Source organism: Balaenoptera ricei, chromosome X (assembly GCF_028023285.1).
Source record: "Balaenoptera ricei isolate mBalRic1 chromosome X, mBalRic1.hap2, whole genome shotgun sequence".
NCBI classification, from domain to species: Eukaryota; Metazoa; Chordata; class Mammalia; order Artiodactyla; family Balaenopteridae; genus Balaenoptera; species Balaenoptera ricei.
In genome coordinates, this window is record NC_082660.1 from 80984229 (window position 1) to 81128407 (window position 144179).

The 144179-nt window shown below is 35.2% G+C and overlaps 1 pseudogene; it reads right to left on the minus strand.

Moving 5' to 3' along the window:
• Positions 1-49992: 49992 nt before the first annotated feature.
• On the minus strand, positions 49993-97687 carry LOC132357107 (survival motor neuron protein-like; annotated as a pseudogene).
• Positions 97688-144179: the final 46492 nt, after the last annotated feature.

The window sequence follows — 144179 nt, forward strand, 5'->3', positions numbered from 1 at the left end:
ATTCTTTTTTAAATGGATGTCTGTATCTCTTTATCCCTTTACCTATTTCTTCCTTCTCCTCATTCCATTCTGGCAAACACCAGTTTGTTCTTTGTATCTATGAGTCTCTTTATGTCTTGTTATGTTCACTCATTTGTTTTTTAGATTCCACATATAAGTGAAATAATATTGTATTTTTCTTTCTCTGACTCATTTCACTTATCATAATACCCTCTAGGACCATCCATGTTGTCACAAATAGCAAAATTTTATTCTTTATTTTATGGTAAATAATATTATATATATATATATATATATATATATATATATATATATACATACATACATACACATTTTTCTTATCCATTCATCTACTAATGAACACTTCAGTTGCTTCCATATCTTGGCTACTGTGAATAATGCTGGAATAAACACTGATGCATATGTTTTCAAATTAGTGTTTTCATTTTCTTTGGATAAGTACCCAGACATGGAATTGCTGAATTGTATGGTAGTTCTATTTTTAATTTTTTGAGGAAAATCCATATTGTTTTCCATAGTGGTTGTACCAATTTACCTTTCCACCAACAGTGCACAAGGGTTCCAAAGGGAATTTGGAACCCTTCCAACATCCTTGTCAGTACTTGTTATTTCTTGTCTTTTTGATAATAGTCATTTTTACAGTGGTGAGATGATAACTTATTTTGGTTTTGATTTGTATTTCCCTGATGATTAGTGATGTTGAGTATCTTTTCATGTGTCTGTTGGCCATTTATATGTCTTTAGAAAAATGTCTATTCAAGTACATTTTTAAATGTCTTATTTGTGTTTTTTTAACATTGAGTTGTATGAGTTCTTCATATATTTAGGATATTAGCACCTAGTCAGGTATATAATTTGCAGATATTTACTTTCATTTCGTGTGTTGCTTATTCATTTGTTAATTGTTTATTTGGCAGTGCAGAAACTTTTTAGTTTGTTGTAGTCACAGTTATTAATTTTTGGTTTTGTTACTTGTGCTTTTGGTGTCTTATACAAAAAAAAAAAACTGCCAAGATTAATGTCAAAGAGATTTTCCCCATTGTTTTCTTCTGGGAGTTTTAAGGTTTCAGGTCTTATGCTTAAGACTTTAATTAACTTCAATTTAATTTTTGTGAGTGATGTAAAGTAGGGATCCAATTTCATTCTTCTGTACAAAGTTATTCAGCTTTCCCAGAACCATATTGAAGAGACTATACTTTCCCCCATTAAATGCTTTTGTCAGTTTTGTCAAATATTATTTGACCATATATATATAAGGGTTTATTTCTTGGCTCTTGAATTTGTTCCATTGATCTATGTGTTTATTTTTATACCAGTACCATAATGCTTTGATTGTTGTAACTTTGTAGTACAGTTTAAAATCTGGAAGTGTGATGCCTGTGGGTTTCTTCTTTTTCAGGAATGTTTTGGCTATTTGAGGTCATATATGGTTCCATACAAATTTTAGGATTTTTTTTCTATTTTTGTGAAAATAGTCATTGAAATTTTGGTAAGGATTTCATTGAATCTATATATGGCTTTGGGTAGTATGGACAATTTAATATTATTAATTTTTTCTGATTAATAAACATGGGGTAGCTTTCATTTGTTTGTGTCTTCAATTTCTTTCATCAAAGTCTTTTATTTTAAAGTGTACATATATTTCACCTACAAGCTTAAATTTATTCATATGTATTTTATATCTTTTGATGATATTGTGAATGAGATTGTTTTATTCCTTTTTCAGTTTGTTGTTAGTATATAGAAATGCAACTGAATTCTATACGTTGATATGTATCTTGAAAATTTACTGAATTGGTTTATTAGTTCTAAGACGTTTGTTGGTGGAGTCTTTAGCATTTTCTCTATTTAAGATTATAATATTTGCAAACAAAGACAATTTTACTTCTTTATTTTTTATTTGAATTATTATTTTTTCTTGCATGAGAGAGCTCTGGCTAGGACTTCCAGTATTATGTTTAATAGGAATGGTGAGAATGGACACCCTTTTATTGTTCTTGATTTTAGAAGAGAAGATTTCAATCTTTTACTGTTGAGTAAGATGTTAGCTGTGCACTTGCCATATATGGTCTTTATCATGTTAAGGAATGTTCCTCCTATACCTAAATTGTTGGGAACTTTTACCATGAAAAGTTATTGTATTTTCTCACTGTATTTCTGCATCTAATGAGATAATCATATGATTCTTATCTTTCATTCTAACAATGTGTGTATCACATTTATTGATTTGCATATGTTGAACCATCCTTGCTTCCCAGGGATAATGCCCACTCAGTCATGATGTATGATCCTTTAGAAGTGTTGCTGAATTCAGTTGGCTGATGTTTTGTTGAGAATTTTTCTATCTATATTCATCAGGAATAGTGATGTAGTTTTCTTGAGTATCATTATCTGGCATTTGTATCAGGGTAATGCTGGCCTTGTAAAATGGGTTGTGGTGTTTCCATACTCTTCAGGTTTTTGGAAGAGTTATTAACTGTCATTAACCCTCTTTAAATGTTTGATGGAATTTAACAGGGACACAATCTGGTCTTTGCTTTTCTTTTTTGGGAGATTTTTATTACTGATTCCATATTCTCACTCATTTTTGATATGTTCAAATTTTCAATTTTTTTTCATGATTCAGTTCTGGTAGGTTTCATTGTTCCAAGAATTGATCAATTTCATCTAGGTTGTCTGATTTCTTGGTGCGTAATTGTTCATGAAGATCTCATAACCATTTAAAAAAATATTTATTTTTGGTTGTGTTGGGTCTTTGTTGCTGCACACAGGCTTTCTCTAGTTGTGGTGAGCAGGGGTTACTCTTCATTGTGGTGTACAGGCTTCTCATTGCAGTGGCTTATCTTGTTGCAAAGCACGGTCTCTAGGCACATGTGGCACATGGGCTTAGCTGCTCCATGGAATGTGGGATCTTCCCGGACGAGGGGTCGAACCCATGTCCCCTGCATTGGCAGGTGGGTTCTTAACCACTGCACCACCAGGGAAGTCCCAAACCCTTTTAAGTTTGTAGTATCAGCTGTGACACCTCTTCTTTCATTTCTGATTGTTTTTATTTGACTCTTGCCTCCTTTTTCTTCAAATATCCAGCTCTTAGTTCATTTATTTCTTTTTAATTGCTTTTTTGGTCTCTATTTCATTTATTTCTGATCTGATATTTTTATTATTTTTCTCTGCAAATTTTGGGCTTAGTTTGTTCTTATTCTAGATCTTTGAAGAATAAAGTTAACTTGTTTATTTTCTATTTTTTTCTTAATGTAAGGAGTTTATCACCATACATTTTCCTCATAGAACCTCTTTTGCAGCATCCCATATGTTTTGGAATGGTTCTATTTTTGTTTGTTTCAAGACTTTGTTTTTAAATTTTACTTTTGATTTCATCTTTGATTCTGTTTTTTTTTTCCAGAAAGGTGTTATTTAGTTCTACATATTTGTTAATTTTCCACTATTATTCCTCTTATTTATTTCTAATTTTATACCATTGGTAGGATTTCTGTCTTCTTATATTTGCTAGAATTTTTCTGTGACCTAACATATGATCCATCCTGGAAAATGTTCCCTGTGCATTCTAGTAAAATGTTTATTCTGTTGATGTTAGATACAATGTTCTACACATGTCTGTGAGGTCCATTTGGTATAGAGTATAGTTTAAGTCCGAAGTTTCCTTATTGAGTTTCTGATTGGATTACCTAGCCACTGCTAAAAGTAGGCTATTGCATTACCCTACTATTATTGTACGGTTGTCTAATTCTCCCTTCAGATCTGTTAGTATTTGCTTAATATATTTAGGTGAAATGTGCTGGGTGCATATATATTTATGATTGTTATATCCTTTTGATTAATTGAACCCTTCATCATTATATGATCACTTTCTTTGTCTCTTGTTACCGTTTTTGGCTTAAAGTCTCTTGTTTTCTTATATCAGTATAGCTACTCATGCTCTCTTTTTTTCCAATTGCATGAGATATCCTTTTGATCTCTTCACTCTGAGCCTTTGTTTTTCCTTAAAGCTAAAGTAAGTCTTTTGTAGGCATATATATTTGTTTTTATTTTTAATCCATCCTGCAATTCCATGTCTTTTGATAGGAAAATTTAATCAATTTACAGTTAGAGTATTTATTGATAGGTAAGACATTTTATTGTCATTTTATTTTTTTCTGTCTATTTCATGGTTTTCTTGTTTCTTTCTCTCTTGCTGCATTCCTTTTTGAATTCATGATTTTCCGTAGTGTTATGCTCTTATGCCCTCCTTTTTATCTTTTGTGTATCTATTGTATGTTTTTGCTTTGTAATTATCTTGAGGTTTATATAAAACATCTTAGAAATATAATAGTCTATTTTACCTATAACTACATAACTAAAATCACATTCAAGAATGGTGCCCTTTACTCCACCCTTTTATGTTATTAATGCCATAATTTGCCTCTTGTTATATTGTATATGCTTTTTAAAAATTATAGCTATAATAATTTTTAATATTCTGTAATTTAATCTTTATACTAGAGCTAAGTGGTTAACACTCCACCATATTACAGTATTAGACTATTCTGAACTTGACTATATACTTACCTTTATTAGTGTGCTCTTTATGTATATATTCATATGTTCTTTATTTTAGTGATTAGGGTCCTTTCATTTCTGCTTGAATAATTCCTTTCAATATTACTTTTAGGGCATGTCTAGGGGTGATGAATTCCCTCAGCTTTTCTTTGTCTGGGAAAGTCTTTATATCTCTTTCATTTCTGAAGAGTAGCTTTTCCAGGAAACATATTCTTGGTTGGCAGTTTTGATTTTTTTTTTTTAATTCTCATCACTTTAAATATATTCATCCTCCTCTCTCTTAGCATATAAGGTTTCTGGTCAGAAATCTGCTGATGACTTAATAGAGGTTTGTTTATAAGTGACAAGCATTTGTTATCTTGCTGCTTTTAAGATTCTCCCTTTTTGTTTGATTTTTGACAGTTTTAGTTTAATGTGTCTTAGAGAGGATATAATTAAGTAGATTTTGTTTGGTGACCTATGTGATTCATGAAATTTAATATCCAAATCTCTCCCCAGATTTTGCAAGTTCTAAGCCACTATTTCTTTAAATAAACTTTCTGTCCTATTTTCTTTCTAGAATCCAAATAATTTGCAAATTGTTTCTTTTAATGGTATCCTATGTATCATGTAAACTTTCTTCACTCTTTTTCATTTGTTTTACTTTCTTTTCTTCTAACTGGATAATTTCAAATTTCCTGTCTTCTTTCTCACAGATACTATCTTCTGCCTGATCTGTTCTGTTACTGATGCTCTCTGTTGCTTTTTCCTATTTCATTTTATTCATTGTATTCATCAGTTCCAGAATTTTTGTCTGATTCTTTTTTTATGATTTTTATCTTCTTGTTAATTTTTTCACTTTTTTCATGTAATCTTTTCCTGTGTTTAATTGTCTTTCTGTGTTTTCATTCACCTCATTTAGTTTACCTAAAAAAAGCTATTCTCAATTCTTTATTAGGTAAATTACAGGCCTCCCTGTCTTTGGTTCAGTTACCAAATGATCATTTTGATGTATTTTCTTTTCCTTCAACACTTTAAATGTATCATCCTACTGCCTTTTGTAGTGCAAGAGTTTTGCTGTGATATTTGCATTTAGTCTTATTGGGCATCTCTTTTAAGTGGTCATATGCATTTCTCTTACTGCCTTCAATATTCTATCTTTGTCTTTTGCTTTTGACACTTTTATTATGATGTCTCTATATATTTGCTGTTTATCATATTTGCTGTTCTTTGGGTATTTGTATATCCATTTGTATATCCATGTATTTTCTCAAATTTGGAAAGTTTTCTGCTATTATTTCTTCAAATAAGCTCTCTTCCTCTTTCTCTTTTCCTTCTTATGGAACTCCCATAATGTATATATTGGTCCACATTTTTGTGTCTCATGGGTTGTTTAGGCTCTGTTTACTCTTCTGCATTGTTTTTCTTTTTGCTCCTCAGACTTTATAATTTCAAATAATCTGTTTTCCAGTTTATAATTTTTTTTCTTATACTTGTTGGAGTCTGCTGTTGAATCCCTCTAGTGAATTTTTTACTTCAGTTATTTTATTTTTCAGCTACAGAATTTCTCTTTGTGTATGTGTGTGCGTGTGCACAGCTTCTATATCTTTGCTAATATTGTCATGTTTCACATATCATTTTCTTGATTTCCTTTAGCTCTTTGTCCATATTTTCCTTTACCTCTTTGAATGTGTATAGGACAGTTGTTTTAAAGTCTTTATCTAGCAAGTCCAATACTTGTGTTTCTTCAGGGATGGTTTCTGTGGATTTATGTTCTTCTTTTGAATGGAACATGCTTTCTTGTTTCTTTGTCTGCCTTTTAATCTGTTTTTGAAAATCAGGCATTTGAAAAAACAACCACCTCTCAGTCTTTGCAGACTGGTGTGGAAGTTCTTCGCTAATTAGTGGGCTTCTGCGTCTTGAGATTAGTCTACAGTGAAGGTGTAAAGTCTCCTCAGATATTTTCTGGATACATATTCTGCCTGGGCCTCCATATGCTTTATTATTATTGTTGTTATTATTATTATTTCCCATATACAAATTTGCTTTTAAATGTGTTAATATCTCAAGAAGCCTCACTTCCTCCATCTTCTCAAGACCTTAGATGTTCTATTGTATCACACTGCCCATAATTTCTTACACCCAGTCACTTTTGAGTCTTCAGTACCCATGCAGTTTTTATGCATGTGGTACCTACCACTGCCTTCTACATGTTCCATCAGCCTAAGAATCAAACTGTGTCATCATTCCCTGTCTAAATTCCAAGTCAAGGGAGACAGAAACATGTCTCTCAGGCACCCCACAGATAGGCCAAAACTTTATAATTTTTACTCTGCTCCTTTTGGCTCAGTAGAAGAAACTGGTGACTGACTCACTTCTTACCTACCACCGAATACCACACCACACTGAGGAGGCAGTGGAGCAAAGTAAGTAAAACATCACATAATTTCCTACCATTTTGAATATATCTATTTCTTGATTGAATATTTGCTTGGTTGCTATAAATCTTTGTACATATGCTATCTTGCTGATATCACCCTTTACCTAATACATTTTGATACTCTGTTGTTAAGTACATACACATTATTAATTTTATGCCTTCTTGCAAAATTGATCACTTTTTCATTATGTAATATTCCTTTTTATCCATGATAATTTCCCTGGCTCTGAAATTATTATGACTATACCAGTATTTTTAAATTGGTGTTAGCATGGTATATCTTTCTCCATCCTTTTACTTTTAAGCTATATGTAAAATGGGTATATTGTAGATGACATACAGTTGGGTATTATTATTTTTACTCACTTTGACACTGTCTGCCTTTTAATTTATGTATTTAACAATTGATATGTAATTATTGTATAGTCAGATTAATATATATCATATTGGTTACTGTTTTCTATTATTGCCCTTGTTGTTAGTTTCTTTGTCTCATCTTTTTCAGTGTCCTTTGTTTTTATTGAGCATTTTATATAATTCAATTTTCTCTCCATCTTAGGATATCAATTATATGTGTTTTTCTACTTTATGTAGTCATTGCCCTAGATTTTGCAGTACATAGTTTCAAATAATATATATCCACTTTCAAATAACATTATGTATCTTCCTCACTAGTGCAGGTACCTTGTAACAGAGCATTCCCAATTCCTCCTTCCAATCCCTTGTAATATTGCTTTCATTCATTTCATTTATACAGAAGCTATAATCACTGAATACATTGTTGCTATTATTCCTTTGAACAAACTAATTAGATCAATTAAGAAGAAAAATTAAATATTGTATTTTACCTTCATTTATACCTTCTCCAACCATCTTCCATTCTTCACGTAGATCCAATTTTCTAACCTATAAGAATTTTCTTCTTTGTGAAGAACTTCTTTTTTTTTTTTTTTTTAACAAATACTTTTTTTTTAATTTTTATTTATTCATTTATTTATTTATTCATTCATTTATGGCTGTGTTGGGTCTTCGTTTCTGTGCAAGGGCTCTCTCCAGCCGTGGCAAGTGGGGGCCACTCTTCATCACGGTGTGCGGGCCTCTCACTGTAGCGGCCTCTCTTGCTGCAGAGCACAGGCTCCAGACGCGCAGGCTCAGTAATTGTGGCTCACGAGCGTAGTTGCTCCGTGGCATGTGGGATCCTCCCAGACCAGGGCTCGAACCCGTGTCCCCTGCATCGGCAGGCAGATTCCCAACCACTGCGCCACCAGGGAAGCCCAAGAACTTCTTTTTAACATTTCCTTCAACTCAGGTCCACTAATGAAATTTCTCTCTCTCTCTCTTTTTTTTTTTTTTTTTGGTCTAAGAAAGTCTTTATTTCTCCTTTACTTTTGAATAATAATTTAATGGATATTGACATCTAGTCTGCTAGTTTTTTTTTTCAAGCTTTTAAATATTTCACTTTATTTTGCTCTTGTGTAGTGTCTGAAGAGACGTCCAATATCACTTGTAATCTTATTCCTCCATGGGTGAAGTGTTATTTCCCACTCTGGCCTTTTCCAAAAGTTTCTCTTTTTCTTTGATTTTCTGCCTTTTGAATATAATATACCTAGGTGTAGATATGTTGGTATTTTTCCTGATTAATATTTCTTGAACTTCCTGAAATCCTCTGAAAATAGCATCTATTATTTTTTCAAATATGTCTTCTGCTTCTTTTTCTTTTTCTCCTTTTTGTATTTGCATTATGTATATGTTTCAGCACTTGTAATTGTCCCACAGTTTTTAGATATTCTGTTCCAATTTTTAAATTCTTTTTTTCTTTGGTTTTACATTTGGGGAATTTCTATTGACATATCATTAAAATCATTTATTCTTTCCTAGGCAGTGTCTAGCCTACTAATGTGTTCATCAAAGGCATCCTTTATTTATGTTGTTATAGTATTTTAATTTCTAGCCATTTCCTTTTGATTATTTTTAGAATTTCTCTCTGCTTAAATTACTCATCTGTTCTTGCACATTGTCCACATTTTCCATTAGCACTGTAGCATATTCATCATAGTTATTTCAAATTCCCTGATAATTTTAAAATCTGCTGTATCTCAGCATGGTTCTGAGACTTTCTTTGTCTCTTCAGACTGTTTCTTTCCTTTCTGAATAAAGTCAGTTTTTGTGGAAAGCTGGGCATGAAGTATTCAGTAAAAGTAACTGAGATAAATAGGGCTTTTGTGTGAAGGTTTATGTTTATCTCTCTAGGACCTAGGTTTTGTTTACTGCTTGCTGAAGCTCTAGGTGTCAGAGGTTAAATTTTTTTAGTGTCCTTGTTTTTGTCTGCACTGTTTTCTTTGGGTTTTCTTAGACACTGCCTCTTCAATATAGTCTGATTCTTGCACTTTGCTGTGAACTTCTGTTACTATACAGCAACCTTTCAGATGTGATGCTAATGTATGTCATGATAGGAAAGCATTCTATAATGTTATAGGTAGGTCTCATTCTTTCAGTGATCATATAACACTGGGATTTGACATTCACAAGTTTTCTCAGCTTTTAATTGCCTTAGGTTAGACAGGAAGTCTAGAGATAGTAGCACTGGGTATTTCACTTCCCACAGGACAGTTTGGCTCTGATAAAATAGTTTCCCTTGAGAGCAGGCATTTGTTAAGGAGAACAGAGCACTCTTCATGTATTTCAAACTGGTTCCTTTTCCTCTTTCCCTGTTAGAAGCAGAAAGGAATTTTTCTCTGACCTTTACATTAAGAAACTAGTAGAGCTACTGTATGTAAAACTCATGAATATTTGACCCATCCTCCCAAAGCTGAGCTCCCAGAAGTTTATATATCTCAATCTAATCCTTGCTAAATATCAAGCAATTTTCAAATATTCTTTAAGATTTCCTAAGAATTGTTGCTTCACCAGTGGCTTTTGCTCTTTGTAGGCTGTGAGTCTCAGTATTCTCATGTCTCCTTAGTTTTGGGGTCAGTGGTTTGCCCCGTGACCTCTACTCTCTGATGGATCTAAGAAGAAATGTTGATATTCAGTTTTTTCAGCTACTTTTCCCCTTGTGTTTGGGATGGGAGTGAAGACTCACAAACTTTTTATATCGGACAAGAAACTGGAAGTCTATCTATATGTTTTTAATGCAAATTGTATAATAGTGAAAGACAAATAACGATTTTGAACACTTCTATGTGAATTTTAAATGAATGGCTCTATTCTATGTATATACCTTCTTTTCCTTTGACAGAAATTTTTAGAAATACCTTATTTTTTTATATTTCAAGATGCACATTTTTCTCCATATTTTCTTGTGTCTGAAATTAGAGTGTAATTTGCAACTGATTGTATCATGTAATGTTTTGGTCAGCCAGAGAGCAGTCTTCAATGACTATGTATGTGTAAACTTGTTCAAAGCTGTTCATACTGTTATCTATTCCACTGAATTATGTTCTTCACTGGTGTAGGTATAACATTTTGAATTTAACTTCCATTCCAATTTTTAAAAAGATTACAATATGATAAAACATTGAAAGAACAAGTTGTGTACACTGAAATGCTTGGAAAGAGAACATTGGTAAATTTTATAATTGTTAAGCAAAAATTATTTTGGTGAACTGACTGAAATTCCATAATTACTTGTTAAGCAAAAACCAAGATATAAAAATTCTCAAAGTATATGAGGATGTAATTTGTTTTAATACTGATATATATGCAAAATGATTACTTATGATTAGAGCCATGCTTAAAGTGTGGGAGTTAGTGCACAATTTTGTGTGGGGAGGAGGTCTTGTCTATAAAAAGAATTTGATTAAATATTTTTTATAAAATTCATGGACTCATGTTAGATACAATAATTTACTAATGGAGATTTAGAATAATGAGTAGAAATGCTGTACTTACATATTGTTCATTGGACAATCAGTGCTGGTAAAGTTTCTTTATAATGTCCAAGCTCTATATATTTCTGTTAATATATAGGAACCATCTCTTCATGTTCTTCTTCTTGAATATGCTGTTCCTGCCTAATTTCATATGTCCCACTATAAGTAAAAAGTAGCAATGCTGTTATTACAATGCCACAGCACTTCAAAATCTCTTTGTATTGAAATCATACAAATTATCAGTCTTTGATATCCCTAACCTCATTTATTTAATGCTCTTTATATCATTACACTTGGTACTGCATCATTCACTGTGCTGCCTATGAATACTGGCTTTCAATGATTCTCTAAATGGTTGTTACTGTGCTAAGTTGGTGATAATCACAAAAGCCAGTCTTTTGTAGATTATTCAAGAAAATGCAAATGCCAATTAATTTTTTTTAATTTAAAAAAATTTTAGGCATTTCATTTTAAATATAGCAGTGTGTACATGTCAATCCCAAACTCCCAGTCTATCCCCCCCACGCCCCTCCCCCCATAAACATAAATTCGATCTCTAAGTCTGTGAGTCTGTTTCTGTTTTGTAAATAAATTCATTTGTATCATTTTTTAAAAATTCCGCATATAAGTGATATCATATGATATTTGTCTTTCTCTATCTGACTTACCTCACTTAGTATGATAATCTCCAGGTCCATCCATGTTGCTGCAAATGACATTATTCCATCCTTTTTAATGGCTGAGTAATATTCCACTGTATATATATTCCACATCTTCTTTATTCATTAATCTGTTGATGGACATTTAGGTTGCTTCCATGTCTTGGCGATTGTAAACAGTGCTGAAATTAACATTGGGGTGCATGTATCCTTTAGAACCATGTTTTTCTCCACATTTATACCCAGGAGTGGGATTGCTGGATCATATGGTAGCTCTATTTTTCGTTTTTAAGGAACCTCCATACTGTTCTCCATAGTGGCTGTACCAGTTTACATTCCCACCGACAGTGTAGGAGCATTCCCTTTTCTCCACACCCTCCCCAGCTTTTACTGTTTGCAGATTTTTTGAAGATGGCTATTCTAACTGGTGTGAGGTCATATTTCATTGTAATTTTGATTTGTAATTCTCTAATAATTAGCAATTTTGAGCATCTTTTCATGTGCCTCTTGGTCATCTGTATGTCTTCTTTGGAGAAATGTCTCTTTAGGTCTTCTGACCATTTTTTGATTGGGTTGTTTGTTTTTTTGATATTGAGCTGTATGTGCTGTTTGTAAATTTTGGAGACTAATCCTTTTTCGGTTGCATCATTTGCAAATATTTTTTCCCCATTCTGTGAGTTGTCTTTTTGTTTTGTTTATGGTTTCCTTTTTGGTGCAAAAGTTTTAAGTTTAATTAAATCCCATTTGTTTATTTTTGTTTTTATATTTGTTACTCTAGGAGGTGGGTCAAAAGAGATCTTGCTGCAATTTATGTCAAAGAGTGTTCTACTTATGTTTTCCTCTAAGAGTTCTATATTATCCTTTTTATCTTGATGAGTCTGGCTAAAGGTTTATCAATTTTGTTTATCTTTTCAAAAAACCAGCTTTTAGTTTCATTGATCTTTTTCTATTGTTTTCTTTGTTTCTATTTCATTTACTTCTGCTCTGATCTTTATGATTTCTTTCCTTCTGCTAACTTTGGGTTTTGTTTGTTCTTCTTTCTCTAGTTGCTTTTGGTGTAAGGTTAGGTTGTTTATTTGGGATTTTTCTTGTTTCCTGAGGTAACATTTTGTTGCTATAATCTTCCCTCTTAGAACTGCTTTTGCTGTGTCTTATACATTTTATATCATTGTGCTTTAAATTTTATTTGTCTCTAAATATTTTGTGATTTCCTCTTTGATTTCTTCAGTGATCCATTGGTTGTTTAGTAGTATATTGTTTAGCCTCTACGTGTTTTTCTTTTTTACAGTTTTTTTCTTGTAGTTGATTTCTAATCTCATAGCACTGTGATCTGAAAGATGCTTGATACGATTTCAATTTTCTTAAATTTACCAAGGCTCGCTTTGTGGTCAATCCTGGAGAATGTTCCATGTGCACTTGAGAAGAATGTGTATTCTGCTGCTTTTGAATGGAATGCTCTATAAATATCAATTAAGCACATCTGGTCTAAAGTGTCATTTAAGGCCTGTGTTTCCTTATTGATTTTCTGTCTGGATGATCTGTCCATTGATAAAGTGGAGTGTTAAAGTCTCCCACTATTATTGTGTTACTGTCGATTTCTTCCTTTATTGCTGTTAGTATTTGCCTTATATATTGAGATGTTACTATGTTAGGTGCATATATATTTACAATTGTTATATCTTCTTGGATTGATCCCTTGATCATTATGTAGTGTCCTTCTTTGTCTCTTGTAACAGTCTTTATTTTAAAGTCTATTTTGTCTGATATGAGTATTGCTACTCCAACTTTCTTTTGATCTCCATTTGCGTGGAATACCTTGTTCCATCCCCTCATTTTCAGTCTGTATGTGTCCCTAGATCTGACTTGGGTCTCTTGTAGACAGCATATATACAGGTCTTGTTTCTGTATACACTCAGTCAATCTATGTCTTTTGGTTGGAGCATTTAATCCATTTACATTTAAGGTAATTAGTGATATGTATGTTCCTATCATCATTTTGTTAATCGTTTTAAATTTGTTTTTGTAGGTCTTCTCTCTTCCCTTCCTTTTTTGTTCTCTTCTCTTGTGAATTGATGACTAACTTTAAAGTTGTGTTTGGATACCTTTTTCATTTTTGTGTGTGTATCTACTGTAGATTTTTGGTTTGTGGTTACCATGAGGTTTTGATAAAGCAGTCTATATATAAAAAAAATTGTTTCAAGTTGCTGGTCTTTTAATTTCAAATGCATTTCCAATATCCTGCATTTTTGTTCTCCCCTTCTCACAATTGCTGGTTTTGATATCACATTTGTGTGTAGATGATTTTCTATCTTTACTGTATATTTGCCTTTAGTGTTGAGACTTTTCATTTGTAATTTTCCTGTTTCTAGTTGTAACCTTTTGTTTTCTGCTATAGAAGTCCCTTTAGCATTTGTAGCAAATCTGGTCTGTTGGTGGTGAATTCTCTTAGCTTTTGCTTGTCTGTAAAACTTTTGATTTCTCCATCGAATCTGAAAGAGAGCCTTGCTCAGTAGAGTATTCTTGGTTGTAGGTTCTTCCCTTTCATCACTTTAAATATGTTGTGCCACTCCCTTCTGGCCTGCAGAGTTCCTGCTGAGAAATCAGCTGATAACTTTATGGGAGTTTCCTTGTATGTTATTTGTTGCTTTTCCCTTGTTTCTTTTAATATTTTTTCTTTGTCTTTAATTTCTGTCAATTTGATTACTATGTGTCTTGGCATGTTCCTCCTTGGGTTTATCCTCTCTGGTACTTTCTGTGCTTCCTGGGTTATGGTAACTGTTTCCTTTCCCATGTTAGGGGAATTTTCAGCTATTATCTCTTCAAATATTTTCTCATGTCCTTTCTCTCTCTCTTCTCCTTCTGGGACTCCCGCCAATTTATTTTTTAGTCATGTTGATATGTCATCTGAAATTTTTTAGCAAAACTATCAAAGAATGCATCTTCCAACCATGTCTTCTCTTCATTTTATTAGGCTGCAATCATTACATTCCTAGAATGTGATTCCTTTCAAAGGTGATTGAACCCTTGTCATCCACACACCATCAGCAGGGGAGGGGATAGATAACAGGTTCATGAGTGGAGTGAGAAAGGCAGTCCCATTTATACAAGGAATGTCCATCTTTCATCTAGTGCAGTTTATTTCTGATCTGGGAAAACACAGCCTCACTACATCAAGGCAAGAGAGGATGTTAATTGAGAGGGCCAAAGAAGAAAATATTTTGACAGCTTTCAGATAAGATAGGCACAGTTTTACTTGAAGGAGTGCTTGATGTGTTGTGCAAGGCCTCTGGAAAAGATTAGGCTACCGCCATAGGTGTCAGAAACAGAGGTGACTCCTTCACTCCCACTGACTTCAAGTAATATACACTGACCATCATGATAGGAATATAGAGGAGTGAGAGCTAATGCATGGGGTCACACATGCAGCTCAAGCCCAAGGGTCAGTGGTAAATCTTCAGTAGCCTAGAGCCCTGAATTTTAGCCTGTGTTGGATATAAAATCACCTAAACTCAGAGTTATTAGTAATCTGTGGTTCCTCAATACCACTTTAGTTAAGGTTCTTTATTTCCTTATTCCATCCATTGTGCTACATATGAATGTTTAATTCCAATGATTCACTCAAATGTTGATACTTAACCAAATTAATGATGACCACAAATGCAATGGCATGTCAATCTCATGCAATCCAATAAAAGAAACACTACTCCAGCCAACAAAAGATAATTCACTTGCAAGCCAGATGCATTTTTGGAACTTAGGCCTGGCCACATGACCCTGGAACTACTCTGTAGACAGTCTTCGTGCTCTTAGGGGCATCTCATTAATCCAATGATTAAAGGATAGGTCTGGCGAGTCAATCAAAATTAGAAGCAGGGATCAAGACCCAAATAGTCCCCATCTGAGCTCAGGTATTCCACTCATAAGGCAACTTTGTCCAGGCTCACTTTAGGCACTATGAAGACCTAATTTTTTTAAGGAATATACTACAAAATCTGGGACCAATGAGTTATAGGACTGCAAGCTCACACCTTGCTTGTCAGGCTCTAAGGGAAGTACTGTCTATTATATACCAAACAATATAAGTTACATCAGGAGAAATTTTCAAGTCATTGGAAGATTTGAATTAAACTCCAAATCAATGAAATGACTGCTGTGACTAATTCATGTGTGACACAAGACTATTCTTGAGGACTATTTTTGTTTTTGTTTTATTGACACATAAAATAAATGTACATTGTGAATCAATGGCAGTGTATATTAGTTAGAATTCTCTAGAGAAGTGGAACTGATAAGATAGAAGATTATATACATATACAAAGTGCATTTATTAAATGCATTAAGATGTATTTAATAAAGTATATATATAGAGAGATTTACTATAAGGACTTGCCATGCATAATTATGGAAGCTGACAAATCCCAAGTCAGCAAGCTGAAGTCCCCAGAGAGTCAATGATACATTTCTAATCAGAAGGTCTGCAGGCTCAAGACCTAGTAAAAGCAGATGTCTCAGTTTAAGTCCAATGGCAGGAAAAAAATCAAAATCCCAGCTCAAGGCAGTCAAGCAGGAGGAAATTCTTTCTTACTCATGGAAGGTCAGCCTTTTTTTAAAATTCAAGCCTTGAACTTGTTGGATAAGGTCCACCCACATTAGAGAGGCTTATTTGCTTTATGCTTTCTGCATTCTACTGATTCAAATGTTAATCTCACCAAAAACACCATCGCAGATGCACCCAGAATAATGTTTGGCCAATTATCCAGGCACCCTGTGTCCCAGTGAAGTTGACACATAAAATTAACTATTAAAGGTAGATTCCAGAAACTATGGTAATAGAAAGTATGGTTTGTTAAAGTCAATCACCCAGGGTGGGGTAGAATCAAAGGACTGGTTTCAAGCTAATCTATTGCATATATTACTTGTAAGACCTTTAGAAAACCACATCATAATGCTAAGCCTCAATTATTTTGAAGGTAAGATAAAAAATAAAAATATATTCCCTTTTCTAGAGTTGTAAAAGTCAATTGGAATAATGCATATGAAAGTTAATCATAAATGTAAAGCAAATTACATATTCAATGTAAAAATCAATAATAATTTCATTTCATCCTTTCACTAACTCATCTCAGAAAATGCAATTTTTCTTGGCTACTTTTGTCCAGAATATCAATTTTGTAATAAACCCAGTGCCACATACAATGCTTGACACCTAGTATATATTCCACAAAAATTTGTTGAATGAAATATACTGGCTCTGATTTTCTTCCACAGTTCAAGTAACTCATATCTTTTTAAAGAATCAAGTTCATGGGTTACAGAGTATCTGAACTATGAAAGTGTAAAAAATTAAACAAACCTCAATTAAATGAAGTTGGGAGACCAGAAGGGGGAGCTCTCATGCTCTGCGATGATAGCAGAACCCAACAGGAAGAATAAAGTGTCCTCTTCTTTCCGGGAAAGACTTAGCCAATGAAAAGCCATGGATTTTTTGTTTACCATAGCCCTCTCAGCTTCCTTTTCCTCTCTATAAAAAACATTCTCCTGCCCTTGGCATGTGGGGACTTGCATGTGGCTTGTCATTCTTACAGATCCCAAATTGCAATTCTTTGCTAATCCTAAATAAACCCATCTTTGCAGGTGAAATATCTAGTAGTTTATCTGTTTCAGGTCAACAAAGGAAAAGAAGCTCATTTTCATCAGATAGAACTATTGTTAAATTATCTTTTGCATGTATTCTGTGTACTGAAATTTCATTATTCTCAATGGACTATTCCTAATATATGTGCAAAATATTATTTTTTTATAACTTTGATAACCTTTAAAGGAGATACTCTCGGGCCTTTATTAAATTCATCTTAATGGTGAGTTCAGTTTTCCAAATCAAACTAAAAAGTTTCCTTAGGTATTTATTCTATAACACATTAAACAATCGTGCTGTTTATCAATATTATATATAGAAGGGAACAAATAATATCTTCATATATTTCAGCAAAGAGAATTATAATTTTTCTTATGACTAAGAAGTGACAGAGAATCATAGTGGGTGTACTTCCAAACAACTGTGTCCTTAAAAGTCATACTATAATATGTTTCATTTGCTATAGTGTATGAGATTTGGGGCCAGACAGACCTGGGTTCAAATTTCAGCTTACCAACTGTGTGTCCTTAAGCAAGTGATATTATCTCCTCAAGTTCCTATCAATTATCTATTGCCTCAATATTTTTGCATAATAACTAACCACAAAATATCAGTTGCATAAGACTGAAAACATTTATTCAGTTCATGAGATTGTGGGTTTTAGCTGGATGAGGCTGAGTTTGGCTAATATTGGCAGTGTTTGCTCTTAGGCCTGAAGTCAGCTGTGGGTCATCTCTAAATCTCTGTTGATCTTGGCTGAGCTTGTTCACATGTCTGGGCATCAGCTAGATGTTGATTAATCAAGGATGGCCTCAGATGAAAAGATTGTGATGACTAACATTTGTGTTACGTCGCTCCAATCTTCCATCAATTTAGACTGGACATGTTCTCATGGCAATCATGGAGGAGAAAAAACAAGCAAGCCCAGTTATGCAAGGTTTTTCAAATATCTGGTTCCACCTTATAAACCAACATCTTATTGGCATGTCATATGGTAATTTGCAGAATCAGAGTGAGAGGGTAGTACAGTGTTGCTTGGCAAAGGACATGGATACTGTGAAGGGGGAAATTGGGACCAATATTTCAATAAATCTACCACATAATTCATTTTCCTCAGGAAAACAAGGAAAAGAAAATTATACTTGCTTCATTTTGTCATATGACTTGAATAATGTGTATATGAACATACTACTAACTGTTTCCTGCAAAGCAATGACAATATGATCACATTATCTCTGAATAAAAAAAAACAAAGGAAAGGTCAACCTCAACTACCAAGAAGAATTTTGACACTATTTTAGACTGGTAAGAATCAATATTACCAGAGGGGGGGAAATAATTAATTTTCTTAAATCAGCTAGTCTATATCAGGTGATTTCACATACATTAACTCCTTTAACAAATAACACCTTTGGGGGAGTGTCATTGCCAAAACTCGTAAAATTAGTAAGTGGTGGGAATAGTATTCTGATGCCAGAATTCATGCATTTTCCAACATCCAAAAATATTTACAAAGAAGAACTATTTTACGAGGGGCAGATAAATTATTTTGAGGTATTACAACTGGGATTGTGACCACCAGATATATAGTGCCTGTCATAGGAATATTGTGCACATTGAAGAAAGAAGACATTATTGGCCCACAGATTTTTGTATGTACCATGTAATAATAAATATCAAATGCTTATTGAGCATTATAGACATTATAAATGCTATGCAAGTATTAATTTATTTAATCCTAACAGTACCCTTTTATTATCTTTTAATTATTTTTATTATTATTCCTATTTTATAGGTAAGAAAACTAAGACACATCCAGTAGGTGGCAGAATCAGGATTCAAACCCAGACAACCAAGTTTCATACTCATACACTGCACTGCCTTTCATGGAAGATATATTTCTCTATGGCTTTGAGACTGCATAAAATTTCCCTTGCTTCAAGGTCCAGCCCATGAAAAAGAGTCATGTTCCTCTGATTTAAACAACTGACAGTGACGCTATTTTATTGTTGGTTTTCTTAACATTTGAAAATGAAAAAGTCTTGTAAAATGCAGGACATTTAACATCTTAGCATCCTTGTAGTACATAGTGTGTATGTAATAAAATCACTTCTGAGGGAGCTGAATCTCTGGTATGAAGTGGAAAACATTCTACTCTAACTAAGGTTATTTTGGGTGTGCTCTTAATTAATATTTCCTATCAATCTTCATTTACAAAGGCCTACTGAGGAAGCTGATATGAGAATATCGCAAAATGCACAAAGTTGATTTGGCTTTCATCTCATAATTGATATAATTATTGGGTACTAATTAGATGCTAATGAGTATGGGCTTTCTACCAAAACTTCTTCTCTGATAAATTTATTCATCAGATATCCTAATGTCCAAAATAGGGATTTATAGTTAACTCTATGATATATATGTGGATATAAATGTACACATATCCATGATCTCACTATGATTTATTATAATTTGCCTGCATCTGTAGTTTTATTTTCCATAATAAAGTGATGTTTCACTTAAATTTTTAGCTGTTGCCTTTTACATTTAAAAGATTTTCAACAAGAACAATTAGCTTTAGGGAAACCATGTATTTTCTATGGTTATAATGTTCACTATCATAAAATTTGCATGATCGCATGTGCGTATGTGTGTGTGTGTGTGTGTGTGTATACAGGTGTATGAATTTTCCTCACCCGTAACCACTTATTTTATTGCTGTTCAACTGATAAAATTGAGATGAATTATTATGGAATTGGTTTCTGCATTTTATAGTCTGCTTTTAGCATTACTTTTATTGTTCGTTTTTGGAGAAGAGACGTGTGGATAATGGTCTACGGAGCTGAGGAAAAGAATGGATTTGAAAATATTAAATGTCAAGCCCAGCCCTGTCAGCGTTTTGATAGGTGGCTTTGGGAAAGTTGATTAACGTTACCATCTTCCAGGTTCTTGGACACAGCACTTCTCCATCAGAAGTATGGCTTAGTCTCTTCCCATGCTAAGAGGAAAATAAGAATTGATGAGAATAGATATCGTAGCAACACTTGTGTGGTGCACTGCCAAGGTGCTTCACATTGATCACTTTGTATTCATTTGATCCTCACACCAATTCAGTATACAGGCAGAACAGGGATTATTAGTCTGGTGTTATTTTTGAGAAAACTGGTATGAAACGCAACTAATGGCTAATTATGAGTGAGAGAGTACATGAATTGGATCTATTTTTTCTGGTACCTAGCAGTTTTGCACTCTATGCAGTTTTCTTCTTTAAATGTAGGATGCTAAGACTAAGTCTTGACAGTGTTCAGTGTGTATTCAAGTACTACTGATTGAAGAAAGGCAAAAATAAAAAAAGATATTTTTCTTGCCATCAAATTTGTAAATGTGTAAAAATTATTCAGATTAAGTGAATGGGAAGATAGAAACACATATATTGCTTATAGGTTTACAGCTAAATTAAACTCTTTTAGAGAATATATGGTCAACATTTATCAAGAACCTTTAAAATGTGTATATATTTAATTAAAGCAATAGAAGTGTGTGTATGTGATATATATATCAGTATAAAATCTTGTCAGTGGATATATCAACCTAGTGGGATTATGGGATTATGAGTAATCTTTGTTTTCTTATTTTCATGTCCTATATTTTACAACAAATATAAACACATATTACATGATAATAATTTTTAAAATATTTAAATATTCTCAAATTTTGAAAGGGCAGAAATTTTTTTTTGCTGTGGTGGAACTTTATTTTTTGTGTTTTAATTACCAAGTTTTCCACCTCATCCTTAAGAAATCTCTGTCATCTTCATGCATTTTGTAGCTAAAGAAAAAAAAAAAAACAATAAATTGCTCCTAACAGAAAGAGGAAATAAAAATACATACCTACACATATTGTTATATAGTGTAACTGGGTGTTAAATACACTAATTTATTGATAAAGTAAGTATTCATTCTCTTACACAGAACAGGCACCAGTTTCTTCTCCCTCATTACCTCAGATAATTTGTTTTATGTTATGCTACATGTTCAAAATTCAATGTCAGTTGACAATTTTTACCTGCTAGATGTCATATTAAAACACGTTTTGGGGCTTCCCTGGTGGCGCAGTGGTTGAGAATCTGCCTGCCAATGCAGGGGACGCGGGTTCGAGCCCTGGTCTGGGAGGATCCCGCATGCCGTGGAGCAACTAGGCCCGTGAGCCACAATTGCTGAGCCTGCGCATCTGGAGCCTGTGCTCCGCAACAAGAGAGGCCGCGATAGTGAGAGGCCCGCGCACCGCGATGAAGAGTGACCCCCGCTTGCCACAACTAGAGAAAGCCCTCGCACAGAAACAAAAACCCAACACAGCCAAAAATAAATAAATAAATAAGTAAAAATTAAAAAAAAAAAACCACATTTTGAAACTACTTTGGAGACTTTCAAATGAACACAGAGAAAAGATTCCTAATTTTCTCCTTGTGCCCATGGGCAACACTCTCCCTGGTTGCCCTGGATCATGTGACCACAAATATGCTTATACCACAAATGTGAAATTCTCCTGCTTATCTTATTAACTAAGTCCACAAAGAGGATTAATATCTGAAAGAAAAAAGTATACAATATGTAAAGAATTGCTATTTCAACATAACTGAGCCTCATAAACTATTGATGGTATTGTGTGTGCATAAGTGTATGTGTGTTATTTACTAACCCTATGAGGGATATTAGAATAGTAGAAGAACATAGAACAGGAATTATAAAAGGCAAATATTCCAATTTTATAACTCTTTATTTTGTGTTATAGAGGAACAAAATTTGCCACCCCGAAATGTATCTTTGGAATGTGGATTATTTTTAGCTGAGAACAATCAAGGCCTGAAAGACTCAGGAAGAAATTTTGACTTTCCCCTAATTGCTTAAAAAAATGTAGATAGAGGATCTGTTCCAGGAAAGGAGCTATCACCATAGATAACTATAGTATGAACTAGATGTGTAGACAGCAAAGAGCCTTGCAAAGTCTTTTTTTTTTTTAATCCCTTTCTTTATCCCATTGCCTCTGCATGGCTCCCAAAAATGTTTACCAAACACTTGCTTTTCAGTCTTCATGTGAATTGCCTTCCTCCCTTTGAAGTCCCAAATCACTACCCCCAATATCCTCTTTTGATTTTAGCTGAAAATGGTACTTAATGTAGGACTTAGGCCTTTTTGTGAGTTATTCAGTTTTCCTGGGGTTCTCCCATACATAAATGTTTTAAACTTTTATTTTCTCCTGTTAATCTGTCTCATGCCAATTTATTTCCTAGACCAGCCAGAAGAACCTAGAAAAGTGGAGGAAATTTTCTTCCTCCTCTACAGTGGTATTTGTAACGACCCTGTCAAAATGAAGTTATTTAGAGGTAAGTATTCTAGGGGGCCCAGAACATATTTTGGTGAGATTAGAAGTGGTGACAAAGATTAGAAATGTGGAAAAATGTTTGTAGTTTTATTTTGACTCATTATCTCATATTTGCTCTCCCTTGTTGACTGCATCTTGTTCACCTTCATCCTAGTATTGGCAGAAACCTATACATTTGGTATTATTTAGTTTTCTACCTTCTTTGCAAACTTGATTGCTACCATACTGACAACTAAAAAAATTTGCTTGCCATCTTGTTCTACAAGAATTAAGTCACTAGTCACTGCAATCACTGACCTTTAACATACCCTGAAAGGACTTCAGGGTGGAGATCAGGACTGAGGCACCCTGTGCTCTGGGAAAAACTGGCAGAACAGGCCTTCAGATAGATATTTGAGGAGAAAATTTTATGAACCCAATTTCTTGCATCTTCTCATGCCTAGAAAAACACTAAAATCATTAATAAAGACATCTATTCCTCATGACTAGCAGCACCTTTCTACTGAGATGTGTGCTTGATTGCACGTACTCCCTTCACACACACACATATATATATATATATATATATATATATATATATATACCTCACATATAAATATGTGAGATATATATATATATCACATATATATATATATATACCTATATATATTATATATATCACCTATACACATATATACACACACACATATGTATTGATATATGTGTATATATGTATGTATGTATATATATGTGTGTGTGTATATATATATATACTGACCTCACCCACCACCTCTTCAAAGCAGCACCTCAGAACCATTTGAGAAGCTGTCTCCCAGGTTATAGTCCTCAGTAAGTCCCCAAATAAAACTGAACTCACAGCTCTCATATTGTGTTTTTTTTCCAGTCGACAATATCAAAAATTCATTAATATTGTACTCATATATCCCCACAGAGGAAAAGTCGTCAATTAACATAGGGAATTTATTCAAAATAGCATATGCAATTTAACTTGGCTCTTTTTGAGAGTAAGCACCTAAATTTAATGGTAAAACATTCAATCCAAAGAGCTAGGCACAACAAAACAAACCAAAACAAAAAACAAAAAACAAACAAAAATTAAGCCAGTTGTGTGAAGAGGTTTACAGATGGTCTTAACTTGAATGTGAATGTGAATTTTTTTTCTTATAGAGGGGGCTGATATATCGGTTATATCTGATCAACTATAATACAAACTATGATAGGGCATAAGGAATACCTACAAGAAATGTAGTGCCAAATTTTAACAATAATTGATCCTACCCGTGGAAGAGAGTTCATTAGCACAATGTTAATATTCTAAGGCTAAAGGCCGCCCTAAATAAAGGCAGGCTGTGAAACTTGAATTGACTTTTTCTATATATCAGTGGATCAAAATAATTATGAATGGACCAGTAATAGGAAAAATTATGACATGCTAGGTCCCACTAAATGAAGCTCTGATAAGTGCCAGGTGCTTTACCTACATTATCCATCATAAATTCCAAAATAGTCATAAAATGAAAAATTACTATTACCCCAAATTTAGAAATGAGAAGAGTGGAATTCTAAAAGTTCCTGTAAATTGCCCAAGGACACACAACTAATAAATGCCTGATCAAGAATGTAATCTAGTTCTGTCCTGATCAAGAGGCTATCTTCTTTTAACTGTGCCTTACTTCTTACAACTTCCTAAACATGAGTTGTGAGACTCAGGTTGTGGTAAATAGTATTTGTAACTCTTTTATGGAAAGATTGAAAAGAGCCTTATGGAATTGTTGAAAAAGAGTCCTAGAAAGTTAGGTGACATTAGTTCTTTATTCCTTGTTTTCTCATCTATAAAATGAGAATGTTTAGATTATCATATATTATTTATGATTTTTTCTCACCTTGAACATTCTAGGATTCTATGATTCAGGGAATTTTCATAACTTTAAGTAGAAAATTACAATTTGTGCTAAATTTTATGTTATTCATATGTTTTTACCTCACTTTATGATTAAATGGAGAGGTGACAGAGATTGTCATTAGTCTTTAAGTACAATATTATTATAAAAGCAGAAAAATCAAAGCATTCTGTATATTGTGCTAAGAAAAAGAAATTAAGGGTGAAGAAACTAAACTTAGAAACTAGGGTATATATTTAAAAGGGTATAACATATATCATAAACTTAAGAGAGAGACAAATTATTATCTGTTGAGTTGCATTATAATTTTGTGTGAATACATCGACACAAAAATCACCCCTAATTCCTCAAACATATACATATACCACACACACACACAAACACAAACACATACACACAGAGCAAAAAAGAGCAGAGTTAAATCTTTATTTTTTCTCTATCTTTATAAACTTTTAAAGGGAATTTATAGTTTTAATATTTGACCAATGATTTCTAAAAAGCTTGAAAACCACATATTGTTCAAATTACTGATTTTCATAAGAGCACCTGGAAATTTGTCATAAATAATATTTTTTTTGCTTATTATATTTGAAGTGTTTAATGAATGGACACAGTCTGAAAGTTTTTAAACTTTCTGAGGTGTTATTTATTTATTTTTTTACCTTGTAAAATACTGAGCTTCATTTATGATTAAACTTATAAAATTTTTCTTAGAAAATCATTTCAGTAGCACCTTATTTTTTATTATTTATTCAGGGTGCTAGGAGGGCTTTGTTCAAAGACTCAAGTATATTAAAAAATTATATATATATATATATATATATATTATAAGCCCTTCTAATAAGTAATAATTTGATGTAAATGTAGAAGGTGTGAAGATAAATTTTCCCACGAATAATATGCTGGCTCCTACTTTTCTGATTTTTTTTTAATTGAATGACAAGCTACATAAAATAAAATTCACCATTTTAACCATTTTAAAGCATAAAACCCAGAGGGTTTTTAAGTATATCCATTTATGATGTTGTGCAACCATCACCACTATCTAGTACCAGAACATTTTAATCACTCCCAAAATAAATGCTGTATTCCTTAAGCATCAACCAGCCCTTGCACCACCCCCAGACCTTGGGCTCTACTAATGTACTTTCTGTCTCTATTGATTTCACTATTCAGGAAAATGCCATTATACCATGTATTGCCTTTTTAAATCTGGCTTCTTTAAGTTAGTCTAAACTGTTTAGGGCTCATCCATGTTGTAGCAAATGTCAATACTTCAGTACTTTTTATGACTGAATAATATTCAATTTATAAATATACCACATCTTGTTTATCCCTTTATTGGTGATGAATATTTGGGTTGTTTCCACTTTTTAGCTGTTATTAATAATGGTACTCTGCACATTTATGTACAAGTTTCATGGGAACATATGTTTTTAATTTTCTTGAGTATACACCTAGGAGTAGAAGTGCTATATCATATGATACCTCAGTGTTTAATTTTCTGAAGAATACACAAATAGTTTTTCATATCAGCTACACCATTTTACATTCTCACCAGTAATATATGAGGGTTCCCATTTCTCCACATCTTCCTGAGCACTTGCTATTTTCTGCTTTTTTCTTCCCGGAAGAGGGATCTCTTCCAGGGCCTGAGAGTGGGCTCTTGTCTAACACTAGGAAATGAATTGTCTGAGGAGGCACATATACTGACAAAGCAAAAGACTTTATTGGGAAGGGGTGCCTGGGCAGAGAGAAGCAGGTTAAGGGAACCCAGGAGAACTTCTCTGCCATGTAGCTTGCAGTCTCAGGTTTTATGGTAATAGAGTTAGCTTTCCTGGTTGTCTCTGGTCAATCATCTTGCTTGTGCCCATATTTGATCTGACTCAGGGTCCTTCCTGGCGGTGCACACATCTCTCAGCCAAGATGGATTCCAGGGTGAGGGCTTCTGGTAGGTTGGCAGGACATATTATGGGCTGGCATCTCCTTCCTCCTCTTGGCTCCTCCTGAATTCTCCCAGTTAGTTTTCGGCGGCAGCACCGTGTTTCTTATTGGGACCTCCTGTTATGAGACAACACAAGTAAGTGGTTATTCTCATGCCTGGCCAAGGTGGGGGATTTGGGTCAACGGTTCCCTAACATTTTGATTCTACTTATCCCAGTGAATGTAAAGTGGTATGTCATTGTGGTTTTGATTTACATTTCCCTAATGTATAATGATGTGGAGCATTTATTCATATGCTTTTTGGCCATTTGTATATCATTTTTGTATAAATGTCTATTTAATTCTTTTGCTTATTTTTAATTTTTTTGTCTTTTTGTTGCTAAGTTTTGAGAGTTCTTTATATATCTGGATACTAGACTCTTATCAAATATATGATTTGAAAATATATTCTTTCTATATTTAGATAGCTTTTCCCCTTTCTTGATAGTGTCTTTTGTTGCACAAAAGTTGTTAATTTTAATAAACCCTAACTGATCTATTTTTTCTTTTATTGTTTGTGCTTTTGCTGTCCTTCTAAGAAACTATTACCTAATCCAATGTTATGAAGTTTTACTTCTCTGTTTTCTTCTTAGAGTTTTATAATGTTAGCTAATATGCTTAGGTGTTTGGTTTATCTTGAGTTAATATTTGTATAAGGTTTGAGATAGGGGTACAAATTTATTACTTTGTATGTGGATGTACAGTTGTCCAGCACCATTTTTTGAAACATAATTTTTTCCCCATTGAATGGCATTGGCACCCTTGCAGAAAATTTATTAACCATAAATGTATCTGACATTGTACTTTTTGATTTCATAATATATATTTGTAATTGCTGTTTATGATTTATCTACTGATTCTCTATTGGTATTCTCCATTTATTGACTGATACTGTCTATTTCATAAAACATTATTCTCATGATTTCATTTAGATCTTTGGACATGGTTTACTATAGCTGTTTTAACTTATTTAAAACAGCTGATTTAAAGCTTTTGTCTAGTAAGTCCAACATCAAATTTTCCTTGATAAAGTTTCTATTAATAGCTTTTGTTCCCTGTGTAAGGGCCATATTGAAGCCCAGCAAGACCCTGTAGGGCCATCCCAGGTACAAAAGCCTTTTGTTTGGGCCCCATTTCTTGTTTGTAGGAAAAAGGTTTCAGCCTCCTAGACCTTCTCTGAGTTCCAAAGGGAAGATTCAAACAGTTACTAACTAGAGGACTGAGGGAATGCAGAAACAAAGGAAAGGCAGTCAAGAAACAATAGTGCAGTGATGGGGCAGGATACAGGTTCCTCCTCAAGAGATATACAAAACCATCTGATACACATCTCTGAGTTCTCCTGCAGGAACTAAGCCCCACCACTCCGGACCCAGGTGGAGGATGGTAACTTCAGGCTGAGCACAAGCACATAGACCCCAGATTGGTTGGAATCAGAAGGCTGATGATTGAGATTCTTGGAACACCACTCTTACCTTACCACCAACCAATCAGAGGAAGGTCACACACCCCGCCGACCTCTCCCCAAATTATTGCCTATAAAATCTCTTCTCCGAAAACCATTGGAGAGTTCAAGTCTTTTGTGCATGAGCCACCCTCTCCGCTTTGCTTGGCCCTTGCAATAAACATTTCTCAACTCCAAACTCTGATGTTTTGGTTTGTTTGGCATCACTATGTACCCAGCACACAAACGGATTTGGCAACAATTCTTTCTTTTTTCTTTGCATGCTTTGTACTTTTTGTTGAAAACTGGACATTCTGTATATTGTAATGTAGTAACCCTGGAAATTATTCTCCCCACTCCCAGATTTATTGCTACTTACTGTAGCTGTTTTTACTTGGCTTGATTGTTTAGTGATTTTTCTAGACTAATTTTGTAATGTCTGTATTCTTTGTCATGTGTGGCTTCTGAAGTTTATGTTCTGTTAGATTAATAGTCAGCTAATAATTTGACATAGGTTTCCTTAAATATATGAAAGCAAAAAATCTTTCAGTCTTTTCAGTTGAGCTATGTGTGTTGGGGCACACTTTCAACACTTAGCCAGACAATTTATGATTTGCTTTAGCTTTCACATACTGCTTGCACAGATCATGAAAGTCACTCAAAGGTGAGAGCTTAGTGCCTTCTCAGGTCTTTCTTAAGCCTGTGCACAACTGTCGGCGTGTCTGTAGCCTTCTAAGTTTCTATGAATACCTCTGAGTTTTTCAAAGCCCTTATTGCCCAAAGCATCTCATGCTAAGCCTTCTCTTCCAAGTTTTTATTTTTATTTTTATTTTTTTATTTTTTGTTTAGTCTATTGTTTTCCTCAACTGTTATCCATTGCTCCAGGCAGCAGTGACTAATACATCTGACTCTTAAATTGTTTCAGGATATGCTCTCCTAAGTAGCCACTCCATCTCTGAGAGATTCTCAATTAGGTAATAGTAGTCTTGCTGAGATTCAGCCAATTTTTCTTGATTAAGCATTCTCCTGGTTGCTGCAAGCTGTTGGTTAGCTTCCAGAGACTAAGCATGTTGATTCTGACAGGGTTTCTTTTGCCAATTTTTTATTACTTTTATGGAATTTTGAAATTCCTTACTCCAATATTTTGACTAACATTGCCTCTAATAAAGCTTTGCAATACCTTTCCATCTTTTTTTGTAGCTTCATAAATTTCTTCTCCAAACTCATCTTCAGTAACTTTGTTGTTGACTTCATTTTATTTGCCCTTAGACTCAGGAACAACCCTGAGAATACTTAGGATGTAAATGTTACCTATGATAATTTGCGCTATTCACATTAGAAAAAAAACTTTTTTTTCATCTGTAACTTTCAGCACTTACATTCAAAAAAAGTGACTTGTGAGGAAGATACAGAGACAATTTTTTTGAAGAGGGTCTTAAATTTCACCATATAGTCATCCGTTTTCTATACTTTCATTTAAATAAGTGGGAAGTGAGCTAACACTTTTTGAATATTTTATACAAAGAATTTTATATAGGTGATACCTCACAACAATCTTGAAGTCACTATTATTATTCAAAAAGTAGTTGTACTAGTTTTCTATTGTTTCACAACACACTACCCAAACCTTAATGGATTAAAATAGCACTCATTTATTACCTCATGGTGTGCTCGGAGTACCAAAAGACTAAAATCAAATAAAAGTAAGCTGCCAGGTATTGATGTGGTCAATTAAATCAATGAGCCAAATCAAATAAACAATCAAGCTTTAATTCATTTACTGTGATAGCATAAGCAGGAGGCCAAAAAGGAAACTAGTGTCAATATTCTCTCACTCCATTTTCCTCTTCAGAACTGCACTGGGTGAGGGTCTGGTGACATCCAAGTAGGGAAAGCTGACTCCCTCATGAAAGTGCTGAACAGAAGAATCTGCCACTTTATGGTCACAGGGGATGATGAGAAAGAAAAGGGGAAAGGACTAGGAGTGAAAAAGTTATCAGACAGATTGGCTAAGGCCCCTGGATAAGGAATTCTCAGTGGAGGTGATTGAAAAGTACTTAGCTAAGTCTTCTCTCAATAAGGAGACTTCTGAAAGGAGGTGTCTGGGCTAGAAATGCAGAAATGTATACAGTAAGTCCCCTACATATGAACCTTCAAGTTGTGAACTTTCAAAGGTGCGAATATGCATAAAAGTAAGTAGCCAGGCAGTGAGTGCAGATAATGTAGCTGCCCGGGAATTTCCTGAAATGCTTTGAGAAATTATTGATGAAAGTGCATATTTACCCCAGCAGGTTTTTAATGTGGACGAGATAGGACTGTACTGGAAGAGGATGCCAGACCGAAGTTACATCAGTAAGGAGGAAAAGTTGATGCCAGGCTATAAAGCAGCAAAGATAGGCTAACTCTGTTGTTTGGTGGCAATGCTTCCAGTGAGATGAAGATGAAGCCTCTCTTAGTTTATCATTCAGAGTACCCAAGAGCCCTTAAAAACATAGCCAAAGGCTCTCTTCCTGTTGTGTGGAAGAGTAACCTCAAAGCCTGGGTTACACAGGCCATTTTCCAGGACTGGTTTTTCCACCACTTTATCACAGTGGTAGAGAAATATTGCTTGGAGAAGGACATCCCATTCAACATTCTTTTGCTGCTTGACAGTGCTTTGGGCCATCCCTCATTCATGGACAACTTTCATCCCAACGTCAAAGTAGTACATCTGCCACCGAATACTACATCACTCATCCAACTTATAGACCAGGGAGTTATAGCGACTTTCAAGAAATATTATTTACGTCACACTTTTCATCAGGCAGTAAAGGCGAATGACAAATCAGGAACAACCTTGAGACAATTTTGGAAGGACTATAGCATCTACAAGGCCATAAAAAACTTTGACTTTGCTTGGTGTGAGGTTATGGTCATCACCAAGAATGGGGTTGGAAGAACCTTTGCTCACAGTTTGTTCACGATGTTCATGGATTTGAGAAGGTGGATGAGGAGTCCAAAGAGGTCTTCAGCAACTTCGTGACCCTCAGAGAGAAGCTGGAGCTGGATCTGCAAGAGGACGACTTCATTGAACTCCTTGCTGTAGAACAAGAGGAGCTTACTAATTAAGACCTGATGGAATTGGAGGCGCAGAGAAAGGACGAAGAGAGACAAGAGGAAGAAGAAGTAACTGAAGAACCAAAGAGATTCACAATGTAGGAAGTGGCAAGGATATTTTCTTTATTTGAGGAGGCACTGTTAGTTTGTGAGGCACAGGACCCGAATGTAAAATGGTACACGAAGGTTGCAGCAGACGTTCAGAATGCAATCCAGTACTACCGTGTCATCTATGATGAGAAAAAAAGAGCTACTACCCAGACATCACAGGATCATTTTTTCAAGAGGGTAGATAGAATTGAATCGAGCAAGGAACTAGAACCTGTGTCACCAACGTCAGGCGTGAGTAACATTGCAGCTTGTCCTGCATCTCCTATTGCTGACGATCCTTCAGCTCTACCATCTCCCACCTCCTCTCCCTCCTCCAATCAGTAACTCTTCTTGCCTGTTCACTCAATGTCAGCCCCTGTATGCCAGCTGTTGTACTGTACTACTGTACTTTTCAAGGTACCGTACTGTAAGTTTAAAAATGTTTTCTTTATTTTTTGTGTTTGTTTGTTTTTATGTATTATTTGTGTGAAAAGTATTATAAACCTATTACTGTACAGTACTATATAGCCAAGTGTGTTAGTAGGGTACCTAGGCTAACTTTGTTGGACTTATGAACTCACTCTCAGAACAGAACTCATTTGCATGTAGGGGACTTACTGTACAAGCATGGCTAGCCCAGGAGCCCTCAGCCCTTGACTGAAACCTCCTCTAGAGACTGTAATGCACTGGCTGTGTACCAAAATAGAGGTAAGGAGTGCAGCTCTTGCCCCATAAGACCTACCAGTAAAGTCCTTGTAATTGCCTATGATCACACCTGAAAATCACACATAGGATATTGGCTTGGAGCCAGAATCCTCATCAAGGTGTCAGCCAAGTTTTCATGTGGAGGCTCTGAGGAAAAATATGCTTTCAAGCTTATTCTCATTAGCAGAATTTATCTCCTTGCAATTATAGGACTGAGGTTACTGTTTCCTTGCTGTCTATAAGCCAGGGATGACTCTTAGTTCTTAGAAGCCACCCACATTCCTCTTCATGTGGCCCTCCATTTTTAAATGAGCAATGGCAAATCAAATTCTTTTCTGCTTCAAGTGTCTACTTTTCTATTTTTAAACTGTCAGAGGAAACAATTCTTTTAAAGTGCCAATAAGATTAGGTCAATCCCTCTTGGTTAGTCTCCCTATTTTAAGGTCAACTGATTTGGAACCTTAATTACATTGGCTAAATCCCTTCACATAGTATCTAGATTACTGTTGGACTGAATAATTGGCAGAGGTGTGTGTACACCAGGGTCTGGGAATCCTAGGAGACCATCTTAGAATTCTGTCTATCACAACAATGGTGTATCTATTTTATGGTAGTTAAATTTTCTAGTAGCTCTGAAATAAACAAACATATGGAAGATGCCACCCATTACTCCTGAGAGTAAGGTCAGCCCTAATTTTCAAATACGTTGAAAGATGCCATTTAATTATAAATGCCAATGTCTAAAATATATTCAGGTAAAGACCATTCACAAAAGGATATATACAAGTTTTCAAGAAATGAAAATATTATCTTACTTATAATTATGTGAATATAAATTAGAACAACAATATTATGTTTTCTTTTTACTTTTACACATCCCCCGTGTTTGATGTGGGAGTGAGATATTCTTTTTTTTTTTTTTAACATCTTTATTGGAGTATAATTACTTTACAATGTTGTGTTAGTTTCTGCTTTATAACAAAGTGAATCAGTTATACATATACATATGTTCCCATATCTCTTCCCTCTTGCATCTCCCTCCCTCCCACCCTCCTTATCCCACCCTTCTAGGTGGTCACAAACCACCGAGCTGATGTACCTGTGCTTTGCGGCTGCTTCCCACTAGCTATCTATTTTACATTTGGTAGTGTATATATGCCCATGCCACTCTCTCACTTTGTCACAGCTTACCATTGCCCTCCCCATATCCTCAAGTCCGTTCTCTAGTAAGTCTGTGTCTTTATTCCGGACTTACCACTAGGTACTTCATGACCTTTTTTTTTTTTTTCCTTAGATTCCATATATATGTGTTAGCCTACAATATTTGTTTTTCTCTTTCTGACTGACTTCACTCTGTATGACAGACTCTAGGTCCTTCCACCTCACTACACATAACTCAATTTCGTTTCTTTTTATGACTGAGTAATATTCCATTGTATATATGTGCGACATTTTCTTTCTCCATTCATCTGTCGATGGACACTTAGGTTGCTTCCATGTCCTGGCTATTGTAAATAGAGCTGCAATGAACATTTTGGTACATGACTCTTTTTGAATAATGGTTTTCTTGTGGTATGTGCCCAGTAGTGGGATTGCTGGGTCATATGTTAGTTCTATTTTTAGTTTTTTAAGGAACCTCCACACTGTTCTCCATAGTGGCTGTATCAATTTACATCCCCACCAACAGTGCAAGAGGGTTCCCTTTTCTCCACACCCTCTCCGGCATTTACTGTTTGTAGATATTTTGATGATAGCCATTCTGACTGGTGTGAGAAGATATCTCATTGTAGTTTTGATTTGCATTCCTCTAATGATTAATGATGTTGAGCATTCTTTCATGTGTTTGTTGGCAATCTGTAGGTCTTCTTTGGAGAAATGTCTATTTAGGTCTTCTGCCCATTTTTGGATTGGGTTGTTTGATTTTTGATATTCAGCTGCATGAGCTGCTTGTAAAGTTGGAGATTAATCCTTTGTCAGTTGCTTCATTTGCAAATATATTCTTACATTCTGAGGGCTTTCTTTTGGTCTTGTTTATGGTTTCCTTGGCAGTGCAAAAGCTTTTAAGTTTCATTAGGTCCCATTTGTTTATTTTTGCTTTTATTTCCATTTCTCTAGGAGGTGGGTCCAAAAGGATCTTGCTGTGATATATGTCATAGAGCGTTCTGCCTATGTTTTCCTCTAAGAGATTGATAGTGTCTGGCCTTACATTTAGGTCTTTAATCCATTTTGAGTTTATTTTTGTGTATGGTGTCAGGGAGTTTTCTAATTTCATTCTTTTACCTGTACCTGTCCAGTTTTCCCAGCACCACTTATTGAAAAGGCTGTCTTTTCTCCACTGTATATTCTTGCCTCCTTTATCAAAAATAAGGTGACCATATGTGTGTGGGTTTATCTCTGGGCTTTCTATCCTGTTCCATTGATCTATATTTCTGTTTTTGTGCCAGTACCATACTGTCTTGATTAGTGTAGCTTTGTAGTATAGTCTGAAGTCAGGGAGTCTGATTCCTCCTGCTCCATTTTTCATTCTCAAGATTGCTTTGGCTATTCGGGGTCTTTTGTGTTTCCATAAAAATTGTGAAATTTTTTGTTCTAGTTCTGTGAAAAATGCCAGAGGTAGTTAGATAGGGATTGCATTGAATCTGTAGATTGCTTTGGGTAGTAGAGTCATTTTCACTATGTTGATTCTTCCAATCCAGGAACATGGTATATCTCTCCATCTATTTGTATCATCTTTAATTTCTTTCCTCAGTGTCTTATAATTTTCTGCATACAGTTCTTTTGTCTCCTTAGGCAGGTTTATTCCTAGATATTATATTCTTTTTGTTGCAATGGTAAATGGGAGTGTTTTCTTAATTTCACTTTCAGATTTTTCATCATTAGTGTATAGGAATGCAAGAGATTTCTGTGCATTAATTTTGTATCCTGCTACTTTACCAAATTCAGTGATTAGCTGTAGTAGTTTTCTGATAGCATCTTTAGGATACTCTGTGTAGAGTATCATGTCATCTGCAAACAGTGACAGCTTTACTTCTTCTTTTCTGATTTGGATTCCTTTTATTTCTTTTTCTTCTCTGATGGCTGTGGCTAAAACTTCCAAAACTATGTTGAATAAGAGTGGTGAGAGTGGGCAACCTTGTCTTATTCCTGATCTTAGTGGAAATGGTTTCAGTTTTTCACCATTGAGGACGATGTTGCCTGTGGGTTTGTCATATATGGCCTTTATTATGGTGAGGAAAGTTCCTTGTATGCCTACTTTCTGCAGGGTTTTTTATCAGAAATCAGTGTTGAATTTTGTCTAAAGCTTTCTCTGCATCTATTGAGATGATCATATGGTTTTTCTCCTTCAATTTGTTAATATGGTGTATCACGTTGATTGATTTGCATATATTGAAGATTCCTTGCATTCCTGGAATAAACCCCACTTGATCATGGTATATGATCCTTTTAATGTGCTGTTGGATTCTGTTTGCTAGTATTTTGTAGAGGATTTTTGCGTTTAGGTTCATCAATGATATTGAACTGCAGTATTCTTTCTTTGTGACATCTTTGTCTGGTTTTGGTATCAGGGTGATGGTGGCCTCGTAGAATGAGTTGGGGAGTGTTCCACACTCTGCTATATTTTGGAAGAGTTTGAGAAGGATAGGTGTTAGCTCTTCTCTAAATGTGTGATAGAATTCGCCTGTGAAGCCATCTGGTCCTGGGCTTTTGTTTGTTGGAAGATTTTTAATCACAGTTTCAATTGCAGTGCTTGTGATTGGTCTGTTCATACTTTCTATTTCTTCCTGGTTAAGTCTAAGCAGGTTGTGCATTTCTAAGAATTTCTCCACTTCTTCCAGGTTGTCCATTTTATTGGCATAGAGTTGTTTGTAGTAATCTCTCATGATCCATTGAGTTTCTGAAGTGTCAGGTGTTATTTCTCTTTTTTTCATTTCCAATTCTATTGATTTGAGTCTTCTCCCTTTTTTTCTTGATGAGTCTGGCCAATGGTTTATCAATTTTGTTTATCTTCTCAAAGAACCAGCTTTTAGTTTTATTGATCTTTGCTATCGTTTCCTTCATTTCTTTTTCATTTATTTCTGAACTGATCTTTATGATTTCTTTCCTTCTGCTAGGTTTGGGATTTTTTTGTTCTTTCTCTAATTGCTTTAGGTGCAAGGTTAGGTTTTTCATTTGCGATGTTTCCTGTTTCTTAAGGTAGGATTGTACTGCTATAAACTTCCCTCTTAGAACTGCTTTTGCTGCATCCCATATGTTTTGGGTCGTAGTGTCTCCATTGTCATTTATTTCTAGATATTTTTTGATATCCTCTTTGATTTCTTCAGTGATCACTTCCTTATTAAGTAGTGTATTGTGTAGCCTCCATGTGTTTGTATTTTTTACAGATCTTATCCTGTAATTGATATCTAGTCTCATAGCGTTGTGGTCGGAAAAGATACTTGATACGATTTCAATTTTCTTAAATTTACCAAGGTTTGATTTGTGACCCAAGATATGATCTATCCTGGAGAATGTTCCATGAGCACTTGAGAAAAATGTGTATTCTGTTGTTTTGGGGTGGAATGTCCTATAAATATCAATTAAGTCCATCTTGTTTAATGTATCATTTAAAGCTTGTGTTTCCTTATTTATTTTCATTTTGGATGATCTGTCCATTGGTGAAAGTGGGGTGTTAAAGTCCCCTACTATGATAGTGTTTCTGTCAATTTCCCCTTTTATGGCTGTTAGTATTTGCCTTATGTATTGAGGTGCTACTATGTTGGGTGCATAAATATTTACAATTGTTATATCTTCTTCTTGGATCTATCCCTTGATCATTATGTAGTACCCTTCTTTGTCTCTTGTAATAGTCTTTATTTTAAAGTCTATTTTGTCTGATATGAGAATTGCTACTCCAGCTTTCTTTTGATTTCCCTTTGCATGGAAAATCTTTTTCCATCCCCTCCCTTTCAGTCTGTATGTGTCCCTAGGTCTGAAGTGGTTCTCTTGTAGACAGCATATATATGGGTCTTGTTTTTGTATCCATTCAGCCAGTCTGTGTCTTTTGGTGGGAGCATTTAATCCAATTACATTTAAGGTAATTATCGATATGTATGTTCTTATTCCCATTTTCTTAATTGTTTTGGGTTTGTTATTGTAGGTCTTTTCCTTCTCTTGTGTTTCTTGTCTAGAGAAGTTCCTTTAGCATTTGTTGTAAAGCTGCTTTGGTGGTGCTGAACTCTCTCAGCTTTTGCTTGTCTGTAAAGGTTTTAATTTCTCTATCAAATCTGAATGAGATCCTTGCTGGGTAGAGTAATCTTGGTTGTAGGTTTTTCTCCTTCATCACTTTAAATATGCCCTGCCACTCCCTTCTGGCTTGCAGAGTTTCTGCTGAAAGATCAGCTGTTAACCTAATGGGGGTTCCCTTTTGTGTTACTTGTGGTTTTTCCCTTGCTGCTTTTAATATTTTTTCTTTGTATTTAATTTTTTATAGTTTGATTTATATGTGTCTTGGCATGTTTCTCCTTGGATTTATCCTGTATGAGACTATCTGTAGTTCCTGGACTTGATTAACTATTTCCTTTCCCATATTAGGGAAGTTTTCAACTATAATCTCTTCAAATATTTTCTCAGTCCCTTTCTTTTTAATCTTCTTCTTCTGGGACCCCTATAATGTGAATGTTGGTGCATTTAATGTTGTCCCTGTGGTCTCTGAGACTGTCCTCAGTTCTTTTCATTCTTTTTTCTTTATTCTGCTCTGCAGTAGTTATTTCCACTATTTTATCTTCCAGGTCACTTATCCGTTCTTCTGCCTCAGGTATTCTGCTATTGATCCCTTCTAGAGTATTCTTAATTTCATTTATTGTGTTGTTCATCATTGCTTGTTTCCTCTTTAGTTCTTCTAGGTCTTTGTTAAATGTTTCTTGCATTTTCTGTATTCTATTTCCAAGATTTTGGATCATCTTTACTATCATTATTTTGAATTCTTTTTCAGGTAGACTGCCTATTTCCTCTTCACTTGTTAGGTCTGGTGGGTTTTTACCTTGCTCCTTCATCTGCTGTGTGTTTTTCTGTCTTCTCATTTTGCTTATCTTACTGTGTTTGGGGTCTCCTTTTCGCAGGCTGCAGGTTCGTAGTTTCCATTTTTTTGGTGTCTGTCCCCAGTGGCTAAGGTTGGTTCAGTGGGTTGTGTAGGCTTCCTGGTAGAGGGGCCAAGTGACTGTGTTCTGGTGGATGAGGCTGGATCTTGTCTTTCTGGTGGGCAGGTCCACGTCTGGTGGTGTGTTTTGGTGTGTTTGTGGCCTTATTATGATTTTAGGCAGCCTCTCTGCTAATGGGTGGGGTTGTGTTCCTGTGTTGCTAGTTGTTTGGCATAGGGTGTCCAGCACTATAGCTTGCTGGTCATTGAGTGAAGCTGGGTCTTGGTGTTGCGATGGAGATCTCTGGGAGATTTTCTCCGTTTGATATTCCATGGAGCTGGGCGGTCTCTTGTGGACCAGTGTCCTGAAGTTGGCTCTCCCACCTCAGAGGCACAGCACTGACTCCTGGCTGAAGCACCAAGAGCCTTTCATCCACACGGCTCAGAATAAAAGGGATAAAAATTAGAAAGAAAGAAAGAATGAGGATAAAATAAAATAAAATAAAGATAAAATAAAGTTATTAAAATAAAAAATAATTGTTAAGAAAAAAATTTTTTTAAATGTAAAAAAAAATAAAACAAAAAACGGAGGGACAGAACCTTAGGACAAATGGTGAAAGCAAAGCTATACAGACAAAATCTCACACAGAAGCATATGCATACACACTCACAAAAAGAGGAAAAGGGGAAAAAATAATATATCTTGCTCCCAAAGTCCACCTCCTCAATTTGGGATGATTCGCTGTCTATTCAGGTATTCTACAGATGCAGGGTACATCAAGTTGATTGTGGAGATTTAATCCTCTGCTCCTGAGGCTGCTGGGAGCGATTTCCCTTTCTCTTCTTTGTTTGCACAGCTTCTGGTATTCAGCTTTGGATTTGGCCCCGCCTCTACATGTAGGTCGCCTGAGGGCGTCTGTTCTTCACTCAGAGAGGACGGGGTTAAAGGAGCAGCTGATTCGGGGGCTCTGGCTCACTCAGGCCAGGGAGAGGGATGGGTACGATGTGGGGCGAGCCTGCAGTGGCAGAGGCCAGCGTGACATTGCAGTAGCCTGAGGCACGCCGTGTGTTCTCCAGGGGAAGTTTTCCCTGCATCACGGGACCCTGGCAGTGGTGGGCTGCACAGGTTCCCGGGAGGGGCGGTGTGGATAGTGACCTTTGCTTGCCACAGTCTTCTTGGTGGCGGCAGCAGCAGCCTTAGCGTCTCATGCCCATTTCTGTGGTCCACGCTAGTAGCCGCGGCTGGCGCCCATCTCTGGAGCTCCTTTAAGCAGCACTCTTAATCCTCTCTCTTCGTGCACCAGGAAACAAAGAGGGAAGAAAAAGTCTCTTGCCTCTTTGGCAGGTCTAGACTTTTTCCTTGACTCCCTCCCAGCTAGCCATGGTGCACTAACCCCTTCAGGCTGTGTTCACGCCGCCAACCCCAGTCCTCTCCCTGCAATCCTACCAAAGCCTGAGCCTCAGCTCCCAGCCCCTGCCTGCCCTGGCGGGTGAGCAGGCAAACCTCTTGGGCTGGTGAGTGCTGGTCGGCGCCACGCCGATCCTCTGTGCTGGAATCTCTCTGCTTTGCCCTCCTCACCCCTGTTGCTGTGCTCTCCTCCGTGGCTCCGAAGCTTCCCCCCTCCGCCACCCGCAGTCTCCGCCCGTGAAGGGGCTTCCTAGTGTGTGGAAACCTTTCCTCCTTCACAGCTCCCTCCCACTGGTGCAGGCCCCGTCCCTATTCTTTTGTCTCTGTTGTTTCTTTTTTCTTTTGCCTTACCCAGGTACGTGGGGATTTTCTTGCCTTTTGGGAGGTCTGAGGTCTTCTGCCAGCGTTCAGTGGGTATTCTATAGGAGCAGTTCCACGTGTAGATGTATTTCTGATGTATCTTGGGGAGGAAGGTGATCTCTGCGTCTTACTCTTCCACCATCTTTCTCAACTCTCCAGAGTCCTTTTAAATTACTGCTTCTGCAAGTGGCATTATTTCATTCTTTTTTAATGGCTGAGTAATATTCCATTGTCTATTTGTACCAAAACTTCTTTATCCATTCATCTGTCAATGGACATTTAAGTTGCGTCCATGTTTTGGCTATTGTAAACAGAACTGCAATGAACATTGGGGTGCATGTATCCTTTTGAACCATGTTTTTCTCTGGATATTTGTCCAGGAGTGGGATTGCTGGATCATATGTAGGTGGCTCTATTTTCATTTTATTAAGAAACCTTCATACTGTTCTCCATAGTGGCTGTTCCAATTTACAGTCCCACCAACAGTGTACGAGTGTTCCCTGCTCTCCACACCCTCTCCAGCATTTATTGTTTGTAGACTTTTTGATGGTGGCCCTTCTGACTGGTGTGAGGTGATATATCATTGTAGTTTTGATTTGCATTTCTCTAATAATTAGCGATGTTGTTCATCTTTTCATGTGCCTCCTGGAGATTATCATACTATGGTAAGTAAGTCAGATAGAGAAAGACAAATGTCATATGATATCACTTATATGCAGACTCTAAAAAAAATGATACGAATGAACTTATTTACAAAACAGAAACAGACTCACAGAGACTTAGAGAACGAATTCACAATTACTGAGGGGAATGGTGGGAAGGAGGGGTAGATTGGGAGTTTGGGATTGACATGTACACACTACTACATTTAAAATAGATAACCAACAAGGACCTATAGCACAGAGAACTCTGCTCAGTATTCTGTAACAACCTAAATGGGAAAATAATTTGAAAAAAAGTAGATATATTTACATGTATAACCAAATCACTTTGCTGTACACCTGAAACTAATACAATATTGTTAATCAACTATGCTCCAATATAAAATAAAAATTAAAAAAAAATAAATAAATTACTGCTTCTGCCCTGGATCTCAGAGCATATGAGATTTTGTATGCACCCTTCAAGAGGAGAGTCTCTATTTCCCACCATCCTCTGGCTCTCCTGAAAGTAAGCCCCTCTGACCTTCAAAGTCAAATATTTTGGGAGCTCATCTTTCTGGTTCATGATCCCTGGGCTGGGGAGCCCAATGTGGTGCTTGGACCCCTTGCTCCTTGGGGAGAACCTCTGCAATTGTAATTATCCTCTTGTTTGTGTGTAGCCTACCCAGGCGTATGGATCTTTACTATATCACATATTTGCCCCTCCTACTCATCTTGTTATGGTTCCTTCTTTATATCTTTAGCTGTAGAATATATTTCCTGCTGGTTTTCAGGTTGCTCTCATGGATAGTTGATTTGTAAATAGTTGCAATTTTGGTGTGCCTGTAGGAGGAGGTGATCTTAGAGTCTTCTTACTCTGCCATCTTGGCCAGTCTCCTCTTTACATATTTTTTATCAAGGTGAATTAATTCCCCTCAATTTCTAGTTTACTGAGAATTGTTATCATTAATGGGTGTTGGATTTTTTTTTAAATGCTTTTCTGCATCTATTAATGTGATTATGTGATTTTTCTTTTGAATATGTTGATGTAATGGATTACATTAATTGACATTTGAATGTTAAACCAGTCTTGAAAATTAGAATAATTTACACTTGATTATAGTGGATAATTCTTTTTACATACCTCAGACTCAATTTGTTAATATTTTGTTGAGAATTTTTGCATCTATGTTCTTGAGAAATATTGGTCTGTAGTTTTTTTTTTCTTTTCTTGTAAAGTCTTTGCTTGATATTAGGAAAACTGTCCTCAAAGAATGAGTTAGGAAGTATTCCCTCTGTTTCCAGAAGAGATTGTAGAGAACTGGTATAATTCCTTTCTTAAATGTTTAGTAGAATACACCAGTGAACCCATCTAAGTCTGGTTCTTCTGTTTTGTAAGATTATGATATATTGATTCAATTTCTTTAATAGCTATAAGCCTATTCAGATTGTCTATTCTTGTGTGAATTTTGGCAGATCGTGTCTTTCAACATTTGTTCATTTCACCTTAATTATAAAATTTGTGAGCATTGAATTATTCATAACATTTATTATTCTTTGAATGTTCATTCAGTCTTAGTGATGTTTTCTCTTTTATTTGTGATATTAATTATTTGTCACTTCTCCATTTTGTTCTTGGTAACCTAAGATAGAGGCTTTTTAAAATTTTTTTTCAAAGAAATAGCTTTTGATTTGGTTGACTCTTTCTATTGATTCTGTGTTTTTAATTTCATTGATATCTTCTCTAATTTTAATTTCTTTATTTCTGCTTACTTTAAAATTAATTTGTTTTTTTTTTTCTCTAGTTTCCTATTGTGGAAGCTTAGATTATTGATTCTATGTATTCATTCAGTGCTACATACATATACATATTGAGTGTACATGCATATAAATTTCATGCACAATGAAATTTCCCTCTAAGCACTGTTTTTTATGCATGCTACAATTTTTTATTAGCTTTATTTTTATTTTCAATTGGTTCAATAATTTTAAAATTTCTGTTGATATTTCTTCTTTGATCTATGTGTTATTTAGAAACCTGTGTTTAATCCCTAAGTATTTTGGGATTTTTTAACTTCTTTCTGATATTTACTTCTAGTTTAATTCCATTGTTGTCTGAGAGCATTCCTTGTACAATATCTATTTTCTAATAATGTATATTTTTTAAGGAGTGCATTATGGCCAAGAATGTGGTCTACTTATAGTGAATATACCATGTGACCTTGAGAAGAATTTGTATTCTGCTGTTGTTGGATGAAGTAGTTGATGTTAATTATATCCAGTTGTTTATGGTGCTCTTAAATGCAATTGTGTCCTTAACTTGTTTTCTGCTTGCTGGACCTGTCGATTTCTGAGAGAAAGGTATTGAAGTTTCCACCTCTAATAGAAGATTTATCTATTTCCCTTTATATTTCTTTTTTTTTCTTCATGTATCTTGACACTCTGTTGTTAGGCAATGCATGTTAAGGTTGATTATGTCTTCATGGATAATTGATATGTTTGTTTATCATTGTGCAATGCCCCACTTTTTATCCTGGATAACTTTCCTTTCTCTGAATTCTATTGTGTCTAAAATGAATATATCAACTCTATTTTCTTTTGATTAATGATAGCATGGTATATCTTTCTCCATGCATATACATATATAAAATCTAATATTTTATATTTCAAATGGGTTTTGGATGGGCTGGGTCTTGTTTTATGATCCACTGTGATAATCTCTGTCTTTTAATTAGTATATTGAGACCATTGACATGTAAATTGTTTATTGATATAACTGGATTAATATCTACCATATTTGTTACGATTTTCTACTCATTGCCTTTGTTTTTGGTCCTTCATTTTTGTCTTCCACTTTTTCCTACTTTTGTGGTTTTAATCAAACATTTTATATGATTCCCGATTTTTTCCTTTGTTAACATATTAGTTACATTTCTTTTTTCTTTTTGTTAATGCATTTTAGTGGTTACCCTAGAGTTTGCAATATGCATTGAGAAATAATCTAGGGTCTCATTTAAATAACACTATTCTACTTCAGGAGTGGTGCAAGTACCTTATAATAACCAAAAATATCACATTTCCTTCCTCTTCTTGTATCACTTGTATCATTCATTTTATATATTATGTTATATTAATTATATCATAATAATGAATATATTATATTATTATATTATATTATATTATATTATATTATATTATATTACATATATTCACTGTGAGATCCTGGTCTAGCTCTTGGAAGTAAAACTTACATAAATGTGAGGGCACACCTCTAAGTGAGTCTCCCTGGAGTTTTAAGTCTCCGACTTGTCCACACTAGGTCTCTAGCTATTCATCAATTACAATTTAAGTTTTTCCACCCCGACTCATTCCCAAGGAGGTTTCTGGTCATGGGTTACTACATCAGTAAGTTGTGATTTTCTGTATTTGCCTTTCTGTCTCTCCAATTTTGGAAGCAGCAGTTTGTCCTGGGTTCTCTCATTTCTGGTGGATCCAAGAAGAGTTATTGATTTTTCAGCTGTTTATTTGTTGTTAAAACAGAATGACAACTTCTAAGCTTCATATGCATTGAACCAGAAACTGGATGTCCCTAAATCAGCTTTTGATTTGAATCAAAATCTAAATATATAGAGGCTTCTATTTTAAAATGTTTTCTGTCTAAGCAGAATTAAGAAAGTTATGAAGTTTCTTAATAGAGAGAAGAATTATATTAATATATAGAAGAATAATGAGCAACATTTTGTGAAATATATGGAACCACATATTAGGGTATTCTAAAGTACTCTGAAAATGTTAAAATGCATATCAAATAGTACAGCATTAGTCCAAATATAGTGATTTATAATAGGAAGGATGCGAACTCACCAAGACAAGCAAACAAACAAATAAAAACAGACACACACAAGAAGGAGAGCAAATAGTTGATTATACTTCAGTGCCAAACTTGCAGTTAGGGAGAAAAATTACCCTTAGGTGGATTGTTAGCCACTGATTTTTTCATTGCTAGACTCAGCTGACATACACAGACCCTAAATGTATCTCTGAATACTTGGTACTGGGAAAAAAATGTTTTGAGAAATGTGGGATTATTTTTCATTATAGCCATATGAAACCATTTACTTGAGAGGTAAATAGTGTCAACTATTAGATCAACAGAATAGAAGGATTTGATTATCTGAGAGTTCTGGAGACTTGAAATTATCTTAATTATAACTTCACCTTTATTTGCTTTATTTGGAACTAAATATTTACTGGTTGGAAAGCACCTCAAAAATGCACCCCTACAGATTTGAATAAAATAATTCAAATTATTTTATTTTTATATGGTTATAAAATAATTAGACTGTTGTTAACACACCTGGAAAGCATTCTACTTTATAGCTACCTATATACAAACTTAAGTTTTTGTCTTCTTCTTCTTCTTTTAGACTTTGGAATACAAAGGTAAAAGTCACTTTTATAATTTATATGAGTTAGAATTTTAATAGACAAGTTCAAAAGAAGCTAAAGAATGAATGAAGTAAAGAGAGAAAAAATAACAACTAGACAGAAATAATAATACACTTGTTATTATCATTTTTGAAGTGGTTTTAAAACAGGTTAAAAGGAAAGAGTAGTGCATGTTCAGCCAACTGAGATGCTTTCTTGCATTATAAACATTTATACCACCAAAAAGGAAACCTTATGCTTACATAGTACTTTATAGTTTATATTGACTTTCAGCAAGTATTTCCTCTTGTCAGTGTCTCCCCTCCCCCAAATAGGTAGGGCAGTCAAAATTCTATTTTTTAAACAGAAAACTAAAGACTAATGGATCTAGTGATATTGCCAAATTTCCAAAGAGAAAGTGATTGAATGCTTAATAGAAACCAGGTTCTCTCAGTATTAGCCTGGTTCTTAATCTACTTTACTCCTATTATATTCTTCCAGAGACCATCCCTGTCTTTCTATGTAGAGATAATATCTCCTCTGATATATAATAGATCTTTTATTGTTATTCTTGTAATTTTATATTATAACTGCCTACTCATACATCTTTTTTACCTGCTTTCATCTTTTAGCAAAGCACCATCACAGATATAGGGTGATAGGTGCTGAATAGATAAAATTTGTTTGTTTGTTTGTTTATTCATTCATTCAATAAATTTTCACTCTATGCTTGCTATTTGCCAAACACTCTGCTAGTCATTGACAAAATAGTTAAAACTATAGCAGCAATAATTAACACTTACATAGTTCTTACACTGTGTCAGGCAATTTTCTATGCACTAAATATAATCATTAAATTCTCACAACACTTTGAGGAAGATGTACTATATCTTTGTTTTACACATGAATAATTGAGGCACAGAGAAGTTAAATAACATATTTACATTTGCATGTCTAACAAATGATACAGCTAGGATTAAAAAACAGGTAGCCTTGCTCTAGAGCCCAGACTCTTTCCATTATGTCATATTAGGATATCCCTTCATCTCATAGATTTTTCAGTCTACTAGGAAGACAGTTACTAAAGTAAACCAATAAATGCACTTCTGATTTATAGTATGTTATAATTAACCTCAAGTGAGTAAGAATAAAATAATATGAGAAAGAATAAGAGGTACATAATTTAGGGTAGGAAATTAAGAAAAACCTAAATAGGTAAAACACAGGAAATCAAAGCATCATATTAAAAATAGTATTGATAGCAGTATCTTAATATTTCCTTTGGAAAACAAACCTAAACATTTATATAATAATAGGCTTCAATCTTTCTAAATACAACCTTATATCTTTAGAGAATTTTTTCAAAAGTAAGTCAAATAATTGGATAAACTTCCACTTGGTTTAGTATTAGAACTAAAATAAAGGATGCATAGTTGTTGAGCTGGTTTGGTTTGTTTTACTCATAAAATCATTTTATCCTCAGAATAATAGTAGCTAAAAAGTGAAATCAATGCAGTTATATGCTCAAATTACTCAGACACTTAGTGTTTCATTATCTGTGCAGCAACTTTAAGTAAAATGTAACCTAACTATAATATAATGATCAATAGGGAATTAATTAAATATGTATTTAAGTAATATGTTATTCTAAAATTGTAACTTTTCTGAGATTCTTCATGACAGTTGCTATAGCTGAAATAATTTTTATAAGCTGTATGCTACCAAATCAAAGAGAAGACAAAAGCAAATAAATTAATTGAAGACCAAGAATATGTATTTTGCAAGAATTTTAAATGGGAAAGGGTTATTTAGGTGCTATATATCTAGAAACTGGCATGAAATCTGAAATGCATAAATGCAAATTTATATTTGATTGTTAAAATAAATAAGTTTAAAATTCACATTTAAGTTATTAGGCTGCTTTTCTTAAACATTCTCTTTCTAAAGCCTTAATTGTATTTTTCATGGTTGTATGTAATGCACACATGTCAATTTCATAAAGAAAATTTAAATATGTAAATTTATATTTGTTGCTATAAAGGGCAAATTGCCTATATATTTTCTTTCTAAATTAATCATAAAGAAACCAACCACTGTAAAATTTTATCTTATACAGTGTTAATTTTATGTATTACTCTACGTACATTTTTCCTTAAAATGATTTGTATCTGAAAGTGTTTTAGTTTTGAAACCTCTAAGATAAACTGCTTTGGTCAAGTATAATGAATTTTACCAAAACTTACTATTTTATTTCCTAGATTTTTAAGTGATACTGACTTAAAGTATCATTCTTCTAACGAATTTCAATTTCTACTGTCCACTTGGTTTAACTATGCTTATCGTAAATGTTCATCAAATGAAGAATTATCTAACATTTAGATAGTTTAACAGAATCTCTTTATAATTTTGTTTCCTTAAAATACATACATTTGCAAAATAAAATCAAAATGGTGTTTGTATAGCAAAATGCTCTATTATATTGCATTGATTGATTGATTGATTGATAAAAATCAGTAAAAGTCTTTATTCTTCTACAGAATCATGCCAATTCATATACCTGAGAGCTCCACATTTGGTTGAGCCTAAACTTGAATGAGTTCTATTTAACATTATACTTTCCACTGTAAAAGGTTTTAGGGATAATAGGGACAATAACATGAGCTTAATTAAATTGATTAATGCAGTCAATAATTATCTTCATGTTTGTAAAATTACTTTTCTTCATAAGGAAAAATAATCACAAGATTTAGAGGAATGAAAAATATTAAAGGGACACAATGAAATAGAGTGCAAAAATGATTCAGATATTCTGGACTTGATGAAAGTAATTGAGAAATATTTTGGGGAAAACAAAACCAAAATAAAATAAAATAAAACAAAATAAAAACGAACTAAAACATAAATGTATTGCATCAGAATGATGAAAAACATAGGGGAAGAGTTAAAATGTATAACAATGCTATGAACAAATTTTCTGTTGAAAATTTTGAATTGTATTTTAAATAATATAAAAATGAATTACTGAAAGTAATTCAATAAGAAAATAATAAGAATCCAATAATCCTAAAAGAACATAATAAATTGTCAAAAATATTTGCCCCACAAAATGTACTACAGCAAAATGGCTTTACGGGCCAAACAGTATTTAAGCCTCAAGGAGCAAATTATTCCAATTTTCCTATTTCTAGAATATAGGGGGGGGGGGAAACATAGAAAAAGATAAAGCACTTATCCATTCAATTGATAAGACTATAAGCTCTCATAATGGCAAAACTCAATCAATAACCTAATTTCACTTCTAAATTCTCCATCCCCAGGAGGTTTACCAATTCTATACACAAAATCTGAATATACATTAAAATCTAATCTATCCAATTAAACTGATCAAAGATTAATACCACATTACAAATGGAGTTAATGTTATTGCTAACATTGATATAATTTGTTGAAGTTATATCTCTGCTCAGCTTGGGTGATTTCCACTACTCCATCTTTCAATTTGCAGATCTGTTCCTCTATATGCTCTAATCTATTGTTGATTTCTTCTAGTGCATTTTTATTTCAGTTTTCATATGTTTCAGCTCTGTTTGGTTCTTTTCTCTATTTTTTATCTCTTTTTTAAATTCTTACTGTGTTTATTCATTTTTATCCCTATTTTATTGAACATCTTTATAATCATTACCTTGAACATTTTAGATTGCTTATATCCACTTAATTTTTTTTTTTTGGAGGATTTTTCTTGATCTTTCGTTTGGAATACATTACTCTGTCTTATCATTTTGCCTAATTCTCTGTGTTATTTTTATGTATTTTATAAGTCTGTTACCTTTCCTAATCTTGAAGAAGTGGCCTTAAGTAGAAGACACTTTATGGGTCCCAGAAGCCCATTCTGCTGTGGTCACCAGAGCTTAATGCTCTTGGGAGCGGGGGCTTCTATGTGGGCTGCATGGGACCTCCTTTTGTGGTTGGGTTGACTGTGGTTTTACTAGTATGCCAGTATGATACCTGACATTTTTGGCTATCAGGCCCTGCCTTGTTTGGTGGTTGCTGGTCCACTGGTAGGCAGGTCTGTGTCTTGCTTGGCTGCCTGCATACTGTGTGGTCCTAGGGCTGGTGCCAGTTGGCTGGTGGGTGGGGCTGGGTCCCTGTGTGGCTAACTGTGGGACCCAGAGATCTCTGTGGCTGGTGGGTTGGTAAGCCCCTGGCACTAATTGGCTAGAGTGAAGACTTCAAATTGTTGCTTGCCAGCACCAGTGCCCTCACAGTAGAATGAGTTCCCCAAAATGGCTACTGGCAGCATCTTCATCCCCCAGTAGTTTACCAATTGCCTCTTGCATCTCCAGAAGGCTCTTCAAGATCAACAAGTGTGTCTGACCCAGGATTTGTCAAACTACTGCCTTTGCACTGTGACTTGGAGCATGTGAGATTTTGCACATTCCTTTTAAGAGTGGAGTCTGTTTCCTACAGCTCTTAGGCTTTCCCATATGTAAGACCTGCTGGCCTTCAAAGCCAGATGTTCTGGAAGCTCATCTTTCTGATGCAAGACCACTGGGCTGGGGAGCACAATGTGTGTCTTGGACCCCTCAGTTCTTGGGAAGAACTTCTGCAATTGTGATTATCCTCCCATTTGTGGGTTGCCTAACTTGGTGTGTGTCATGACTCTTCTACGTCTCTGTCCCTCTTACTTGTCTCATTGTGGTTTCTTCTTTTTATCTTTAGCTGTCAAAAATATTTTCTGCTAGTGCTTAGGTTGTTCTCATAGACAGTTTCTCAGTTAATAGTTGCAATTTTGGTGTGCCTATGGGAGGAGGTGAGCTCAGGGTCTTCCTGTTCTGCCATCTTGGCCATTCCCCTGCTTCTTTTATATTTTTCATACTGTTTTTCCTTTTATTTTTTTCTTAATGATTTTGATGAAAGGTGGTTTTACTTAAAGATTTATTATTTATTTTTAAGTACATTAATAAAAATTTTAACATACTAAGAAAGTTACACAAGCCTGACAGATTGACTTTTCTGAACTATATGTGTCCTTGATTTTCTTTTAATAACTCACATTTTCATTGTTCAGTTATTCAAACTGATTAATACCTAAAAATACCTGGTTGATTATTTAGCATGAGTAACATGCAATAAGGGCAAATGCAGATGATTGTGCCACCCAACCAAGTGTTTATGATGAAAATAATGAAACTTTTGTTCACATGGACCAAGGCACATAAAAATACCATTCTTCTTGGGAGAGAGCTGCATCCATTAAAGAACACTCTATGAATTACTCCTTAATTAAAATGTGAGCACCTTATTTCTTTCTGATTTTGTGTGAAACCCATAGAGTAACCAGTATGATATTCAGTCATGTATCAGGAGATTAGCTTATTTCCCAAAGCATCAGCATCATCAGGAGAATCTGGACATATGAGAAGTGATGGAGGAATTATTGGTGGCCCAGAAGGAAATGGAGGCAGCCAGCATGATAGGAAGTGTGGTGGTGGTGATGGTGGTTGATTTGCTTTCCTGGGCCACGTCTTGATGCTGTCATGGGAGAATGAGGTGGAGAGAGAGAAGACTTTCATGGAACAGCTTTTGACTTGATATTATTTGGTTTATTTCCAGCAGACCTGGAGGAGTTCTCACTTTCATATGTCAAAATTTGACTTTCATTTTCAGTCTCTTGCATATTCTGTTCTATATTATTAGCTACTTCAGAGGTTGGGGAAAGTAAATCAGATAGATTTTGCTCCTCCCTAGTTCCATATCTAGTGTAAACCACAATACAAGTTTCTCTCTTAAAATCAACTGAAGCAATGTTAGTTGTGTGAACGCAGCTGTCTTCTGACAAAACAGCAGAACGTTTGTCACCTACTTTCCACTGCTTCAAGAGAGTTGTGGTATTCTTATTTTGGCTTTTATTCGCCTAACCAGGTTTTCTTTTAGGTGTGCCTTTTGGTTTATCTGAAGATTCAGAAATATCACCATTCTTTAAAGTGTGCTTAAATGGAGCCATGGTTTTATCATAAGCTTTTATCACTGCTGTATCATCCCAAATGTCAGAATCATCACTCTGTCCTTTGCTGCACTGGAATAACATTGGGTCCTCCTGCTCTGGGATGCCTTTGCCACGACCTCCTGGTGTTTTGTTTGTTTTTTAAATTTTATATTTTGTTAGTCTGTTCAAAGCATCAGTTTAGGGTCTTTTTTTACCTTCTTATTTTTATTTCATTTTTCTTTATTTTTTCTCTAATTGTTTTTATATACTTTACTCCATTTTCCTTGAGTTTTGCTGTTGTTCTGTTTCTATTGTCATGAGTTGTATGCTTAATTTCTTATTTTCTAGTACAAGCATTAGTCTATACATTATACCTTGGCATATTTTTTAGTTACAATTCACAAATTTTGATATATATTATTTTAATTATCATTTATTTTAAATTAATTTAAAATTTCTATTGTGTTTATTTGACTAATGAGTAATTTGAAATTATGCTTTACTTTCCTATTTTAACTTGCTTTTTAATTTATCTATCAGACTTATTGATGCAGTTTTTATAGAGGGCTACTTGGTTATTTCCATCAAAATTTATAATGCACTTTTCTTTAGACAAACCAAACCCACATCTAAGAATAAATGTTACAGCTATATTCACATAAGTACACAGAGACACAGTAAAGAGTGAACCACAGCAGGGAAAATCCAACCACTAGACACATGGCAGAAACAAAGAATCTTCTCTCCAATTCTTAATATATTGAAAATCAAATAAGCCTTTTAATTGCTATCATCACCCACATTTTCTAGTTGAAATAATTCCCAAGGTCACTCCTAAATTCAAAATATAAGGGAAGTGAAACCCTACTGTGTAGCCAAAAGAAGATTATAATCAGATATTAGTGAACATTGATAATGTGCATCTCATATTCCTAGAAGGGCATTCTCTACAAGGTTATCCAGAAATTCACTTGTAGGTTTTTGTCAAGTAATCGAAAGGTGTCAAATATTTTATTTAAATATTTACTTAATCTGGCATTTACTTTGATGTGAATGATGAAATAGGGATCCTTCTTTGTTCTAAATAGAATTTATGTTTTGACACCATGTATTGACTAAATTTTCCCCACTGATTTGAAGGGCTTCTTTATCAAATAAAATTCCAGTTTCCATTTATGTCTATTCTATCACATTGAGTATTTATATTTCAGTAAATTCTAAATATTTTTGTTGAAGTTTCATAACAAGCAAATACAATATAACTTTCAATAAGGTAATCCATTATTTAAAAATTTGTGCATAAAATTACAATATGATCCAGAAATTCTACTTCTGAGTTTATACTCAAAAGAATTGAAACTAAAGATGCAAACAGAAATTTGTACACTATTGTTTATAGCAACATTACTCACAATAGCTAAAAGGTGGAAATAACCTAAATGTCCATTAACAGATGAGTGGATAAACAAAATGTGGCATATACATACAATGGAATATTATTCAGTCTTAAAAAGGAAGAAAATTCTGACACATGCTGCAACATGGATGAACCTTGAAGACATTATAGTGAGTAAAATATGCCAGTCATAAAAGGACAGATACTGTATGATTCCAATTACTAAGTTACCTAGATTAGTTAATTCATGGAGACAGAAAGGAGAACAGTGGCTAACAGGCACTGGGAGGTGGGGAATGGGGAATTGTTTCATGGAAACAGAATTAGTCACAGTTTGGGAAGAAGAAAAAGTTCTGAAAATGGATGGTGGTATTTCTTGCACAACAACGTGAATATACATAATGCCACTAAAATGTATAGTTAAGAATGGTTAAAATGGTAAATTTTATGTTTATATAACTAGCCACAAAAAATAAGGTAATTAGCTCTCCTTACCCATTATTTTTCTTTGGAATCAAAGTTTTATAGGCTATTCTTAAAAACTCATTTTCCCAGTAGTTTATAATAGTTATAAATAAATTTTTGACTTCTTAATTGTTTGACTGGGAGAAGTAAGGAATATTCTCCCCTGATGACACTTTGAATTAAGTCCAGTGATCCTGATTTTTGATTTCTGGCTTCCAGAACTACAAGAAAACTAATTTTTCTTGTTTTTAGACAGCAAGTTTTTGGTAATTTGATACAGCAGCCACAGGAAAATAACACAGATGTTGGTACCTGAAATTGGGGTGCTACTCTAACAAATAACTGAAATTATGGAAGTGGCTCAGGAATTGGATATTTCCAGGGTCTGGAAGAATTTTGAAGTGCTTGATATAAAAATCCCACCTTGCCTTAAATATAATGTTGGTAGAAATTTGTATATTAAAAATGTTGCTGGTGAGGGCTGAGAAGGAAGTGAGAAACATAGAAGAGGACATATATATCATCTTAGAGAATACATATATTATCATAACAGAATGATGCATAAATATGAATGTTAAAGGCACTGCTGGTGAGGTATCAGACATAAATAAAAATGTTTTAGAAACTGGAGGTAAGGTAGCTCTTTTTACATAGTGGCAGAATGCTTAACTGAATTGTGTCCTACAACTGTGTGGTAAGATTTGTAAGCGATGAACTTGGATATTTAGCTGATGAGATTTCCAAGTGATGTGTTGCAGGCGTAGCCTGGTTTCTTTTTGCTGTTTATAGTAACTGATTATCTTTGAGTTGGGACATCAGTCTTCCTCTACCTTTGGATTCAGACCCACACTGAAACATACACCATTGGCTCTCCTGGTTCTCAGGTCTCTGGATTAGGACTGGCACTACTCCATTGGCTTTATTGAGTTTGGAATTCTCAGACTCTATAATCACATTAACCAATTTCTTATAATAAATAAATATATATGTAACAGTTATGTATATTATATATAATATATATTTAATGATGAGTATATTATATATAATCTATTTTTTAATAGATTAGGGTTCTCCTGAGAAACAGAAACAATTCCAATTGATTCTGTTTCTCTGGAGAACCCTAATACACCATATAATCCAGCACTTGCATTTCTAGATATTTACCCAATTGATTTAAAAATGTATGCCCATACAAAAAAATTATATTGATGTTTATAGCAGCTTTATGCATATGTTTATACACAGTACATAATTGCTGGAACCAAAAGCCTCCAAGATGTCCTTTAATATATCAGTGGATAAACTGTGATTCATGGATACAATGGAATGTCATTCAGTGGTAAAAACAAATGAGCCATTAAGCACTGAAAATACATGGATGAGTTGCAAATACATATTGCTAAGTGAAAAAAATCAGTCTGAATATTCTACATACTGCTAGATTTCAATTATAAAATACTCTGGAAAAAGGCAAAACTATAATGTCGATAAAATCATTAGTTGCATGGGGTTCAGATGGAGGAAAGGTTGAAGAGGGGAAGCAGAGGGGTAATTTTAGGCAGTAAAAGCATTCTGCATGAAGCTTTAATGGTGGATATTTGACAATATAATTTTTTTAAACACATAAAAATTTATAGCACAAAGAATGACAATGTATCCAAATTATAAAAAATTACTTAGGAGTTTTGAGAATCACAGCATTATAGAATGTAGTATAGCTATCTAACTTTACTACAGATATGTGAAATTACTGAAATGTTTGGAAGGAAAAGGTACTAACTCAAGTCATTCCGAAAATTAGTGGAATCTGTAAGACTGAAGACAAACAGAAGCGCACATAAGCACTTTAGTTGAAAAAATATTTTTCCCATGATGTTGAGGTTAACAATTTAAAATCCACCATCCAGGGCTTCCCTGGTGGCGCAGTGGTTGGGAATCTGCCTGCCAATGCAGGGAACACGGGTTCGAGCCCTGGTCTGGGAGGATCCCACATGCCGCGGAGCAACTAGGCCCGTGAGCCACAATTACTGAGCCTGCGCATCTGGAGCCCGTGCTCCGCAACAGGAGAGGCCGCGATAGTGAGAGGCCCGCGCACCGCGATGAGGAGTGGCCCCTGCTTGCTGCAACTGGAGAAAGCCCTCGTACAGAAAAGAAAGACCCAACACAGCCATGAATACATAAATAAATAAAATCCACCATCCATGTATTGTGGAGTGGGAAGTTGCAGATGAATAAGTGGAGCAGCCTAGAATAATGATTGTGATAATGAATTTGAGTTGGATACATCAGTATGAACACATGTGTAGCTTAATACTGATACAGATAAAGATAGACAGATATAGCGATTGAGATATGTGTATATACACAAGTTATTATATACATATATTTATTTGTTTTATATATCACCTGAGAGGGCCTGGAAATGAGAACCCTCCTGTAGCAAGGAGAAAAGTTAGCATCCAAATTTTGGCTTCTAATACCATTCTCCAATAAAAGGAACAAGGACTTCTTGGTGAAACTGGTGATTCTAGGACTGAAGCAGGTAATATATGAGATGAGCCTGGAGCATCTTTAGTACTAGAAAATAAGAAAGCACTCAAGATTAAAAAGAAAAAAAAAAAGAATAGGTAGGTAGATAGACAGATACATAGATAGATACATACATAGATAGATACGTAGATAAAAAGAATCCATAATGTTGAAATCTGCCAAATGCACATAGAAGGCAATCAAAACATTTGCCAATGGTCAAAGCTGGAATACTTTTAGGAAAGTATAGTGTGAGATTATAACCAAGGGTACAAAATAAATATCCATGAGTCTATAGTCATATAAATGATTGAATAAATAAATAAATGAGGAGTGAAGTGACATCACCAGATAGCAGAGTAGGAGATCCCAGCTTTCATTCTCCCATAAAGATTAACAGTTAGACAGCTATCCATGAACAAAAATGCTCTGGGAGAGCTCAGCAGTTCACCTAGGAATCTTTAGCAATGTAGTAGAAAAAACAAAAACAAAACAAAACAAAAAACCCAAAAACACTGATAATAACCTTACAAAAGGAGTAGAAAGAGGAGTACTATTTTTCCTGCATCATTCCATCCCCAGGCTATCACTGTTCAGCACCAAGAGGGAACTACCCAGCCCAAAAGAGTTTCCCTCACTGGGAAAAGGAGAATGGGATGAATGACCAACTTTCCTGGCTTTTTGGGGCACTGCAAGAAGGACTCATTTTGTTTTACCTGGTACAGAGACCAGCAAAACTGAGACATCTAGAAATGATAAGGAACAAACAAGAAGGGCAGGGGCTATCAGAATTGGCCACTCAGTGGCTGAGGACCTCAACAACACTTGCAGATGCTGTAGACCCCTCCAGAACTCATCACTGAAGACCTCATTATGGACCCCACAGGCTGCCCTGTAGAGAATCCCAGCAGATTTTACCATACAAGAAACCAATGGCCAGCACAGCCACCACAGACCACTATGCTGAAGTTTTCCTTCAAATGTTTTCATGTTTTCAGACACCAGCTGCCCAAGTCCTCACCACTTTCCCTCATCCCTCTTGCCACAGGCCAGGACCCACACTGGCAGCCAGCTCCAGCCTCTGTCACTGTGCACGTGCAAGACTCCAGACTAGACCCCCTCAGCTGACCTTACTGCTATGCTTGCACTTGTGGTTAGCCCCTGCACCTGTGTACCTGCATGCCATAGACCTGACCTCCATCACTAATCTCAACTATCACGAGTGTTCCTGTCACTAGCCCTTGCAACCACACAAGTGCATGACAACAGCCTGGGCTTCTAGTGTGCCTTCAGTTGGCCCCAGCCCCTGCTATTTTCCAATGCCCTTGCCACTACATTTTGTCTGCAGCCGGCTTCTGCCACCACACAGGCAACCGCAGCTTCCACCTATAGCCAGGTATGTGCACACCCGTAGTTTCAGCCAATACCACTGCCTGAACTAATTCTTAGCTGTTGTATCTGGAGATGCAGTTGAGGATCCCAACAGTCCTTGCAGCCACTGCAAATCCCATGTAGTTCTTTCCAAGGATCATGAAATTGTCAATGTTGTGGACTGCAGTGACCTGACCCATAAAACATCTCCTCTGGACTTGGATCCACCAAATGACTCTGCACTTGGCATCTTGCACTACCAAACCCAGGTTTACAGCATACTCCAGCATGCCACCACATGCAGGTAAAGGCTTTTTATTGACAAAAGTCAGGACATAAACTCTGGAACAGGTTACTGCTTCTTCAAATGTGTAGGTACCTATGCAAGTATACAGGATTTATGAAGAATCAGGGAATCATGATACCACCAAAGGAACAAAAGGAGTAAAGGGTAGAGATTTTGTATGTGATAGCAGTTAAGTTATCATTAGCTTAAATCAGACTATAATAGTCTATGTAAGTCTCAAGGGAACTATAAACAAAAACCTACAGTATATACACAAAAGACAAAAGCAACAAAATCAAAGCATACCACTTTGGAAAATTATTTATTCACAAAGGAAGACAATAGGAGAGGAAGAAGGAAGCAAGGAATTTACAAAATAGCCAGAAAACAACTAAGATGGCATTAGTAAATTCTTACCTATCAATAATTATTTTATATGTAATTATTATATACTTTTATATATAGACTAAATTCTAGTATAGAGTAGCTAAATGGATAAAAATAAACAAGACCCAACTATATGCTGCCTACAAGAGACTCACTTAAGCTTTAAGAACTACTGGATGTTCACTTGACAAAAAAAAAAAAAAAAATGTAGACATAGACCTTACATTCTTCACTCACTCTTCACAAAAATCAACTCAAAAAGGATCACAGACCTAAATGTAGAACACAAAACTATAAAACTCCTAGAAGATAATAGGACAAAATCTAGATGACCTTGGCCTTTTTTGGTGATGACTTTTATATAATTCCAAAGACATTATCCATGAAAAAAAAGAATTGATAAACTGGAATTCAGTAAAATATAAAACTTCAGCTTGATGAAAGACACTGTCAAGATTATTAAAAAAAAAACAAAAAGCAACTAGGCACAGACTGGGAGAAAATATTTACAAGCACATCTGATAAAAGACTGTTACCCAAAATATACAAAGAATTCTTAAACTCAACAATAAGAACATGAACAACCTGATTAAAAAATGGGCAAGAGTCCTAAACAGACAGCTCTACAAAAAAGATATACAGGTGACAAATAAGCATTTTAAATATTCCAAATCATATGTCATTAGTGAAATGCAAATTAGAACAACAATGTGATACCACAACACACCTATTAGAATGGTTGAAATCCAGAACACTGATGTTATGGTCTGTATATTTGTGTTCTCCCAAAATGTATGTATTGAAATCCCAAACCTCAAAGGTTTTATTTATATATTTATTTGTTTATTTAGATAGATAGATATAGATATAGATATAGATATAGATGATATAGATATAGATATTTTTCAAAGGTATGAGTAGGTGGGAGCTTTGGGGAGATGATTAAGTCATAACTGTGGTGCTGTCATAAATGGACTTCATACTCTTACAAAAGAGATCCCATCAATTTCCTTAGCCCCTACCACCATGTGAGGAAACAGCAACAAGTTGCTGGCTATGAACCAGGAAGCAAGCCCTCACCTGAACATGCTGGTAACTTGATCTTTGACTTCCTAACCTGTGTAATTGTGAGAAATAATGTTCTGTTGTTTCAAGCTACTCCTTCTATGGTATTTAGTTATAGCAGCCTGGACAAACTAAGACAACTGTCAGCACCAAATGCTGGTCAGGGTGTGAGCAACAGGAATTGTCATTCATTACTGGTAGAAATGCAAAATGGTACAGCCACTTTGGGATAAAGTTTGACAGTTTCTTAAAAAAACTAAACATGCTCTTACCATATGATACAACTATTATCCTCCTTGGTATTTATCCAAAGAACTTGCAAACTTATGTCCACACAAAAACCTACACATGGATGTTTGTTTATAGCAGCTTTAATCATTATTGTCAAAACTTGGAAGCAGCCAAGATGTCCTTCATTAGATGTATGGAGAAACTATGATACATTAGACAATGGAATATTATTCAGCACTAAAAAGAAATGAGCTATTCAGCCATGAAAAAGACAGAGAGGAAACTTAAATGCATATTACTAAATGAAAGAAGCCAATCTGGAAAGGCTACACACTGTATGATTCTAACTACATGACATTCTAGAAAAGACAAACTATGGAGACAGTAAAAATATTAGTGGTTGCCAGGGGTTAAGGATAAGGGACGCCTGAATTTGCAGAGCACAGAGGATTTTTAGGGCAGTGAAACTTCTCTATATGATACTATAATGGTGGACATATGCTATTATAAATGTGTCTAAATCCATAGAATGTACATCATCAAGAGTGAATCCTAATGTAAACCATGGATTTTGGGTGATAATGATGTGTCAGTGTAAGATCATCATTTTTAACAAGAGTACCAGTCAGGTGGGGGATGTTAATAATGAGTGAGGCTATGTATGACTGGGAATGGGGGGGTATATGGGAACTCTCTCTACTTTCCACTCAATTTTCTGTGAAAATTAAACTGCTTTAAATAATAAAGCTTCTTAAAAAATCAGTAACAATTGGAACAAAAATGGAATAATCCATAATAAAAATAGGTAAAGAATACAAATACTAATTCACAGAAAATAAACAGAAATTGTCATATTCTCCAAATCAAACATAGTAAAAACATTCAAAGCAGAAAAAAAGCTGCTTAAAATATCTCATTAGAAAAATTCAAATTAAAATAACAAAGTGATACCACTACACACCTATTAGAATGGCTACAATAGAAGATATTGACAATGCCATATGCTGGTGAAGATGTGGAACAGCAGAAACACTTAACTGTTGCTACTGGGAATGCAAAACAGTTCAGCAATTTGGGAAGCCAGTATGGCAGATTTTTACAAAAATAAACATAATTTTACCATATGATCCAGCAATCTTGTTGCCTGGTATTTACACGAAAGAGTTCAAAACTTACATCCACACAAAAACCTGCACAAAAATGTGTATAGCTTTTTTTTTTTTAATAATTGCCAAAAACTAGAATCATCCAAAATTTATGGCAATAGGTGAATGGATAAGCAAACTGTGCTTCATCCATACGATGTAATATTATTCAGCAATAAAAATAATTGCATTATCAAGTCATGTAAAGACATGGAAGAATGCTAAATTCATATTCACAACTGAAAGAATCAAGTCTGACAACTCTACATAGTGCATGACTCCAAATATAAAATATTCTGGAAAAGATGAATCTATGAAAACAGTAGAAAGATGAGTGGGGTTTTGTTCAGGCAGAGAGAGAAGGGATGAGTAAGTGGAGCATTGGAGTTGTTTAGTGCAGTGAAACTCAAATGGTGGAAACGACATTATACATTGGTTATATATATATTACATCCTAATGTAAACTATGGACATCAGTTAATAATAATTTATCAGTGTTTGATTATCAATTGCTACAACTGAGGAATTCTTGTAGGGGAAATATTAGTATATGGAAATTGCAATTTCCATGGAGTATTTCTGTGAACATAAAATTGCTTTTAAAAAATTATGTTTGTGTCTAATGTAAGTGCTTGACAAAAATATTTTTGATTATAATATAAAGGGCTGATATTAAGCTTTTGGTTACTGAGGAATTCACTTCAAAGACATTCATCTCAAATATTTGGGTGTTTTTTTTTCTTAATACATTAATCTAGTTTTGTAGGACAGCAGTCTGTGCAGACTCTTATGTTGCCATGTTGGAAGTGGGAATCACCTCACAAATTTTGACAAATCAGTTTTCATTTACATTTAGTTTGAAATATTTTTAATTTCTCTTGAGACATATTTAAATTATCTGTTACTTAAAAGTGTCACAAAATTGTAAATCAACTATACTCCAATAAAAATTTAAAAAAAGAATAAGAAAAAAAGAGTGTTTCTTAATCTTCTAATATTTTGGGATTTTTCAAGTTTCAGTTATTAATTTCTAACCTAATTACACTTTTCTCAGAACATATTTGTTATGATTTGTATTTTTTTTGAATTTGTTAAGGTGCATTTATACCCAAAATTGTGATGTACTATGGTGACAGTTAGATTTGAATTTGAGAAGAATATGTATTCTGTTGTTGCTGGATGGAAGATTCTATAAATATCAATGGGTCATGTTGATGGTGAGTGCTCTTACTGTCATTTTTATCTGTACTGAAATTCTGCCGTCTGAATCTATCAATTATTCAGAAAGGGGTGCTGCACTCTCCAACTATAATAGTAGATTTGCCTATTTCTCCTTGAAGTTCCATCATTTTTATTAATGCATTTTTAAAAATTTTATTTTATATTGGAGTACAGTTGATGAACAATGTTCTGTTAGTTTCAGGTGTCCTATCAGATTCTTACAGTGAAGACTGGAGAAAAATCCCCTTGTTCTTCTGGCAGGAAAAGGAAAAAAGGTAGCTTTTTTTTCCCACATGAAATAGTAGAGAGTTTATTAGACATTTTTCTACATTTGAGAGGCTCAGGGCTTCAAATTATTTTCCCCTGAGCCACACAAAACTGTCAAACATTGGTTAGCTTTTCCATCACTTATTTTGGGATTGGAAAATGCCCTTAAGGGAAATATGTCCCTAGAGTCCAGGCTTCCAAAACTTGAGATTAGCTTATTCTCTCCAATTCTGGTCAAGGTTTTCTTTACTATCAGCCTTTTATTTTTTAACTTTTTATTTTATATTGGAGTATACTTGATGAAAAATGTTGTGTTAGTTTCAGGTGTACAGCAAAGTGATTCAGTTATAAATATACATGTATCTATTCTTTCTTGAATTATTTCCCCATTTGGGTTGCTACATAATATTGAGCAGAGTACCCTGTGCTATACAGTAGGTCCTTATTTGTTATCCATTTTAAATATAGTAGTGTGTACATGTCAATCCCAAACTCCCAATTTATCCCTCCTCGTCCCCCCCAACCTTTCCCCTTTGGTAACCATAAGTTTGTTTTCTAAGTCTGTGAGTCTGTTATTGTTTTGTAAATAAGTTCATTTGTATCATCTTTTTTAGATTCTGCATATAAGCAATATCATATGATATTCGACTTTATCTGTCTGACTTTCTTCACTAAGTATGATAATCTCTAGGTCCATCCATGTTGCTGAAGATGACATTATTTCATTCTTTTTAATGGCTTATTAATATCCCATTGCATATATGTACCACATCTTCTTTATCCATTCATCTGTCAATTGACATTTAGGTTGCTTCGCCATACACAAAAGTAAACTCAAAATGGATTAAAGAGAGAGACCTTCAAGATGGTGGAGGAGTAAGACGTGGAGATCACCTTCCTCCCCACAAATACATTAGAAATACGTCTACATGTGGAACAACTCCTACAGAACACCTATTGAACGCTGGCAGAAGACCTCAGACTTCCCAAAAGGCAAGAAACTCCACATGTACCTCGGTAGGGCAAAAGAAAAAAACAGAGACAAAAGAACACGGACGGGACCTGCACCTCTGGGAGGGAGCTGTGAAGGAGGAAACGTTTCTACACACTAGGAAACCCCTTCACTGGTGGAGACTGGGGGGTGGGGGAGGGAAGCTACAGAGCCACTGAGGAGAACACAGCAATAGGGGTGCAGAGGGCAAAGTGGAGACATTCCCACACAGAAGATCAGTGCCAACCAGCACTCACCAGCTTGAGAGGCTTGTCTGTTCAGCTGCTGTGACAGGTGGGGGCTGAGGCTCTGGCTTCGGAGATCTGATCCCAGGGAGAGGACTGGGGTTGGCTCTGTGAACACAACCTGAAGGGGACTAGTGCACCACAGCTAGCTGGGAGGGAGTCTGGGAAAATGTCTGGAATAGCCTCAGAGGCAAAAGACCATTGTTTCAGGGGACACAAGGAGAGGGGATTCAGAGCACCGCCTAACTCAGTTCCAGACAACTGTGTGAGCTGCAGCTATCAACGCGGACACCAGAGACGGTCATGAAAGGCTAAGGCTGCTGTTGCAGCCAACAAGAAGCCTGTGTGCAAGCACAGGTCACTATCCACATGTCCCCTTCAGGGAGCCTGTGCAGCCCGCCACTGCCAGGGTCCTATAATCCAGGGACAGCTTCCATGGGAAAACACACAGCATGCCTCAGGCTGTTGAAATGTCACACAGGCCTCTGCCACCACAGGCTCGCCCTGCATTCCATACCCTTCCCTCTGCCTGACCTGAGGGAGCCAGGGCCCTCTAATCAGATGCTACTTTAATCCCATCCTGTCTGAGTGAAGAACAGGCGACCTCAGGAGACCGACATGCAGAGGCAGGGCCAGTTCCAAAGGTGAACCCCAGGAGTTGTGTGAACAAAGAAGAGAAAGGGAAATTTCTCCCAGCAGCTTCAGGAGCAGTGGATTAAATCTCCACAATCAACTTGATGTACCTTGCATTTCTGGAATACCACAATAGACAAAGAATCATCCCAAAATTGAGGCAGAGAACTTTGGGAGCAACTGTAGACTTGGAGTTTGCTTTGTGCATCTAATTTGTTTCTGGTTTTATGTTTATCTTAGTTTAGTGTTTAGAGTTTATTATTATTGGTAGATTTGTTTATTGACTTGGTTGCTCTCTTCCTTTTTTTTTCTAATATAAAGATATATATTTTTTTTTCCTTTTTTCTATTTTTGTAAGTGTGTATGTGTATACTTCTCTGTGTGATTTTGTCTGTATAGCTTAGCTTTTACCATTTGTCCTAGGGTTCTGTCTGTCCGTTTTTTTTTTTTGTTTTTTTTGGGTTTTTTTAGTATAGCTTTTAGTGCTTGTTATCATTGGTGGATTTGATTTTTGGTTTGGTTGCTCTCTTATTTCTTTCTTTCCTTTTTTAAAATTAATTTTTATTTTTTTTAATTTTCAATAAATTTCTTATTTTAATTACTTTTTTATTTTATTATTTTTTTCTTTGTTTCTTTCTTTGTTCTCACTTTTCTTCTGAGCCATGTGGCTGACAGGGTCCTGGTGTTCTGGCCAGGTGTCAGGCCTGTGCCTCTGAAGAGGGAGAGCTGAGTTCAGGACATTGGATCACCAGAGACATCCCAGCTCCACGTAATATCAAACAGCGAAAGCTCTCCCACAGATATGCATCTCAACGATGAAAACCAGCTCCACTCAATGAAGAGCAAGCTACAGTGCTGCACACCCTATGCCAAACAACTAGCAAGACACGGACACAACCCCACCCACTAGCAGAAAGGCTGCCTAAAATCATAATAAGGTCACAGGAACCCCAGAACACACTACCGGATGCGATCCTTCACACCAGAAAGACAAGACCCAGCCTCAACCATCAAAACACAGGCATGAGTCCCCTCCACCAGGAAGCCTACAAAACCCACTGAAACAACCTTAGCCACTGGGGGAAGACACCAAAAACAATGGGAATTATGAACCTGCAGCCTGCAAAAAGGAGACCCCAAACACAGTATGTTAAGCAAAATGAGAAGACAGAGAAACACACAGCAGACGAAGGAACAAGGTAAAAATCCACCAGACCAAACAAATGAAAAGGAAATAAGCAGTCTACCTGAAAAAGAATTCAGAGGAATGATAGTAAAGATGATCCAAAATCTTTGAAATAGAATGGAGAAAATACAAGAAACCTTTAACAAGGACCTAGAAGAACTAAAGAGCAAACACACAATGATGAACAACACAATAAATGAAATTAAATATTCTCTAGAAGGAATCAATAGCAGAATAACTGAGACAGAAGAACGGATAAGTGACCTGGAAGATAAAATAGTGGAAATAACTACCACAAATCAGAATAAAGAAAAAAGAATGAAAAGAATTGAGGACATACTCAGAATTCTGGGACAATATTAAATGCACCAACATTCGAATTATAGGGGTCCCAGAAGAAGAAGAGAAAAAGGGACTGAGAAAATATTTGAAGAGATTATAGTTGAAAATTTCCCTAATATGGGAAAGGAAATAGTCAATTAACTCCAGGAAGTGCAAAGAGTCCCATCCAGGATAAATCCAAGGAGAAACACCCCAAGACACATAGTAATCAAACTACCAAAAATTAAATACAACAACAAAAAAAAAAATAGTAATAGCCAGAAGGAAAAAAGAACAAATAACATACAAGGGAATCCCCATAAGGTTTACAGCTGATCTTTCATCAGAAACTCTGCAAGCCATAAGGGAGTGGCAAGACATATTAAAGTGATGAAAGGGAAAAACCTACAACCAAGATTACTCTACCCAGCAAGGATCTCATTAAGATTTGACAGAGAAATTAAAACTTTACAGACAAGCAAAAGCTAAGAGAATTCAGCACCACCAAACCAGCTCTACAACAAATGCCAAAAGAACTTCTCAAGCAGGAAACACAAGAGAAGGAAAAGACCTACAATAACAAACCCAAAGCAATTAAGAAAATGGATATAGGAACATACATATCGATAACTACCTTAAATGTAAATAGATTAAATACTCCAACCAAAAGACAGACTGGCTGAATGAACACAAAAACAAGACCTGTATATGTGCTGTCTACAAGAGACCCACTTCAGACCTAGGGACACATACAGACTGAAAGTGAAGGGATGGAAAAATATATTCCATGAAAATGGAAATCAAAAGAAAGCTGGGATAGCAATTCTCATATCAAACAAAATAGATTTTAGAATAAAGACTATTACAAGAGACAAAGAAGAACACTGTGTAATGATCAAGGGATCAATTCAAGAAGATAAGACAATTCTAAATATTTATGCACCCAACATAGTGGCACCTCAATACATAAGGCAAATGCTAACAGCCATAAAAGGGGAAATGGACACTAACAAAATCATAGTAGGGGACTATAACACCCAACTTTAACCAACGAACACATAATCCAACATGAAAATAAATAAGGAAACACAAGCTTTAAATGATAAATTAGACAAGATGGACTTGATATTTATAGGACATTCCATCCAAAAACAACAGAATACAATTTCTTCTTAAGTGCTTATGGAACATTATCCAGGATAGATCATATCTTGGGTCACAAATCAAGCCTTGGTAAATTTAAGAAAATTGAAACCATATCAAGTATCTTTTCCGACCACAACGCTATGAGAGTAGATAACAATTACAGAAAAAAAGTGTAAAGAATACAAACCCATGTAGAATAAACAATGTGCTACTAAATAACCGAGAGATCACTGAAGAAATCAAAGAAGAAATCAAAAAACACCTAGAGATAAATGACAAAGGAAACACAACAATCCAAAACCTATGAGACACAGCAAAAGCAGTTTTAAGAGAGAAGTTTATAGTAATACAATCCTACCTCAAGAAAAAAGAAACATCTCAAATAAAGAACCTAACTTTACACCTAAAGCAATTAGAGAAAGAGGAACAAAAAACTCCAAAGTTAGCAGAAGGAAAGAAATCATAAAGATCAGATCAGAAGTAAATGAAAAAGAAATGAAGGAAACAATAGCAAAGATCAATAAAACTAAAAGCTGGTTCTTTGAGAAGATAAACAAAATTGATAAACCATCAGTGAGACTCATCAAGAAAAAAGGGAGAAAACTCAAATCAATAGAATTAGAAATGAAAAGGAGAAGTAACAACTGACAATAAAAAGGATCATGAGAGATTACCACAAGCAACTATATGCCAATAAATGGATAACCTGGAAGAACTGGACAAATTCTTAGAAAAGCACAACCTTCCGAGACTGAACCAGGAAGAAATAGAAAATATAAACAGACCAATCACAAGCATTGAAATTGAGACTGTAATTAAAAATCTTCCCACAAACAAAAGCCCAGGACCAAATGGCTTCACAGGCAAATCCTATCTAACATTTAGAGAAGAGCTAACACCTATCTTTCTTAAGCTCTTCCAAATTATAACACACAGAGGAACTCTCCCAGACTCATTCTACGAGGCCACCATCACCCTGATACCATAACCAGACAATGATGTCACAAAGAAAGAAAAGTACCAGCCAATGCCACTGATGAACATAGATGTGAAAATCCTCAACAAACTACTAGCAAACAGAATCCAACAGCACAATAAAAGGATCATACACCATGATTAAGTGGGGTTTATCCCAGGAATGCAAGGATTCTTCAATATATACAAATCAAACAATGTGTTACACCATATTAACAAACTGAAGGAGTAAATCCATATGATCATCTCAATAGATGAAGAAAAACTTTTTGACAAAATTCAACACCCATTTATGATAAAAGTTCTCCAGAAAGTGGGCATAGAGGGAACCTACCTCAACATAAAAAAGGCCATATATGACATACCCACAGCTAATATCATTCTGAATGGTGAAAAACTGAAATCATTTCCTCTATGATCAGGAAGAAGACAAGCTTGTCCACAACATCACTATTATTCAACATAGTTTTGGAAGGTTTAGCCACAGCAATCAGAGAATAAAAAGAAATAAAAGAATCCAATTAGGCAAGGAAGAAGTAAAGCTGTTACTGTTTGCAGATGACATGATACTATAGAGAATCCTAAAGATGCTACCAGAAAACTACTAGAGCTAATAAAAGAATTTGGTAAGTAGCAGGATACAAAATTAATGCACAGAAATCTCTTGCATTCCTAAACACTAACGACGAAAAATCTGAAAGAGAAATTAAAGAAACACTCGCATTTACCATTGCAACAAAAAGAATAAAATACCTAGAAATAAACCTACCTAAGGAGACAAAAGACCTGTATGCAGAAACGTATAAGACACTGATGAAAGAAATTAAGGATGATACAAACAGATAGAGACATACCATGTTCTTGGAGTGGAAGAGACAACACCGTGAAAATGACTATCCTACACAAAGAAATCTACAGATTCAGTGTAATCCGTATCAAACTAAAAATGGCATTTTTCACAGTAGAACAAAAATCTTCACAATTTGGATGCAAACACAAAAGACACTGAAGAGCCAAAGCAATCTTGAGAAAGAAAAATGGAGCTGGAGGAGTCAGGCTCTCTGACTTCAGACCATACTACAAAGCTACAGTCATCAAGACGGTATGGTACTGGCACAAAACCAGATATATAGATCAATGGAAAAGGATAGAAAGCCCAGAGATAAACCCATGCACATACTGTCACATTATATTTGATAAAGTAGTCAAGAATATAATGGAGAAAAGACAGCCTCTTCAATAAGTGGTGCTGGGAAAACTGTACAACTACATGTAAAAAATGAAATTAGAACCCTCCCTAATACCATACACAAAAATAAACTCAAAATAGATTAAAGACCTAAATATAAGGCCAGAAACTATAAAACTCTTAGAGGAAAACCTAGTCATAAAGCTCTATGACATAAATCACAGCAAGATCCTTTTTAACCCACCTCCTAGAGAAATAGAAGCAAAAACAAAACTAAACTAATGGGACCTAATGCAACTTAAAAGCTTTTGCCCAGCAAAGGAAACCATAAACAAGACGAAAAGACAACCCTGAGAATGGGAGAAAATATTTGCAAACGAAGCAACTGACAAAGGATTACTCTCCAAAATTTACAAGCAGCTCATGCAGCTCAATATCAAATAAACAAACCACCCAATCCAAAAATGGGCAGAAGACCTAAATATATATTTCTGCAAAGAAGATATACAGATTGCCAACAAACACATGAAAGGATGCTCAACATCACTAATCATTAGAGAAATGCAAATCAAAACTACAATGATGTATCACCTCACACCAGTTAGAATGGGCATCATCAGAAAATCTACAAACAAGAAATGCTGGAGAGGGTGTGGAGAAAAGGGAACCCTCCTGCACTGTTGGTGGGAATGTAAACTGATACAGCCACTATGGAAAACAGTATGGAGGTTCCTTAAAAAACTAAAAATAGAACTACCATACGACCCAGCAATCTCACTACTTGGCATATACCCTGAGAAAACCATAATTCAAAAAGAGTCATGTACCACATTGTTCATTGCAGCTCTATTTACAATAGCCAGGACATGGAGGCAACCTAAGTGTCCATCGACAGATGAATGGATAAAGAAATGTGGCACATACATACAATGGAATAGTACTCAGCCCTAAAAAGAAACAAAACTGAGTTATTTGTAGTGAGGTGGATTGACACAGCCTGTCATACAGAGTGAAGTAAGTCAGAAAGAGAAAAACAAATACCATATGCCAGCACATATATATGGAACCTAAAAAAAAAAAAAAAAAGGTTCTGACAAACCTAAGGGCAGGACAGGAATAAAGATGCAGACATAGAGAATGGACTTGAGGATACGAGGAGTAGGAAGGGTAAGCTGGACGAAGTGAGAGAGTGGCATGGACATATATACACTACCAAATGTAAAATAGATAGCTAGTGGGAAGCAGCCACATAACACAGGGAGATCAGCTCTGTGCTTTGTGACTACCTAGAGGCGTGGCATAGGGAGGTTAGGAGGGAGACACAAGAGGGAGGAGATATGGCATATATTTATATGTATAGCTGAATTACTTTGTTATAAAGCTTAAACTAGCACACCATTGTAAAGCAATTATACTCCAATAAAGATGTTAAAAAATTGATTAAAGTCCTAAATGTGAGACCTGATACCATGCATTTTGATTCTTTGTCATTTGATCCATATATATTTAATATTGTTATATGTTTGTGGTGAATTGACCTTTTTATAATTTTGTAATACTCTCTTTATACTTCATAATCTTCACTGCTTTATCTGAAATAAATATAGATACTTCAGATTACTTTTGATTTGTGTTTGCATGGCTTATTTTTCTCTATCTGTTTACATCTCAATCTTTCTATTTAAAATGTTTCTTTTAGACAATATTAAGTTGGTTTTTGTTTTTGTTTTGATTTTTTTGATCCAGTCTAACATTATGTTTGTTTTTATCTTGCTGGATTTAGACCATTCAAATTTAAGTGCTTATTGATATAATTGAATTAATATATACCATCTTTGTAACTATTTTCTATTTATTGCATTTACTGTTTGTTTCATTTTTTTCTTTGCCATTGTTTTCTGACTTGTTATCATTGAAAATTTTGTATTTTTCAATTAGTTGTCTTCTCTTAATGTATCATTCATGCTTATTTTTTTAATAAATAGTTATCAAGATTTTCCAGTATACATTTTTAACCAATTATTGTCTACTTCACATACTTCTGTACCCATCCACCTATAATGTAGGCAACTTACACAGAAAACTCACTGTTCCCCTCTCAGCATTCTCCACTTCTTGTCTATATGCAACATTAACCTAACAGTTTACTACAGTTATTGCTTTTGTAAAGCAGTTATCTTATAGATCAATAAAAATAAGAAAACTTTACTTTAACTTTATTTATACATGCTCTAATATTCTTCTTGTTTTCAAGGTATACCTAATTAATGACTGTACCATTTTCTTCTCCCTGAAAAGCACTTATTTTAACATTTCTTGTAGAGCAATGTATTTATTATAGATTCCCTGTTTTTCTTTGTAAGATGAAGTCTCTAATTTTTTTCACTTTTGAAGAATAATTTCACAGGTTATAGAATTCTAAGTTGTTGATATGTCTTCTTTCAACAATTAAAATAATTCTTCAGTCTATTCTTGATTTTATGGTTTTTGATGAGAAGCCCACTGTAACTATTTATTGTTCTTCTATAGGTAAGGCATTTCCCCTCCCTGCCTCTGGCTTCCTTCAAGATATTGTTTTTGTCTTTGGTTTCCTGAACTTTGAATATGATGCTCTTAGATGTAAGTTTTTTAATAGCTATTTTTCTTGGTGCTCTCTAAGATTCTTGTATTTGTGGTTTGATGTCTGTAATTAATTTCGGGAAGTTTGCAGTCATTACTACTTCAAATATTTCTTTTGCCTGGTTCTATTTCTTCTCCAGATGATATTCAGATTATGTATATATTACATTTATTGATATTGTGCCCAAAGTTCTTGAATGTTTAATTCTATTATTTTCTGTTTGGGTTTCAGATTGGGAAGTTTCTATTGATCTATATTCAATTTCCTTGGTTATTTGCTCAGTCATGTTGAGTCTACTGATAAGCCCATTGAAGGCATTCTTAATTCTTTGTCCTATATTTTATTTGTTTATTTAAATTCTTTCTTAAGAAGTTTCCTTATTTCTTCTTACATTACACATCTGTTCTTGCATGATGTCTATTTTTTTCCATTAGAACTCTTAACACTTAATACTAGTTATTTTAAAGTTTCTATTTTATAATTACTATCTCTGTGTCATGTCTGAATCTTCTGATAAATGTATTGTTCTGGTATTTTTATATTTCTTTTAATGTTTTGTTGAAAACTAAACATGTTTGTTGGGTAACAGGAACTGAGGTAAATAGGTCTTCATTGTAAGGAGTTATGATAATCTGGCTAGGAATAGCTGTGTATTTAATGTTTGTTGTAGCTGTAGTTTCCAGAGGCTTCAAATTTATGTTGATGAAATAAATTTTATATTTTAAGGCAAGACAAGAAAACTTAAACTTAAAATTCTCTCTCTTCTTTATTTGGGCCTTCTTCCCTCCCTAATGTGCTGTGTGCCTCTGCATTACACATTAACCAGAGCTCGTCAAAGATGGGGATGACTGCTCAACCATCAAAATCAATGTTTTTTCTTTCTTCTAACACTAACAATGTAACCTCTTAAAAGAATAGCATTATTTCCCAACTCTTTAGGGGTCCATAGTGACTTGCTGCTCACTCTGTACATACTTAACTGGACTATGTGTCAATGGTGAACTTTATGTAAAATATCAGTATGTCATTTTTATGTATGATCCTTTGTCTTGAAAATGTATATGAATTTGCCTTTGACTTCTAACACGTGGAAAAGTTCTCAGGGCTTTCTGAGAATCTGTTTCCCAGGTTATAATGCTCAGTTTGGCTCAAATAAAATTCCCATATTTTTATTAACTTGACTGTTAATTGAATTTTCATTGGAAATGCAGTGTCCTTTTTTTGGTCTCCTTTCCTGGCTTTATGGCTTTTCTATTTGCTGCTACTCAGGGAGAAACTATGCCTTGCAGTATTATAAGCTAAAATATACCATTACAATATACTATTATAACAACCTGCTGTTGTAGTAATATAATGTGGGGAAAGAGAATTGCTCTATAATATGCTAATTAATTCTCCATTACCATGTCTGTGTTTTGGGACTGCAGCCTTTCCAAATGTTTCTTTCCATCTTCCAGTGGTTTAGCCATTTCCCCCTGATTCCTACTTCCTTCAAAATGTATTTACTAGAAGTCCTGTCCTCTGTTAAATGTTTTTGTTTGTTTGTTTGTTTTTGTTTTTTTCCTTAGGTAAGACTGGTGTTTCTAAAAGCTGTACAGTGGAAAGGAATTCCTTTCTCCAAATAGGATGAAGTTTCAGAACCACCGTCTAAAGAAGTTCTCCACCCTGGAGAGTAACCTTTTTTTATAGAGATTTCTCTCTGGGCATCTTTCACAATATTTACTTGTCCTGTCTCCATGGTAGGGCAACAGGGGATCTTTATTGTTTCCCTGTTTATAAAAACTGTTGTGTTAACTGGATGGTAAAGTGAGGGGGGTCCCTCTAAGGGACCAAGGGCATCAGAAGCTTTTTACTCTCATGCTAGGCCACACCAGCCTCCAGCAATTCATGAAAAGTACCATTTAAGAGTTCCTACCAATTCATGGCTCCACTAGCTTCTGCTGTAGATAAACAGATCTCAGTAGCTGTATTTTCCCTGGAAACACCTGTCTCTCCATATTTTGGAGTGCAGCTTTGCCTGAATTTTCTCTGAAATGTACAAACAAAGTAACTGATTTCATTTTTTCTAGTTTTTCTTTTTTTTTTTTCTGTTGAAAGGACAGCTTTGACAACTCAAAAGTTCTTTTCATATTAGAGCTGAAACAAGAAGACTCCTGACTTTGCTAAGATTGTGGTGATAAGGGTCATCACCTACTTGGAATATTCTTTCTAAAGTGAAAATTTAGCATTGATTATTTTTTACCATTAATTTTAATATTTAACTTATGTAATATAAAGTTATTTTTATATTATAACCATTATCAATGAGGATAATATTAGGGTCCCTGGACAGTTCCAGATCCCAGAATGTTTCAAGATATCAACAGTGTAGGTAACGGGAAGTGGGACAGAACATTTCCAGAACTCCAGGAAAGTTAAAAAAAAAAGAAAGACAGAAAAAAAAACTATCCAACAAATGAGCAAAAATGCTTCTTGATGATACATGTTATATCAGTTTTTTTTTTCCTTTTGATGTAGAACAATGTATATTTTCAGGTTATCAACTGAGTCTTTAAATACTGCAATTACATTTTTGGTTTATAGTTATGGCATTGACTATAATAGAATTCTTTTTTGGTGTGAAATAGTCAATTTTATTTATCATTATTTTTAATTTAAGTATTGTTGATTTACAATATTGTATTAGTTTAAAGTGTGCAACATAGTGGTTCAACATTTTTATATATTATATTCCATTTAAGGTTATTAAAAATCAATGTCTATATTTCCCTGTTCTGTGCAATATATCCTGTTGCTTATCTAATCTTAACATAGTAGTTTCTATCTCTTTCTTTTTTTAATTTTTAATTTAATTTTTAGTTTATACTGGAGTATAGTTGATTTACAATGTTGTGTTAGTTTCAGGTATACAGCAAAGTGATTCAGTTATACAGATACATATATCCATTCTTTTTCAGATTCTTTTCCCATATAGGTTATTACAGAATATTGTTTAGAGTTCCCTGTGGTATATACTAGGTCCTTGCTGATTATCTGTTTTATATATAGTAGTGTGTATATGTTAATCCCAAACTCCTAATTTATCCTTCCCCACCACCTTTCCCCTTTGGTAACCATAAGTTTCTGACCTAAGTTTGTGAGTCTGTTTCTGTTTTGTAAATAAGTTCGTTTGTATCATTCTTTTTTTTTAGATTCTGCATATAAAGGATATCATATAATATTTGTCTTTCTCTGTCTGACTCACTTCACTTAGTATGATAATCTCCAGGTCCATCCATGTTGCTGCAAATGGCATTATTTCATTCTTTTTATGGCTGAGTAATATTCTATTGCATATATGTACCACATCTTCTTTATCCATTCCTCTGTCAATGGACATTTAGGTTGCTTCCATGTCTTGGCTATTGTAAATAGTGCTGCAATGAGCATTGGGGTGAATGTATCTTTTTGAATCATGGTTTTCTCCAGATTTATGCCCAGGAGTGGGATTGCTGGATCATATTATAGTTCTAATTTTAGTTTTTTATGAAACCTCCATATTCTTTTCCATAGTGGTTTTCCCAAGTTAAATTCCCACCAACAGTGTAGGAGGGTTCCCTTTTCTCCACACCCTCTCCAGCATTTATTATTTGTAGACATTTTCATGATGGCCATTCTGACCAATGTGAGGTGATACCTTATTTTAGTTTGATTTGCATTTCCCTAATAATTAGCAATGTCAAGCATATTTTCACAGGCTTTTTGGCCATCTGTATGTCTTCTTTGGAGAAATGTCTATTTAGATCTTCCCCCCATTTTTTTGTTGGGTTGTTTGGTTTTTTTGACATTGAGCTGCATGAGCTGTTTGTATATTTTAGAAATTAATCCCATGTCGGTTGCTTCACTTGCAAATATTTTCTCCCATTCTGTGGGTTGTGCTTTTGTTCTGTTTATGATTTTTTTTGCAAAAGGTTTTAGGTTTTGTGAAAAAGCTTTTAAGTTTAATAAGGTCCCATTTGTTTTTGTTTTTATTTTCGTTACTCTTGGATGTGGATCCAAAAAGACATTGTGATTTATATCAGAGTGTTCTGCTTATGTTTTCCTCTAAGAGTTTTATAGTATCCAGTGATAATATTCAGTGTTCATCTTTCTATGTGGCTAATTTTGCTAAGCATAATGTTCTCTAGGTCCATCCACATTTTTCCAATAAGCAGAGTTTCAGTCGTTTTTATGACTGAGTAATATTTCATTGTATGTATATACTGCATCATCTTTATAAATTTATCTGTTGATGGACACTCTGGTTGCTCCCATATCTTGGCTATAGTAAATAATACTGATATGAACATTGGGGTGCATGTTTATTTTCAAATTAGTGTTTTTGTTTTCCTTGGATATATATCCAGGAGTGGAATTTCTGGGTCATATGGTAGTTCTATTTTAGTTTTGTGGAAACTCCATGACGTTTTCCACAGTGGTTGCACCAATTTACATTCCCAAAAAGAGTGTACAAAGATTCCTTTTCCTCCACATCCTTGGCAACATTTATTTGTAGACTTCTTGATAATAGCCATTCTGAGAGGTGTGATGTGATATCTCATTGTGGGTTTGATTTGCATTTCTCTAATCATTAGCACTTTGAGCATCTTTTCATGTGCTTGTCAGCCATCTGTCTTCTTTGGAAAAATGTCTCTTCAGGTGTTCTACCCATTTTTAACTTTAGTGGTTTGTTTTTATGATACTGAGTTGTATGAAGTGTTTATGTATTTTGTATATTAACCCCTTATCAGCCATTTCAAATATTTTCTCCCACTGAGTAGGTTTTTTTGTTTTGTTGATGGTTTCCTTTGTTGTGCAAAAGCTTTTAAGTTTAATTAGATCCAGTTGGTTTATTTTAGATTTATTTATTTTTCCTTAGCAGACAAATTCAAAGAAATATTGGTACAATTTACATTGAAGAGTTTTCTATGTTTTCTTCTAGGAGCGTTATGGTTTTGGGTATTACATTTAGGTCTTTAAACAATTTTGAGTTTATTTTTGAATATGGTGTGAAGAAATGTTTTAATCTCATTCTTTTACATAAAGCTGTCCACTTTTCAACAGCACCACTTGTTGAAGAGACTGTTTTTTTCTACATTGTATATTCTCCATTGTATATTTTTGTGTCCCTTGTTGTAGATTGGACATAAGTGTGTGTTTGTTTATTTCTGGGCTCTCTATTCTGTTCCGTTAATCTATGTGTCTGTTTTTGTGCCAGTACCATGCTGTTTTGATAACTGTAACTTTGTAGTATAGTCTGAAGTCTGGTAGAGTGATATCTCCAGCTTTATTTTTCTTTCCACAAGATTGCTTTGTCACTTTGGGGTCTTTTGTGGGTCCATACAAATTTTAGGATTATTTGTTCTAGTTCTGTGAAAAATGTCATGGATATTTTGATAAGGATTGCATAAAATCTGTAGATTGCTTTGGATAGTATGGCCATTTTAACAATATCAATTCTTCCAATCTAAGAGCATTGGCTGTCTTTCCATTTCTTTGTATCATCTTCAATTTCCTTCATCAATGTTTTATAACTTTCAGAGTATAGTTCTTTCACCTCCTTGGTTATGTTTATTCTAAAATATTTTATTATATTTGTTGTGACTGTAAATGGGTTTGTTTCCTTTCTCTTTCTGATAGTTCATTACTAGTGTATGGAAAAGCAACAGATTTCTGTATGTTAATCTTGTATCCTGAAACTTTGATGAATTCATTTTGTAGTTCTAATAGCTTTCTGATGGTGAATTTAGGGATTTCTCTATAGAGTATCATGTCATCTGCAAATAGTGCCAGTTTTATTTCTTCCCTTTCAATTTGGATGATATATATATATTTTTGGTCTGATTGTTGTGACTACGGCTTCCAATATTATATTAAATAGAAGTGGTGAGAGATTGCATCCTTATCTTTTTCCTGATCTTAGAGGAAAATTTTCAGCTTTTTATCATTAAGTATGATGTTAGCTGTGGGTTTGTCAGAAATGGCCTTTATCATGTTGAAATACGTTCTTTCTATATCAACTTTGGTGAGAATTTTTATGATAAAATGATGCTGAATTATATCAAATGCTTTTGCAGCCTCTATTGATGTGATCATGTGATTTTTTATCCTTCCTTTTGTTAATGTGGTATATCACATTGTTTGATTTATGAATCAAATCAATGATTTGTGATTTGTGAACCATCCTTGCATCCATGGAATAAATCACACTTGATCATAGATCACACTTTTTATATATTGTTCATCTTGATTTGCTGATATTTTGTTGAGGATATGTACATTATATTCATCAAAGATATGGGCCTGTAATTTTCTTTTTTAGCAGTGCCTTTGTCTGGTTTTAGTATCAGGGTAATGGTGGACTCAAAGAATGAATTTGAGAGTGTTCATACTCTTCAACTTTTTGGAGTAGTTTGTGAAGGATGGTATTAGCTTTTCTTTATATATTTGGTAAAATTTCCAATTGAAATTTGGAAAGTCCATCCAGTCATGGACTTTTGTTTGTTGAGAGATTTTTTGTTGTTGTTGTTACATATTCAATTTCACTATGAGTGACTAGTCTGTTTAGATTATTTGTCTCTTCTTGATTAAGTCTGGAAGGTTGTGTGTTTCTAGAAATTTGTCCATTTCTTCTAGTTTGTCCAACTTTTGGCATACACCTAATCATACTATTCTCTTATGATTCTTTTTGTATCTCTCGTATTGGTTAGTATTTTTCCTCTTTCATGTCTTATTTTATTTATTTGTGTACACTTTTTTTATTGTTAGCCTGGCTTAATGTTTATCAATCTTGTATATCTTTTAAAAAAACCACCTCTTGGTTTCATTGTTCTTTTCTACTGTCTTTTAATTTCTATTTTATTTATTTCCTCTTTGATTTTATTATGTCATTCCTTCTTCTGACTTCAGGCTTTGTTTGTTCTTCTTTATCTGATTCAGTTAGATGGATGTTTAGGTTATTTGAGATTTTTCTTCTTTCTTGAGGTAGGCTTGTATTGCTCTAAACTTCCCTCTTAGAACTGTTCTTACTGCACCCCATAGATTTTGGAAAGTTTTGTATCCATTTTCATTTGTACCAAGGTATTTTATGATTTCCTCTTTGACCAATTGTTTTTTAGGAAACATGTTGTTTAGTCTCCATGTGTTTGTTTGTTATTTTTCCATTTTTCTTTCTGTACTTGATTTCTAGTTTCATATCTTTGTGTTTGAAAAAAAAAGTTTGATATAATTTCTATCTTCTCAAATTTGTTGAGACTTGTTTTGTGGCCTAGCACATGATCTATCCAGGAAAATGTTCCATGTGTTCTTAAAAGAATTTGTATTCTGCTGGTTTTGTATGGAATATCCTTTAGATATCTATTAAGTCCAACTGTCATTCAAGACCACTGTTGTCTTTTTGATTTTCTGTCAATTGATGTAAGTGTGGTGTTAAAGTCCCCTACTATTTTGTCTGATATAAGTATTCCTACTTATCAGTACTCCCACTTTCTTGTCACTTCCATTTTCATAAAATATATTTTTTCATCCCCTCACTTTCAGTCTGTGTCTATCACTTTAATGTTAGTATCTTGCAAGCAGCATATAGAGGGGTCTTGTTTATTTCTTTATCCAATCAGCCATCCTATGTGTTTTGATTGGTGCATTTAGTCCATTGCCATTTAGAGTATTTATTGATAAGTATGTACTTACTGCCATTTTATTACTTGTTTTCTGGTTGTTTTTGTAGTTCTTGTCCGTTCATTTCTTTTTCTTTTTGTTTCTTCCATTGTACTCTGATTATTTTTCATTATAGGTATGGTTGTGCCCCTTTATCTCTAGTTTTTGTTTATCTGTTGTAGGTTTTTGATTTGTGGTTACCATGGGGCTCATATACCATGGGGTTGACCTATAACCTTACATACTTGTTTTAAACTGGTAGTCATTTAAGTCCAAACACATTCTAAATGATCTACATTTTTTTTACTCCCATTCCTCATATTTTGTGATTTTTATGTCATATTTTACATCTTCATGTTTATCCCCTCACTTTTTATTGTACTTATAGTTTCTTTTACAATATTTTGTCTTTTACTCTTTGTAAAAGTTTATTTAAGTAGTTGATCCTTAGCCTTTACCATATATTTGCCTTTAATAGTGGAATTTTTCCTTTTCTATAGATGCTTGTTTCTTGTTATAGCCTTTTCTTTTCTATTTAGAGAAGATCCTTTAACATTTGGGAGGGGGTAGTTTTAGTATTGATGAACTCTTTTAGTTTCTGCTTTCCTGAGAAGTTCTTTATCTCTCCTTCCAATCTAAAAATTAATCTTGCTGGGTAGAGTATCCTGGGTTGCAGATTTTTTCCTTTCAGCACTTTGAATATATAATTCCACACCCTTCTGGCTTTCAACATTTCTACAGAAAAATCAACTAATAATCTTATGCGTGTTCCTTTGTATATGGATCTTTGTTTTTCCGTTGCTGACTTTGGAATTCTCTTTATCTTTTACTTTTGCCATTTTAATTATGATGTGTCTTTGTTTGAAGCTTTTTTGGGTTCATCTTTTTTGGGACCCTCTGAGCTTCCTGCACCTGGATATCTGTTTCCTTCTTCAGGTTTGGGAAGTTTCCGGACATAATTTCATCAAGTACATTTTTGACTCCCTCATTTTTCTCTTCTCCATCTGGGACCTCTATAATACAAGTGTTGGTAAACTTCATGTTATCCCAGAGATCTCTTAAACTGTTCTCATTTTATTATTATTTTTTTTTCTTTTTGCTGTTCTGATTAGCTGATTTCCATTACTCTATCTTCCAGATCACTTATCTGTTCTGCTATTAATTACTTCTAGTGTGCTTTTCATTAAAATCATAACTTAACATATGTAGATTAAAAAGTTATTGGTGGTTAATGTGATATTTCTTATTACCTGCCAAATAACAGAAGACTGAGGGTGATATAAATATGTTAGTTATATATATGATGGATACAAAGAAAAAGCAGAGTAAAAAGCATGTTACTCTTTAGTAATATGTCTATTGTATTTTTTGTTATGTTTTATGCACGATAGGTACTACAGAAATATTTCAGTGAACATATGATAAGAAGTAAAGAAAGAATTATGAATTGATTTGCATGTTTTTAACCCAAGTTTGAACATCACAATCTTCATGCTTCCATTAAGATGCTAGAATTGCTGATCCCTGAGCAGACAACAGAGAATAATAGAGAAAAATAGAATGCTATTTAGGATAGGAAAATGAATCAATTCAAATACTGGCTTCTTTTAGATACTGTTTCCATCAATCAAATTTCTTCTTTTTTCCTACAATGTATAGGTATGTAAACATTGGGGTGGAACTTCACTTATAGCTATTTGTCAATTTGGTCACCATAGAGGGTCCAAAAAAGCACCATCATAATTTTTACAATTATTTATTTGTTTGTACATTTTAGTACACCACAAATTATAAAGGTACAGAGGCAGTCTAAACAGCATTTTCTCTTTCCATTTCCAAGAATTTGCAAATCATTATGATAAAAAAAATACTCCAAATATGATGATGACTAATGCTTTCAACTCTGTAGAAGATAGTGTGCCTTCTAAAGTTTGATTAAATTCTATGTTCTTTTGTGAGCATTGGAAATCATCTCAGAATGACTGCCAAAAATAGATTTCAGCCTTAACGTTGCTAGCTCATTATCAGAAGGCAGACAACTCATTGCGTAGATGTTTATCTTGATTAGATTAAGTGACACATTAATTGTTACATTTTTCATGTGGTAAGAATAGTGCATAATTCTATCAATTGTCTCCTAAGGTAGTGTCATTAAGAGCACATAACACAAAAATGTCTTTAGATTGTTCAGTTTTAGCCCATCATATAGTAAAGATCACATCCAGTCACAAATAATTGCTTTTATATATGCCCCCATAACCTTGTGTCAATTTTTTGCATGAGCATGGCACCGTTAATTTACTGCAGTGAGAGTCTTTTGCAACAATGCATATTCTTTGTGAAATGTGAGCCTGGAGTTAAATTTAATGCAGGTATAAATAAAAATAGGGTTTTATGGCATCTTGGCAATTGAAGGCATCTTCTAAATGATTAAGTATGCTCATAGACTTGTCAAAGGTTGGGGAAATATAAAAGATGAAAGAAAAAAATAAGGCCAGAAAAAGGAGGGCTTTGTTATTAAAATCAAAATTAAAAAGATATATTCACAGAGAAAAAATAACATAATAGTAAAAAGCAAGAAAATGTACCTTCTCACTCATTATGTAGTAATTACCAAGCGTGTTATATTTCTTGCTTTGTCTTAAGAGCAAACTAAATAAAAGACAATATTAAGATTGGCTTTAAAATGCAGGGTTGAGAGCTCTCAGAGCTGAGTGTTTGAGCATCAGAACAAATGCAATGTCTAAAGAGCTAACTTCAAATTAAGTAAAGTCTAGCTCAGAACATTCTCATATTTGATTTAAAGGCATTCTCACTATGGTGAATATTATATACATAAAAATATATCCAGCATAACTGATAAAATGATACCCATGAGCAAAGGCAGAAATGCTGAAAATGGTTTGTTTTACATGAATAATCAATAACCATAAAATAATTCAAACCAAATAGTTCTGTCCACCAAGAAGTATCATCATACAAAATCAAGAAGCAGGGACATATTTAACCAACCCTACTTTACATTTTTAAACCTGACCTACCACTGTTCAGGGTAATCCCATTTCACAAAATTTACAAATCTATCCCCTTTGAGGCTCTTGTGGAAATTGCATCTTGCTCTGCCTGTTGCTTGACAGATTTGCTGGTGCTAAAACTTCATGTACTTCTTTAGTCTCCTGGGGTCCTTCCTTCTGTTATTTTCAAAACTGTAAAATTCAAGTTTATGAAAAATTTAAAAAATAACTCAACCTCTCTTTGGGTGTGACAGATTTTAAAAGAAAGCCTAAATTTTAAATTGCTTTCATGATATTTCAATGCAGGAAATCTTGGCATTTACTACTGATGGTCAACAGCAAGGGGGACCTAGATTACTGCAGCTTTAAAATGTTTCTAGAGCAGAAGTTACATTGTTTAAAAAATAACACAAATTTCAGAGCTTTGACTCACCAACATTACAGAAGTTAGGACATGAATCTAAGATTCTTCTCTCATGCTTACTGGATTGTAAGTTTATAACAGTAAATATATCCATTAAAATTTGAAAGTTAAACTTCAATTATCCTTATTTTAGAAAAAAAAAAGTATTTTTACCACACAAAATAAAGCAAATAATGTAGCAATGATTTGAACAAAACAAGATATTTGTAAATAGCCAATATATTTTAGAGAAAAAGACATTAATTTGCAGAGTGCTTTTTGATCAAGTAATTCCCTTTGATCCACATTTTACTTTTCAATTTTAAATATAATGCAAAATTATTAATAAAATTTCTATTTTGTCATGATTAATACCGTGTTCCATTTTAGACAGAATTCTTAGTAAACATATTGACAAGACCTGCCATGGTTTACAGTATTTTTTAATATAATCTATGACTTGAACCACATTTATCTTTTGTTTACCTCAATGCTCTCAATCTATGCTACTTATTTTTCCACCTTTAAATTTTTGTTTCTCTTTCTTGAGGTCTTGCACTTAAAATAAAATCTGAAAATATTATTTCTGGACAAGATTACAGAAAGAACCTTGAAAGCATTTAGTCAGTAAAGATATCCAATTGATAATTTGGCAATAGAGTGCAATTTGTCAATAAAAATGCTTATATTTATGAGATGTTGGCCATAATTATATTGGTTATTGTTTAATTTACTAAGTTTGAAACAGATACATCATTGCTTATATTATCTGCCATTATTTTTTATAAACAGTTTAAATAGGGACTTTGATTTCATAATAAATAGCATTGAGAAATATTACACTTACAGAAGACTTCAAATAATGTTTCATCATGTAAACCTAAATCTAAAGGGAACTGAGGATAATCTATTTTTCTGGACTTTTAATCAAGGTCCATAATAATTCATTGATACCAGCTCAGGTATATTTCTGGCCAAGTCCCTCTACATTCCTGAAACTGAATTCTAATTGCATGACTTGGTGCCCTAGAGTTTAAAGGTTCAGGAAGGAAATTGATAACATTCTCCCTAAGCTTTCAAAACATAAATGTGTATATTGCATAAATCCATCACTGAAACTGGATAGGTTTATGGTAAAATAAATTGCAGTGCCTCGGTTATAATGAAGAACATAGAATTCATTGTGCCAGTCTCTTTTTCTTTCTCCAGTAGCTAAGATTTGCAAACACACTTTTATAAGAAAATTTTAATAAAGGATTTCTTGTGACAACCTTATAAAAGTCAATTAGCATTGTGAACAACTTACTGCATTTACTTGAATGGAATGATGATCACTTGCAACAGGATTAGTTGTATGGGGGTTGACTGAGAACCATGCAAGGCTGGTAGTATTAGCTAGCTTATGTAAACATCTTAGCATGGAGATAAGGATATTACCTGAATATTCAATCAAACTGCACTTTTTGGATTTCCTGCAGTTTTGCCTTCTGTGCAGAGTATCATTCAAAGAAGTATATACACTTGTAATGCATTTTAAATACAAAACTGCTTATTACTGAGTTGTTAAAAATAAAATTTTTAATATCTTAGAACAAATAATGACTTACTCATTTCCTTGGAAACTGGGTGCCCCAGATAATTATTCAATGGGCTTATAGAAATTATCTAGGATTTATTAATTGAAACATGGTAATTCAACAGGGACAAATACTCCCCCAAAGATTTTTATGATTGCTACATTTATCTAATTATAAATTTTATAAAGTTTGCTTTGCTATCCTTCTAAGGACTTATAAAATTTAATTTCAATCTTTCAAATGCATAGAAAAGCTAGTTTCCCATACAATGCATTATTAGGGATGTTAAGAAAGTTGGCTCAGAATATGGCTCAATTACCCACCCTCTATATGATTTTTATTAATTCACTCTTTTGATTTAAGACATTGCAAAAATTCTGCTCTCTATAGCATCTGTGAGGGTTATTATATGATACCTTTATTATATTTATATTTTATTTTTTAAGTAATATATTTTTATAATCACTCTGTAAGTTTAGCTTGCATAAGAAGGAATTATCCTCAGGTAATAGAAAAAGGTATTAAACAGTATGATTATTGGGCAGAAAAAAGAAAATAAGAAGCGTTGGTGCCTTATTGTCTGGTGGGGAAAGAGCAAGCATAGGTTGTTAGTATGGATATACTCGGGTAAGGTGATTGGCAAAATACAATGAGGGCTTGGAGATATCAAATAAAACTTGTATCTACTTAATAATATAGTCTCAGTCTGATTTCTTGAAATAAAATTCATGTTCCTTAGTTCTTTAACATACTTGGAGAGCAGAAAGATCTGTCATTAGTGTTAATTGGCTATTTTGTAATTCTATCTACAAGGTAGACTTCAGTTTACCAAGTACAAAGCAGTATGGTGTGAAATTCTGTACTGGCAGAAGTTACTTTTTCAATTATCTCCATTCGTGGAATCTTAACCACACAAGTAATCTTACTTGAAAGATCATTTAACTGTAAGCCATAAGAAACTGTCAGATGAATTTGGTTAAAAATGTCAAAATCATATGATAGTCTTAAGAGTTGACTTTTAATTACATTAAGGGGTCATAATATCATGCAAACTTTCTAACCTCCCATCCCACAGCTCTTTAAAATAGAGACAATTTAGACTGAGAATACAAGGGAAAATTAGAGACCATTATGTTTCTAACCTGGCATTAAATCTTTCACTCCATAGTGATTTTAAATTTTTATGTTCATTGAAACAAATAGTGAAATATTTTATCACTTAAAATACATGAAAATATTTTCTCAAAGTTTAGTGAATAATTAATCCCTCAAAATGAAAATTAAAGGAGATGAATATGTTTTTCTGCTGAGGGGATTAATCCCCTATCCCTTACCATAACCCAAAATTTTGACGTGAGTTTAAAGCAAAGTGTGAAAACATAAAAAAAGGAGAAAATAAATTCATGTTTGTTAGACATCAAAGTGGAGATGATATAATTTATACCCCCTGAAAAACAATAACTTGAAAAATATTCGTTGTATTAAAAATTAAAATTACTTGCTATTAGAAATAAAACAAAGTTATAAACAAAATAAGTATTTAGGAACATTTTTTTGCTAAAAAATACAACAATCAAATAAAAATAAATGTATAGAGAATATAAAGAATACAAAAATAAAAGTAATAGTCAAATATACATGCAATGTTCAATCTCATTAGGAATTAATGTAATAAAAATTAAAATGAGAATAACAGTGTTTTCCTTTATGAAACTGTCATATGATGGATTTATTCTTGTGAAATAGGCTTTTTTAGGTAAAAAGTCAAATATTGGAAATTTCACATATGTAAAATAATAATAATGATAACAATTATTATTATGATTTGACAAATTATTATATCTAGTGTTGGGAAATGGGTAGGAAAATAGGCAATATTATACCTGGTTGTTGAGATTACAAAATTAGAATTTTTTTTTTTTTTCCTGAGGGACAAATAATAAATTAATACAAAAATTCTGAAAACTGGATGTATGTTTTGATATATCATGCTCTAGTAATACATTGTAAGCAAATTATCAGATACATGCAAAATATTTATATACTAGAATATATATTACAAGATTATACACAATTTCAACACTATGAGCATTCACAAATGTCCAAGAATACATGAATTAATGAATAAATTGTGGCACAAGAAGGAAATTCTGTTCATTTCCTAAAAACTATGTAGCATGGTTATATTTATAGACATGGAAAGTTGCTGATCTTACATAGTTAAATAAAGAGGCAACACACAATAAGTACACTATGACCACTATAACAAGTCACACACACACACACACACACACACACACAGATGTATTGAAAGGAATTCACCAAAGTTGTTTTAGTAGTTATTGTGATCCTTGTGGAGAATATAAATATAGATTACTCCCTTTTTTGTATTTTACTCTTCCTTTTCCTAGAATTTCAAATATAAATATAAATTAGTATATAATTAGAAAGACATAAGAAATGATTTAGCATTCATAATCTTGGAATTCAGAATTCCTTGGAATTTTATATACATCTTTTATTTTGCCACGAATACCTTCTCTTATTTCTTCAGTGTTCCAAGTAGCACATCTTTCATTTAATGGTATGAAAACAGAAATATTTTTTCACTCATTTGGTTGTCAGACATGTCTACGAAATTCAATGCCAAGTGACATTTGTTCATAGCACCTTGTTTTAGTTCAGGATTATTAAATAATATTCTCTTCCCTGATATGTGGTAAAAAATTGCTTTTTTAATCTTTGTCAGAGTAAATACTTAATTATTACATCTTCTATTCATCAGAATTCCCCATTTTTCTCCAAAAATGATAAAATCTTTATATATTAAAATTATTCCAAAATATATTTTCATGTATAAATATATTTCAGCTAGAAGACAGATTGCAAAATTATTAGTTAAAACTCATTATTAAAAATAATAACTTTCATACTGCTTTCAGGGAGCATACAGGGAGATGGTGTGGTTTCCTAGACTGAAGTTCGTGGTGAAATGAAGATCTAGTTACTTGCAAAGAACAAATTATTTTGCTTTATTAAAAAATATGTAAGAAATTATGCGGAGGAAGAGGAGATTGGCAAAGACAATAATAAAACAATTCATGCTGGATCTTTAATGGTTTTGATGATGGAATGAATAATAGGTTTCTTTGTCAATAGTGTATTGTTCAGGATAATAATAAAATAAGCCTTTGTTTGAGTTCATGTAACTTGATGCTATAGAAGGGGATTGAACATGATGAAGGTTAAAAAGTTCTTGGGATCACTAAATATTAAATATATACACATATCCTTAAAGATACCAATATATTGACCTGAAGACATAATCATATGCATACCCTGTGGCTGTTGCCTTCCTTGGGATCACTAAATATTAAATATATACACATATCCTTAAAGATACCAATATATTGTCCTGAAGACATAATCATATGCATACCCTGTGGCTGTTGCCTTCCTTGGGGTATTTGGGAATAGATTTATAATAATTAGATAGCAAAATACTCATAAAGATGTTGTAATGTGGAACTCTGTAAGTGCAAGTATAATTCAATAATTGTTACTTTAGATTGAGAGAAGCTGGCAAAGAGGTTATCTAACTGATTTTTTAATTATTTAAAAAATTTGGATAACTTTAGATGCATATGCAGTTGTAAGAAACAACACAGAGATCTCATGTACCATATACATAGTTTCACACAGTGGCAAAATATATCAAAACCAGAATATTGATATTGACACAGCCAAACTGCAGAACAGTTCTCTAAAGGGTCAGTGTAACTCCCTCCCCAATCACTAATCCTTGGCAACCACTAATCTGTTCTTCATTTTTGAACATTTTTTTCACTTCAAGAATGTTATGTAAATTGAATCATATGATATGTAATATTTTGAGATTGGCTTTTTCTCACTCAAAATAATTCCCTGAGGATTCACTTAAATTTCTGTGTGTATCAAGTTTCTTCATTGTATTGCTGACTAGTATTTTATGATACAGAAGTACCACAGTTTCTTTAACCATTCACTTATTGAAGGGCATCTGGGTTATTTCCAATTTGGGGCTATTAGATATAAAGCTGATGTGAACATAATATGTACAGGTTTTTGTTTAAAAAGATCTTTTCATATCTCTGGGTTAAATGCTCTATCTCTGGGTTGGATGGTTTTATCTCTGGGTTGCATACTTAGTTTTATAAGAAATTGCCTAACTGTTTTCCTGAGTTACTGTACCATTTCATTTTACATTCCGATCAGCAATATATGAGCATTACAAGTTCTACACATATTCACTAGCATTTAGTGTTGTCACTATTTTTTAATTTACTCATTTTTATAAGTGTGTAGAGATAGCTCATTGTGATTTTAATTTTCATTTTCCTAATGATTAATAATGTTGAACATCTTTTTGTGTTCTTATTTGTCATTTAAATATCTTTGGTGAAATGTCAGTTATTTTGCCCATTTTTTAAATTGGATTTTTAAATTGTTGAGTTTTGAGAGCTTGTTTTATATTATGAATACAATTTCTTTATTGGAAATGTAATTTGCAAATATTTTCTCTCAGTCTTTTCTTTCAACTTTTCTTTTCACCTTATTAATGGGTCTTTTTTAGAAAAAAAACTTTTAAATTTTGTTAAAGTCCAATTTGTCAACTTTTCTTTTTGTAGATTGTGACTCGGTGTCATGCCTAAGAAGTATTTGCTTAGCCCTAGATTCTGAAGACTTTCTTCCAGAATTTTTTCTGTAAGTTTTAAGTGTTTTATAGTTTTAAATTTTACATATAAACCTTTGATCCATTTTAAGCTAATTGTAGTATAAGGTATGGCATGTAAGTTGAGGTTGATGGTTTTTGTTTTTGTTTTGTTTATACAGAGGCATACCCAATTTTCCCAGAAGCATTTGTAGAAAGGTTCTTCCTTCTTCCACTGAATTCCTTTTCCATCTTCTAAAAAATCAGTAAGCCATATTTGTATGGGGCGAATAATGGGGTCTTTATTCTACTGTATTGATCAATATGTTTCTCTGTCAATACCACCCTTTCTTTATTACCATAGCTATGCATTAGGCCTTACTACTTAAAGTTATTCCTCTCAGGTTATTCTTCTTTGTCAAAACTGTTTTATCAATTTTAGGGTTTGTGTCTTTCCTGATAAGTTTTAGTATAAAATTATTTATGTCTACAAAAAACTTGCTGGAATTTTGATAGGATATACATTAAACACTATAGCTCAATTTTGGGACAATTAACATCTTTACAATATTGAGTCTTCAAAACCATAGATATGTATGGCTTTCCATTTATTTAGATCTTTGGTCAAAAGAACGAAAAAGTGTACATAATGAAAAGGAAGAAATAAAACTATGTTTTCTGATCTGTATGTTTTTTAATTGCTGTTTTGTGTCTTACTGCAGTATCTAGAATTTCCAGCATTATGCTGCATAAAAGTAGTGAGAGTGAACATCTTTGTCTTATTCCTAATTTTAGTGGTAAAGCACTCTGTCTTTCATCATTAAGCATAATTTTAGCCATATAATTTTTTGATAGATGCTATTTATCAAGTTGAGAAAGATCCGCTCTATTTATCACATGGTGAGACTTTTTAGTATGAATATTACTGGGTTTTGTCAAATGCTTTTCTGCTTTAATTGATATGATCAAAGGATTTTTCTTCTTTAGCTTGTTAATACTGTGGATTTCATTGATTTTTTTTAAGATTTTGATATTTAACTTTTGTATATCTGGATTCCCACTTCGTCATTGAATATAGTTATTCTGACTTTTTGTTCAATTGGATTTGATAATATTTTATTGAGATTTTGCATCTAAGTACATGAGAGATACCAGTCTATAATTTTCTTTTTTTGTGTGGCCATTTTTTGGTTTTGGTATTGGTGTACTAGATTCTCAGGGTGATTTGGGAAGTGTTCTCTTCTATTTTCTAAAACAGATTATGTAGGATTGGTGGTTAAACATTTGGGAAATTTTTCCAATGAAGCCATTTGGGCGTTGATATTTCTTTTTCTGGAGATTTGTAACTATGAACTGAATTTCCTTAATAGTTATAAGGCTATTGAAGTTATTTATTTTATAGTGAGAGTATTGCAGTAAATTTGGTTACTGAGGAATTGATATATTTCTTCTAAGGTGACAAATTAATGAACAGAAAGGTTTTCATAGTATTGCTTTATTATCTTTTTAATTAACTGTACATTTTGAAGGGATGCCCCCTGCTTCATTTCTGATATTAGCAAGTTCTGCCAAAAGCAATCCTGAATAAAGGTATTTAGTGAGTAAACAAATAGCTATGATTATTGATTTGTCATAACCAAATATATATATAGCTACTGTTTTTACTTAGTAGGTTCCATGGCATTATATAAAAATATATAATTTTACAGTGAAAATCAATGAATAAATATTTTGCTTTTCAGAATCTGTCAAACTAATGAATCCACACAATATAAACCTGCATTCAATATGTCTATGTGTTCTAAGATTACTACTGATTCTTCATGATGGATAAGAATAAGCACATTATTGTGTATTTCACAATTACTAGATTCTTTGTCATGAATGATAGAAACTAAATTTGAATGTCTTAATTTTGAAATGTATAATCTGAGATTTATAACACTCTTATTTTGAATTTTTAGCCAAATATTGTACTGAATATCCTGGAAGAATAGAGTAACTACAGAGCATTGTTATTCAATGTCAAGGGCAAGGGGAATTCCAGAGTATTTGTGTCTGAGTAAGTCATTATTAAAAAACTGATTTAGTTCCATGGCTTACCTCAGTATCTTGGCAAGTATGGTCCACAATATTGTGAATTTAAGGTTTCGAGTCAAAATAAATCTGACATCTCTATGTCAGAATCAATAAAACCTCCCCAAATGAAAAAGCCCAGGCCCAGATGGTTTTAATGGTCAATTTTACCAAACGTTTAATGAAGAATTAATGACAGTTATTTTCAAACTTTTCCAAAAATATAGGAGGATGGAACACTCTCAAACTCATTTTACAAGGCCAGCATTACACTGACATCAAAACCAGAATAAAACTACAAGAAAAGAAAACTACACACCAATATCCCAGATGAATATAGTTAAAAATATTCTGTATAAAATGTTATTGAATCAAACTCAACATTAAAAGGATCATACACAAATTATCCCTTAGATTCAAGGATGTTTCAACATACACAAATCAATAAATGTGACACACCGTATTAATAGACTGTAAGATAACTTATATGATAATTTCAAATGATGCAGAAAAAGCAATTGGCAAATTATATGCTTTCATGATTAAACTTCTCAACAAACTGAGTATAGAAGCACGAGCTGCAACATAATAAATTCCATATATAGAAGCCCACAGCCAATATCATATTCAACAGTAAAAAGTTGAAAGCTTTTCATCTAAGATCAGAAACAAGAAAGTTACCTACTCTCATCACTCCTATTCAGCATAGAAATGAAGGTTCTATCCAGAGCAATGAGGCATGAAAAAATAAATAAATGGCATCTAAATTGGAAAGAAAAAGTAAATTTGTCTCTGTTTCCCATGACTTATTATATTTAGAAAATCCTAACAAATTCAGTAAAGTTGCAGAATACAAAATCAACCTATATAAACAGTTGCATTTCTCCACACTTACAATGAACTATCTGAAAAAGAAATAAAGAAAACAAGGCATTCACAACAACATCAAAAACAATAAAATATTTAGGAATAAATTTCACCAAGGAGTTAAAAGATCTGTACATTGAAAACTGTGCCTTTGAAGAATGAAATTGAAGATGATAGAAATAAATGGAAAGATATCCAGTGTTCTTGGATAGAAAGAATTAATATTGTTTAAATATATATACTACCCAAAGCCATCTATAGATTCAATGCAATACCTATGAAAATTGTAATGACTTTCCACTGAAATAAATTTAAAAATACTAGGATTCATAGAAAATTACAAAAGACCACAAATAGTCAAAGCATTCCTGAGAAAGAATAAAGTTGGAGGCATCACACTTCCTGCTTTAAAGCTATGTTATAAAGGTATACTAATCAAAACAGTATGGTACTGGCATAAAAATTGACACATGGACTAATAGAACAAAATCAAGATCCCATAAATAAATCCTTTTGCGTATAGTCAAATAATATTTGACAAGGGAGCCAACAATATTTAACTGGGGAAAGGATAGTCTCTCCATTAATTGGTGATGGGGAAATGTATATTCACTTGAAGAATAATGAAACTTGACACCTATCTTACACCTCTCACAAAAATTCAGTTGAAATGAATTAAACAGTTAAACATAAGACCCAAAACCGTAAGACTCCTAGAAGAAAACAAAGGAAAAAAAAATCCTTGACATTGCTCTTGGCAATGATCTTTGGATATGACATCAAAAGCAATGGCAATGAAAGCAAAAGTAAACAACTGATAAGATTACATCAATTAAAAAGCTTCTGCATCACAAAAGAAATAAACAACAAAATAAAAAAGCAACCTATGGAATAGGAGAATATATTTGTAAACCATATATCTTATAAGGGGTTAATATCCAAAATATTTAATGAACATATACAACTTAATAGCAGTAACAAAAAAAGCAATAATAATCCAATTATAAATGGGCAGATATTCTGAAAAAAACATTTCTTCAGAGAGAAATGGTAAAAAGGTATATAAAAAGATGCTCAATAGGACTAATCATCAGGGAAGTGAAGATCAAAACCATAATATCACCTCACACCTCTTAGCATGGCTATCATCAAAAAGACAAGAGATAACATGTGTTGGCAATGATGTGGAGAAAAGGAAACCCTTGTGCATATTTGGTGGAAAAGTAAATTGGTAAAACCCGTTAAAAACAAAACAGACCCAAAATGGATTCACTTATCTTAAGCCTCACGTCAGCAAATCAAGACTTATTCACAGTTTTGGCCTTTTCCAGATATGTAAACTTAATCCAGTCAATCAGGAATCACCTGATCAGCACTAGTTAGGTAATCTGCCTGATCGACTCCCGCTATCCCCTAAAGGAAAGTTACCTTGCCATAACAATTCTGCTTTTTTTTTCCTTTTTGCTCCCATTCCCTTCTGCCTGTAAAAGTTTTTCATTTTGTACAGCTCCTCAGAGCTCCTTCCTGTCTGCTAGATTGAAGACTAGCAGATTCATCAGACTACCTGATTCATGAATCATTGCATAAAGCCAATAAAATATTTTTTTTTAATTGAAGTGAAATTGACTTACAAAACCATATTAGTTTCAGGTGTATGACATAGTGATTTGATATGTTTATACATTACAAAATGATCACCCCCATAATTCTAGTTATCATCTGTCACCATACAAAGTTATTATTATTGACTATATTTCCTATGCTGTACACCAATAAAGTCTTTAAAATTTACTCTGTTGAATTTTGTCTTTTAACAAGCCACTGTGGAAAACAGTATGGGGGTTTCTCAAAGAAGCTAAAAATAGGATTACCATATGATGCAGCAATTCCACTTCTGGGTATATATTCAATGGATACAAATTCACTATGTTGGAGAGATGTCTGCACCATTATGTTCACTGCAGCACTATTTACAATAGCCGAGGTATGGAAACAGCCTAAGTGTCTATCAACAGATGAATGGTTAAAGAAAATGTGATATAAATGGAATATTATTCAGTCATAAAAAAGAGGAAAATTCTGTCATTTGTGACAACATTGATGCTGAAAGCTCAGCCTCTGTACACTGATGCCAAATCAAATCTCTGAGACAGAGTTTTGGGTGAAATAGAAAAGAATAGTTTTATTGCTTTGCCAGGCAAATGGGGTCACAGTGGGCTCCTGCCCTCGAAAACTATGTGTCCCTTGAGTGGAACCAGGATCCTGCTCCAAGGCTGTACTATTGTTTCTTGACTGTTCCTCCCTTGACCCTGCATCCCTTCCCTTCCTGGATTAGCAACAGTTCGAATCTGCCTTTTGGAACTCAGGGAAGGTCATGGAGGCTGAACAGAAAGGCTCCTTGTGCCCAGGAGCCCCTACAGGGTCCTACTGAGTTTCAATCCCCCCCTTTTTCTTTGATACTCCTCAATCTTGAGGTGAACAGATGTCGGACAAGAATAAAGAATGATCGCTTTAGATAGAGATGTTATCCATAAGCTTGGCAGAGAAACTCGGTTTTAGGGAGACTCAGTTTTAACCCCCACTTCGGTTTTATCTTTCCCCAAACCTTTCAGGGAACAGAGCAATGACAGTTCTGTCTAATTCCTGCTGAAGTGGAGCATAGTCCTGCCTAAATTTGGGGGAAAGGATAGTGAATTAAAAATATTTGAGTTCCAAGTCCTGGATCTGAGTCTTATATAATTAAGATCTCAACCCCTTGGTCTGCTGCTTTAGTGGAACAGACCCAGTTAGAGGTAAGAGAAGTAACAAATGGAACTTTAGTAGACAGAATAGATCTCATTTCCTTAAGAATTCAGGGGAATAAGTCTGAAATCCAGTCTGGAACTGGCACTTCAGAGAGACTTGTTGTAGTGAGTTGTTTCCAAACCATTCCCTGTAAGGGGAAAACCCACCAAGGCAATCCTGAAGACACAGAAAGAGGAAGCTGACCATGTATATCCAGCAGTTAGAATAATTGAAAGAATCAGTATATGAATAGGCCCATTGTAAAAAGGTATTTTCTATGGTGTTATGAGGAAAGGCCAGGAATATAAGAATAGATAGAAATAAAGCTCTCATAACACCCATCCTTCTCAAACTCTTCCAAAAAATTGCAGAAGAAGGAACACTCCCAAACTCATTCTATGAGGCCACCATCACCCTGATACCAAAACCAGACAAAAATACTATAAAAAAAGAAAATTACAGACCAATATCACTGATGAATATAGATGTAAAAATCCTTAACAAAATACTAGCTAACAGAATCCAACAACACATTAAAAGTATCATACACCACGATAAAGTGGGATTTATTCCAGGGATGCAAGGATTCTTCAATATATGCAAATCAATCAATGTGATACACCATATTAACAAATTGAAGAATAAAAACCATATGATCATCTCAATAGATGCAGAAAAAGCTTTAGACAAAATTCAACACCCATTTATGATAAAAACTCTCCAGAAAGTGGGCATAGAGGGAACCTACCTCAACATAATAAAGGCCATATATGACAAACCCACAGCAAACATCATTCTCAACGGTGAAAAACTGGAAGCATTTCCTCTAAGATCAGGAATGAAACAAGGATGTCCACTCTCACCACTATTATTCAACATAGTTCTGGAAGTCTTAGCCATGGCAATCAGAGAAGAAAAGGAAATAAAAGGAATCCAAGTTGGAAAAGAAGAAGTAAAACTGTCACTGTTTGCAGATGACATGATACTATACATAGAGAATCCTAAAACTGCCACCAGAAAACTACTAGAGCTAATTAATGAATTTGGTAAAGTTGCAGGATACAAAATTAATGAACAGAAATCTCTTGCATTCCTACACACTAATGATGAAAAATCTGAAAGAGAAATTATGGAAACACTCCCATTTACCATTGCAACAAAAATAATAAAATACGTAGGAATAAACCTACCTAGGGAGACAAAAGACCTGTATGCAGAAAACTATAAGACGCTGATGACAGAAGTTAAAGATGATACCAACAGATAGAGAGATATACCATGTTCTTGGATTGGAAGAATCAATATTGTGAAAATGACTCTACTACCCAAAGCAATCTACAGATTCAATGTAATCCCTATCAAATTTCCAATGGCATTTTTTACAGAACTAGAACAAATCATCTTAAAATTTGTATGGAGACACAAAAGACCTCGAATAGCCAAAGCAGTCTTGAGGGAAAAAAACGGAGCTGGAAGAATCAGACTCCCTGACTTCAGACTATACTACACAGCTAGAGTAATCAAGACAATATGGTACTGGCACAAAAACAGAAACATCGATCAATGGAACAAGATAGAAAGCCCAGAGATAAACCCACGCACCTATGGTCAACTAATCTATGACAAAGGAGGCAAAGATGTACAATGGAGAAAAGACAGTCTCTTCAATAAGTGGTGCTAGGAAAACTGGAGAGCTACATGTAAAAGTATGAAATTAGAATACTCCCTAACACCATACACAAAAATAAACTCAAAATGGATTAGAGACCTAAATGTAAGACTGGACACTATAAAACTCTCAGAGGAAAACATAGGAAGAACACTCTTTGACATAAATCACAGCAAGATCTTTTTTGATCCACCTCCTAGAGTAATGCAAAGAAAAACAAAAATAAACAAATGGGACCTAATGAAACTTCAAAGCTTTTGCACAGCAAAGGAAACCATAAACAAGACGAAAAGACAACCCTCAGAATGGGAGAAAATATTTGCAAACGAATCAACGGACAAAGGATTAATCTCCAAAATATATAAACAGCTCTTTCAGCTCAATATTAAAGAAACAAACAACCCAATCCAAAAATGGGCAGAAGACCTAAATAGACACTTCTCCAAAGAAGACATACAGACGGCCACGAAGCACATGAAAAGATGCTCAGCATCACTAATTATTAGAGAAATGCAAATCAAAACTACAATGAGGTATCACCTCACACCAGTTAGAATGGGCATCATCAGAAAATCTACAAACAACAAATGCTGGAGAGGGTGTGGAGAAAAGGGAACCCTCTTGCACTGTTGGTGGGAATGTAAATTGATACAGCCACTATGGAGAACAATATGGAGGTTCCTTAAAAAACTAAAAATAGAATTACCATATGACCCAGCAATCCCACTACTGGGCATATACCCAGAGAAAACCGTAATTCAAAAAGACACAGGCACCCGAATGTTCATTGCAGCACTATTTACAATAGCCAGGTCATGGAAGCAACCTAAATGCCCATCGACAGACGAATGGATAAAGAAGGTGTGGTACATATATACAATGGAATATTACTCAGCCATAAAAAGGAATGAAATTGAGTCCTTTGTTGAGACGTGGATGGATCTAGAGACTGTCATACAGAGTGAAGTAAGTCAGAAAGAGAAAAACAAATATCGTATATTAACGCATGTATGTGGAACCTAGAAAAATGATACAGATGAACTGAGTTGCAGGGCAGAAGTTGAGACACAGATGTAGAGAACAAATGTATGGACACCAAGCGGGGAAGACTGCGGTGGGGTGGGGATGCTGGTGTGCTGAATTGGGCGATTGGGATTGACATGTATACACTGATGTGTATAAAATTGATGACTGATTAAAATAAATAAATTAATTAGAAAAAAAAAGAGGGCTTCCATTAACCATTTTCATACTTTCATCTTGGTGAGTATAGGGATCACTTCTCCTTTTCTCCATTCTTTTTTTCTACCCACCCCATCCATAGATTGCCACTTTTTTCATTCTTATAAAATCTTATCATTTACTAAAGAAAATCCAGTTATTTTTGTGATACATTCACAAACCCATCCTACTAAGATAACCTCATCTAGCCACTCTCTTCTACCTACCAAACCATGCAGCGTGCAAAGCAAAACTACCCTCAGCCCTCGGTGCACTTGCGTTTGCCAGTCCTCTCTGCCTAACAAGCCTCTCTTCATTCTCTAGACCTTGGTCATTTTACTTCCTCCATGAAGTGTCTGGGACGGTCTCTTTCTGGCTCCCGTGGCCTCCTGGACATGCCCCCTCTTTTGCTATAATCACCCTGTTAAAAAAAAAGAAAAAAGAAAAAAGAAATAAAGCTCTCATTTTTCCTTAAGATCTCCCAGTGGGTGAGATGCCCACTTCCCGAGGTCTGTTCAGCTGCTGTCAGCAGGCTCAGTTGGTCGGTCTCAGATAATCTTTTTACTCTAGTGTGATATATCCACAGTTTAACTCCATCCAGCTTTAAGGAGGTGTGAGTAGTAAGGAGGATGTCGTATGGTCCCTACCATTTTTCCTCCAGCTGTTGCTCAGTTTCTTGTTCTTTCCAAACTTTCATCAGCACCCGGTCTCCTGCTTTGAAGGGATGCAAGGGAGCTTCCAGGTGAGGGGGAGACCTGTGGGACACAAACTAATGCATAGCAGTTAACAATTGATTAACCTGTTGTACATACTGTTTATTTTATTTATTTATTTTACTTCCTGTGTTAGAAATATTTCTCTTCTTTGTTTACTCTTAGGAGCAAAGTGTGGTCTCCTGTATATAATTTCATAAAGACTCAATCCTAGCTCGTTTCTAGGGGCCAACGTATATGAAGGAGAGCAATTGGCAAAAGCTTTTTCCATTTTAGATGAGTTTCTTGGCATAGGTTGGCGAGAGTTTTCTTTAGCCTGTGATTCATCTTCTCAGGCTTTCCCTTAGATTGGGGTCTCCATGCTGAGTGAAGTTCCCATTTTATACCTAAAGCTTTATTTTACTGTTAGTGCTATTTCTACAATGAAAGCATATCCATTGTTATTCTGAATAGTTAGAGGGAAAGCCATACCTAGGAATAATGTCCTTAAGAAGGGCTTTTGTCACTTCCGATGCTTTTTCCGTTCTGGCTGGGAAGGCCTCTCCTCAACCTTGATCCAGGTGTAATCCTCATATATCTTAGGAAAAATCTCGTTGGAGAAGGTGGGGGAATTTTTGAATCCTTGTGCCATCTCGAGTCTGGCATAGCTCAGAAAATTCAAGTGTACAACAATACAGGAATGCGTCTGAAATCACATCCACAGTGGTCACCTAGTTTTACCATAATTACTCCTTTTTGACTTTTAAATGCATTCCCCTCTTCACTGTCAAAGCAGATGTACAATGTATGTCTGAAAGGCCACAAAACAGGCCGCTTTTTAAAGTTAAACCATGTATAGGCCAGAGTGACTTCCCTGTACCTCAGTACATGCAGATTTTTTTTTTTCATTTCCACTTCTGATTGCAAGTCTTTCAACAGAAGACATCAGTGATCAAAATATCTGTCCCTTGGTGCTGGGGTGATTCAGCTGTTTGCCCCAGGTGTAGATCATGTCCCTCGGTGCTAGGTCTTTGTGTTTGCTTTGTCGATCCACTTTGCAGGAAAACTGATCAGGTATCATGAACAAGCTCAGAGGTATGTTAATGAGGATATGCTTTATAAGTGATACATTTTATCATTTATACCCAATTGTCACATGAGCATTGTACTCGTGTTTTTAGCAATAGACCTAAAACAAGCAGCGATACATCATGAGTAATTACACTCTGATAACTCCTCTAGGAAATTTTCCTTTCCTCCTAAACATCAGGGCAAAATTTTGGCTAATACAATGACTTTCATAAATACACACTTCAATTAACTGAACTAGAATTTCATATCTATTGAAACATAATCCTTTTCTTTAAAATTACCCTCATCTTCATAACCCAAGAGTCTCCAATTTCTGAAGGGCCAGGCAGAGAGAAGAGAAAGATATTTCAATTTTACCTAGAGAGGTGTAATTTACCCAATTGCTCTAAGTCATAAGTAGCTTGAGAGGAAGGGCTTCCCTATGTCTAGAAAATCATAAATGTTATTTACCAGTTCACTCAGTAACTAATCCTTTTGTTAACATTTTATGAATTTATCAGATTCTCCATTAAGATTTTTAAAATTTCTTACCTAGTTCAGTGGAATGATGTGAAATTTACCAGAGACCTGTATTTGTCAAAAGGATCCTTTGCATAAATCTTCTTGAAGATAAAACACTTTTGAAAAAGCATCAGAGTACAACAATAACTATCTATAAATGATAGAAAGACTTAAGAGGGTATGGTTAAACATCTGATTACAATGTAATTGGTAAAGAAACTTGGTTACAATAGCTGGAATTACGTTTAATTTAACTGATTATATTTAATTTAACATACCAAATAATCCTAGTTAAATATTTCTCTCTGAGATGACTCAGGGGCCCTCTGAAGCATCTCAAAGTTAGCTGGAGGTCAAAATAATTTTTAGAAACTGCCAAACAATACTTACTGATTTAACCAAAGAGAAAAGATTTCAACAGCAAATGAAGATCACTTAAAGGCAAAGGAACTTAACAAACTGTTATCAAAAGCAACATTCCAAGAAAAGTTTGGAGGGAGAAACCAAATTTAATCTGTTCCTAGCCCACTCCCAACAAAATCCATTTACCCAACTAAATTTCCTTTTCTGCAGACCTTATACAACTTTCTGTATCCATATTATTTTGGCCCTCTCTTTTCCATTCAAAAGCAACCAACTCTAGGGCAAAAAATCACTGATTTTTTTCCTTTAAGAAAACACAGTGCCATTCCTCATAACTTATTTTGTTCAAAACACACATCCTACTTTCCTTAAGCATCCATGAATTGTCTTCTACACCAGGACTCTGTAGATTGATAAACATAAATGCCAATAATTTCTAAAGACATGTGCTGTCTTATAGAGAATATCTCAGGGTGGCACCAAATACCTTTAGTTTCCTAAATGCCTTTAGTCTCTCTGCAAAGGGAAGCCAATACTCAGTAATTAATGTTTCAGTATCCTTTTTATTTTTATTTTTATTTTTATTTATTTATTTATTTTTGGGTGTGTTGGGTCTTCGTTTCTGTGCGAGAGCTTTCTCTAGTTGCGGCAAGCGGGGGACACTCTTCATCGCGGTGCGTGGGCCTCTCACTATCGTGGCCTCTCTTGTTGCGGAGCACAGGCTCCAGACGCGCAGGCTCAGTAGTTGTGGCTCATGGGCCCAGTTGCTCCGCGGCATGTGGGATCTTCCCAGACCAGGGCTCAAACCCGTGTCCCCTGCATTGGCAGGCAGATTCTCAACCACTGCACCACCAGGGAAGCCCTCCTTTTTATTTTGAAATGACCTACCTATTCAATAACCTTCCATCATTTAACTTAACTCTAAATTTTTAAGTTACCGAGTATCTGAAGGGATTATTCTTAAGTAGACATTCCTAAAATAATCATTCCTAAAGAGTTTACCTAAAAGCTCTTATCTCATTTGCATTACTTAACATTGTTCACACTAAAGGCATGTCTATATTAATCAAACCAACAAGCTTAAGCCACCTTCAATAGCAAATATAAATTCAGTACTGAATATTTCCCAGATCATGTGCTCCTAAAATTTATCTTAGCCAATTTTCTAGATATTTAGATTTAATTTGTAAGTGCTTACTTTTGAGCCAGTTAAATAGAGCTCATTTACAAGTTAAGTTTTACATAAAGCCAGAACCAGAAATCTTACAGTTTTTCAACTTGAGTTTAAAAAGGCCTTCTTTCCTTACCTTCTTCTTCAGTCTCAGGAACTAGAGATGGTCTAGATAAGATAAGTGTTCTGGAGGGCCCAGGTACAGCAGGAGAGAAATAACAACTCCTTTTCATGGGAGAATAGCTGAAAATCTCCCAGTTTTGTAAAAATACCCAAGGGGGAAGGGTTACAAGATGGAACAGAGCTCTGGTTACCCATAACAATGTTATTCCAAAACAGAAAATCCCAACCAATATTCTGCCACAGGCGAAGCCTGACACAATAGGGAAGGGTACCCTGGTGTTGTCACATGTGAACCCTGTTATTTATCTCAACCAGTCAATGCAAGTACTGACACACATACATACAAACAACAAAACATGGTCCCACAAACCAAAGATCAGACAAGGTATAGCCTGAAGACTTCATTTCCATTCCCAGTCAGAAGACTCAAAGTGGCTTGCAATGAGCGGGTAGAGTTTTCTCACTCTGTGCAAGCTAGAGTGGCTCACCCCAAAACAATACACACAAAAAACAACCACAAATGACAGATAGGCTATGGCCTCACAGACAGAAAATCAGAGGCATAGTCTAAAAATTCCACTTCCACTCCCAGACAGAGGCTTTCAAACATATTGGCTCAGTTCTTGAAAGGGAACAAACCCAGAGTTGGCTCTCAGGGAACACAGAGTGGCTAGTCCAGATGGAGCGGAGAGAATCCCCAGCCTTTCTATTCTTGTGACAATACAATTCTACCTGAAGATAATAATTTAGGCTACCATACAAAGGCCATCTCTCCTCACTTTTAGGAATATACATTGGCCAAACAGAATTACAATAGAATCTCATTCTTTTTAATCATAGATTCATAGCTATATAGGTTGACCAATCTGACAAATTTTTCCCCAGGAGGCTATCAGGTAGGATTAAAGAAGCATTTTCCATGTTTGATCGATAGAACACTCACACGTGGACCAAGAACAAATCAAAATCCTTGCCAGCAGTGGACGCCTTAAACCAAAAACCAAAAACCAAGCAACACAAGGCTCAAATCGGCTTCCAAGCCCCACTTAGCCCATGACCTCTGTCCAAGCAGCACGCCTTCAAAATGGGATTCCCTGGAATGGGAAATCCCCCAAATGGGAACCAAGGCTCCCTGAAACAGACAGGGCCAAAGGGGCCTCGGGTACACACCAGGGGACTTATCCAAATGCTGGCCAAGGTGTTGTGACATCCCAAATGCTACTTTTCTGCTCTCCCAAAATAATTCCTTGGAGTAGGAAGTCCAGGGCAGTACAGGTAGGAGGAAAAGAGGAACGTCCTCAAGGCAAAGATGACCTTGGCAGCTGCTAGGGAAGCCCTTTTTCCACCATCTACTCCTGCCTTGGAGTTCCAGCTGCTGGATGTTAAATAGGGTATGACTGGGGCTTGGCTTTTCCAGGCAAGGGTCCCAGGCAATCTGACCTCTAAGGAATTCTCCAACCCTCCACTCTCTCAAAAGAGGCTGGCATGGAGAAAACAGCAGAGTATCCAATCAAGCGAGGGGACCACCCCCCCTCGCTGGGACCATCCCCAAATCAGCCCCATGCTGGGTGCCAAAATTGATGCTGAAAGCTCAGCCTCTGTACACTGGTGCCGAATCAAATCTCTGACACAGAATTTTGGGTGAAGTAGAAAAGAATAGCTTATTGCTTTGCCAGGCAAAGGGGGACACAGTGGGCTCCTGCCCTCGAAAACGATGTGTCTCTTGAGGTGGAACCAAGACCCTGCCCCAAGGCTGTACTATTGTTTCTTGACTCTTCCTCCTTTGACTCTGCATCCCTGTCCTTCCTGGATTAGCAACTGTTCGAATCTGTGCTTTGGAACTCAGGGAATGTCAGGGCTGAACAGAAAGGCTTCCCGTGCCCAGGAGGGGAAGACCTACAGGTTCCTGCTTAGTTTCAACATGGCTGGGGTTGGGGGCATTTTGCTGATTGAAATAAGTCAGACAGAGAAGGACTAATACTGTATGATCTCACATGTGAAATCTAAAAAACAAAACAAAACAGAACAAAGAATCCCCATCAAACTCATGGAAAAATATATGTATGGTTACCAGATATGGGAGCTGAGAGGTGGGGGAATTGAATGAAGGTGGTTAAAAGGTATTAACTTCCAGTTATACAATAAACAAGTATTGGTGATGCATTGTACTGTATGATTTCTATGGTTATCACTGCTGCATGGTATATTTAAAAATTGCTGAGAGATTAAACCCTAAAATTATCATCACAAAGAAAACAATTGTAACTAAATGAGAAGATAGATGTTAACTAAACTTATTTTTATAAACATTTTAATGTATGTATATCAAGTCATTATGCAGTATACCTATATACCTTAAACTTACATAGAGCTGTATGCCAAGTAAATCTCAATAAAACTGAAACAAAAAATGCTGTGCTTAAGGAGACCCCTTTTGAATGTACACCCCATGGAACTATAGGGGAGGATAAGTCCTCCTCTACTGTCTTTGGGACTCTGGCTGGGCCGAAGAGTGAAACTGACATAAGAGAGATTAATAGATGAAAAGCATACAAATTTTACTGAATTTTTACATGTACATGGGAGCCTATACAAGAGAATGAAAACTCAAAGAAGCAACCAAAGGAGGAAGCTTTTATGCCTTTTAGGGAAAGAAACAATAGATATGTGAAGAATTGACAAGACAAAGTGGTATGGGCAATGGGAAGTAAATAGTGAAGAATTAACAAGGTTTGTTTATATAATCTTCTTGGTCCTAAATTTTCTATCTCTGATGATAAAGATATCTTCCTTATTCCTGGTACAAGGAGGGTATCTTTCAAATGGGAGACTTATCTCGCGCTTTCAGGGAAGAAGGACAAGGTGGGGAGGTCAGAGTAATCTTCTTGCTTCTTTGTTTTCTCAAATGTCTTTAACTTAAGATATTCAGTATGCCAAAGTGCCATGTTTTGGGGTAGCGTGTCCTAAACCCCGTCATAACTTTATTGTGCAAACTTAAGCCACAGTTCTAGAAACCTTATTGAAATTGGTGCTTCAACTTTCCCTCATAGGTTTTACAGAAGCTAATGAAACATTAGGTTAATTAATAAGAGAATGGAGAAAGGCAGAGAGGAGAATCAAAGGTCTTGTTCCAGCAAAGTGGTAATTTTAAAATGATTATTAAGAAATAAGGTTAATAAAGAAAATGTTGATAGAGGTGAAACAAAGAGGAAAAAGAAAGTGGAGATTCATCCTAGCAGGATGAAAGTCTTTAGATGGTTATTAAGAAATGAGACCAACCCCCCCCCCCGACAAAACAGATATTGATGGAGTTGAAACAACGGTCCTAATACAGTACCACCTAAAGTTGGGCAGGCCAAAGGACTCTCTGTTAGTTCTCCAACATTAAGGAGTCCCAGAGAAATGCACTTCATTTACCCCAGTTAGGAGGAATTTAATAAGCAGGAAGGGAAAGCTTACAATGATAAACCTGACCTGTTATATCTTGGGACCATAGTCAGGCAGATTACCAAGATAAAGACGGACAAAAGAGCCAAGTTTCCTTGGCTCAACTCCCTGCTGGGAACCCAAAGCCTTATGTAACCAAGTGGGTAAATGGTTGGGGAGTAGAGAAAATACATTTCTGGGACCCCTTGATATGGCAGCTTCATGCACTGTGGAACTATTAATGAAACCCTGATGTGGGCTACAATTAGATTGAGATAATGTAAGAGTTGATAGGATTATTAAAATTAGAATGTTTAAACAGACTTTATGTAAAGAAATTTTGTCTCTCTTACATGAATGTTTTATGGGAATGGATATTGTAAAACTAAAAGTTGTTGTATGAAGTCACAATGAAGGTTACATTTAGGATGTAAGGTCTATTGGGATTAAGGTAAAATTTGGGGGAATTGGTATGTTTGAGTAGGCTTTATATGAAGTGGTAATGCCTCTTTTACCTGCATGTATTATGGGCATGAGTAGTGTGTCTGACTGGGGAACATTTCCCCTACCTAGTATAAAACAGAAGATATATAAACCTGTTCTTCAAGCAATATTATTTGACCATGGTAACTGGAGACCATTAAGATTGCCTGAGTTTACACATTGTAGAATAGAAGCTTAAGTGCTGATAAAAACAAATTCTCTGTACAACATCCCTGTGTAAAACTTATACTGAAACTTATGGCACAAGTCTGTGTCTCTCAGCTATGGCTACTGGGACTTTGAAAGAGAGAATTTCCATTTGAGGAAGAATCAGCTTGCTATTGGACATTAATTAAAACTATCCCTAAAACTGAAGGACATAAAACCAGTTTGAAGCCTGAAGTACCAATGATGTCTTGAGTGAAACTGAAAAACACTCTAATGGAAAGGACAATGTCCAGAAGAGTTCCAGAATAAAATGGAAATGGTTAATACAATATCATGCTAGTGGGGGAAAGCAAAGAGGATATATTAATTAGCAGGGAGACTGTTTTACTTTAGGATTGACTATGGAATTACCTGAGGAGCTTACAAAACTGATTACCACATGAACAGTACCCTATGAACAGCTCTTGATTGACCAACAAAGAGCTACTTGGTTTACAGATAGCAGTTCCAAGATGAATGAAATGGTTTCCTGTTTGGAAAGCTACACATTAAGACCAGTGGATGGAAATACTGATTGAAGAAGACAAAAAACAAATCAGTTCAGTGAGCTAAATTGCATTCTGTTTCCTGGCAGAGATGGAATGATTGAACAGTGATGAAAGTTCCTCTGTTTGAATTTTTTTTTTTAACTTTTATTTTTTAAACATCTTTATTGAAGTATAATTGCCTTACAATGGTGTGTTAGCTTCTGTTTTATAACAAAGTGAATCAGTTATACCTATATAATATGTTCCCATATCTCTTCCCTCTTGCATCTCCCTCCCTCCCACCCTCCCGATCCCACCCCTCTAGGTGGTCACAAAGCACCCAGCTGATCTCCCTGTGCTATGCGGCTGCTTCCCACTAGCTATCTATTTTACTTTTGGTAGTGTATATATGTCCATGACACTCTCTCACCCTGTCACATCTCACCCCACCCCCTCCCCATATCCTCAAGTCCATTCTCTAGTAGGTCTGTGTCTTTATTCCCGTCTTGCCACTAGGTTCGTCATGGCCTTTTTTTTTTTTTTTCCTTAGATTCCGTATATATGTGTTAGCATACTGTATTTGTTTTTCTCTTTCTGACTTACTTCATACTGACTCGTGGACAGTGGCGAATGGCCTGGGCATATGGTGACACAGAAGAGCAATTGAAACTTGGCAATTGAGAAGGGATGCCTATATGGGGCATGACCCTATAGAAATCTCTACGGAAAAATTTTGGGTGCATTAAAGTAAGATATGTCTATGTCCATCAGAAGAAGTAGTATTTTTGCCTGCAATATAGACCAGCACAGTGGCTGAACCTAATGTTCTTCCCAAAGGTAGAAAAGTTTGGTTTAAGAGAAATAGTGGCTAAGAGTAAATAAATCAATAAATGGGTTATGTAACTGTTACCGAGTCCAGGTTCGCTCTGCTTGCCGCCCAACAGGCCAATAACTCAGGAGATGAGGTGTTGAGGCGAGGAATACGACTTTATTTGGAAAGCTGACAGACAGAGAAGATAGCAGACTCGTGTCTCAAAAGAACCATCTTATCGGGGTTTGGATGCCAGTTTCCTTTATAGCACAGAGAGGGGGAGGAGATGAGGAAGTAAAGTAAAAAGGCCATAAGTTTTGCAAATATCCCCTGGAATGGCCAGCCGCAGCGAGGGGATGTGTTAATTTCTTCTTTCTTGCAACCATCCACAGGTGGGCAGGGTCAGGATGCTTCCCTGGACAAAGGCACTTTGGTTTAACATTCAGGCAGAGGGGCAGGGTTCCCCCAAGGCAGACCATTATGTATAGACAGTATCCTTTTAGGGAACAAAAGCAGTGGAAAGCAAAGGTTAAAGTAAAAGAAACAGGTCCAACATGTAGTCAGATTTGGCTCTTCCCTGTTATATAATGAGGGAAACTCGATATTACATTAACACATCAAAAGAGGCTAAGAGCAAGAGATGATATTATCTCTTAGTTCATTTATACCAGATGCCTGAAAGGATGAAGTCATATATTGCTGAGACTACTCTTTCTTTTGGAACCTGAGAAGACTGATTGAAAACCTGCAAACCTAATTGGCCTAATCTTGGGAGACATTTTCATATGAAATAATGAAGGGTTGAGTAATTAATATGACTGCATAGTTTTCTATTAATGTGCCAGCATCTTTAGACTTTTATAATTATTTTGTTGTGTCACCTGAAAAAAAAAAAGCACAACCTAAAAGTTGACAATTATATTTTATCAGGTGGACTTTCTGAGGACTCAAGCCTAGGGTGCAGCCTCTCAGATAGCTCTGAGTGACTGCTTCAAAGAGGTGAGGGAGGAACCAGGATATACAGGGTTTTTTTGCAACAAAAACCAAGTAGTCAAAAAAACAAAAAAAACAAGTAGTCAGAACATCAAAAGATTACTGTTAATTAAAGAAAACCAGACATCTCAAGTTAATGAATTTAGTGCTTTTCTATGTATAGGAAGATGCAAGAGTCTGGTTTTACTGAAATCATTTCTTTGAGATGCACCTTAGCTATCTAGAGCCAGTATCCTGTACTTTCCCAATCTGAGTCCCCTCATGGTACCTCGTTGGATGTGGCTGCAGTGGCTGAGGACTTGGTAGTAGGCAGCCAATTTGTCTACATACTGAGTTCCCTCAGGACTCACCATGGGGGCAGTGGAAGTGGCTGATGGCTTGATGGCCATAGCATCATTTGTTTGCTAATATGGCGGGCAACATTTTTTCAGCCACATATGCTAATGAGATGACTAGTGACTGAGGCACCTAGATAGCTCTAGGATTGGGGCTGGTCACCAGAAAAACCAAAGTATAATTAGAAGGTTAGAATTTTCCACCCCACCCCTGAACCTCCAAGGAGATGAGAGAGACTGGAGATTGAGGTAATAATTGATCATACCTATATGATAAAGTCTCCATAAAAATCCCTAAACTATGGGGTTTGAAGAGTTTCTGGGTTGGTGAGCACATCCACATACTGGGAGGGTGGTGTACCCCAACTCTATGAAGACAAAACCTTTTGTATTCAGGACACTTCTGGACCTCACCCAATGTACTTCTTCATCTGGCTGTTAATCTGTATCCTTTATTAAGTCCTTCATAATAAACTGGTAAATGTGTTTGCCTGAGTTCTAAGAATTGTTATAGCAAATATAGGTAGTTGGTCAGATGTACAGATGACAACCAGAGACTTGTGTCTGACATTTGAAGTGAGGGAAGTCTTGTGGAACTGAGCCCTTAATCTATGGGGTCTGCACTAACTCCAGGTAGTTAGTGTCATAAATGAATTGTAAGACACTCAGTTGGTGTCTGGAGAGTTGGGAAATTGGTTGGTGTGGGTAAAACATACACATATTTGGTGTTGAAATGTTTATGAATGGAAAAACAGAGTTTCTCTTTATATCATTAAAAATGTCATGTTTATATACAAAAATAAAGCAATGCGTATATAAACAAAGCAAATAATTAAAACAAAAATGAATATTTCCTTATAACTGGAGTATTTCTCCTGATGTAAATGTATATTCCAGGCATGCCTCTCTTAGGTCTGATTTAGTTGTATTAATTTCTGCTATAAACCTGTGAAAAATCATGACTTCGCTGGGCCTCTCTTTTCTCATCTGGCATATTCCTGCCTTAACTATTTGGCAGAGTAAGTGTATATGTTTTAATAACTAGATAAGATTTTCACTTGCATATAATTGGGTGCCTCTGGAATTCAAAAGGGGCTTGTTCCTTTAAGTATATGAAACATTTCCTCACATAATCTCACTCACTCAAATAATTTGCATCTTTTTTTTTTTCACACACACACACTGTATTTTATTTCTACAAGAGATAAATAGACTGACACCAAGCATTGTACATGGATGACCACAACAAAAGCAACAATGATTGCAATTACCAAACATGAAACACACTCATACTATGTCATAATATTGACATTCAGTCCAGTAATCCTCCACTGGAACAGCTCCTTTACTTTGCAGTGAAAATTGATTTGTATATTCTTTGCCTCTGAGTCCTTGTGGGATTTTTTTTTTTAAATTCAGACAGAAAGTCACAAAAATTATACTCATCCTCATCAGTTCACTCAGTCCCATGTAATTAATTTTTTTTTCATCTTGATCTTTTGTTAGCACTTTTATGAGTTCATCAGTTTTTCATTAGAGTTCTGAAAATGCTTATTCATTCAGTTCAGCAGTACAGTCAGTTACCAGAAACCTGTACTTGTCAGAGTCTTTTCCATGAATTTCTTGAAGATGAAACCCTTTTATAGGAACATATTTGCAAAATCATCAGAGTACACCCAGAACTGTCTGTAAATGACAAAAGACTTAAAAATGACCACGGTTAAAGATTTGATGAAAGTTCATAATAATGCAGTTGACAAGAAAATTAGTTATTTCTGAGATATACATTTTAAAGTAATAACTAGGATTATTACTTATAACATTATACCAGAACATATAAGATTTTTAGACACACACTTAGGTTTTGAAAATAAAGTGCCATAGTCAAAACTTGAGTTTTTGAGTAAAGTGGTTTCACATTACAGCTCTGCCACTTGCTAATTACAAAAGTTTGGACTCGAACTTAGCTTTTAATTGACTCAGTATCCATATCTATGTAATGGGAATAAAGCTGTATTTAGTAGGGGGTTAAATGAGACAATGATGCAAAATGTCTCAACACCATGTCTGGACATAGTGATTACTCAACAAATATTTTGTTATTGTGTATTCATGTTGGCTAAAAGGCCTACCAGCATGGCACTGCTTATCTACAATTTAAATAGTCCATTCAAAATAATTGTCTTGATTACATTTAAGTTTTAGCCAGGGGAAATAGCAAATCAGGCACAGTACCAAATTCAATTTAGACATTAATTTAAAAATAATGCATTGGTTGTGGAAACATTAGCTCCTTTAACATACATCTGAAATCTTAGTGGCTTAATAGGTAAGAAACTTATTTTTCATTCACGTAAAGTCTAATTGGTAGCAAGTGTTGAGAGGGTCTTACTATTTTCGATCATTCTGGAACCCATAATTACGGAGGCTCTGCCATAATTGGCTTCCAAGGTTGCCCCAGAGGTCAAGGTCCCACTGGTAGAAGTGGGAAATGAAAGTGAAGAATAACATGGGAGAGGTTTTTATGAGGCATGCCTAGAAGTTGCATTCATCATTTATGGCCACATTCTACTGGCTTGAACTCAATCTCAATCCATAGTAGTACTAATACCTAATTGCAAAAGAGCCTGGGAAATCTAACTGATCTGTCTATGCAAGAGGAAAAGGAAGCAATTATATTGATCAGGTAGGCAATCTCTGCCACACCGAATAAATTAACAAAATCACACAATTCCAGAAGTACACTATTACTACAGAAGGCTTTTTGGAAAGTTGGAGACCATTTGAGCTGTAAATTTATGCATAACTTGATTTGATGAGAAAAAATATTCCAACACAAAAGGATATCTTCATCCCTTTATCTTTGGAATTACTGATTTGTTTGCTTATCTGAGACAAAGTGTTATTTATTTCAGAGGTCAAATATAAGTTTTCTTTACGTTAAAGAAGTTATATGCATTCATTCATAGTAAATCCATTTTTATACATACCTGTATTTTCTTCCTATAATAATTTTCTCTGCAAACACCAGACAATAATCCTCAATTTCCCTGCATACACCCGCTATTAATGAAATCTCCTTGCTAAGTAATGCATGTTATTGAAGGAATAATCTGATGAAAAAAATGTTTTTTTACTGTGGCTCTTATATAACCAGCAGATTCACAATAATCAAGTCTTAAGTGAGATAGCACTGGGTAAACAAACAAATAGAATTATGACAGCCACATAGATTAATTACCCAGTGATTAGTATCAATGCCTGGTCCATTTCAGGCAAAATCAAAGTATATGACTATATTATTTTATTATGTAATAAAGTATTTTTTAAAATCCTAAATTTTGTATCATATATTTTATTGACAGTAGATAGGCATGTCCCCACTACACACACACACACACACACACACATCTTCACACTTGTATATGTATATATGTATGCGATTGATTCAATATTTATTTCCTGTAATACTACTTGTTGAGTATAATATTTGCTTATATAAGTCTAGTATATGTTAAGTTGTTTAGAACTAGATGAGTATATTTTAAAATTTATTTTAAATTTCTAAGAAAACTTTTACAACATGCTTTATATATTTACAAACATTAGTTATGCAGTCACTGATATATTGCCACAATTAACTATATCTCTTCTGTATATATTTTGCAAAAATGCATATATTTTACTAGAGAATTAGAAAAAGAATGCATAAATTGATAGCTCTTTTCACATGTAGTTTTTTTGCAACCATAAGATTATGTTTCTCTTTTCCCAGCTTAGTAATTGTGGGGTGATGAATGGCTAGACTTAATTAGAATAAACTTTAAAATTCTAATCTGCAGCATTCTTCTGTGATCTTCCACTGTAAATTATAACCCTCATTGATATACCTTGTCTTAGAATCCCTAAATATATTTTAGCCTGTAATATACAGTGATTATATATTTTTCTGCTCTCTAGTATTTTTGACTATTATGGCTCTGTGAATAGTTTCTCCCTGATTGAATTGGAAGCTCTTTGAAGGTAGGTATAATACTTTTTCCTTTTGAATCCCCCAAAGAATCTAGCACGGTGATTGTTGTGGAAGTTAATAGTGTTGTTCAGGCTTCAGAGGCAATAATAGGCCTTTGACCAGACAAAGACCTTAAAGGGAGCTACGTGCCAAACTGTTAGACTATGTGCAGGTCAGCAGAAATGGCACTAGCAAGTCTTGAGAACCAACAGATAAGGAAGGGAGTAAGTCACGAAGCTTCCTGGACCTTAGGAATCTGGTCAGTTCCCAGGGATCAGCAAAAACTCTGAGACTTAGGGCTAGAGAGCAAAGCATTTCTGATAATAGCCAGAGCTGCATATTTGTACGTAAGCTGGTGATTATCAGCTTGTGGGTTAGTGTTAAAAGCAGGACTGCTTTGAGCAGTACTCTGAAGTCTCACCCGTGGGATGGACGCACTGCCCGGGCCCTTCCAACTGGGACTCCAGATCGCTGTTCCAGGAACTTCCCAACGTTGCTTGGATCTGGATGTAGGTGCTTCCCCAATTTGGTGATGTATGTACATTTAACTCTCTCTCTATTGTAACTTACCACTAATATAATGTTTCCTTATTTTTTGCTTATTAAAGTGTGGAGTGGTTATTTTGCCAGTGAATCCTCTGAACCTGAAGCTAAAAGTAACTCTTTCGGCAAAACAGTGATCTACACAAAACATTTGTCAACTCAAATGCTAGTGAATATGTGAAAAAAAGAAATCCTTTTACATTTTTGGTGGGAAGGTAAATTGGTACAGTGATTATGAAAAACAGTATGGAGGTTCCTCAAAGAAATAAAAATAGAATTACCATAAGATCTAGCAAATCCAGTATTGGGTATTTATCCAAAGGAAATAAAATCACTATCTGGAAAAGATATCTGCATTCTTATGTTAATTGCAGCATTGTTTACAATAGCCAAGACATGGAAATAACTTAAATATCCAACAACAGATGAATGGAGAAGAGTGGCTGAAATGGTATACTAGGAAGACCATAGGCTCACCTCCTCCCATGGACTCAACAAAATTACAACTTTTTATAGAGCAACTATCTATGAGAATGACCTGAAAACAAGCAGAAAAGATTTTCCACAACTAAGGAGATAAAGAAGGAACCAAAATGAGATGGGTAACAGGGGTGAAGTTACATTATAATCAAGACCTAAACCCCTGGGTAGATGACCCACAAATGGGAGGTTAATCACAATTGCAGAGGTTCTCCCCAAGGAGAAGGGACTGAGCCCCACATTGTGCTCCCCAGCCTGGGGATCCTGCACCGGGAATACAAGCCCCCAGAACATTTGTTTTTTAAAACTATACTGAGATCCCACTACACACCCACTTAAATGGCTGTGATCATAAGGACTGACGACAGCAAGTGGCAGTGAAAATGTGGAGAAGAAAAGACAACCCCTTCAGCAAGTAGTGTTAGCAAAGCTGGACAGCCACATGTAAATCAATGTAGTTAGAACACTCCCCAACACCATATACAAAAATAAACTCAAAATACTTAAAGACAAATTTAAGACAGGACACCATAAAACTCCTAGAAGAGAACATAGGTAAAACATTCTCTAACATAAATCATAGCAATGTTTCCTTAGGGCAGTCTACCAAGGCAATAAAAATAAAAGCAAAAATAAACAAATGGTACCTAATCAAACATATGTTTTTGCACAGCATAAGAAACCATAAACAAAATGAAAAGATACCCTATGGACTGGGAGAAAATATTTGCATATGATGTGAACAACAAGGGCTTAATATCCAAAGTATAAATACAGCTCATACAACACAATAACAACAAAATAACCCAATAAAAAATGAGCAGAAGACCTAAAGAGACATTTCTCCAAAGAAGACATACAAGTGGCCAATAGCCACATGAAAAGATGTTCAAAACTGCTAATTATCAGAGAAATGCAAATAAAAACTACAATGAGGTATCACCCCACACTGGTCAGAATGACCATCATTAAAAAGTCTATAAATAATAAATGCTGGAGAGGGTGTGGAAAAAGGGGAACCCTCCTACACTGTTGCTGGGAATGTAAATTAGTGCAGTCACTATGGAAAACAGTATGTAAGTTCCTTAAAAAACTAAAAATAGAGTTACCATATTATCCAGCAATCCCACTCCTGGGCATACATTAAGAAAAGACAAAAACTCTAATTCAAAAAGACACATGCACCCTAATGTACACAGCAGTACTATTTATAATAGCCAAGACAGGGAAGCAACCTAAGTGTCCATCCACAGATGAATGGATAAAAATGGTGTGGTATACATATACAATGGAATACTACTCAGCCATAAAAAGAATGAAAAAATGCCATTTGCAACATGGATGAACCTAGAGATTATGATACTAAGTGAAGTAAGTCAGACAGAGAAAGACAAATGCCATATGATATCACTTATATGTGGAATCTAAAATATGCTGCAAATGAACTTATTTACAAAACAGAAATAGACTCACAGACATAGAAAACAAACTTACAGATACCAAAGGGGAAAGGGGAGGGGGATAAATTAGAAGCTTGGGATTAAAATATACACACTACTATATATAAAATAGATAGACAAGGACCTACTGTATAGCACAGAGAACTATATTCAATATCTTGTAATAACTTATGATGGAAAAGAATATATATATATATATATGAATCTTTTTGCTGTACACCAGAAACTAACACGGCATTGTAAATCAACTATATTTCAATTAAAAAAATGTGGAGAAACTGGAAGTCTCACACAATGTTGATGGAAATGTAAAACTGCACAATTACTTGGAAAAAACACTTAGGCTAAAAAAGATAAACATACAGTTACCATATGGTGCAACAATTCCATTTCTTCATTTCTATCCAAGAGACATGAAAACATAATACCACAAAAAAGACCTGTACATGGATTACCTTAGGAGCATTATTCAGAAACAAGCTCATGATATTTGTAATGATATGGATGAACCTGGTAAACACTGTACTAAGCATTAGAAGCCAGATATAAAAGTCATTTATTTTACATAAAATTTCTAGAAAAGTCAAAGCTATGGAGACTGAAAGCAGATCATTGATTGCCTGGTGAGAGATGATAGTAAGGGTACATGAGGGAATTGTTTGGTCAATGGATGCATTCTAAAACTGGATTGTGGTGATGGATGGACAAACGTAATCAAAACTAACTGTACACTTTACAAAGGATAAATTTTTATGATATGAAATTAGATCTCAATAGAACTGTTAAAAGTCTTTTGGAATTCTAATTGCTAATTGCTGTTTTTTTAAATGTATATGTTATTTTGCATGTATTGACATTTGAAATGTCAGTATTAAGTCTCCGTATCTAAGAAATAGCATGATAAATCAGTTTGCTCAGGTTTAATTTTGTGTCCTTAAATAAGACTTTATAATTTTTATATCTGAATCCTTTCATTTTATGTTTAATTTGTTCTTAAGTATTTTATGGGTGATTTTTGCTATTGTTATTTTTTCTAACTTTTCTATGTGATTATACCTAATATAAAAATAAAATTTCAGATTTATAAATATTTATTTTTTTGTACCAAGTTAATCTACTAACATATCTTAAAAGTGTATTTTCCATTTGGTACTCTTATGTATATAAATATGTCATCAGCCAACATGATATTTTTCTTCCATTCCAAATTTTTAATACTTTTATTTTTATTTCATTCACTTAAATACCATGACAGTCTTGAATGCTAATAGAGAAACTGGGAATAACTTGGATCCTAATATTAATTCAAGCAGTTTAACATTTCATAATTTCAGATAATATTTCTTGATGATTTTTGGTAAATTAAATTTATTATAGTCAAATAGTTCCATTTATCACTATTTTTCCTATTGCATTTTACTATGAAATACTGCTTAAAGTTATCAAATACTTTTTCAGCAGCCATACTTAATCATAGTTAACTTCTTTTTTAAGGGCTGGATTCTATTTCTTAACATTATTTAAAATTTTATATTTGTGTAAAGAAGTGAGATAGTTCTATAGTTTTTTTTTGAATTTTATTTTATTTATTTTTGAATACATCAGGTTGTTATTACTTATACATTTTATACATATTAGTGTATATATGTCAATCCTAATTTCCCAATTCATCACGCCACCACCACATCTCCACCGCCACTTTCCCCCCTTGATGTCCATATGTTTGTTCTCTACATCTGTGTCTCTATTTCTGCCCTGCAAACTGGTTCATCTGTACCATTTTTCCAGGTTCTATATATATGCGTTAATACATGATATTTGTTTTCCTCTTTCTGACTTACTTCACTCTGTATGACAGTTTCTAGATCCATCCACATCTCTATAAGTGGCCCAATTTCGTTCCTTTTTATGGCTGAATAATATTCCATTGTATATATGTACCACATCTTCTTTAACTCTTCATCTGTCGACGGGCATTTAGGGTGCTTCCATGATCTGGCTGTTGTAAATGGTGCTGAAATGAACATTGGGGTGCATGTGTATTTTTGAATTATGGTTTTCTTTGGGTATATGCCCGGTGGTGAGATTGCCGGGTCATATGGTAAGTCTATTTTTAGTTTTTTAAGGAACCTTCATACTGTTCTCCATAGTGGCTGTATCAATTTACATTCCCACCAACAGTGCAACATTGTTCCCTTTTCTCCACATCCTCTCCAGCATTTGTTGTTTGTAGATTTTCTGATGATGCCCATTTTAACTGTTGTAAGGTGATACCTCATTGTAGTTTTGAATTGCTATTCTCTAATGATTAGTGATGTTGAGCAGCTTTTAATGAGCTTCTTGGTCATCTGTATGTCTTCTTTGGAGAAATATCTATTTAGGCCTTCTGCCCATTTTTTTATTGGGTTGATTGTTTTTTTTTAATATTGAGCTGCATGAGCTGTTTATATATTTTGGAGATTAATCTTTTGTCCATTGATTCGTTTGCAAATATTTTCTCCCATTCTGAGGGTTGTCTTTTTGTCTTGTTTGTAGTTTCCTTTGCTTTGCAAAAGATTTTAAGTTTCATTAGGTTCCACTGGTTTATTTTTGTTTTTCTTTCCATTACTCTAGGAGGTGGATCAAAAAAGATCTTGCTGTGATTTATGTCAAAGAGTGTTCTTCCTATGTTTTCCTCTAAGAGTTTTATAGTGTCCGGTCTTACATTTAGGTCTCTAATCCATTTTGAGTTTATTTTTGTGTATGGTGTTAGGGAGTGTTCTAATTTTATTCTTTTACATGTAGCTGTCTACTTTTCCCAGCACAACTTATAGAAGAGACTGTCATTTCTCTATTGTTTATCCTTGTCTCATTGTCATAGATTAGTTGACCATAGGTGCATGGGTTTATCTCTGGGCTTTCTATCCTGTTCCATTGATCTATATTTCAGTTTTTGTGCCAGTACCATATTGTCTTGATTACTATAGCTTTGTAGTATAGTGTGAAGTCAGGGAGTCTGATTACTCCAGTTCTGTTTTTTTTTTCCCTCAAGACTGCTTTGGGTCTTTTGCGTCTCCATAGAAATTTTAAGATTTTTTATTCTAGTTCCGTAGAAAATGCCACTGGTCATTTGATAGGGATTGCATTGAATCTGTAGATTGCTTTGGGTAGTATCCAAGCACTTCCAATCCAAGAACATGGTATATCTCTCCATCTGTTTGTGTCATATTTAATTTCTTTCATCAGTGTCTTATAGTTTTCTGTATACAGGTCTTTTGTCTCCCTAGGTAGGTTTATTCCTCAGCATTTTATTCTTTTTCTTGCAATGGTAAATGGGAGTGTTTCCTTAATTTCACCTTCAGTTTTTGCATCATTAGTGTATAGAAATGCAAGAGTTTTCTGTGCATTAATTTTGTATCCTGCAACTTTACCAAATTCATTGATTAGCTCTAGTAGTTTTCTGGTGGCATCTTTAAGATTCTTTATGTATAGTATGTCATCTGCAAAGAGTGACAGTTCTACTTCTTTTCCAATTTTTATTCTTTTATTTCTTTTTCTTCTCTGATTGCCGTGGCTAGGACTTCCAAAACTATAATGAATAATAGTGGTGATAGTGAACATCCTTGTCTCGTTCCTGATCTTAGAGGAAATGCTTTCAGTTTTTCACCATTGAGAATGATGTTTGCTGTGGGTTTGTCATATATGGCCTTTATTATGTTGAGGTAGGTTCCCTCTGTGCCCACTTTCTGGAGAGTTTTTATCATAAATGGGTATTGAATTTTGTCAAAAGCTTTTTCTGCATCTATTGAGATGATCATATGGTTTTTATTCTTCATTTTGTTAATATGGTGTATCACGTTGATTGATTTGCATATATTGAAGAATCCTTGCATCCCTGGGATAAATCCCACTTGATCATGGTGTATGATCCTTTTAATGTGTTGTTGGATTCTGTTTGCTAGTATTTTGTTGAGGATTTTTGCATCTATATTCATCAGTGATATTGGTCTGTAATTTTCTTTTTACATAGTATCTTTGTCTGGTTTTGGTATCAGGGTGATGGTGGCCTCATAGAATGAGTTTGGGAGTGTTCCTTCCTCTGCAACTTTTTGTAAGAGTTTGAGAAGAATGGGTGTAAGCTCTTCTCTAAATGTTTGATAGAATTCACCTGTGAAGTCGTCTAGTCCTGGACTTTTGTTTGTTGGAAGGTTTTTTTTGTTTTCTGAATTTTATTTTATTTATTTTTTTATGCAGCAGGTTCTTTTTAGTTTTCCATTTTATACATAATAGTGTATATATGTCAATGCGAATAAATTTGTTTGTTGGAAGATTTTTAATCACAGTTTCAAGTTCATTACTTGTGATACGTCTGTTCATATTTTCTACTTCTTCCTGTTTTAGTCTTGGAAGGTTATACCTTTCTAATAATTTGCCCATTTTTTTCTAGGTTGTCCATTTTATTGGCATAGAGTTGCTTGTAGTAGTCTCATAGGATGCTTTGTATTTCTGCTGTGTTTTTTGTGTCCTCTCCTTTTTAATTTCTAATTTTATTGATTTGAGTCCTCCCTCTCTTTTTCTTGATGAGTCTGGCTAATGTTTTATCAATTTTGTTTATCTTCTCAAAGAACTAGCCTTTAGTTTTATTTATCTTTGCTATTGTTTTCTTTGTTTCTATTTCATTTATTTCTTCTCTGATCTTTATCATTTCTTTCCATCTACTAACTTTGGGTTTTGTTTGTTCTTCTTTCTCTAGTTCCTTTAAGTGTAAGGTTAGATTTTTTATTTGAGATTTGTCTTGTTTCCTGAGGCAGGCTTGTATTGCTATAAACTTCCCTGTTAGAACTGCTTTTGCTGCATCCCATAGCTTTTGGACCATCGCGTTTCATTGTAATTTGTCTCCAGGTATTTTTTGATTTCCTCTTTGATTTCTTCAGTGATCTCTTGGTTATTTAGTAATGTATTGTTTAGCCTCCATGTGTTTGTGTTTTTATATTTTCTTCCCTGTAATTGATTTCTAATTTCATAGCATTGTGGTCAGAAAAGATGCTTGATATGATTTCAATTTTCTTAAATTTACTGAGCCTTGTTTTTTTTTTAATTTATTTATTTATGGCTGTGTTGGGTCTTCATTTCTGTGCAAGGGCTTTCTCTAGTTGCAGCAAGCGGGGGCCACTCTTCATCACAGTGCGTGGGCCTCTCACTATTGCGGCCTCTCTAGTTGCAGAGCACAGGCTCCAGACCCACAGGCTCAGTAATTGTGGCTCACGGGCCTAATTGCTCCACGGCATGTGGGATCTTCCCAGACCAGGGCTCGAACCCATGTTCCCTGCATCAGCAGGCGGATTCTCAACCACTGCACCACCAGGGAAGCCCGAGCCTTGATTTTTTACCCAAGATGTGATCTATCCTGGAGAATGTTCTGTGTGCACTTGAGAAGAAAGTGTAATCTGCTGTTTTGGGATAAATATAAATAAATATTAATTAAATCTCTCTGGTCTATTGTGTCATTTAAAGCTTGTCTTTCCTTATTAATTTTCTGTTTGGATGATCTGATCTGTCCATTGGTGTAAGAGAGGTGTTAAATCCCCCACTATTATTGTGTTACTGTCGATTTCCTCTTTTATAGCTGTTAACAGTTGCCTTATGTATTGACGTGCTCCTATTTTGGGTGCATATATATTTATAATTGTTATATCTTCTTCTTGGATTGATCCCTTGATCATTATGTAGTGTCCTTCCTTGTCTCTTGTAACATTCTTTATTTTAAAGTCTATTTTATCTGATGTGAGTATTGCTACTCCAGCTATATTTTGATTTCCATTTTCATGGAATACCTTTTTCCATCCCCTCACTTTCAGTCTGTATGTGTCCCAGGTCTGTTGTGGTTTTCTTGTAGACAGCATATATATCGGTCTTGTTTTTGTATCCATTCAATGAGCCTGTGCCTTTTGTTGGAGCATTTAATCTATTCACTTTTAAGGTAATTATCCATATGTATGTTCTTATTACCATTTTATTCATTGTTATGGGTTTGTTTTTGTAGGTCCTTTTCTTCTCTTGTGTTTCCCACTTAGAGAAGTTCCTTTAGCATTTGTTGTAGACCTCGTTTGGTGGTGCTGAATTCTCTTAGCTTTTGCTTGTCTGTAAAGCTTTCAATTTATCTGCTGAATCTGAATGAGATCCTTGCCGGGTAGAGTAATCTTGGTTGCAGGTTCTTCCCTTTCATCACCTTAAATATGTCATGCCACTCCTTTCTGGCGTATAGAGTTTCTGCTGAGAAATCAGCCGTTAACCTTATGGTAGTTCCCTTGTATGCTATTTGTCATTTTTCCCTTGCTGCTTTCAAGAATTTTTCTTTGTCTTTAATTTTTGTCAATTTGATTACTATGTGGCCCAGTGTGTTTTTCCTTGGGTTTATCCTCCCTGGGACTCTCTGCACTTCCTGGACTTGGGTGGGTATTTCCTTTCCCATGTTAGGGAAGTTTTCAATTATAATCTCTTCAAATACTTTCTCAGGTCCTTTCTCTCTCTCTTCTCCTTCTGGGACCCCTATAATGTGAATGTTGTTGTGTTTAATGTTGTCCCAGAAGTCTCTTAGGCTGTCTTCATTTCTTTTCATTCTTTTTTCTTTATTCTGTTCCATGGCAGTGATTTCCACCATTCTGTCTTCCTGGTCACTTATCCATTCTTCTGCCTCAGTTATTCTGCTATTGATTCCTTCTAGTGTATTTTTCATTTCAGTTATTGTATTGTTCATCTCTGTTTGTTCTTTAATTCTTCTAGGTGTTTGTTCTTTAATTCTTCTATGTCTTTGTTAAACATTTCTTGCATCTTCTCAATCTTTGCCTCCATTCTTTTTCTGAGGTCCTGGATATCTTCACTATCATTATTCTGAATTCTTTTTCTGGAAGGTTGCCTATCTCCACTTCATTTAGTTGTTTTTGTGGGGTTTTATCTTGTTTCTTCATCTGGTACAAAATTCTCTGCCTTTTCATGTTGTCTATCTCTCTGTGAATGTGGTTTTTGTTCCACAGGCTGCAGGATTGTAATTCTTCTTGCTTCTTCTGTCTGCCCTCTGGTGGATGAGGCTAAGAGGCTTTTGCAAGTTTCCTGATGGGAGGGACTGGTGTTGGGTAGAGATGGCTCTTGTTCTGGTGGGCAGAGCTCAGTAAAACTTTAATCTGCTTGTCTGCTGATGAGTGGGGCTGGGTTCCCTCCCTGTTGATTGTTTGGCCTGAGGCAACCCAACACTGGAGCCTGCCCAGCTGTTTGGTGGGGTCAATGACGGACTCTGGGAGTGCTCATGCCAAGGAATACTTCCTAGATCTTCTGCTGCTAGTGTCCTTGTCCTCACAGTGAGTCACAGCCACCCCCTGCTTCTGCAGAAGACCCTCCAACACTAGCAGGTAGTTCTGGTTCAGTCTCCTATGGGGTCACTGCTCCTTACCCTGGGTCCCGATTGCACACTACTTTGTTTGTGCCCTCCAAGAGTGGAGTCTCTGTTTCCCCCAGTCCTGTTGAAGTCCTGCAATCAAATCCCACTAGGCTTCAAAGTCTAATCCTCCTCCCATTGCTGGACCCCTAGGTTGGGAAGCCTGATGAGGGGCTCAGAATCTTCACTCCAGTGGGTGGACTTCTGTGGTATAAGTGTTCTCCAGTTTGTGAGTCACCCACCCAGCAGTTATGGGATTTGATTTTACTGTGATTGTGCCCCTCCTACTCTCCCACTGTGGCTTCTCCTTTGTCTTTGGATGTTGGGTATCTTTTTTGGTGAGTTCCAGTGTCTTCCTTTCGATGATTGTTCAGCAGTTTGTTGTGATTCTGGTGCTCTTGCAAGAAGGAGTGAGCACACGTCCTTCTACTCCACCATCTTGAACCAATCCAGTTCTATAGTTTTTATTTTGTCCTCTATTCAGAAAATTATAGTGAAACAAATTAAGAACACTTTAAAATATCAACTGTGGAGATTTGTTTTTGTTTTAATATCCAGGGATATTTTATGTAACTTTAGAAATATCCTTTCTGTGATATTATAAATAACTTAAATATCCAGAAATAACCTAAAGGTCAAAATATTATAGTCAGTCAATTATAAAAGAGATGAACATTATGTGCCCAAAATATTTAAAGATTTGGGTAATTGTTGACCCATGACATTTTGGTAAAATCATATTGAAAGTATGAATAAAGTATGGTATCAATCACATAGATTTAAAAGCACACAATACATACAAACACATAAAGAAACATATTTGTAAATGTATAAACTGATCTTAATAGGCATTAATAAAATGTGAATATATACTACTCATTTGCTCAAATATCTCATTTTAAACAAAAAATTACATTCTTCTCAGATATATCCACTACAAAATACTTTTATAAAGAGTAGTGCATTCATTTAATAAGTTCAAAACTGATTGCATGTCTCTAGTGTTACATACTTTAGATTTTTTTAAGTTAATGCACAACAAACTACATAATTCTTTGAACCAATGCTCTGCTATAAGGAAAAAAGCAGCAAAACAAGCAAAGGGGTGCTCAATTATTCATTAACTTACCCAACAAATATTTATTGTGTGACAAACATATTTTATCACTAATCTAAGATGTTGAGGACAGACCAATAAACAGAATAGAAACAAAAACAAATAAACCAAAAATTCCTGCCATTTGGAGATATACATTAAATTGGTGAAGTCAGATTATGTTCACAATCATTAGATAAAATATATGATTAGTCAGACTGTTAAGGGGAATAATAAAACAAGGAATGAGGACACAAGCATGTTTGTTTGTGTGTGTGTGTATGTGTGTGTGTTAGCAGAAATGCCATTTCAAATATGATGGCCAGGAAACTCTCACTGAAAAGCTAACATTTAAGTCAAGACATGAAGGAGTTGAAGGATTAAAGAGAGCAGAGTATTTCATAGAGGGAAAAATAGGAAGTTAAAAACCATCCTTTGGAATCAGCCTAGTGTGTTCTTAGAATAACAAAGAAGTAGGTGTGGAGGGAGTTGAATAAGGAATGGGAGTTGAGGACCGTAGAGAACAGATAGGGGATGAGCACAGAGAAGCGATGATAACCATTTCTCATCTGGACTTGTTAGTCCTTATAAGAAATTTGAGTTTTACTCATAGTGAGATGGAAAATGATGCAAGGGTTATGGGTAGAAGAATGATAGAAGATTTACATTTTAACAGGGTCATTTTTGTTTTTCTGCTGAGAACAGACTAAGGTGAAGTTTGAGGAAACAGGGGAATTGTTTATGAGGGTATTGCCATAATCCAGCTGAGAGATAACAGTGGTTTGGATCAGGATCCCAGCAGTTGTCATTATGAGAAGTGCCCGATTTCTGGAAATTTTTTGAAAAGAGGGCCAGCAAAATTTTCTGTTGCATTTAATATGTGGCAAGAAAGAAAAAGAGAAGTCAAACAATGACTCCAGTATGTTTTTTAGTATGATGGTCCCATTTACTGAGATAGAGAAGACTGTGATGGCATATGGCTGTTTGAATACCTTAACATGGATTATCTTCGTTGTTGGGAATAAAAAGGAAGACTTGGACACTCAGAGTAAGACCTTCTCTCTTCTACTGTCTCTCATGCCTCCATTGGTAGAGGCAGTAGATAAATATTTTATTTAATACTCAAAATAATCATTTTAAACACATATTATTATTCCCATTGTAGACATGAGGAAGCTGAGATACAGAAGTTAATTTGCCTAAGGTCACTCAATAAAAGTGGTGAAGTCAGAAATAAAACCAAAGCAGCCTGATTCTAGAGTTCACACACAACCAAATCACTTTAATGAAATCTAACCTGTATGACCTTTTTCTTGCTCAAATTTGGCTTGGTATAGTATTTTACATAATATTTATTAGTATTTGACAGCTGAAAATGACTTTTTTCTTTTTTAGCTCAATTCGATTATTTCATAGACAAAGTGATTAAGATGCACATTTCAGAGGTCAAATAACTAGTAGTTCCAGCAGGACTGGACAAAAATATTTGAGCTTCTCAGGTAAGCTAATACATTGATGTATATTTAAAAATAAATATTCAATATGTATTGAGAAGAAAAGGTAACAAATGCATTGAGTAAGAGACACTTAGGTAAACCTTGACAGTGAGTGTGTGTTGTCACAACAACTTCAAGACTGGCCTTAACTTTGCTTGCTCCACTTAGAAAAGAAAGTATCTCTAGTTAGCCAGCACTAGTTTTACTTCAGCAACAATCTAGTATCAGTTACCTAAAGATGCTTCTTCTGGGTTTTACTGCTTATCACCAGTGGGCTATACATTATTTTCCATTTCCATAAGAGGAATACACACATACTCACACACACACACACAAACACAAACATGCGTTTCCATCTGACTACTTTTCCAATAATATTTTAGGTTAGTATACGCACTTTGAGTAGCTGTCCAACTAACAACTTCTTAATTCGACTCTGAATGACAGGTGAAGCTGACAATATATCCTCTCACTTTTATATCTGTACTTTTTCTAGAATGGTGAATGTCTCAAACTATCTAAATGTAAACTGGATTTGCTTGTCAAAAATATATGTAGCAGAAAAAATATATATATATATATCTCAGCCACGATTAATTCTGAGTAGGAACTACATTTTATCTGAGAGCCAAAGTTTGGTATCCTTATGCATTTCTGAAATGAAAATGGTATCACAACTATTACTGGTAATAAATCAGCTGCAATAAATGGATGAATTGTGAAAATAAATACCAACAAAACTGATAAATTTACATCATATTTCAAATACGTTTTCCTTCCCAAAAGTCAGTAGTAACTTTAAAATCACAGTTGCTTTAAAGTAAGGAAAATATTTTCTGGACTCACTTTTGTAAGATATATAATAATATATTACTGGAAATTTCAATTACATAGATGAAAAATGAAAAGGACCAGTATATGCAATAGATATTTAAAGAAAGTTGATAGAAATACATTGTCCAAAATAAAACACATTCCTAGTTTTACAATTTTCAGGGTATTGAATACAATGAATTAGCACTAATTTATGACAGTTGTGTTAGTGCTTCCAAACTGTCATACATTATTCAGGTAAAGCAGAGAAATACTAATGAAAAGAGGGTTCTATTTACAAATGATTACTGTAAATTCAGCATTCACTATAGTTCTGCTAAGCTAATTTACTTCTATTTAAACATGTCATTTATTAGCTTGGAGTCATTTATTTTGACTATAACTAAGAGCAACATTACAAATTCATTGTATGTAATCGTTTTGACCATAAAGTCCTCTCAAATAAAAGTTGTATTTCTATTCCTGGGTATGTAAAGGGCATATTGCTACATATTGATTCATGTATGAGTAAAATTTCACTAGATTTCCTTCTCTGTATCAAGTTAATAATTATCATTCCTAGGTGACAACAAAGGACATATGACATTACCTCATTTTATAGTAGAAAAGACTGTTTTAGGTTCTTTACACCCGACTCTAAAAGTCTAATGCAAGCCATTCTCAGTCTTGCTTTGGAGTTGAAAGAGATGTCAGAATAACTGAATATATCATGATCAAGAATGAGCACAGATTCTGTAACTTTCTCTTGCCCTTTGATATTCCTACTATTGAGAAATCAGGTCAGTTTAAGAACCTATTTAAAGACTTGGGCTTGTAATTGACCTTGAGAAATTTTAGAAATGATTTTGGTTTGAGGGCCTTTTGTCTATCTTTATTTAAACCATTTTGAATTTGTTGTAATCACTTCTGACTCCTTTGAGCCATTTGGTCTAGGGAAAAATCTGCATATCTACCCATTTTCACATTAAGCAGTTTTGGGTCTCCTTCAGACTCCAGCACTGTGAAACTGAAAAGGAACAGAGTTTCAATCCCAACAGTTCCTGAAGATGATGTGAAACTCTAAAGCATCTAAGGAAGGGCAATTCTTCGTATTCCCCAGTGTGTCCATTTATTAACCAAATGAAGATCCCTGGGCAGAAAAATTAAGCAGAGTAACTAAATACTTTTTTAATATATAAAGAAATAATATTTTTGTTTCGCAGTGTTATAGCAAATAGATATAGCAGTCCAATATAATTTGAAAACTGACAATTACAGGCAATATACTAATAAATTCAAATTTGCCATTCCTACAATTATCACTAGTATTAACTCTGACTTTGTCTAAGGTACAATAAAACCGTGTGTATTATAAATATTTTTTAAATTTGCTGTATATTATGATGTTTTGACATTATTTAAAAGAGAAAAAAATTAACTCTCTGGCTGAGAAAAGACTGCCTCTTCTGGGGCTACCCAATTTTTAGAAATAGCGAAAGGCTTATACAGAAACATGTCTTTGATAAACAAACTAACAAATCCAGGGTCATACCTCCTCTATCTGGCTCATACATCCTAGAAGGCAATGTTCATCTGCCTTAATCATCCCAGGGTCAGGTACCAGACAACTAGGGAACACCCCTATAGCCTAAAGACCACCATAATTATTCAAACTAGCCAATCCTAAACTATTCACCTTGTTCTGCCTTGTTTTTCCCCAAGGAACCCCAATAAAGGCATGGCCTAACCTTTCCTTTCTCCTGTCTTCTACCTTTCTGCCTCCTGACCACCTTGGTGTCTTTCCAGTGTGGTCCTGCATGGCTTGCCTTACCTCCTGTCTCTAGGAATTTTGAATATAATAAATATTTTTTCCCTAAGTCATTCCTCTCTCTCTTCTTGTGGTCATAATGTACTATCCCATAAAATAATAAAAACACAGTTTATTATAGTATGTACTTTCAGGAAATGGCACTACTTGATAAGTTTTGCCATAAACACTGGAAAAGAAATGTCTAGTTACTTATATTCATCCCTTTCAAATAAGGATATCCTTCAATTCAGTGAAAGTGTCATAATTTCTTCCAATGCTTCACTTTGTCTAATCAAAATTATGGAATGGAAAGTAACTCAAGTATACTATTAACAAAAATGTTTATACATTCAGTAATTTTTTAAAAATGAGACTATTTAAAAAGTTACTCAACTGGAACTAGGTAAAAGATTTTTCCAATTAAAAGTAACTTTCAAATACACCTTTACTAACATCACTAAGTAAAACTTCTTGAATGTGCATGCCTAATATATAATAAATCTATCATATTGGCAGGTTTATTTCTTTATTAAGAATTTATACTAGACTGGCTGTTGCATAATAATACTAAATTTATAAACAGATTTTAATACAGAGCTTAAAAATATGATAAATTTAATCAACAGAACGTCAGAGTCCTGATATATATGTAATATAGAAGGAGTTTGGCTTACACATATCTTACATATTTGGTTTATAATCAATTATCAAGTAGCTTTTACATATTAAATTTAAAAAAAAACATTTTATTTTATGTACTTTTTATTATTCCAAATTTAAATGCTGTCAATGCCAATGCCTTTCGGTATGGAAAATGCAATAAAAATTACAATTGTCAAAATAATATTAGCCCCTGAATAACATTACCTCATCAACCATAGCACATTTTCTGAGACTGGAAAGTTCATATTTTAGTACGTTTTGAAGAAACTAGTTGCGTTTGCCATGGTGAAATGACGACTAAGTATTCAAAGTCAGCTCTTTACAGGCTATCATTAAAAATGTCCTATACCTTAATCACTGATTGAGTGATATATATTGTGTATATGTACACACATATATACACAATATATATTACTTATATATCACTTATACATATATATATATATATATATATATATATATATATATATATATATATATATATATATATGTAGTTGCCTCTCAAGATAAGAAGGCTGAAGCGGAGTTTTGTATTTATTAGGTCCTTAACAAATGTTCTATTTTGCTGTACTTGAACAATCACAAAAAGAGAGATTGGGTCTTAAAATATAGCCCACAAAATGTTGTATCATTGAAGCTGTCTGATAGAGTAAAAGCTACTCTTCTTTAAAAATACATGGCTTGGAATCCAAATTATCAATTAACATTAGCAAAAAGTACCACCTAACTGTTCAGTCCTTATTGAGTCCAGTCCAATATCACATTTTGACATAGACACTGGAAGAAAAAAATACAGTGGTGGGTAAGATGTAAATTTTGAAGGTAGATGCATCTGGATTTGAATTCTGGCCCTGCCAGTTACTAGTTTGTGACTGGAATTAGACTCCTTAAGCACCAGTTTATTTAAAAAAAAATGGGTTTTGACTGCTCTAGATGGATTCTAGATAAAAATGTTGATGACAATGTTTTATTTGAAGCCCTTGTTAATTCTGTTTTCTAATATATATTCCCATTCAGATGGCCTTTCTCCTCTAAAACTACAATTATCTAATTATCTATGATATTTGCTTCACAGCAATTTATTTTCAATCTTCTTTAGTCTCAACAGATAGAAAAAAATTAGGATATTTGTGGTTACAATTTTATTTCATTTTCATAATTAACATATATCACTTTAGTTCTCTGTTCAAGAATGATATATAATTGTATATATATGATTATATAGTACATAATCTTTTGAGAATGGCTTGTTTTACTGTAAAGATTTTGAGATTAATCAAGGTTTTGTGTGCATCAATAATCTAGTCCTACTTATTGCTGAGTAGTATTCCACTGGATGAATGTACCACAATGTTTATCCATTCATACCATTAAAGACATTTGGGTTGTTACCATTTTGAGGGGAATAATGAATAGAGCTGCTATAACAGTTTTGAACATATGTTGTCATTTCTCGAGGGTCAATACCTAGAAGTGGGTTTACTGGGTCATGTGGTAAGTGTAAGTTTGTTTAATTTTATAAGAACCTGTTTTCCTGAGTGACTTGCCATGTTAGGCTTTGCCTAACACCATGTAGGTCTTCTTTCCATTTCCATTTTATGTTGTAGCTGTCTTAGGTATTACCTTTACATAAATTGAAAACCCCATAAAACAGTTTACAATTTGTGCTTTCAACCCTCAGACATCTTATAAATGACTCAAAGAAAGAATAGAATTTTATATTTGCCCAGATGTGTACACTTCTCAATGCAGTTTCTTTGTTCCTAATGTTCCAAATTTTGTTCCATTATCACTTCCTTGCTGTCCAAAGGATTTCTTTTAGCCATTCTTTTAGAGCAGATCTATTCACAACAAATTCTCTTAGGTGTCTTCATCAGATAATGTCCTTATTTCACCTTTATTTTAGAAAAATATTTTCTGGGTATAAGTTTCTCATTTTAGAGTACCTTCCATTCAGCACTTTAAAAATGTTCCAATTTTTTTTTTCTGACCTTCACGGTTTCAAATAAATATAAACAATGCATTATTGCCTTCTGGATACTTTTTAAAGTTTTTTTTTCTTCAGTTTTCAGCTCTTTGACTATCATGGGTCTAATAGTAGATATCTTTGAGCTTATCCTGCTTGGAGTTTGCTAAGATACTTGCATCTGTAGGTTCATATATTTTATCAGATTTGGAAAGTTCTCAGCTACTGTTTCTCCAAATATTTTTACACTGATCTCTATTTCCTCTCTTTGATTCTGATAACCTGGATGTTAGACATTTTACTGTTCTCCTACTGCTCCCTGTTAATATGTTTATTTAAAGAAAACTATTTTCTCTTTATTGTTCAGATTGCATTATTTCAATTCATCTATCTTTAAATTCTCTAGATGTTTCCTCTGCTATATTTGCTCTGCTATTGAACCTATCTAGTTCTCCACCACCATGTCTACATTAGTATCAAGATTATTTGGTTTCACAATAAAAAATTTTTATAATAGCTGCTTTAAAGACTTTGTCAGGAGAGAGGAAAAGATGGTGGAAGAGTAAGACGCGGAGATCACCTTCCTCCCCACAGATACATCAGAAATACATCTACACGTGGAACTGCTCCTATAGAACACCCACTGAATGCAGGCAGAAGACGTCAGACTTCCCAAAAGGCAAGAAACTCCCCACGTACCTGGATAGGGCAAAAGAAAAAAGAAACAACAGAGACAAAAGAATAGGGACAGGACCTGCACCAGTGGGAGGGAGCTGTGAAGGAGAAAAGGTTTCCACACAATAGGAAGCCCCTTCACGGGCAGAGACTGCGAGTGGCAGAGAGGGGAAGCTTCGGAGCCACAGAGAAGAGTGCAGCAACAGGGGTGCGGAGGGCAAAGCGGAGAGATTCCCGCACAGAGGATCAGTACCGACCAGCACTCACCAGCCCGAGAGGCTAGTCTGCTCACCTGCCGGGACGGGCGGGGGCTGGGAGCTGAGGCTCTGGCTTTGGTCGGATTGCAGGGAGAGGACAGGGGTTGGCGGCGTGAACACAGCCTGAAGGGGTTAGTGCACCACGGCTAGGTGGGAGGGAGTCCAGGAAAAAGTCTGGACCTGCTGAAGAGGCAAGAGACTTTTTCTTGCCTCTTTGTTTCCTGGTGCGCGAGGAGAGGGGATTCAGAGCGCCGCCTAAATGAGCTCCAGAGACGGGCTCAAACCGCGGCGATCAGAGCGGATCCCAGAGACGGGCATGAAACGTAAAGGTTGCTGCTGCCGCCACCAAGAAAACTGTGTGCCAGCACAGGTCACTCTCCACACCGCCCCTCCCGGGAGCCTGTGCAGCCCGCAACCGCCAGGGTCCCGTGATGCAGGGACAACTTCCCCGGGAAAACACACGGCATGCCTCAGGCTGGTGCAATGTCACGCTGACCTCTGCCACTGCAGGCTCGCCAGGAATCCGTACTCCTCCCTCCCCCAGGCCTGAGTGAGGGAGAGCCCCCGAAGTAGCTGCTCCTTTAACCCCGTCCTGTCTGAGCGAAGAACAGACGCCCTCAGGTGACCTATGTGCAGAGACGGGTCCAAATCCAAAGCTGAAACCAGGCAGCTGTGTGAACAAAGAAGAGAAAGGGAAATTTCTCCCAGCAGCCTCAGAAGCAGTGGATTAAAGCTCCACAAACAATTTGATGTACCTGCATCTGTGGAATACCTGAATAGAGAATGAATCCTCCCAAACTGAAGAGGTGGATGTTGGGAGAAAGATATATTATTTTTTCCCCTTTTCCTCTTTTTGTGAGTGTGTATGTGTATGCTTCTGTGTGAGATTTTGTCTGTATAGCTTTGCTTTCACCATTTGTCCTAGGGTTCTGTGAGTCCGTATTTTGTTGTTGTTTTGTTGTTTTCTTTTGTTTTTTTTTTTTTACTTTAAAATTTTTATTCTTTTTTTCTTAATAATTATTTTTTATTTTAATAACATTATTTTATTTTAACCTCTTTCTTTTTTTCTTTCTATTTTTCTCCCTTTTATTCTGAGCTGTGTGGATGAAAGGCTCTTGGTGCTCCAGCCAGGCATCAGGGCTGTGCCTCTGAGGTGGGAGAGCCAACTTCAGGACACTGGTCCACAAGAGACCTCCCAGCTCCACATAATACCAAATGATGAAAATCTCCCAGAGATCTCCATCTCAACACCAAGACCCAGCTTCACTCAACAACCAGCAAGCTATAGTTCTGGGAACCCTATGCCAAACAACTAGCAAGAGAGGAACACAGCACAATCCATTAGCAGAGAAGCTGCCTAAAATCATAGTAAGGGCACAGACACCCGAAAACACACCACCGGACGTGGACCTGCCCACCAGAAAGACAAGATCCAGCCTCATCCACTAGAACACAAGCAATAGTCCCCTCCACCAGGAAGCCTACACAACCCACTGAACCAACCTTAGCCACTGGGAACAGATACCAAAACCAAAAGGAACTACGAACCTGCAGCCTGTGAAAAGGAGGCCCCAAACACAGTAAGATAAGCAAAATGAGAAGACAGAAAAACACACAACAGATGAAGGAGCAAGGTAAAACCACACCAGACCTAACAAATGAAGAGGAAATAGGCAGTCTACCTGAAAAAGAATTCAGAATAACGATAGTAAAGATGATCCAAAAATCTTGGAAATAGAACACAGAAAATGCAAGAAACATTTAACAAGAACCTAGAAGAACTAAAGAGGAACCAAACAACGATGAACAACACAATAAATGAAATTAAGAATACTCTAGAAGGGATCAATAGCAGAATAACTGAGGCAGAAGAACGGATAAGTGACCTGGAAGATAAAATAGTGGAAATAACTACTGCAGAGCAGAATAAAGAAAAAAGAATGAAAAGAACTGAGGACAATCTCAGAGACCTCTGGGACAACATTAAACGCAACAAGATTCGAATTGTAAGGGTCCCAGATGAAGAAGATAAAAAGAAAGGGACTGAGAAAATATATGAAGAGATTATAGTTGAAAACTTCCCTAATATGGGAAAGGAAATAGTTAATCAAGTCATGGAAGCACAGATAGTCTCATACAGGATAAATCCAAGGAGAAATACGCCAAGACACATATTAATCAAACTATCAAAAATTAAATATAAAGAAAACATATTAAAAGCAGCAAGGGAAAATCAATAAATGACACAAAAGGGAATCCCCATATGGTTAACAGCTGATCTTTCAGCAGAAACTCTGCAAGCCAGAAGGGAGTGGCAGGACATATTTAAAGCGATGAAGGAGAAAAACCTACAATCAAGATTACTCTACCCAGCAAGGATCTCATTCAGATTTAATGGAGAAATTAAACCTTTACAGAAAGCAAAAGCTGAGAGAGTTCAGCACCACCAAACCAGCTTTACAACAAACGCCAAAGGAACTTCTCTAGGCAAGAAACACAAGAGAAGGAAAAGACCTACAATAACAAACCCAAAGCATTTAAGAATATGGGAATAGGAACATACATATCAATAATTACCTTAAATGTAAATGGATTAAATGCTCCCACCAATAGACACAGACTGGCTGAGTGGATACAAAAAGAAGACCCGTATATATGCTGTCTACAAGAGACCTACTGCAGACCTAGGGACACATACAGACTGAAAGTGAGGGGATGGAAAAAGATATTCCATGCATATGGAAATCAAAAGAAAGCTGGAGTAGCAATTCTCATATCAGACAAAATAGACTTTAAAATAAAGACTATTACAAGAGACAAAGAAGGACACTATATAATGATCAAGGGATCGATCCAAGAAGAAGATATAACAATTGTAAATATTTATGCACCCAGCATAGGAGCACCTCAATACATAAGGCAAATACTAACAGCCATAAAAGGGGAAATCGACAGTAACCCAATCATAGTAGGGGACTTTAACACCCCACTTTCACCAATGGACAGATCATCCAAAATGAAAATAAATAAGGAAACACAAGCTTTAAATGATACATTAAACAAGATGGACTTAATTGATATTTATAGGACATTCCACCCAAAGACAACAGAATACACATTTTTCTCAAGTGCTCATGGAACATTCTCCAGGATAGATCATATCTTGGGTCACAAATCAAGCCTTGGTAAATTTAAGAAAATTGAAATTTTATCAAGCATCTTTTCTGACCACAACACTATGAGACTAGATATCAATTACAGGAAAAGATCTGTAAAAAATACAAACACATGGAGGCTGCACAATACACTACTTAATAACACAAAGGTCACTGAAGAATTCAAAGAGGAAATCAAAAAATACCTAGAAACAAATGACAATGGAGACACGATGACCCAAAACCTATGGGATGCAGCAAAAGCAGTGCTAAGAGGGAAGTTTATAGCAATACAAGCCTACCTCAAGAAACAGGAAACATCTCGAGTAAACAACCGAACCTTGCACCTAAAGCAATTAGAGAAAGAAGAACAAAAAAAACTCAAAGTTAGCAGAAGGAAAGAAATCATAAAGATCAGAAATAAATGAAAAAGAAAAGAAGGAAACAATAGCAACGATCAATAAAACTAAAAGCTGGTTCTTTGAGAAGGTAAACAAAATTGATAAACCATTAGCCAGACTCATGAAGAAAAAAAGGGAGAAGACTCAAATCAATAGAATTAGAAATGAAAAGGAGAAGTAACAACTGACACTGCAGAAATACAAAGGATCATGTGAGATTACTACAAGCAACTCTATGCCAATAAAATGGAAAACCTGGAAGAAATGGACAAATTCTTACAAATGCACAACCTGCCAAGACTGAACCAGGAAGAAATAGAAAATATGAGCAGACCAATCACAAGCACTGAAATTGAAACTGTGATTAAAAACCTTCCAACAAACAAAAGCCCAGGACCAGATGGCTTCACAGGCGAATTCTATCAAATATTTAGAGAAGAGCTAACACTTATCCTTCTCAAACTCTTCCAAAATATTTCAGAGGGAGGAATACTCCCAAGCTCATTCTACAAGGCCACCATCACCCTGATACCAAAACCAGACCAAGATGTCACAAAGAAAGAAAACTGCAGGCCAATATCACTGATGAACATAGATGAAAAAATCCTCAACAAAATACTAGCAAACAGAATCCAACAGCACATTAAAAGGATCATACACCATGACCAAGTGGGGTTTGTTCCAGGAATGCAAGGATTCTTCACTATATGCAAATCAATCAACCTGATACACCATATTAACAAATTGAAGGAGAAAAAACATATGATCATCTCAATAGATGCAGAGAAAGCTTTCAACAAAATTCAACACCCATTTATGATAAAAGCCCTGCAGAAAGTAGGCATAGAGGGAACTTTCCTCAACATAATAGAGGCCATATATGACACACACAGAGCCAATACCGTCCTCAACGGTGAAAAATTGAAACCATTTCCACTAAGATCAGGAACAAGACAAGGTTGCCCACTCTCACCACTATTATTCAACATAGTTTTGGAAGTGTTAGCCACAGCAATCAGAGAAGAAAAAGAAATAAAAGGAATCCAAATCGGAAAAGAAGAAGTAAAGCTGTCACTGTTTGCAGATGACATGATACTATACATAAAGAATCCTAAGATGTTACCAGAAAACAACTAGAGCTAATCAATGAATTTGGTAAAGTTGCAGGATACAAAATTAATGCACAGAAATCTCTGGCATGCCTATACACTAATGATGAAAAATCGGAAAGTGAAGTTAAGAAGACACTCCCATTTACCATTGCAACAAAAAGAATAAAATACTATGAATAAACCTACCTATGGAGACAAAAGACCTGTATGCAGAAAATTATAAGACACTAATGAAAAAAATTAAAGATGATACAAATAGATGGAGAGATATACCATGTTCTTGGATTGGAAGGATCAAGAGTGTGAAAATGACTCTACTACCCAAAGCAAACTATAGATTCAGTGCAATCCCTATCAAACTACCTCTGGCATTTTTCACAGAACTAGAACAAAAAATTTCACAATTTGTATTGAAGCACAAAAGACCCCAAATAGCCAAAGCAATCTTGAGAACGAAAAATGGAGCTGGAGGAATCAGTCTCCTTGACATCAGACTATAGTACAAACACTCAGTAATCAAGACCATATGGTATTTGCACAGAAACAGAAATATAGATCAATGGAACAGTAAAGAAAGCCCAGAGATAAACCCACGCACCTATGGTCACCTTATCTTTGATAAAGGAGGCAAGAATATACAGTGGAGAAAAGACAACCTCTTCAATAAGTGGTGCTGGGAAAACTGGACAGGTACATGTAAAAGTATGAAATTATAACACTTCCTAACACCATACACGAAGGTAAACTCAAAACGGATTAAAGACCTAAACGTAAGGCCAGACACTATCAAACTCTTAGAGGAAAACATAGGCAGAACACTCTATGACATAAATCATAGCAAGATCCTTTTTGACCCACCTCCTAGAGACATGGAAGTAAAAACAAAAATAAACAAACGGGACCTAATGAAACTTAAAAGCTTTTGCACAGCAAAGGAAACCATAAACAAGACAAAAAGACAACCCTCAGGATGGGAGAGAATATTTTGCAAATGAAGCAACTGACAAAGGATTAATCTCCAAAATTTACAAGCAGCTCATGCAGCTCAATAATAAAGAAACAAACAACCCAATGAAAAAATGGACAGAAGACCTAAGTAGACATTTCTCCAAAGAACATATACAGATTGCCAACAAACACATGAAAGAATGCTCAACATCATTAATCATTAGAGAAATGCAAATCAAAACTTCATTGAGGTATCACCTCACACTGGTCAGAATGGCCATCATCAGAAAATCTGCAAACAATAAATGCTGGAAAGGGTGTGGAGGTAAGGAAACCCTCTTGCACTGTTGGTGGGAATGTAAATTGATACAGCCACTATGGAGATCAGTATGGAGGTTCCTTAAAAAACTAACAATAGAACTACCATACGACCCAGCAATCCCACTACTGGGCATATACTGTGAGAAAATCATAATTCAAAAAGAGTCATGTACCAAAATGCTCATTGCAGCTCAATTTACAATAGCCAGGACATGGAAGCAACCAAAGTGTCCATCAACAGATGAATGGATAAAGAAGATGTGGCACATATATACAATGGAATATTACTCAGCCATAAAAAGAAATGAAATTGAGTTATTTGTAGTGAGTTGGATGGACCTAGTGTCTGTCATACAGAGTGAAGTAAGTCAGAAAGAGAAAAACAAATACAGTATTCTAACACATATATATGGAATCTAAGAAAAAAAAAAGGTCATGAAGAATCTAGGGTCAAGACGGGAATAAAGACACAGACCTACTAGAGAATGGACTTGAGGATACGGGGAGGGGGAAGGGTAAGCTGTGACAAAGTGAGAGGTTGGCATGGACATATATACACTACCAAATGTAAAATAGATAGCTAGTGGGAAACAGCTGCAAAGCTCAGGGAGATCAGCTCGGTGGTTTGTGACCACCTAGAGGGGTGGGATAGGGAGGGTGGGAGGGAGGGAGACGCAAGAGGGAAGCTATAAGGGAATATTTGTATATGTATAACTGATTCACTTTGTTTTAAAGCAGAAACTAACATACCATTTTAAAGCAATTATACTCCAATAAAGATGTTAAAAATAAAGTTAAGTGGACAAATACTGAACTGAGTCTCTTGATATGCTTTTTTAGGTACTATTACAAATGAAAGAGTAATATAAGATTGTTACTACACTCAATTAATTTAAAATCTATTTGTAAAGAAAGCTTTCATATATACACCTACCCCTTTGTCTCAACAGTTTATCTCATATTTCAAAGAGGCGGAAAATGGATGTTAAGATAGTTAATTTCTCAGTTTCTCAGTTTACTACCATCAAATGAAGAAACTTGCCTGTAACAAACCACATCCTCTTTTTGTTTCCTATAGTGACAATTAATGAACTGTTCTTTCTTTGCATTACCCTCAGTTCAGTCTGGTTTCCTCAGGAAATTTGCTCTACTGATTATCCCCTGGTCCCACTATAGGAAATAATTGCCAGCAGCAGTTAAAGATTTTCAAGTTACGGAGGAGCTTCAAGATGGCCGAAGAGTAAGATGTGGAGATCACCTTCCTCCTCACAAATACATCAGAAATACATCTACATGTGGAACAACCCCTACAGAACACATAATGAATGCTGGAAGAAGAACTCAGACCTCCCAAAAGGCAAGAAACTCCTCATGTACCAGAGTAGGACAAAAGAAAAAAGGAAAAACAGAGACAAAAGAATAGGGATGAGACCTGCACCAGTGGGAGGGTGCTGTGAAGCAGGAAAGGTTTCCACACACTAGGAAGCCACTTTGCGGGTGTTGACTGCTGTTGGTTGAGGGGGGAAGATTTGGAGCCACAGAGGAGAGTGCAGCAACAAGGGTGTGGAGGGCAAAGGAGAGATATTCCCACACAGAGGATCGATGCTGGCCAGCACTCGCCAGCCTGAGAGGCTTGTCTGCTCACCCACCAGGGCGGGTGGGGGTTGGGAGCTAAGGATCTGGCTTCAGAGGTCGGATCCCAGGTAGAGGACTGAGGTTATCTATGGGAACACAGCCTGAAGGGGGCTAGTGCACCACAGCTAGCTGGGAGTGTGTCTGGGAAAAGGTCTGGAGCTGCCGAAGAGGCAAGTGACTTTTTCTTGCCACTTTGATTCGCGGTCCACGAGGAGAGGGGATTAAGAACAGCACCACCTAAATGAGCTCCAGAGAGGGGTGCGAGCCACAGTTATTAGGGCGGACCCCAGAGACGGGCATGAGATGCTAAGGCTGCTGCTGCAGCCACCAAGAATCTTGTGTGCAAGCACAGGTCACTATCCACACCTCCCCTCTTGGGAGCCTCTGCAGCCCGTCACTGCCAGGGTCCTGTGATCCAAGGACAACTTCCCCAGGAGAACATATGGTGCACCTCAGGCTGTTGCAACGTCACACTGGCCTGTGCCACAGCAGGGTCGCCCCACATTCTGTGACCTTCCCTCCCCTGACCTGAGTGAGCCAGAGGCCCCTAATCAGCAGCTACTTTAACCCATCCTGTCTGAGTGGGGAACAGATGCCCTCAGGTGACCTACATGCAAAAGTGGGGCCAAATCCTAAGCTGAACCCCAGGAGCTGTGCAAACGAAGAAGAGAAAGGGTAACCTCTCCCAGCAGCCTCAGGAGCAGTGGATTAAATCTCCGCAAACATCTTGATGTACCCTGCACCTGTGGAATACCTGAATGCACCTGTGGAATACCTGAATGGACAGTGAATCATCCCAAATTGAGGCGGTGGACTTTAGGAGCAAAGAAATATATATTTTTTCCTTTTTCCCTTTTTGTGAGTGTGTATGTGTATGCTTCTGTGTGTGATTTTTTCTGTATAGCTTTGCTTTTACAATATGTCCTAAGGTTCTGTCTCTCAGGTATTTTTTTTTTTTTTTTGTATACATTTTAGCACTTGTTATCATCGGTGGATTTGTTTTTCGGTTTGACTTCTCTCTTCTTCCTTTTTTTCATTACTTTTTATTTTTTAATTTATTTTTATTTTTAATTTTAATAACTTTATTTAATTTTATTTTTTCATTCTTTCTTTCTTTATTTCTCCCTTTTATTCTGAGCTGTGTGGATGACAGGGTGCTCCAGCCGGGCTTCAGGCCTGTGCCTCTGAGGTGGGAGAGCCAAGTTCAGGACACTGGTCCACCAGAGACCTCCAAGCTACACGTAATAACAAACAGTGAAAATCACCCAGAGATCTCCATCTCAATGCCAAGACCCAGCTCCACTCAACGACCAGCAAGATACAGTGCGGGACACCCTATACCAAACAACTAGCAAGACAAGAACACAACCCCACCCATTAGCAGAGAGGCTGCCTAAAATCATCATAAGGTCACAGACACCCCAAAACACACCACCAGACGTGAACCTGCCCACCAGAAAGACAAGATGCAGCCTCATCCACCAGAACACAGGCAATAGTCCCCATCCACCAGGAAGCCTACACAACCCACTGAACCAACCTTAGCCACTGGGGGCAGACACCAAAAACAACAGGGACTATGAACCTGTAGCCTGTGAAAAGGAGACCCCAAACACAGTAACTTAAGCAAAATGAGAAGACAGAGAAACACACAGCAGATGAAGGAACAGGGCAAAAACCCACCAGACTTAACAAATGAAGTGGAAATAGGCAGTCTACCTGAAAAAGAATTCAGAATAATGATAGTAAAGATGATCCAAAATCTTGGAAATAGAATAGAGAAAATACAAGAAACGTTTAAAAAGGACCCAGAAGAACTACAGAGCAAACTAACAATGATGAGCAGCACAATAAATGAAATTAAAAATTCTCTAGAAGGAATCAATAGCAGAATAACTGAGGCAGAAGAACGAATAAGTGACCTCTAAGATAAAACAGTGGAAATAACTACCACACAGCAGAATAAAGAAAAAAGAATGTAAATAATTGAGGACAGTCTCAGAGACCTCTGGGACAACATTAAACACACCAACATTCGAATTATAGGGGTCCCAGAAGAAGGAGAGAAAAAGAAAGGGACTGAGAAAATATCTGAAGAGATTATATCTGAAAACTTCCCTAATATGGGAAAGAAAATACTTAAGTCCAGGAAGTGCAGAGAGTCCCATACAGGATAAATCCAAAGAGAAACATGTCAAGACACATATTGAATCATACTATCAAAATTAAATGCAAAGAAAATATTAAAATCATCAAGGAAAAACAACAAATAACATACAAGGGAATCCCCATAAGGTTAACAGCTGATCTTTCAGCAGAAACTCTACAAGCCAGAAGGGAGTGGCAGGACATATTTAAAGTGATGAAAGGGAAAAGCCTACAACCAAGATTACTCTACCCAGCAAGGATCTCATTCAGATTCGACAGAGAAATTAAAACCTTTACAGATAAGCAAAAGCTAAGAGAATTCAACACCACAAAACCCGCTTTACAACAAATGCAAAAGGAAACTCTCTCGGCAGGAAATACAAGAGAAGGAAAAGACCTACAATAACAAACACAAAACAATTAGGAAAATGCTAAAAGGAACATGTATATCGATAATTACCTTAAATGTAAATGGATTAAATGCTCCAACCAAAAGACATAGACTGGATGAATGCCAGACTACATACGAAAACAAGACCCGTATATATGCTGTCTACAAGAGACCTATTTCGGACCTAGGGACACATACAGGCTGAAAGTGAAGGGATGGAAAAAGATATTCCATGCAATAAGAAATCAAAAGAAAGCTGGGTTGGAATTTTCATATCAGACAAAATAGACTTTAAAACAAAGACTATTACAAGAGACAAAGAAGGACACTACATAATGATCAAGAGATCAATCCATGAAGAAGATATAACAATTGTAAATATCTATGAACCCAACATTGGAGCACCTCAGTACATAAGGCAAATGTTAACAGCCATAAAAGGGGAAATTGACAGTAACACAATCATAGTACGGGACCTTAACGCCCCACTTTCACCAATGGACAGATCATCCAAAATGAAAATAAATAAGGAAACACAAGCTTTAAATGATACATTAAACAAGGTGGACTTAATTGATATTTATAGGACATTTCATCCAAAACGAACAGAATATACTTTCTTCTCAAGTGCTCATGGATCATTCTCCAGGATAGATCATATCTTGGGTCACAAATCAACCCTTGATAAATGTAAGAAAATTAAAATTGTATCAAGTGTCTTTTCTGACCACAACGTTATGAAACTAGATATCAATTACAAGAAAAAAATCTGTAAAAACTACAAACACATGGAGGCTAAACAATACACTGCTTAATAACCAAGAGATCACTGAAGAAATCAAAGAGGAAATCGTAAAATATGTAGAAACAAATGACAATGAAAACATGATGACCAAAAACCTATGGGATGGAGCAAAAGCAGTTCTCAGAGGGAAGTTTATAACAATACAATCCTACATTAAGAAACAAGAAACATCTCGAATAAACAACCTAACCTTACACCTAAAGCAATTAGAGAAAGAAGAACAAAAAATAAAACCCAAAGTTAGCAGGAGGAAAGAAATCATAAATATCATATCAGAAATAAATGAAAAAGTAATGAAGGAAACAATAGCAAAGATCAATAAAACTGAAAGCTGGTTCTTTGAGAAGGCAAACAAAATTGATAAACTATTAGACAGACTCATCAAGAAAAAAAGGGAAAATATTCAAATCAGTAGAATTAGTAATGAAAAAGGAGAAGTAAAAACTGACACTGCAGAAATGCAAAGGGTCATGAGAGAGTACTACAAGCAACTATATGCCAATAAAATGGACAACCTGGAAGAAATGGACAAATTCTTAGAAAAACATGACCTTCCGAGATTGAACCAGGAAAAAATAGGAAATATAAACAGACCAATCACAAGCACTGAAATTGAGACTGTGATAAAAAAATCTTCCACCAGGGCTTTCCTGGTGGCACAGTGGTTAAGAATCCACCTGCCAATGCAGAGGACACAGGTTCGAGCCCTGGTCCGGGAAGATACCACATGCCGTGGAGCACCTAAGCCCATGCACCACAACTACTGAGTCTGCGCTCTAGAGCCCGCGAGCCACAACTACTGAGCCCATGTGCCACAACTGCTGAAGCCTGCACGTCTAGAGCCTGTGCTCCGCAACAAGAGAAGCCACTGCAATGAGAAGCCCATGCACTGCAACGAAGAGTAGCCCCTGCTCGATGCAACTAGGGAGAAGCCCGCGCACTGCAAGAAAGACCAAACGTAGCCAAAAATAAATAAATTAAATAAATAAATTTATATAAAAAAAAATCTTCCACCAAACAAAATCCCAGGACCAGATGGCTTCATAGGTGAATTTTATCAAACATTTAGAGAAGAGCTAACACCTATCCTTCTCAAACTTTTCCTAAACATAGCAGAGGGAGGAACACTCCCAAACTCATTCTACAAGTCCACCATCACCCTCATACCAAAACCAGACAAAGATGTCACAAAGAAAGAAAAGTATAGGCCAATATCCCTGATGAACATACATGCAAAAATCCTCAACAAAATACTAGCAAACAGAATCCAATAGCACATTAAAAGGATCATTCACCATAATCAAGAGGGGTTTATCCCAGGAATGCAAGGATTCTTCACTATACGCAAATCAATCAACGTGATACACCATATTATCAAATTGAAGGAGAAAAACCATATGATCATCTCAATAGATGCAGAGAAAGCTTTCAACAAAATTCAACACCCATTTATGATAAAAGCCCTGCAGAAACTAGGCATAGAGGGAACTTTCCTCATCATAATAAAGGCCATATATGACAAACCCACAGCCAACACTGTCCTCAACGGTGAAAAATTGAAACCATTTCCACTAAGATCAGGAACAAGACAAGGTTGCCCACTCTCACCACTATTATTCAACATAGTTTTGGAAGTGTTAGCCACAGCAATCAGAGAAGAAAAAGAAATAAAAGGAATCCAAATCGGAAAAGAAGAAATAAAGCTGTCACTGTTTGCAGATGACATGATACTATACATAGAGAATCCTAAAGATGCTACCAGAAAACTACTATAGCTAATCAATGAATTTGGTAAAGTAGCAGGATACAAAATTAATGCACAGAAATCTCTTGCATTCCTATATACTAATGATGAAAAATCTGAAAGTGATATTACAAAAACGCTCCAATTTACCATTGCAACCAAAAGAATAAAATATCTAGTAATAAATGTACCTAAGGAGACAAAAGATCTGTATGCAGAAAATTATAAGACACTGATGAAAGAAATTAAAGATGATACAAATAGATGGAGAGATATACCATGTTCTTGGATTGGAAGAATCAACATTGTTCAAAATGACTATACTACCCAAAACAATCTACAGATTCAATGCATTCACTTGCAAACTACCACTGGCATTTTTCACAGAGATAGAACAAAAAATTTCACAACTTGTCCAGAAACACAAAAGACCCTGAATAGCCAAAGCAATCTTGTGAAAGAAAAATGGAGCTGGGCTTCCCTGGTGGCGCAGTGGTTGGGCATCTTCCTGCCAATGCAGTGGACACGGGTTCAAGCCCTGGTCTGGGAAGATCCCAAATGCCGTGGAGCAACTGGGCCTGTGAGCCACAGTTGCTGAGCCTGCGCGTCTGGAGCCTGTGCTCTGAAACAAGAGAGGCTGTGATAGTGAGAGGCTCGCGCACCATGATGAAGAGTGGCCCCTGCTTGCTGCAACTAGAGAAAGCCCTTGCACAGAAACGAAGACCAACACAGCCATAATTAAATAAATTTAAAAAAAAGGAATTCTCTAATATTAAAAAAAAAAGAAAAAAGGAAAATGGAGCTGGAGGAATCAAGCTCCCTGACTTCAGACTATACTACAAAGTTAACAGTAATCAAGACAGTATGGTACTGGCACAAAAACAGAAATAAAGATCAATGGAACAGGATAGGAAGCCCAGAGATAAGCCCACTCACATGTGGTCACCTTATTTTTGATAAAGGAGGCAAGGATATACAATGGAGAAAAGACAGCCTCTTTAATAAATGGTGCTGGGAAAACTGGACAGCTACATGTAAAAGAATGAAATCAGAACACTCCCTAACACAATACACAAAAATAAGCTCCAAATGAATTAAGGACCTAAATATAAGGCCAGACACTATAAAACTCTTAGTACAAAACATAGGCAGAACACTCAATGACATAAATCACAGCAGGATCCTTTTTGACCCACCTCCTAGAGTAATGGAAATAAAAACAAAAATAAAGAAATGGGACCTAATGAAACTTAAAAAGATTTTGCACAGCAAAGGAAACCATAAACAAGACGAAAAGACAACCCTCAGAATGGGAGAAAATATTTGCAAATGAGGTAACTGACAAAGGATTAAACTCCAAAGTTTATAAGCAGCTCATGCAGCTCAATATCAAAAAAACAAACAACCCATTCCAAAAATTAGAAGATCTAAAGAGCCATTTCTCCAAAGAAGACATACAAATTGCCAACAAACACATGAAAGAATGCTCAACATCACTAATCATTAGAGAAATGCAAATCAAAACTACAATGATATATCACCTCATACCAGTCAGAATGGCCATCATCAAAAAATCTGCAAACAATAAATGCTTGAGAGGTTGTGGAGAAAAGGGAACCCTCTTGCACTGTTGGTAGGAATTTAAATTGGTACAGCCACTAATGAGAAGAGTATGGAGGTTCCTTAAAAAACTAAAAATAAAACTACCATACAAACCAGCAATCCCACTATTGGGTATATACCCTGAGAAAACATAATTCAAAAAGAGTCATGTACCACAATGTTCATTGCAGCTCTATTTACGATAGT